Source organism: Haemaphysalis longicornis, unplaced genomic scaffold, assembly GCF_048455015.1.
Source record: "Haemaphysalis longicornis isolate Haplotype H1 unplaced genomic scaffold, Haemaphysalis longicornis Haplotype H1 scaffold_10, whole genome shotgun sequence".
NCBI lineage: Eukaryota > Metazoa > Arthropoda > Arachnida > Ixodida > Ixodidae > Haemaphysalis > Haemaphysalis longicornis.
The window spans coordinates 107,613,763-107,757,941 of NW_027526204.1; the positions used below are offsets into that span (position 1 = coordinate 107,613,763).

At 49.3% G+C, this 144,179-nt stretch overlaps 2 protein-coding genes across 2 annotated transcripts; both read left to right on the plus strand.

The window, feature by feature from the left end:
• Positions 1-10,495: 10,495 nt before the first annotated feature.
• On the plus strand, positions 10,496-71,745 carry LOC144160007 (uncharacterized). Its single transcript, XM_077691634.1, has 9 exons — positions 10,496-10,669; positions 24,497-24,611; positions 28,825-28,895; positions 31,831-31,930; positions 34,694-35,060; positions 37,684-37,967; positions 41,804-42,175; positions 62,082-62,410; positions 71,545-71,745. Exons 4-9 carry the CDS (start codon positions 31,928-31,930, stop codon positions 71,678-71,680), a joined length of 1,491 nt encoding a protein of 496 aa, XP_077547760.1. The 5' UTR covers positions 10,496-10,669; positions 24,497-24,611; positions 28,825-28,895; positions 31,831-31,927; the 3' UTR covers positions 71,681-71,745.
• A 28,635-nt stretch (positions 71,746-100,380) lies between these two features.
• On the plus strand, positions 100,381-121,962 carry LOC144160008 (cholinesterase-like). The gene is made up of 5 exons (XM_077691635.1): positions 100,381-100,437; positions 108,081-108,447; positions 111,052-111,335; positions 117,905-118,132; positions 121,630-121,962. Exons 1-5 carry the CDS (start codon positions 100,381-100,383, stop codon positions 121,960-121,962), a joined length of 1,269 nt encoding a protein of 422 aa, XP_077547761.1.
• The last annotated feature ends 22,217 nt before the right edge of the window (positions 121,963-144,179 follow it).

The window sequence follows — 144,179 nt, forward strand, 5'->3', positions numbered from 1 at the left end:
TAGGAGGACTGTAGTGGGGCAGAGGTAAAGTGGTTTGCGGTGAAGTGGTTTCTAACAAAACTCATGACGTCAATGTAAAACGAGAATATCCGGTACAAATTTCTCTGAGGTACCTCTGCGCTCGCTCCTCTCCAAGTAACAAGAAGTTTGTTTATCTTAAAGGTAAGGCAAAAGAAGAAACGTTTAGAAAAAATCTATTACTTGGTTTTGTGCTTTTTAGGTGGCTTAAGGGAGCGAAAAAGAGCAAAAATTATCCCTGCGCGAACTCTGCGCGGAGTCGTTCAAAACGAAATCATGAGCTCTTTGTTCTGATTTTCCCGTGAAAACATTCTTGTCGAAAAATGTAGAGGCGTTTGATGGACCGAAGCTATGCCTGTGCTATATGCCACAACCTATATTGCAAGGCGCCAGAGAAATTTTCAACACCTGCGAATGGTTAATGAACTTCCAAATATCGACACATAGACGTTTGCGTTTCTCATCTATGTCAGAAAAACGGCCGGCGGGGGCGCTGATCAAACGTGAGTCTTTGCCAGCTGCTTATAGCCACTGAAGCTATCCTGAGTAAGACAGTTCTCAATTATTTACACTTTCTAAGCGTGCGACCATTTTAAGCAAATTACGAAATACAACAACGAGGCGCGCTTAGAATGAGGGCCTTCGCCGATGCGTAGCGCAGCAGGCTTGTGGAATTGTTGCGCTTATACGCCTCGAGCTCTGCCTGTAGGGGCGCCACTGAAATCCTCCTAGCGGCCCGTTTCGAAAGCATACGCGGGAGTCGACGGCCCGCTCACCACTGTCGCCATTGCTTTTGAAGCACGTTCGCGACTGATATTTTCCGTTTGTATGCGTTGGAAATACATATTTATGTGGAGCAATCACCCTGTTCGCAAATGTGGTGTATTTACGAGAGTGTAAATGCTTCCAACGCGATCTTACTGTGGTACATTTTGTCCGCATAACCGCCAGGTGTGTGTCCCAGCCCGGCGTCGCGAAACCAGCCTATGCATGGAGCTGATTGTAATTCCACTGCCCTGAAATTTACTAACAGTACCACCGTAAGCAGTGTTCGTTCAGATGCTCATGCGACGGCTATACACTACGGTGTAAATCGGTTTCGTGTGGTTTCATAATGTAGCGGAGCACTCATACCTGAAAGCCCGCCAGTTACGCTTCATATCTCGGATATTGATCACTACCCCGAACAAGCCAATGTGGCATACATTTCATGGACATCCTACGCAATAAGTACGATGGATAATGCAAAATTACATCCGGTAGTCAACACAAATAATTTACGGCTAGGTCATCTTGTCGCGAGGTGAGCTTTCCCAAACAGTCATCGGTTACATATATCACCCGCTTATATCCGAGGCCGTGACTAAACGCTTCTTCGAAACATCATCAAATGACACAGGGAGCCTGCAGAATTTAGCACAAAAGTGAAATCACAGGGCCTTACCAGATACCACACTCCCCCAACGGCACCTTTAATCGCTTGTAAACTTCCGTACTGTATACTTCAAAAAATGTGTCCGCCGAGTGATCAGCTGTTCATTAAAGTCGAAAACCAAAATAAAGGTGAACGCTCAGCTTGTGTGTGATTACTAAAACGGTCATTCCTTGATTTAGCTCCGCATTTGTACACAACGACAGTTAAGCAGCGCCCTCCTGCCTCTCCCTGTCTTGGAAAATATCGGTGCATTTCGCATCTAGTTGGTCCAGTGAGTTCATCCTTGCTTAAGCTAAGACGAACGTCTCTAGGATTTCCGAAGCTGTACTGGGTTTTTTTCATTCCCGCATGAGCTATTACATTGCTTCCGGACTTGGCAGACCATTTATTTTTTCCGTGGTTTCATTACTCTGCTTGGTCCGTGCTATCAGGCGGGAATTGGACCATATTTAAACACCCACAGACTTGGAATATACTTAACATTATCGCGCGGCTTCTATTTGTATAAGGGCACAAGGGCAGGTATTAGGTAATCACCTCCCCGAATGATATTTTTCTACGACGTATACATTCAAAACAAGGCCGAATTTGTTGTCCGCGCTGCAAAACAATACCAACCTCTCACTGTGCCAATATTACGACTAAACGAGGCCTCAATAGCATTCACTTGCGCCTGAGATATTCGGAGCTGACAGTGGTGATATGCCGCTGCCGTCGCCGACGGCCGTAAGGGCGGCGAAGAAGCGCGCAGTACCGCGTCCCCGGTTAGCTCTTGTTGGCATTCGAGCACTCTAATCAGGACGCAGCTGTTTTTTTTTTTTTTTTTTTTTGAAGTGCCATAAACGTACTGTTTGCTTACAGACATCACCATAATAAGATGTTCAGGGCAAAGAAAGGCAAAAAGAAGCAAAAGAGAACCAAAAAATTGCATGAGCCGCTATCAGCTGCGCAGCGGATATCCCGTAAGCGCCGCGGAGAAGCGGCGGCAGGCGGCGCAGCGATCACGAAGCTCGAGGCGTATACAGCCCCAGCGAAGGAAAGGCAAAGCCGAAGACCCCCATCGCTTATAGGTCGCCCGAAGTGTGTCATTTCTTCCGTTCAGACTTTCACTCTGCCCGGAAGATAAGCAGCAGCATACCAATGGAAGAAATGGCGCCCTTACATTTCCCCTTGTTGTGACCGCTTATAGAGCATTGATAATGTTGCGATTGCTTTGAAAGCGACGAGTGCGTGAGGGATTACGAAGTTTATCTTGCGCGAAGGGGGAAAGCCCCCCAAAACATTGAACACACACTATCAGCAACGTATTGTTTAACCATTTTGTTGTGAACCGGTAACCGTTATTTGTTTTTTTTTTATTAGGTTCCGCTTCGGGTTCAGCGGGCTGACAAAATAAAAGTTCTGGTTCTGCTTCAGCTTCGAAAAAAGTACCGGTTCGGTTCCGGTTCGGCACCCTGGGCGAATCGCGACAGGCACTGGAAACCTGCATTTCGTTGTTTTAGCGATGAGGCAGCATTACCCTTCGACGGGCCTATGAACCGCCAATGCACGCGCTTAAGGTGGAAAACAAAGCCGCATTTTGCGACCACAACAGCATTGGAACTCCACATGCATTATCGTCTAGTGCTGAATCTGGCGATGGAGGGGGGGGGGGGGGGGTAGGCGGGGGGCAATAGTCCCGTTTTTACAGCAAAGCAGTATATGCCTCCCCCTTACAGTTTTCATTTTGGTGCAGCCGATTTACTTTTCGCCACTCCAGGGCTCTTCCTTGCCACCGCTGACAACTCTTTCACAACGGTTATCAGTACGGGCATTCCCCTCGCACCCGCCGATGTCTCCTTCATAAGTTGCGCACTGGGCTGACAGCGGCCGTAGCGCCGTTATCAGATAATTGCGGCGAATCTACAACTGCGCGAATGGGTGTAAAAAAATTCACCATTTTCCCTAGGGGAACCCTGAGTAGTATGCGAAAGGCGCTGCGGGAGGAGAATGAGGATAGCGGAGCACGTGCGCGCGTCATTTATACCGCGGAGCTACAGTGGCGCCCCCAGCGGAGTATGCAGCGGTTACCGTCACGTCTCTAACCCTAAGCTGCTTGGCATAATTGCGCACGGAGCCGCAGGTGTTGCCCTTCGTTGCGCAATCCCGGAGGAGAGGAGCCTCAGAGAGGAGAGGAGGAATGCCGGAGAGGAGAGGAGCGTAGGAAAGGAGAGGACATACTACTAGGAGAGGACATAAAGGAGAGGACCTTCCATACTACGCAGGGTTCCCCTACGGAACGATGACGACGGTGGTTGAACGTGAAGCTATCTCGTGATGGATTCTTTGGTTGGCCAATCCCTAGGGGCATCCTGCCACAATCATCATCAGCGGTGCCTGGCCAGGCATGCACAGTGGGGGTGTGGACGCCGCACAACGGCGGAGGGAACAGGCTCGACCATACACTGCTTCGCATCTAAAACGCCCGAAAGCCGCCGCCACCGCCGTTTACCGTGGATGAAGATGCGGCCGTTGTCGCCTCAAATTCCACCCCGCCCACTGGCAGCGGGTCCTTACCGGTTAAAAGCAACTTGCCCCGTTGGAACGCCGGCGTGATCTCATTATTCTTCTTTAGCTTGAAAGCCATTCCGAGCGACATTGTCGCGTTGGCGGCCATCGTTGACTGGATGGTCATAGTTCTTCTGGCGGAAGAATAAGTATAGATCTTAGTCAGACCGCATATAAAGTGTTTCTCTCTCCATTCGCCGGTATATTTCATGCTTCATTATCCGCCCATCCGCGGTTGCTGGTTTAGGAGTGCACGGATTGGAGGTGCAAGTAGGGGGCGTGCATGCACAGCAGGGCTTAATGCCGCTACCGATGTCGTACCCGTTGTGGTGGAGGGAGATTTAAACGTGGCAGTCACATGGCTCAATGCGCCCTGTCTGGGGTCCTCCGCAACCGAGCGCCTTGGTTCTGGGTTGGTACCCGCCGCGGTGGCTCAGTGGCTAAGGCGTTCTGCTGGTAAGTACGAGGTCGCGGGTTCGATTCCCGGCCACGGCGGCCGCTTTTCTGATGGAGGCGAAAAGCAAAAACGCCCGTGTGTATGAGATTTCGGCGCACGCTAAAGATCCCCAGGTGGTCAAGATTAATGCGGAGCTCTCCACTACAGCGCGTCTCATCACCTGCGTTGCGTCGGCGGGTTAAACCCTACAATCAATCAATCAATGGGTCTGGGTTGGTGTGCTGCACAGACAATAAGATGCCTACGACTGGGGAGCGAAAGGGGCACCCACGTGTGCGTCCGCTAGAATAAAGGTGGAGGCCTTAGAGGTGCTAACTCGCTATGGGACGGACGCATGTCGTTCACTTCGAGGAAGAAGAGCGGAAACTGAAGAAGTGTCATCCCGGATAAAAGCGTGAATGTGTCCGAAAACAACGAAAAGCCGCTTCCGTAGCAGTTGCCGCCTGAAGTTTCGGCTGGTCGAGTAGCTCAGAATCCTTTTAGAGTAAACAGCACTGGCCCGCTTGGACATTGGGAGTGGAGACGGGGGCGGGGCACACGGAGCTATAGGTTTGATGTCCTTTCTGATGACAGGTCCGTTGTGTTTGGGTGAGGTTTAAACGCGGCCATCAAAAAGCCCAATGCGACAGGTATGGCATCCGCAGTAGTAGAGATAATTGGGATGGCCTGTTGCACAGACAGATGCTTACGACGCCGGAAGGAAAAAACAGGTCTACGCTCGACCGCTAAGATAAAGCTCGGGTGTTCACAAATTTAATTTCATTCAAGTAATTGGCTATGAAGTGAGCTCAGCCGTAAATTACAAACAAAAGTGTTTTGTTCCGTGCACTCCGTGTAGAACGTGCACTTTCGCAGGTCAGCCGTTTCCACAGTGTGGAAGGGCCTTAATTGTTCGACAGCTCTGGCACAGCCGCACCCCATCAGCACCTTCTCGATGACGAGTGTTTGCCAGAGCTTGTGAAAACCACATGCACAAGCAGGTTTGCGTTTTGCACCTGGATGGAGCATCAGCCTACTTCGCGGCTGAAGCGCGTCGTTTCCTTGGCGCCAACTTTCCTAACCTCGTGAATGGGGCGAACTTCAGCTTCGATGCCTGGGCTTTTGCGCTCCCCCGACCTAACACCCTCGACTTTTTGTGTGGGAATATGTGATGTTCTGGTGTACCGCAGCGGCCCAGCGGCGTATGTCGAGAACACCTCAAGACCCATCCTGACCGCCTTCACCGGAATCGACGGCAAAATGAGGTAAGCCGCCTTTGACGATGACGGTGGCCCGTTTGAAAAATAAGGGCTTTAGCATTTTGTTTTTGGTTAATTTGATGAGGCCGTGAACAGCTGAATGGACGAACATTTCGTTTTTATTTACACAACTGGCGTGAATGGCGAAGAAAAAGGTACTTGTTAGGTCAAACAAATGCTTCGTGTCGAGCATATGCCCAAAAGTTTTCCCTACGCAATCTCCTTTCACTCATTCATAACGTAGCAAAATTGAAATAACGGTCGCTGTAACTGGAAAGTACAAATGTCACACTTATCTACAAAATTTATTGATAGCTGAGTCGTGGATGCGAGAGGCGGGAAAATTCCCCGCATTTCCCCAAGGGGAAGAATGTGAAAGTGCGAATGCACGAGTCGAATTTGCGCGGTTCGGTAATGTTCGCGAAAGAGAGATCACACACACACACACAACTACAAAGAAAGAAAGATGCATTTATTCACAGACACCTATTTGTGTTGTCGTTGTACTTGATTGCTAGAGCGGATCTCAGCTTTGAAATTTCGTGTCAGTACTCCTTTAAGCAGGTGCATTAGCCCTTCTCACGCCCGATTCTTGGCCAATCCCCCACGTGGGTATGTGCCATGTCAGCGGCCAGGCAGCGCGCACCCATCTCCCCCCGTTGCCAAGGAAGACGAGGAGATTCCTGGCCAATCCCCCACGTGGGTATGTGCCATGTCAGCGTCCAGGCTGCGCGCGCCCATCTCCACGTGCGCGGACATCGCCGGTGGACGCAGGTTCAGGGTCGCTTAAGAAGTGCATTCGCACTTAAAAAGCGCAGTCTGTTCAAGGTGAACCTCAGCTGTTCAAGGTGAGAGACCCTCAGGGGATCTCTCCTCTTCTCACAGGGGCGTACATGGATGATGATAGCCGATGCTTCCGCCACGTATTCCTGCAGGGACATTTGATGGTTGAGTTGCATATACCTCTCCATTAACATCACCTTCCGCCGAAGAGGGAGCCGTCCGGTGATTCACGGCCAGTACAGCTCAACATGATTGTAAAAGGGCTTTCAATGAGTGACGGGCACAGTTCGCGGCCAAAACGGCGGAGGTCATCCGGTGGCGTCAGTGGTTCAGCTACATAGTTGATGGGGTATGAAGAACTGGCGACACCGTAGGGGACGCGGTACTTAGAAAGGAGCTTAGAGGAGAGACCGGGAGTGGTAGAACGCTTTCGCAGCCAAATGAGATCGCCAGCATGGAAGGAAGTAGACGAGGTATTCTATTCATGACGCTTGTTCTGTTGTCCTCGGTCGTTCGACGTAAATGTATATGCGAGCTGTAGGCATTCTTGAGCGTGGTGCATTACGTCAGAAAGAAGGTGTTATTGGGACGCTTCACGGCTGCAGTGCACGACGGCTCGCGTCCATATGCTAGAGGACTGTGAAAAACCTGCATAACGATCTGCACGGCAGTTTGGTAAGCCAATGTGACACACGGTAGCACGGAGCTGCCGCTCGAATGGTTGTATGCGACGTACTTTGCAATAAAGTCCCCGAGCATACGGTTAAATCTTTCTGAGTCCATTAGATCGCGAATATAATGCTAATGTGGTGCTGCAATGCCCAATTATGCATTCGGGAAGGAGCCTTAGAGAGAAATGCACGCCCTTTATCGCTAAATAGTTTCTGTGATGCACCGTGGCGTCGGAAAAGGAAGCACAGGATAAATGCACCAACCTCACGTGCCGTGGAAGCAGGAAGCAATGCCGACACACTCATATGGACGAACGGGACATAGCAGAGGCTGCAGCGACTGGTCGGTCCGGGAACATGCGTCTTACGTCGATGGAAGTCAGTGCAGGCACAAATAAATTTTCAAGCAAAGTGCAGGCTGATTCCCCGAGAGATCGAAATTGCTTGATGACACGCATTTTTGTTTCTTCTCCGATTCTTGTGAGTTATGCGCTAGCCAGGGAATAGCCCAAAAGTGCTAGATATAGCCCAAAGAGATCCCAGTCCGACTTCGCTATCACACACAGTTGGCACGCGCTATTATTATCTTGGCCCCAACCAATCAACCAACTAACCAGGATGGCTCTCCCTTCGTTGGGGGTGGGGGTAATGTAATGACGGGAAGCGAAGGGACCTCGATCTCCCAATCCCTGCGTGGGCATGCACTGGAAACATCCTGCTATCATCATCGGCATCCATCTTACCGGCATCGGCATCCGCCTGTGAGCAGAGAAGAAATCCTCTGTCCGGTTCACCGGCAACTTTGTGCTGATACCCCCCTTTCGCTGTTGCAACTCAGCTGTGATCAAGCCGCGTTTCACGATGAAAAAAGAGAGAAAGAGAGAGAAAAAAAATTTTATTTCTCCAGCAGAGGCTGATGTGCGGGCCTCGCTCCGTGGAAGGCGTCCCTAGTCCGGAATGCCTTGACTTCAGTGGGCCGTCCGTGCTCGGGTCACCAACTTAAGCTGGATATCCGTGTCCGGGCTGGCCAGGGAAGCCCTACACTGCTTGACGGTTCGGTTGGAAAGGGGGCGGGGCGACAAAAGTCTGGAGTTCGTTGGCACTCCCATATGATGTGGTAGATGGTGCCAGCCAGGCTGGGGACAGTAAGCGCAGAGGGAAGGTTGTACGGTTCGGTTGGAAAGGGGGGGGGGGCGACAAAAGTCTGGAGTTCGTTGGCACTCCCATATGATGTGGTAGATGGTGCCAGCCAGGCTGGGGACAGTAAGCGCAGAGGGAAGGTTGTTGGGTGGGGAAGATGAGATGGAGGCGGGTGGGATGTGGGTAGGTATTTGTTTGGAGACGCCGCAAGTTGTAGCTTCCTCTCTGGAGAGGCGCCAGTGTGGTGGTGGGAGGCTGCGGCGAGTTTGCTTGTAATGTGAAAGATTATCTGTGTAGCCGCTCAGTCGGTGGGGTTTAACTTGAGGGGGTAGACATTGGCCACCGTCGGCAAAGAGAACAACGACGCGCTCACGCCCCAAATGCCCCTCATGCGCTCGTGATTCACGTGATCCGCCGTCGTCGTTGTCGTCACGCCCTCTCGCTCCCCCAAGAGCTCTAGGTCCATCCTACTCCCGCGCTCTCGATTTATCGTTCCAAGCAGCGGCTACCATGGACGACAAGCACAAGAAGGCAGGCGTCTCTCCGTCAACGTCATCGGTTGCGGGCAAAAAGCGAAACAAGAAGCGCTCCAAGATGCCTTCCAAGGATCCTTGCAACAACGCCGGAAAGAAAGAGGGGTAGGTTCAATTCTAGAAAGCGCAGTCCACCTACAAACATCTGCTCTTACTACCCCCTGCTTAGTGCCCTTGAATTGTCCAGGCATGCGGGGGCGAAAGGGAAGTCACCGAACAAGAAAGCCGCCGTCTCTCCGTCTAAGTACGAGCGGATCACGCCTCCCGTGGCTATGGCTGGAGGCGAAAAGAGCCGCAAGAAGCCCTCAACGAAGCAGAAGGACGCAGGCGAGACCGCAGCGAAGCCTGTGAGGTTAGTTTGTCCTAAGGAATTCAGTGCCCCCCCCCCCAAATGACTATCCTTACTCTCTCCTTTACAGCTCCTTGGAATTGTCGGGACAAGCTGGACCGAAAACGAGCACTCCGGACGCGGGAGCAGTCGCCTCGTCGTCTAAGACCGACGTGACCTCGGCACGGTCGCCGGAGGGCTCAGAGGAAAAGCGTCGAGCCAAGCCTTCGAAGCACATCCCAACGACAAGCGACGACACGACGAAGGGCAGGTACGTTAAGGCACATTTACAGCTGGCTAAGTGATCCATCGTGTTACGGTACCCGTCAGACTACCTTATCCAACGTTCGGGCGCATAGTGAACGAAATGACTTGACGCGCGCGTAACGGAGCAAATATTTGCTATTTACTGTGGAATGTAACGGCACCATGTTTTTAACGCGATAGCGTTATTAGGCTCATTTCTCGATCTTGCCGTGCCGCTACCCGTCCGCTATCAGTCGTGCTCATCAATTGTCCACTGAAATACGTCACCACTGCCAACCGGAAACTACGACTGAGGCAGCCAGACGCAAAGAATACCTGGTGGGTGGAAGCAGCGAAATGATACTTCGGCATAGGCTGTGGCAGAAATAGTTCGTGGTGATTCATCAAGCGTCGCGTCTGCCCAGCGAGTTCGTTCGCCCGCCGTTGGTGTATGCGCCGATTAACCAATCTTGACGTGATACTGTTACTGGGCTCATTCGGCGACTTTCCGTAAAGGCTAATGGTCTGCCATCAGCTGTGCTCATGAAGCGATTACGGAAGACAGCGTCCCCGTCTCCCTGGAAGTACGTCTACCCAAACGAGAGCTCGCGCCTGGGGCTGAAACAGGCGTAGTGGCTTAAACCAAATGTGCAAAGGAGGAGGCAGGCTTGTAGGCTTGTCTGCAATGATACTGCTGCGCAGAAGATAGACATGATACGTGGTTTTATCAATCGCCCTTTCCTCGCAGTGAAGCTCCTTCTCCCACACAAAGCCATTGTTGCTATAGGTTAAACTTCCGCGCTCGGAGAGCATGAAATGCGATTCCAAGCAGCTCCGTTGACTACGAAGTAACGCTATCGTGTATTACATCTTAAGACCTAAACGCAGATGTCCCCTGCAACTTTTTCCCTTTAATATAAATTTAGCGAGATGCCCTGCCTTATCAGCGATACAACTGCTGTGTGATAAAAAAAAAGAATTCCACTCAATCTGAAAGTGGTGGTCGGAAGTGCAGCGCAGTGATGAGAGGTTAGTTTATCCTTAGGAGGCGGAGGGACCCCACAAACGGCTATAATTACCCTCTCCTTTATAGCGCCTTGGAATTGACCGGTCAAGCTGGAACGAAAACGAGCACTCCGGACGCGGGGGCAGTCGTCTCGTCGTCTAAGGCTGACGAGACCACGGCACAGTCGCCGGTTGGTGCAAACCGAAATCTTCGTGCCAAGCCTTCGAAGAACAGCCCCCCGACAAGCGACGACACAACGAAGGACAGGTAAGTTAAAGCACATTTATAGCTGCAGCTATGTGATCCATCGTGTTACGGTACCCGGCAGACTACACCCCCAATGCTTGGCCGCATAGGCAGCGAAATGTCTTTGACGCATGCGGAATGGAGCGAATAAGTACTGTGCACCGTGACGGACCCATGTTTTTAACGCGATAATCCGCCAGAAGTGATATGATGCCGTTATCCGCTCGTTTGCATCATTGCTCAGGCTCTTCTTTTCCCTGTCTCCCTTTTCTCTTGATAAATTGAACAGAGGTTTTGTCCAAAGAAATTGAGTTTTTCCCGCCTTCGCGGTGCTAGCACGCGCTATGCCTGGAACAGCACGAGCGGGAGTTCTGTTGTTTTTGTGCTCTCTTTCATCTCCCACGTGATCGATCCCCACTGCGCCGTTTTGAACGCGTGCATTCCGCGGCCACTTTTTTCGTTTACTACAGTAAAAAAAACAGCGAGCGTTATTATCTAAGTGTACGCGGGGCTGCCGGTTAGTTACACAGGTTTTACCTCAAATGTACCTGAAGTTTTCTTTGCGCTAAATAATGGGGAGTTCTATGACAAGTGGATGCGGTTCAGCAGTTTAGGATGGGTATGACTAATAAACCGCTTGTTTTTCGAAGCCTCTGTCTGGATCCATTGCGGCGCTAAGCTAGGGGGCTCTGTTTTAGCCCGTTACGTCGTTACGTCACCTGATTGCGCCGGTAGCTAGACAGCGTGACAGCGATCGAGCGAATCGGCCTCCTAAGTGCTCTGCAATTAAAAAAATATTCGCCATAATGAGCTGTGGCACCGTTATCCACTCACTGCTACCACCCATCACGCTGTTCGCTTCCGTGTCTTTCATTCCTGTCTTGATGTATTGAACGAAGGTTTATCTAAATGCAATTCAAATTTCCCGCCTTCTCAGTGCTAGCTTGTCCCCGGCCTGCAACAGTGGGAGTGGAAATTCGGACAGTTCTATACTTGCGTTCATCTGGCACGTGCCGGAACGTTACTGCGCAGTTAGGAAGGCGTCTTATTCGGCGACCACTTTTTTCGCTTACTATCGTTAAAGCCAACCCAACGGACATATATGGATGCGGGGCTGTCGGAGATGGGTCATTCTATGCCAAACGTCCCAGCCGTAAAATCGACCATCACGGGTTTGCTCAGTAAAAGTTGTGTGTCATCCTCGCATGGCCCACAATGCTCCCTGAAAGTGTTTTAGTCCAAAAAATTTTTGTTCTTTTTCTAGCGGCCATTTTACCTCTAGGGTTTAGAGCAAACTTACGTCTGTGAAAAAAATTCATGAAAAAGTAACTTCTCTTACAATGGCCACAATTCTTTGTGAACATCATATTGAGGCCCTGGGCTGCTCTATGCCGCATTTTTAAATTATTTTTCTTTTTTTTTTCGCTGTGATTACGCCATTCAGAAAATACACGATGTCGAGCATTTTCAAACATTTTTAGCAAATACGAGCACATTCTCCCAGCCAATGAGGCATTTGAACCTGTATCTCAGCATTGTTGAAAATTGATAAAAACTATATTTACACTGAAAAAAGGTGAAATGCGCGAGAAAACGTTTGTCAAACTTGGAAAAATCTCCTTTCTGGCCCATATTCACCTTGAAATTGCGCATTGTTGTGCTCGTAGTAAAAATATCAAATACAAGTCATTCACTAGCACAAATGATCGCAGTTTATTTCAGAAAGTTTAATCAGAACAGTTTTTGTTTTAGCAGAGAAAAAAAGTTTCAATTTGTACAGCGACACTACTTCACCCCGTTGTTCCACAGAGCGTCTTCTCTGCACGGCATGCACCTGCCTGCATGAAAGAGGCGCGAACCAGCGGGCTCGCGCTACAAGAATACCTTTCGCCGCAATGGTATTCGTAGCGTCAGCACATAAAAAAATTCACAGCATATCCACGGGGTGAATGATGATGAGTGGGCGAAGCTCCTGAGGGGAAATCATCGGTAAAACCGTGACTCTTCAGTGAAAGTTGCACACACTGCAACTGTGTCCGAACGTAACGTCTAGAAAGTCTTGCTTAAACCGCGCGTCGGCACCTTGGGGCTGAGCTCGCCTGATGCGTTTTGCAGACGCCTCACGAGCTGTCACTGCATCGGGGTCTGCCTGCCGATACGCGCGCTTTCTCGCCGCTTCCCGTTCTCTGACGTTTTGGAGATCCTCTTCGCGCCGCAGCCGTGCCGCTTCGCGTACGGCAGGGTCCTCGCACCGTTGCCGTGACGCTTGGGCCTCTCGTTCTCGAACGCTGGGATCTTGGCGGCGGCGTCGCGCAGCCAGACGACACGCTTCGGCCTCCCGCTCTCGTACGGCAGGATCTTGGCGGCGGCGTCGCGCAGCTTCACGGAGCGCTTCTGCCTCGCGGGCTCGCACATCTGCAGCCTTATCCATCGGGCGACTCCGAGCGCGCGCCAACAGCGAACGGATTTTATTACAACGCTCCCCGCCATCTAGTAAACAATCCAAGAACTAAACTAGAGGTAGCCACGCCATCTAGTAAACAATCCAAGCGCATCTTTTCATCATATACAAGTACCGCCATCTAGTAAACAATCCAAGAACTAAACTAGAGGTAGCCACGCCATCTAGTAAACAATCCAAGAACTAAACTAGAGGTGGCTAGATACATACGTCGAGGATGGACAGACCCATGCCCTAAGGAGCTTCGCCCCTAAAAGGAATATTTCGCGTGTTAGTGGGAAAACTACAACGTCGAGCTAGCGGTGGTGCGCCCATTGCATGAGTACGGGTAACTGAACGACTAGCTGGACATGGACGTGCATAAAGAAGCAGGGTATGTTATAAGTGGTATCTTTTAAGTATGCCGAAAATTACGAAATAAACAGAGGCGGAGTAATCTAGTTAAACGGATTTATTTGTATGCGTTAGCGGAAATTGCATAACCTGTTGCTTTAATACACATCTTATGTCCAGCCGTTGAGTTGCCCGTAATGGAACGGGAGCACCACCGCTAGCTCCACGTTGTACTTTTCCCACTAACACGCGAAGTATTCCTTTATCCTGTACTGACGCTACAAATACCGTTGCGGCGAAAGGTATTCTTGTAGCGCAAACCCGCTGGCTCGCACCTCTTTCATGCAGGCAGGTGCATGCTGTGCAGAGAAGACGCTCTGTGGAACAACGGGGTGAAGTAGTGTCGCTGTACAAATTGAAAATTTTTTTCTCTGCTAAAACAAAAACTGTTCTGATTAAACTTTCTGAAATAAACTGCGATCATTTGTGCTAGTGAATGGCTTGTATTTGATATGTTTACTACGAGCACAACAATGCGCAATTTCAAGGTGAATATGGGCCAGAAAGGAGATTTTTCCAAGTTTGACAAACGTTTTCTCGCGCATTTCACCTTTTTTCAGTGTAAATATAGTTTTTATCAATTTTCAACAATGCTGAGATACAGGTAAAAATGCTTCATTTGCTGAGAGAATGCGCTCGTATTTGCTAAAAATGTTTGAAAATGCTCGACATCGTGTATTTTCTGAATGGCGTAATCACAGCAAAGAAAAAGAAAAATATTTTAAAAATGCGCCATAGAGTAGCCCACGGTATCAACATGATGTTCACAAAATATTGTGGTCATTGTAAGAGAAGTTACTTTTTCATGAATTTTTTCACAGACGTAAGTTTGCTCTAAACCCTAGAGGTAAAATGGCCGATAGAATAAGAAAGAAATTTTTTTGGACAAAAACACTTTCAGGGAGCATTGTGGGCCATGCGAGGATGACCCACAATTTTTACTGAGCAAATCCGGGATTGTCGATTTTACGGCTGGGACGTTTGGCATGGAATGACCCAGATTTAAAGAGATTTTGCGTGAAATGTGCCTGCAGTTTTCTTTGAGCTGAACAACGGGGAGATGTATGATAAGCGCCAGCGTTTCAGGAATGAAGAACGGTTAGGACTATATAAGCCGCTTGCTTTTCGAAGCCTCCGTTTGGGTTCGTTACGGCGCTACGCCGCGGCGCTCTCTTTAAGTCCGTTACGTCGATACACCGCCTGATTGCGGCGGTGGCAAGATAGCGCGACAGCGAACGAGCTAAACGACAGGGCGGTACCTTAAAGTTTTCCAGCTTTCTTTAAACATATTGCCATGACCGTTATGACAAGGCGTTCAGAGTCATTCGGTTGATTGAGAGCAGTACACAAGTCAAACGGCTGAAAATATAAATCCCTGCCAAGTACAGCAGAAGATGTAGTAACATAAGGGAGGACCTTTGCTGTGCGGTTTTTTTAAGTGCAGAGCACTTGGAGTCACGCCTTGTCTAGACATAGGTACTAAGCGCCCGCCACCTAAGTGTATCTTAGTTTCAGGATATTAGCTATCACGTCGTCCAGACAAACGCCCGCACTCGTAAGTTTCTTTGCATTTGGAATGGCTTCGTTTTTATTCGAGTTTAATTAGGTAACTGTTTGACAACCATCTTCGGTATCGTTAGGGGCTGTGTGATTTGGAGTAGCAAACGATGTTTCCCACTGCGGAAGTTAATTCCTTTATTCACGTAGTCGTTCAGTGGAAGATCATCAAGAATCAGTGGCACTACACGTGAACAGCTGAGTGTACATGCTGACGCAAAATTGCTAAAACAGAGCGACAGGTTTGATTTTGTTAATTCCAACGACGCGATTTGCTTGGTGTCGAACTTTTTCATACGTAGCCTCGCAGAATCGGCACGCTGGAACTTTTGTATATGATTGCAGAGAGAATGCCTAAAGAAATGCAATAATTCTGTGTCTGGAAAGTGTAATAGCTAAACGCTGCACCATATTTGTGGCAGTGGCAGCTGATACCTGATAGCCACCAACGCAGAGTGGCCACGGCAGGTTGGAGTGGTATTAGCGAAAGAAATGAATTCTGAAAGGTATTTCGGTTATAACCACTTTTTTTAAATTAAATTTCCAATTGAAGCTCTGCTTGCGTCACTACACCATTTAAAGGGAACGATTTGAGTTACAGAACATCCTGAGGTGCAGAAAATAGCTGAGCAAGTTGGGACTTAAGAAAAAGGAAACAGGAGAGATGTACAAGGGTCGCAGGAGAGTTCTGCGAAATGTCGACGAAGCGCGCTCCAGGAAAGGAATATAGCAACATTACAGTAGGTAAGGCCGCCTCCGCACTTCCAATACGAGCCTCCTTAAAAGATTCAGGCCGACGTGGGTGCAGAGGCGGCTTCAAGCCATGGCCAGCGAGGGGAACCAGCTTCGGAGTATGCCGTCCAAAGGGTTCGCCAAGTTGTGATGTACTCGTCCGCAAGTTCAACAGGAAGTTAACAGTAGATGAACGTAAGGTACAACTAGGCTTTCGCTTGCACGTTCTAAGGAATGAACTAGAATAATGCATCCCTATTCAAAATTTTGTAAGATGCAGCAACCTAAAAGTGTGGTTTCTGAGATTTTCTGCATGTTTTATCACCTTTCGGCCCTTAGTTACATATTTTCAAAAAAACAGCATGGCTTACATTTAGGCTTATGCATTTAGGAAATCTCTATTAAATGAAACCGTATTGAAGTTGACACTTGCTAGTACCCGCAAAGCGCCTTTCGTTTCCAGAGTATTTTCCTCCATCTCGGCCCTGTGGGACAGCTGCTCGTTGATATCTATGTACAGTGGGCCATAGTCACACATATTGCGATAATAAAGAAACTTATTTTCGAGGACCGCATTGGTCGTTAGGTAGGCAGAGCTGCGCAGGGGCCATTCACTACAGAAACGCCGGGTAAACAAAGGTTCTGCGAGTAGCGTCCCACTTCCCACTAATTTGGAGGAACAGCAGTACACCTTCGCGGAATATGACAGACAATGTCAGCATTATCAGAGTCCGTCAATGCTTTTGAAAAGCATTGACGGACTCTGGCATTATCATGAGAAGCAGTATTAAGAGGCCGATCACCCTGAGACAAATCCCAGGAACCTCACCGTCTGTGAAAACGAAAACTGCGACCCAGTATTTATAAAGAAGTGGAGGCCCTCAACTCTTCCCACTGGAATTCGTAAAATTCGACTCCTTCGATCATGCCGGTCATAATAGTGCGTTCTCCGTAGCCTATCAGATTTAGTGTTCTTTCTGCTATGAAACCATGGTTACAACCAGAGGCTTTCCGTAGCCGTAGAGGCTTTCCGTAGGTTTGTTGTTTTGCAAAACCTAAGTTCGAATCCCCGAGAGTGCATGGTTTTAGGGGCGAAGCTCCTAAAGCCATGGGTCTGTCCATCCCTGGTTTCTCGTGGTACGTTACTGCCGCATGCTTTCGGAGATGTCGCAAAGTGGGACGCGTTGCACGCGCAAGACCCGGCTGCAACCGGCAGCGCAAACTCGGCACCGGGAGCGCGAGCTTGTCTGTGTTCGCCAACGGAGGCGCGAGCGCACGTGCACTGCGAGGGGGAGATCACGCAAGAGATCACGCCACGAACGCAGGATGTCGTTCTCGGAGATCGAACGAGACGCAAGGACCTTTGCTCGTTTCCTCTCGTCTTGTTCGGGCACAAGTTCGCCCTAAATAAAAGTTCTTTCTTTACCGTTGTGTCCCATCCTACGTGACAAATTGTGGTGAAGGTGCGGGGTAGTCCTTGATGGCGCGGGGTCTTTCACCAGGTCTGGGCCTGGGAGCATTGACTCCGAAAATAAAAGTTGATTTGTACAATGTACGCACACAGTCTCACGTCTTTCTTAATGATCTAATGGGCGAACTTTCACGGGAGAATTACGGTTACCGATGATTTCCCCCTCTCGAGCTTCGCCCCACTTATCGTCATTCATTCCGTGGATATGGCGTGATTTTTTTTTAAGTTGACGTTTTTTGGTTCTTGACCCATGCATTTTCTACTCTATTCACCAATTATGCGTTCTTACGTTCATTGCTCCACGACTGAGTGCGCAAACCGCGAGCAGACTGACACGGAGGCGCTAGCGAGTTCTCGTTGGCATGCTGTTGCTATGAGCACCGACAGCTCGCAGGCAGTGGGAGAGAGAGAGAGAAAAGACTTTATTGAACGAAACCGGCGTGCAGGGTTACACCGGCCACGCAGGGCTCGGTTTCACCCCTGTCGTAGACTTAGGTAAGAGTCCTAGTGTCTTGGACGTAGACCTCGGAGACTTGGGCCCGGCTTAGCTCCGGCTACTTGGGTTCCTCCGTCCTTCCCACCGTCCCTGGCATCGCTGCCGGGAGGGGTAGGCGGATTGGAGATCCCCTTTCGCCTTTGTTTCGCCAGGGCGTCTTCGAGCCGCTGGATCGCCCGTCGCTGTTCTTGGAGTTCCACGGAACCCACGCACACGCGCACTTCCGGAGGGTATGTGTCCGCCGGGCACAGCACATTGTCCCCCCCATCGCGCACAGCACTGTTGCATCCCCACATTATATGGGCGAGCGTCGCTGTCTCCAGTTCACAGACGCTACACGTAGCACTCTCATAGAGTTCCGGGCACACGTGACACGCAAGCGCCGGCGTGAGCACGGTCTCCGTTTGCAATTGCCGGAACTTCGTTGCCTCGGCCCGGGATAATTCCCTATGCGGAGGTGGGAAAGTTCTTCTTTGGTCGCGGTGCCAGCGGAGCACCCCGCCGTAGTCGACGAGGGGCTTCGCTTCTTCTTCTTTGTCTTCCTCACCATCGTCGACGAGGTGTGGCGGACGATCGGCCGCGGCCCGGCACGTGGCGAGACCACGAGCCGCAGCGTCCGCCTCCTCGTTGCGGTTGCAGATGTTGGGTGCCAGCTCCCTACCCGCGTGGGCCGGGAACCATTTGATGACGATAGTCTTGGCGCGGTCCTGTCGCGCAGCCCGCGAAGCCTCCAGGGACTCCGCCAGTCGCGCCGTACCGCTCCACACCACGCCGCGCGCGAAGTTGCGCACCGCCGTCTTGGAATCGCTCAGCACCGTGCGGGTGCCCGGTAGGCCTATGGCCGCGGCGATCGCCATCTCCTCCGCCTGGCCGGCCGTTCGAGCTCGCACGCTGCTCGCCGTGATCAGCTCCCCGGTGCTCGCCCGAATCGCCACCGTCACGTACGCGTCGCGTCTTCCCCGGCACCTCGCGGCGTCCACGAAGACTGCGCCGTCGTCGTTCTCGTACTGCCGGGCGAGCGCGAGAGCGCGTGCCGCCCTTCTTCCGCCGTCCCGCTCCGTGTCCGTGTTCTTGGGAAGCGGGTAGACCACTAGTCGTCTGACGAGGTCGTCCCGCAGGGGAACGAGCTCGTCCGTCGTCGATGTTGTCGTCGGCTCTTCGCCCGGAGGCAATAGGCCGGCTCTCGCCAGCAAGCGTCGGCCCACGGCAGTACTGCCCAGGCGCGCCAGCTGTGACGCTCGTTGTGCCTCGCTGATCTCCGAGAGCGTATTGTGTACTCCCAGAGATAGCAAGGCCGTGGTCTTGGTTCCCTGCAGGAGCCCGAGGGCCCCCACGTACGCCCTGCGGATGGCGGCGTCGATCTTCTGACGTTCCGCCTGCGTCCAGCGGTGGAAAGCCCCCGCGTAAGCTGCGTGACTGACCACGAAGGCCTGCAGCAAACGCAGGAGGCTCTCTTCCTTCATGCCTCGCGAGCGAGACGAGACCCGCTGCACAAGGCGTGTGGCGATGCCCATCTTGGTCGTGATGTGTTTCACCGCCGTGCTGTTGGTTTGGACGGCGTCCACGAACATTCCCAGGACCCGGAGGCCCGGGACGTGCGGGATCGGTTCGCCGTCTCCGGTGCGGACCACGATGTTGCGGGCCGCTTCTTCGGTCGCCTTCTTTCTGTGCCGGCCGGGTGGCGGAAGAATCAGGAGCTGCGATTTCTGCGGCGAACACCGGAGGCCCGTGCCCGAGAGCGCGGTCTCGACGGCGTCCACCGCTGCCTGCAGGCCGGCTTCGACGTCGCCGTCGCTGCCGCCCGTCGCCCAGATGGTGACGTCGTCCGCATATATGCAGTGCTTGATGTTAGGTCCGAGCTTCTCCAGGCCCCTCGCCACCTCGATCATCACGAGGTTGAAGAGGAGCGGGGAGATCACCGAGCCTTGCGGGGTGCCCACGTTGCCCAGTTCTCGCTCTTCTAGCTTGACTCCTCCCACCTCCAGCCGAGCCGTGCGACGAGAGAGGAAGGACCGTATATACTCGTAGGATCTTGATCCCAACCCGAGGCGCGACACCTGGGCCAGGACCGCAGAGTGACGCACCTTGTCGAATGCGCTCTGCAGATCCAGGCCCAGGATCGCGCGGCTGTCGTTCTTCGGAACCCCGCCGGGGGGCTCCAGAATCTCTCGTTGAAGCAGCAACATTGCATCCTGGGTGCCGAGCTTCGCCCGGAACCCCAGCATCGAATCCGGGTACATCCCACGGGATTCCAAGTATCGATTCCACCGGGTGTTGAGGACGTGCTCCAGCACCTTGCCCACGCAGGACGTAAGCGAGATGGGTCGCAGGCCCTCTATCCCCGGCGGCTTGTTGGGTTTCGGCAGCAAGATGGTCTTGGCCGTCTTCCATATCTTCGGTAACTGTCCGCTGCGCCAGCATTTGTTGAAGAAGCTGGTGAGCGACGAGATGGCCGCGTCGCTCATGTTTCGCAGCGCTTTGTTTGTTGCCCTGTCGGGGCCAGCGGCCGACCGGCAGTTCAAATCTTGCGTGGCTTGTCGCACCTCCCATTCCTCGATGTCTCGGTCGAGTTCGGGGTTGGGCGGGCCCGCGTAGTCTGGATGATCCTCGTGCTGGGTGGACGGCAGGTACTTCTCGTTGAGACGCCTGTGCATTTCGTCCTCGCCCAGCTGTCTTGCGGTGGTATGTAATACCTGCGCCATTCGGCTGCGCTGAAATTCGCTGCTCTTGGTCTCGTCCATGAGCTGTCGCAGTAACTTCCATGTACCGCCGCGGTGCAGCTGTCCGTCGGCTTGGTTGCATAGCGCGAACCATTGTTGCGCGCAGAGCTGGCGGCTGTATTTCTCGATCTCGCGACCGAGATTGGCCACCTGCTTGCGCAGCGTCCGGTTATGGCGTTGTTTCCTCCATCGCATTTGAGCGATCTTCTGGCCCCCAATAGGTGAGCGAGGCGGGGATCCATCCTCTCCACGTCACCCGGCGCCTCGATTTCTTCGGTGGCGCCCTCTGTCGCGGCCACCATGTTGGCGGTCCACGCTTCGATGTCTTCGACTTCTCCAAGCTCCGTTTCGCGGAACTTGTGCCAGTCGACCAGTTTGTGCTTGGTAACCTTGCCGCCGCTTCCCTCGCGGGAATGGCTCAGCGGCATCGTGATCTCGATGATGAAGTGGTCGCTGCCCAAGTTGTGGCCCGTGTTCCGCCACCTCGCGGTCCCGCCGTCGGGCAGGATCGCAAAGGCGAGGTCCGGGTTTGTGTCTCGGGCAGTCGACGTTCCGATGCGTGACGGGTGCGCCGGGTTCGTGAGTAACGTGAACTCGGCTTCGCTCGCGTCGTCCAGCAGGCTTCTGCCCTTGGCCGTCGTGTGCGTGTAGCCGAGTTCGGTGTGCTGTGCGTCAAAGTCGCCGCAGACGATGGCTGCCGCGTCTCCTCTTCCCGCCACGTCCCTCCCCGCCTGAAGGGTGGCTTCTTTGACTTTGTGAAACAGCGTCTTAAATTTCTGTTTCCCGTGTTGCGGATTACTGTAGACGTTGGCAACGTAGATCGTCGTCGACGTCTTCCCCTTTCTTCTGCTTCCGCTTCGCCGTCCCGTTATGGCCAGTTCGGTTACACAGAGCTCTATCGCAGAATCCCGGGAACCCAGGAATTTGTCGTGCTTGATGTGCGCTATGCCTTTGCGGACGAACGTGCACACGCCTTGTGCCGCCCCCTTCCCGCAGGTGCGGGCGCTCGGCGGGCAGGCGTGTGCGCGGTATCCAGACAGGGTCATCTTCGTGGAATCTTCCGCGTGCGTCTCCTGCACCGCTATTACGTCGGGGATTTCCGATGCATCTAGCGATCGCAGGTGCTGCTGTAATACTGCCTTTCGGCACCGAAACCCGTTTGCGTTCCAGTGCCAAATCCTGAGTTGATCGCCTTGGGGTCTTCTATCCATGTTTCGGAGTCGGACCCTGCTGTTGTTCCTGGTTACCGTGGCCTATCTTGCTTGCTAGGCCCATGATGAGTTGCTTGAGCTCTTCGATTGATTGCTTCGTTTCGGCGAAACCCTTCTCCACTCTGACTTCCAGGCGACTCACTCGCTCGTCGAGATGGGTCACCTTCTCGTTCAGAACCTTGATTTCCCGCTCGTGCCAATCGAGCCTTTTGTTCATCTTGCGAATTCTGACGGCGTAGTTGATGCCGGCGTCCGATGAGGTCTGAGAATCGCCCGAGCTGTTTTCGCCCATGGCGCTGTCGGTTTCGGTGTCCGATTCCGGTGCCTTCCTCCTGCGCAGCTTTGCTGGGGGAGGCCGGATCTTCTTCTGTTCCGGCGCCGGTGTAAACGACATGGCCGGTGGCGTCGACGGCTCCGCAGCCATCGGTTTCACCCCGAGGGCCGTGAAGCTCGCCGGTTTGGGGACCGATCCGAGCGTCCACGTGAACGGGGACGCCGGCTTCTGCGCTGCCGTGAGCTTGTTGATGGTTTCCTGCTGCTGCTTGATGGTCTCTTGCAACATCTTGATCGTGTTCTCCAATTGCGTCATCTTTGACGTCATCGGGTCGTTCGGTTTCCTCGCCGGGGTCTTGGAGCGCCCGCGTTCTCCGCTTGGCGCGGTGCGAGCGCCGCTAGGGGCGCTGCCGGCTTCCTCGCGTTGCCTAGCAACGGTCGCCCAAGTCGCGCGGTTGCGTGATTGGCTCCTCTTCCGCTTTCCGCTCTTCCCTCTCTCTCCGCTCTTGCCGCGGCTCTTGCTGCGGCTCGCGTGATGTAAGCCCCCTTCTCGGAGGTTCGGGAATTCTTCCTTTCCGGGAAACCGGACCTTGTTTGCCTGGCTGGCAGATTTTGCCGCCTTTTCGGCCGCCATCTTGCGCTCGTGCTCACGCTGTCGGACTATAAATGGCGTTTTGAACTTGTTCTTGCAGTTGCCCATGCCCGATGCGTGCGGTCCGCCGCACAATTTGCATCTCGGCTTACATTCGGTAGCGTGGTTTGGGCCCGGGTTGTTACGACCGCAGGCGAAACATATTCTGAGCTCCGGGTGCGGGCAGACATCTTTGCGGTGTCCAATTTTCCCGCACGTTCTACACACTTCCTTGTGCTGCCTATACAGGCGGCATCTCACCCACACGCCCGCGAAGTTAACGTGCGACGGGACTTTGGTGCCCCGAAACAGCACGATCACAGAACTGGAACTTCCAATCCTATGCGCGGCAAGCACCGTGGGGTTACGGTCTTGGATAACGCACTCGTTGATGGTTTCAGCCGAGTGTTCCGGGGAGATGTTGTCTATAACTCCCTTAGCCGTGTTCTCCGGCGCAACTCTGTAGGCAAACACCGCGTAGCTGCGGCCTCCGACAGAAATCTCTCTCACGCGGTCGTACAGACCGGCTCGCTCTTCGCTGGCCGTTCCGATCACAAAGATGTTCTGGTTCGCGTTTGGGCATGCATTGTCCGACATAAAGGCATTCAACTCGATCTTGGCTGCCGCCGCCATGGCTCGCACGAGCACGAGCGGGTCCAATTTCCCCACTAGCAGTCCGCCACGTGGCCGAACAACCACCTTATGCTCTCCAATGGGCATGTTAGGCATCCTTGCTGCTTTCGTAAAAGCCGCGTTCACTCTCTGGGCAAATTGCGCTCTCGATGGTTGTGAAGTCGAAGAACGCTTACCGGGCTGACGAACCTGCTGCGAAGATTCGGTCGAGTCCCTCTTAGTCGGTCGGCTGCGACGATTCACAACCACCCATCCGGCGTGGCTTCCCGACGGCGAGTCGTCGACGTCTAAGCCACGCACTGCAATCGCCGTGCGGCCTGAGCCGCGGTCCAGAAATCCATCCTGGACTTCCGTTTGAGTCACTTCCATGTCCGTCGAAGGTCCCGACGACGTTATTTCTTCTCCGGTGAGGCCCGAGGCGAGCTCCGATGCGGCCGAAGCCGACGGCGGACCACGCCGGCCCGTTAGGCCTAGCGCGCTCGCCACCTCGATTTTAGAACTATGGGCCTAAAATGCCCAAAAGTGCAACGATTTGCAAAATTCTTTCAGCAGGACGTAGATCTCGTCAAACTGAATCCGTACACACCTTTCGGGTCGAGCTGGGGCAATTTGAACCGCCGAAATCTTTCATTCCAGGCAGTGGGAACGGTCCCTAATCAGCCGATCGTGGTCCTAGTGCGAACATGCCTCTCGCAATACCGGCACGAGACAGGCAAATTGCAAAGATGGGGGAATAGCGCATCGCAATTGAGCGCCTGGGGTGACGCGGAGGGCGTTCATCCCCTGCGTACGCCTGCGCTAGTGATTTTTGACTCCAAGCCATGCTGGTAGCCTTGTCTGACATTTTTTACAGGCGAAAACATGGCAGAAGCGTGGTATACCGATCACTGAGATATCGAGAATGCCCATCCAACGATAACGTTGGGTGACAAGTGTGTTGTTTCACAGGACAAAAACCGAAACTTGTTTGAACTCTAATTTTGGACGTTGTCCAATTATGTACAACCTTTAACTGACGTAACTGCTGTTAGTTGGTGGGGCCGCCGCAAACCACACGTGGTAGTTTTCCTTCTTTCAGGCTTTCCGAAAGAAATACCGCCTTCTCGCCCGGATAAACGTTGAAAAGTGTGTTTATTGGATACAGTTTACACAGTGCAAGCAAAAACAGGAGTTTGAGTTCACTTCAGTGTCCCTTGAACTCTGTGCGCCACTTGTGGCACAAGCGCGAACTAAACTGCACATAAAACAACACACCGCCTCTCCTTTGCAGCAGGCGGACAGAGAAGGATATTGTCGAGCTCCCTGGCGAATCCGAGGATGCGCAGGAGCAAAGTTCTGATGGCCCTTGCGTCCAGCCGGCTCCGACATCAGCAGTACCTGTCACTGTAAGTCTCCTGCCCATTCTCGCACAAATGTCTTGGAGAGACCTTACCAACAGCCAACTACGGCGAAATGTTAGGTGTATCATCAAATATGAAAAGGCAGCATCGTATTCGTCACTGCGGGAATCGGGGGCGCCAATATCAATTGTACCAGGATGGTAGCGTATCTGCTCCTTTCGTTGCAAATGTTGACGAAAGACGGTAGTCGACTGGTGCCGGTGCCGACTATGCGCTCCCCTTGTGTATCCCGCTCACCTCATATGCTGTTCCTCTCCCGTCTCGTTCCTCCCAAGATAACACGCTAGAGTTTTGCTCAAGAGAATTGAAATTTACCGCATTCAACTGCTCCAAGTAGGGTGCCTCGATGACAGCGCTGCCGTACGGCGGAGACGCGAGAGAATCGAGACACCCGACTACTACGTTATTAGTACCACGTTGCCCAACTCCCATAGAGTTTCTCACCAGCATTTATAAACTCATTTAGAGCGTTCCAAGCGGAACGTGGAACATATCTAGTGGAACCTTTCGTTGCTGTGGCCATTTAAATAATGAAGTTTTTCGCTAGGTAGCGCGGGCAACAGCAGGTGACGGCTTTCTGCAGTTGGAGTAGTGTCGCAAAAACCAAGCATCTGTGAAAGTTTTAAAGAAGGAACACGGCAACTATCACTCATGTATTGATTTTCTGCCTTATATTTGCGTATTGTCTTGTTATTGTTCAACAATGCTGACAAATATGACCAGTAACACCGACGTTTAGATGTGCTTTGGGTATACAAGACTGTTCCGCACGCTCTGTTTCACTTTGGTTGGGTGGCTGAATCGAGTCACAGAAATACAGGCAGACAGACCAAAATATCTGCGTTCAAGTAGACCAGGAAAGACTACAGTCTTCCAAATACGACTGCATCTTTGGCAGAGATTCCAAACCCAAACATACTTTAACAACCTCAATTATTACCACATCTCTCCCGCCATACCTGTAGAACTGCCGTTCTTGCCAGATTCCCTGCACCACGTACCAAGTTGCATGGCAGTGCGTTACAATTCAACGTTCCGTACTCCACCGTACCCTGAAGTTGAAGCACATTTGATCTCACGGGTCCCAGCAAAGGCGATAACTCGCGGCTCTCTCAATGTAAAGAAGGCCATCCACTTTTTTGTTTCTTATTCATTTATTTCTAGTGCGCTCCATTATACGTTTTGCTCCTCCACACGCATAACGTTTTGCTCCTCCACTCGAGGGCGATTTCAACCCGCATCTCCAGGGCTGAACCAAATGCGTTACAACTAACTGCGTTAACGTGAACCACCTGCAGGACGGTAAAGCAGAATGATTGCTTATTAAAAGAGAATTATTCAAGGATTGCTATGTGTTCAGTGTGTCGAACCGAAAAAAATAACGGTTCGTTTACGGTTCTGGTTCAAGCGAAATCATTCCGTTCCGGTTCAGTTCCGGTTCGACAAAATCACGTACCAAACCGGTTCGCGAACCGGTTCGATGAGTATGATTATCACCTAATTAGAAAAACATTTAGTAGTTTAAAACTACAGTTAAATCAAAATACAAACGAAAATTCAAAATGCTGCTGTTCCCCAAGGGCAGTGGCGCAATTGCAAAGCAAACTTTAAACAATTACCAGATATTGGAAAAATAGATGAAGTGGCGACGACTTACCACCTACTTTCTCGCCCAGACTATGTTGTCCCAGCGACTATTCATAAGGCCACCGCAAAAAGATTTGAGAGTGGGATATATTTTCATCCCTTTCTTTTTTGTTGAAATCGCAATCGTCGCTATGGGATCGTCCATCACTCTAACCTTGAAGCCTTAAATTTAGGCCTGCGTACTGGCGCGTTCAAATACCAGTGCTTAATACCAATGGCGCACATTTTTTTATATCTGTAACAAAACACAGAAATCCTACAACAGACACATCAACACTACCAATGAATTAGATTATTTGGTCACCCTGAATAATTTGTTAGCTGTCACCTTATCGAATGTGTTAGCCATACTTTTGTTGAAAGTGCGCTTTAGTTAACGCTAAGTCATTGCATTATTGCTCTGACCACTGCAATTCCTTTTGCGATAGCTATACGGGATGTGTCATTACAATCAAAATGTCACCGTACCGCCTGATCCCCGGCCATCGTACCGTGTCCTACATTGCGGAATCTTATAACAGCTTATACTGCTACGAAATGAAAGGTAAATTTGACGCGCGGAGCATAAGATGGGACTTTTTTGGGTAGACGCTCTTCAATTCGTCCACAGCATAATCCCCTCCGGAACGAGTAGCAGTAGAAGTAATGTAGCGAGTTGGACAGTTAGTACAAGTGCACCTTCGAAAAAAAAAGCAGTTCTGAAACAGACTAAACTGCAAAAAAAGCAGAAAAGATGATCGCTGGGCGAATGGGACAGTGTGAGGCACCGGCCTGCCTTTCTGCATGTGTCATCTGCTTTATTACTGTTTCTGCGTCAATTACAAGGTCGTGGGCTGCAGGTTTTTGCCAAGAGATTAAGTGCGCATCTTAAGTTTTTCCTGACTAATCTGTTTTATTTGTATCTATAGAAAACGGAACTTGTCCACTGTACTGCCCCCAAAAACTGACCACGCCACTCACTTCCTTCGCATTGACGACACGTTTGGTTCGGAAAGTTCGGAAAGAAAGAAAAGTATCGAGCAATAACCACGTTTTCGTGCTTTTTTTTCTTATTCGGTTTTACTTACTTTTTGCGTAAAATTATAAAACAACGTGATTCGCCTTTTCTTTGTTTTTTTTTTTTTTTTTTGTGCAAATACATTTAAAAAAAATTGGCCCATTTGATGCCCCGTACTATGTCTCTGCTCCGAGGCGCAGCTTGTGTGGCAGGCCGGCAGACCTATTTTAACCAGCTGGTGATATTAAACGTGGATCGAAATCTCGATACACGGACGTTCTCAATTTCTGTCTACTTCAGAAAAACGGTCGTGGGGACGGGAGATCGAGGCCACTTGTGGTCAGCAGCAAACGACTTAGTCACTGAGCAGCTCCTGCGGTCACACTTGTCAATTATTAGCAATTTGCAGGTGTCGGACCTTTTAAACAAATTATGAAATGCAAAAAGCCCACACACATCGGGTGTGGGCTTTCGCTGTTGCGCAGTGGAGCACTCCTGCAGCCTGATCGCTCCAATAAAGTCGTAGCTAGGCGTCGGCTAAGTCGTTTTATATCCCTGCAAGCAGCCGAGAATGACATTTCGTTTGGTCAGTTTGCACTACGCTCGCGCTTCCAGACGCAACAGACCATTGCTGCATTAGTGCTCATCCATTTACCCTGTTGTTACATAGAGCGTGGTAGTGTTCAGTTGTCTGGAGGGGAAGGTGCGCGAGCGGGTACGAAGCTGATGGCACGTGAAAGAAAAAAAGGCCTGAATTGCATTGACTGTGCTATATGAACAATGGAGGGTCGAACCGTTTCGGCATAAACAGGTAACCGTAATTTTCTTTTCGGTTCAGTTCCGGTTCGGGTTCAGCGTGCTCAAAAAATAACGTTTTGGGTTCGGGTTGATTTCTGGCAAAAATACCGGTTCAATCCCGGTTTTCCGTTATGTTCGGATGCGATTCGACACCCCGGTCTACCACCAGGTGACGGCACCGTACGGGAGATGCGGGAATAATAGCCTCCTCGATTAGCAGTACCGTATCATCCGCGGTCTCCACGGGACGCCATCTGGCACCTAATTTTCCCGTGTATTCCTATGGGGCTTCCAGTCCATGTATTCATATAAGACTTCCCGACCAAATCGAGGTTATTGCAACGGGATCAATGGTATTGCAACACATCGCGACCCGCCGCGGTGGCTCAGTGGCTAAGGCGTTGCGCTGCTGAGCACGAGGTCGCGGGTTCGATTCCCGGCCGCGGCGGCCGCTTTTCTGATGGAGGGGAAAAGCAAAAACGCCCGTGTGTTCGAGATTTCGGCGCACGTTAAAGATCCCCAGGTGGTCAAAATTAATCCGGAGCCCTCCACTACGGCGCGCCTCATCGCCTGCGTTGCGTCGGCGCGTTAAACCCTACAATCAATCAATCAAGCAACACATCGCGTAGCGCAGCTGTCGCTTTGACAGCCTCTAGAACGACACGACGGGGTCCACGGCCACACAAAATTGAAATCAACGCAAGTGAACCTAAAGACGTTTTCCACTGACGTAGAGGACGTTACCCCTTTTCCCAGGCACAGAGGGATGCCAAAGATGGCGACAACCCCGCCGATCTGCCTGCCTTCCAGGAGAGGGGCTACATCACGTAAGCTTCCGCTACCATCTCCCTCGGACAACGTCTGGACTATTCGCTACGTGCATGGCATTAGTGGCAACCAAGACACCCAACCACAGTGGGCTCATACTCATTTCACGAGTCACTCTAATCTGGCGGAGCCAAACCGTTGCGAATAAGGCGACGTTGAGATAAACCTTGTCTATCCATCCTCTTCGCAAATTCGTTTACAGCTGTGCTAATTGCAACTGCGGCTCTGCAAGGGCTCTATATACGAGTTGATGCGTAAGTTTACGAGACCCAGGAAACTGTAGCAAATGTAAACAAATCATAGAAAAGTGTGTCACAATCAAGAAATTCTAGCAAATCAATTCTGGTAAAACAAGCAACATGTGATCTGCAATTTCCATGCAGTCTCGTACTTAAAGAGACCCTGCAGCCCTTTTTCCAACTTTTTTTTAAATCTTAAATGCTTGCAACACTTAGTCACCCAACACACCCAGAACTTAGATTAGGGGGTCGCAAAGTACCTCAGCCAAAATTACGGCTGATTAGACAACTCCCGAAACTAGCTGAAAAGGTTTTCCTCTCTCCCGGGCTTCACTTCCTTCAACCGCGTGAATTACGTCACTAGGATCATGTAGCGGCTCTTGGCAGGTTTTCCTTCAGTTACAGCAGTTATTGCTTTCCATAGCAACTTTAAAGGGGCACTGACACAAAAATTTTGCATCTTGTTTTTTTTTTGTTGTTGTTTGGATAAGTCGCTAGTGATCTACTTATCACCGGTAGAAACCTCATTTGCTTCAGCGTGCGACGGCTGTTTAATCAGAGGCATTTTCAATGCGGCCAGTCGCAGTTTCGGTTTCAGCGGGTGCCGCGAACCGATGGATTTTATGTGAACAAAGCTGACCACGTGACCGTCGGAGGGGTACCACAGAGCAGAGCTGCCGTAGCACTGTCGAATCCGCATCGACGGTAGTTTCTGCGAATGCCCCCACGTACTGATCTTGTGAGCCGCTTAATTAAAAGCGACTGTGGACGTGACGCAGGTGCTGCGAGTGCAAATGCTACCGCGGGTAAAGAACGACGCGCGACGCTCTAGACAGTGGGTGGCAACACGCGCGCTGGAAGCAGCCGGCCGGTCTGCCTACAGGTCCTCCTACAGATGTGTTCGGCTTACCACTGCGGCGGATATTCGATTGACGCTCTCGTAAGCGGTGCAGATGACAATTTTTATGCAACCCGCCATCGCATCATTAACTCCTTTCTCATAAGCTGTCACTTGGGTACAATTTCATGCAGCGGTAACAAGCTATCACTCGAGCTACCTGCGCCGGCCTGGGCCACTTCGCGACCGAGGCCGCAGCCTGCACAGCGACCGTGCGGTTCGCTCAGTGGCCTTTTCGTGTCTCCGGCGCGTTTTCGCGTCCAATATAAATAAAAAGTAATAGAAACAGAGTGCCTGGAATCGCTGTAGAACTTTGGTCGCGGCCAGCTGCACAATGAGCTGACGAAATCACAGCGCCTCCGCCGCCAACGATCGGGTCGTTCGTTCTCGAGGGCAGAAGCTCCGCCCTCCGGCCCTCCGATTAGAGCGGCGAGCCGTGCGAGCCGGCGAAAAACACTGGCAGTGCGGAAGCGGCAAATACAATTTCGTGACGTGTTTGGATGTTGTTTATTTACAAAATATCTGCGGGATGTAGATTGCGCGTGGACCTCTGCTGGCCGCTCGGTTGCGTTTCGCACACTTTAAAATTGACTTTAAATAGGTTCTAGGCTGTATTCGCAGCTGATATTTTGCAGATGATGTATATGTGTTCACATCAATCTACCTCCGAAGTTATCTCGCCTTCAAAATTTTGTGTCAGTGCCCCTTTAAAAATGAAGCAACAAAAACAAAACAGAAAGGGTAGGAGAATCTGTTAGGACGAACAAATCACGCAGTGCCTCCTTGGTGCCGCTCCGTGCTTCCAGACGCGAAGGAAACTGTGAAAGCGTTTATTGAAAGTGTTTCCGTTTGCTTTTAGGGCGTAAGCGTGAAATAACTTTCAATGCTGTTTGTGAGGTGCAAACACTTGTGGCAAATTATATAGAATCTTCCAAAAAGATTAATTTACGCGATTCGAGCATCAAACCGGGAAAGAAGACACCTGCGATAAAGAGTTGGCAGCCGACAAAAGTTTAATGCCAGCTGCTCTAGAGGTGGGAGGAATACCGAAGAGGGCACCATGATGATCCTGGTGATGACTAGCGATCCGGAAAAGCTTAGGATGCCACTGGCCATAGCGGGGGATTGGGGAACGTTCTCAGGGTGCTCTCCGTAGGGCCAGCCAAGTGGTGATGGTCCCGGCCTCAATTTTAAAAAGCTCAAGAGCAGGTCAACAGGAGGTCCAACTAAGCGTTCACTTTTGCATTCTTATTAGAAACATTATCCTTGATATTTTTGTGTTCCCCAGGTAAATCTGGAAGAAAAGAAATTATCCCCTAATTTTGTTGCCAAAGCAAACTTTCGGCTTTACCGGAAAGCTTATTTCCCGTTTAGTTACCCTCGTCCCTTACATCCAGTTCTGGGCCACTGTTATGCAGCCTAGCTCCTTTTCCGTCACATTCTGTCGCCAGCCTTCAAAGAATCAGGACCGGATTCGGTCTAAACTGATATGTTCAAACGGGCGTAGTTTTGCCTCTGTCTTTTTGGAACCCCGAAATAATTTGCAGAGCGACGCCTGTAAAACGGGTTTTTGCGATACAGCTATGGTGGCAAAACATCCACTATGCAACCAAATGAGCGATAAAATGACAGTGTCTGGAACGTTCGAAATTCGTTTCGGTCGTATTAGGGTTTAGAAAAAAAAACCTTGTTAGCTCACATTATTATCTTTATGAGACACGCGGAAATGGGTTCCGTTCCATCAAGGGTTGATTAGAACGAATGCTGGCATGTTTGGCTTCAATATTTCTACCGCAGGACAATACTTCCGATAATCGGGGCCGTGGTCCTGGTCGTCGGAGTACTAGTTGCCGTCGTCGTGAGCCTCCTTGTCATTTGGCGCCCAGACACTGCCATGGTAAGGAAGTAGAGCTTTAACAATAGCTAATCTCAGTGCTTTTACAGCTCTCCAAGGAGCGCTCCAAGGAGACACATCATGGCGTCTACATAGTTGGTAGTAGAGTGTGTGGGGTTAGACATCTGGGTATATTAGCCATCGCCATCACCGTGGTTGTCTGCATATTTATCATTGCATTGAGAGCTTCGTTCCATTCTCATCCGTGCATAATGCCTTCGTGCTATTTACGTCAGCTGCTGAACAAAGCCTCTTCCGAAGACCCTTAACCACTCTAAACAAGTGTCACACAATTCGTTTTTTGTCTTTGCACACGCCTTAATACAGTTGGTGTTCTCGTGTTGTCACACCCTATATTATAATGGCTGTTCTGCTAGGTTCGACCGGTTTCACTCATTCACTGTTTGTAGCCCTTTCTGCTTTCTCAGGAGGCAGACGAACTTCGCGGCGAAGCAACATTTATCGCGCTTGTTCAACAGAAACTGTGCAACTCGTATCATCGAACCTTTCTTAAAATTATATCACAACTTGCTTGCAGGCGACCATATAATTACTTTTTGTGTCCTTGACTTTTGATAATTAGATTGCTTATAGGTGCATTTGTAAACGCTAACCAATTCTCGTCTTCTGTGAATTCATGGGCAACTAAGGTATTCGTATGCTCACATACACGGCTGTCCACTGGCCTTTAAATCAACTCTCTCATTGTTCTGACTTTATTTTTGAGTCATGAATAGTTAGTTAACATTGAAGATGTACACATCAGAGATTTTTGTTTTGCTGTCAAAGCAAGGGTTCCAACCGGCGGAAAAGGCACAGTACCCTTTACACGGCGGATCTGTTGTAAGTCGAGCATTTTTGTCCGTCTCCTGAAGGTTTAGCGTCACGCAGATGTAGGAGCAGGTACCCAGACCCACCAATAAAGGGTGCATGGGTCTCAAGTATCTAAAAACTCAGGAGGAGCATTTCAGAATGAAAGGCAGAATAAATGCCTCTATCTTGAAGCACAGAGCACTGTGCAGATATAACAGATATGAAGTAGTGAGAGGAATCTGGAAGGGAGTAATGGTACCAGCACTCACGTTTTCAAACACAGTAGTGTGTGTCAAATCAGAGATTCAATCAGGGCTAGAAGTAAATCAAAGGGCCGTAGTTCGATTAAAATTAGGAGAACACAGTAAAACAACAAATGAGGCAGTGCAGGGAGACATGGGATGGGCATCCTTCGAAGTGAGAGAAGCACAGAGCAAAAGATGTTTTAAGAACGACTTAGAAATATGGATGATCAGAGATGGGCAGCCAAAGTGTTACGGTATCTTTACATGAAAAGCGTAGACACACAAGGTAGGAAAAGAACCACAAGGCTCAGGACAAAGTATATGAAACACTGAAGTGCAGGGGAAGCGACCAAGGCAATAAAAAATGAAGGGAAAGAAACAAACAACGACCAGGAAAAAGAGGATGGATGCGAAGAAGTCCTTAGATATCTACAGAATCGGGAAGCAGGAGATCACAAGGGAAAAATTAATATTCGATAATACCAAAGGGAGTGCATTGCTTTTCAAAGCCCGAGCGGGTTGCTTGCGGACAAAAACGCTTATCCGCGTGGCGGTACAGGAAGAACTATGCGCAGGCTGCGTAAATGAGCCAGAAACAATGCGACATATTGTAACGGAGTGCAAAAGTATTCGTCCAGTCCTCAGTGATACAGCCATCCAGCTTCCGAAAGCCCTTGTCTTTAAGGTTAGCGGAAAAGTGAAGTGGACAGCAGTAGAGGTTAAAAAGAGAAGGTTAGAATGTTGGTGGGAAAAGAGCAGAGAACAATGTGGGAAGACAAGCGAACAAAGAAGTCAGACTAGCCCAAAAATTTCGTAAAAGTATTGTCTTTTTACTTTGACATTATTTTTATTTATTTTGTTTGTATTTTTTTGGCGATGTGATTGTACAGTGGTGTTGCGACTAAGGCCGTTGTGCAACGCCACCCCGTTACAATAGGAAAGTCACTAAGCATCATCATCATCAGCATGTTGCTCCCCCTCAAACTGGTGAAGGGGGGCTCCCACAGCTCGCGCACAGTTGCGGATTTCCTCGCGTGAATCGGAGAATTTGCGCGGCGATGGCGCTGCTGTTCTCGCGCTGGCGTACTTTGACATTCGCGAAAAGAGGGCCACGGCTTCGCTGTTTCGGAATATTTCACTAGGCCTCGTTCATTGCCGTGCGCTTCATACGGAAACAACTCCGAAGGACTGCGAGCGGCGAGTCTTCATAACAGTACTGCATTAAGGACGCACTACACCTGTCACTATGGCTGTATGGTGGATGGCTGTGGCAAACATTTAGGTCATTCAGCAGATTTTGTCATGCGCGTAGCACAGTGTAGAGTCATTCACACCCTCAGAAAAATTTTCACTGTCTCTAACTGACATTATTACGCTTAAAGAAAAACACAATGAAACACCCACTTAAGGGTGTTTAGTCATTTGCAGCCCTCTTTCAAATCCGAAACTCATAGATGTCGTGTTAGAGAAGGTGTTGTAACCACCGAATGCAACGTGTATTTCGGGTTAAATAGAGCATTATAAACGACAAAACGCCTTCTCACGAGGTGTTTTCTTCGAGGTTTGTTGGATTACACGTTGTTAATAGACTTAAAATACCCCTAATGGGTATAAACCAATGCAATGTATACGTTCGGGGATGTATCTTACACTCGCGCATGTCGAGGGAGCCGCCTTGCTTGAGGAAGCAGTGCATGCTTCTTGGTAGTCCCTGCTTCAGGTGTCCACAACATCGGGCGAGTTCGTCGGCAAGATGGTCTCGGTGGATGGCGTGGACGTGTACCGCTGGCTCGGCGTACCATACGCCCAAAGCACAGCGGGCAAGAACCGCTTCCGCAAGCCCCGCCCGATCACCGAAAAGCAGCGCACCATGGCCCAGGAGCCACGGCTTCCGTGCCCTCAGTTGGTGAACGGCAAAGTGGTCGGCAGCGAAGACTGCCTTCACATGAACGTGTGGGCTCCGAACGGGAGGTCAAGAGCCGGTTCAAGCAGAACCCTAGTGTTGGCGTCCGTCAGCTACTGGTTTCAGAGGGGATCCAACAACGACCCCGACTGGGCCGAGCTGGCAGCGAAAGGTAACAGCACCCTAAGCTACAGGTTATTGATGGCGGTGCATTGTAGACAAATGTCGCGAAATTCCGGGCTAACACGTTGATATTCGCGCATCTCGTTGGCGTTGAAACTCCCAATTTTTTCACGTTTGTGTCGATATTGGAAAGGGTTCAAAACAATCCTATATAAACTAGATTGAACACATTTTGGAAGGTTGGTCACAAATAGAAATTTCTTGCTTAAACAGCTGCTGTAGTGAAGGAACTTAGTTAACCCACGGATTATAAATTGGCATGCTGCAGGGATGAGGAATGCTGTGGTCGTGTAACGTTGTGTATCTTTCCCAGCACGTAGACGTGCGTGTAGAGAAGGGCATATGAACAACCGGTTGTACGCAACTTACATCGTAAAAGGAAGCTCGCTGTTTGGAAATTTAGTAATTTACCCTCGCCCAATATCGCTTGACAGATAGTTAGTTGGTTCATGCTAGACGATGGAATCACACTACGTAGAGAAAAGGACGAATATTAGAGTGTTAGATGGCGATCATAACTTGCAACGTCTACTTTTGCATGAAACGAAAATACTCATATATACTTCCCGCCAGGGTCACACGCAAGCAAATCAAGAGCCCCAACACTTGTTTCGGCGTAGCCAAGATCAAAGGGCAATCACAGCAAACAAAGCAATTCCATTAAATGGGGTAAACATAACAGCACACACCATACAATAGATTCAGTATAAAAATAAATAAAGAGTATAAAATCAGCAGTTGTCATAATTTAGACAAATGATTAAAAGCAGAGCCACAAAGGAATAGAATCACTTAACAGATTTGGGAACACGAACGCAGTGAACAAATTAGAGGGTGCGTATCCCGAAATTTGGACGCTGACTATATTTTCTGGTGGCTACTGTTTTATTTACCGCGTTTTATGGACTGGTTTCCTTTGTTGTGTTTGACTTGTCGTCTTGCTTACGCCGAAAGCAGTAGTGCGGCTGTTAATTGGCTTGCGGGTGAGCACAACACATACGTAAGTATGTGTTGTGCTCTTCCTGTCGCCCTCCTGACTTTGTCCTCGCCTTTCCACCACTGTTCCTTCATTTTTTCAATCATTTGCTGGCATCTCAGGGGCGTTCTGTGATTTTTACATGGCGAGATTTCGTTGATGTTTCATTGACCTCATTCTTGCACACTCTTCATATATTCACAAGGATATCTTCGATTTGGATTCCTGTAACTTATTACAACGGTCAGCGGAGATACCCTTTTGCCGCCGCTTCAAGTACCACGACCACGCTCTGTGTGATTTCTCGTTTACAAAACACAAAATAGATATATCAAGAATAGTCTTTAATGGTACCGGTGACGTTAGCCTCGCAAAGGAGCCTAGCTTATTAAATCAGAAATTGTTCCACAGGGAGTATCCCCAGTGAACACATTGCGTGCCGGCACATTAGGAAAATATTTAGAGACACGCTCGTTCCAGCAGACATGCGTCACGAATATGGCAGGCAGGTAATAAAGGAACTAGAAAGAAAGCGCTCATAGTGAACACCCGTAATTTCTTAAGACAAACATGGGCCGCATACTTGCAGGTGTGGGCAATACCGCCTTTTTAACACCACAAATCTGACAAACGACCTTCCGGCGGTGATACTGCATTGCGTGGCAAGCCGCTGTTTTATTCACGTGCATTGAGTAGAAATTACGATAAGACGGTTGAAAGGGGAATTTTAGATTAGTTAGCTGTCTGGTGAGTTGAACGTAACGCAAGCGGATATGATCTGTCTGAAGACTTAAGAACCAAGTGGCCACACTGGGGGAAGAATGGACGAAGTCAAGTGGTTTCTTCGCGCTCATAGCAGGCTACTGGCAACCGCATCGTAGGAAATGGCGCGCTAAAGGCCGAGCCACCGTGATCCTACGGCACAGCGCGCCACAGCTGGTAGCCAATGGTCGGCAGGTGGAGACGACGTCGACGACAGGGGAGCCAATGAAGGCGGATGCGGTGGCGCGTGCGTGCAAACTACAAACCCAAAAATGGACACCTCCGAGAATAGCAAAGTGGCTTTACCAAACGTCACGTCGGGTCCTCTTCGAACATTTCTTTCTTCCATGGTGAAGGCGCTTCGTCGTTTTGGGAGGTCGCCCTTTAGTGCTTTTATATTCCGCGCACCCACAGCCACCTCCGCTTTCACTCGGTTGCCTGCCTTCTACTTCGTATCGGCCTACGAACCATTGCATACAGACTGGGGCACGCATTTCCGTTGGGCCTAGGTGGGCCGGCATTCGGTGCCGTTGCTAGGATGCGGTGGCCAGTGGCTGTGATGAGCGTGGAAAAACCACAAGACTTAGTCCACGCTTCCCACCATGGCCTCTCTTAAGCTTTTCTTTTCTCCATGGCGCTGTCCGAATCCAGCGCCAGCGAACAGTACGAAGGCGTGAAATCAAAGCAGTCAACAAACCTTCCACGAATTCATAACGGGAGCAGGAGGGGAGGGAAGGGCTTCGAGGGTTGAAGTGGACAAGCATAAAGTGCACATCATGGTCGGAGCAATATCCTTTGTCGACTTTTGCATTGAAGGAGGAGGATACGCTGCACATTCATTTTACGATTTCGTATTCCCGTGAAATCGAAACAGCCGACGTAGTGGTGATGTCCCCCAACATGCGACTTGGCGTGCTCGGATTCCTGCACCCGAACGAGAGCACCGTGAAGGACGTGGCGAAGGAAGACGCCAAGGAGGCCGTGAAGTGGGCGGTCGACAACGCGGCTGCCTTCGGTGCCCGTCCGGACGGGGTCGTGCTCGTGGGGCATGGTTCGGGCGCGTACATGCTGATCGAGGCGGTTACGAGCCTCAACATCAGGTGCACCCGAGCCATCTTGGAGGGTCCTGTGCCTGGCGCCTTGTGGCCTATTAACATGGTGCGCTCACGCTTTCTTCCAGTCTTAGCCGGATTTCTTCGATTTTTACGGTGCTTGCATTTCAAAGAAGTAACGTTACCTTGCCGAACTTCCATGGGTTCACATTTTCCAGTGCCGTCCGATGTTACACGTCTATTGGAGATCCACCTTGCCCTGCCTACCGCGAGACGTGACCCTACAAAGATGGTGAAAGGAAACAGGGTGCCATGGACCCCGAGCTCAGCACTACTTCCTCTTCGGTTATCCAGGGTCTTGCTCTCACACGGCCTGTTTTCGAGAATTACTGTGGGAGGTGCACCGGGCTTGTTAAGTTGTCAAATCTACAACTATACGTGGAGAGAAAGCAAGGCAATGTTTGTAAAAGGTACCTCGCTGTTGTCCCGCTTCCCGTGAGACGCTCTTTGGTGCAACGGGAGGGCTTCGCAAGACAAAATACAGTTAAACCTGGATGTAACAAAGTTGACAAAAACATTCGCAATTTTTCGTTACAACCAGGTTTTCGTTACATGCAGGTTTCGAGCTAAGGCTCGCGGGAATGAAGCAGAAACGAATCCAAAATGCTAGACATCAGTGAAGGTGAACTCACCCTACATGCATTTATCTCACAGCTAAAAACTGCGTGAGCGGCGACTCGTGCTCCCGCACAAGTTAAGGCCTTTACACGGCGCTCCAAAGAAGCCAGGTCACTTGCCCCTCTATTAACAAGCGTAACTTAAGTATAACTTTTGCATTTTGGCCCTCTTAGGCAGTCCCTTAGGTTAGTCTCATAATCAGGCAAACGCTGGAAGAAGAGATCCAGCGCCGCTGGGATTTCCGTATAGGGTTATGCTGAATGTAAGCCTTTTTGAACTTAGAGCTCTTTACCGCACTCAATATTGTTGAGAGGGTGCTAGATGGGATACAACACCAGGTGGCAACATTCTTCTTTCTCGCCAGCGGAGATGCAATTTCGAATTGTGCGCGTTTCTTGGAAAAACACAACGTTTCATTTCCTAGCAGCAGCACTCATTACCGACGAACCGATACCCCAGACAGAGGTGGAGACGCGCCACTGCACGCCGACGAAACGGCCTAGCAGCTCAAAACCAGAGCTCTTCGATGTAGGCAGTAGCGAAACTCCGCCTCAAAATACAGCCCGCACCTGGACCCCCCCCCCCCCTCCTTTGGATCATGCGTATGGTGGCGCCACTGCGGCCACCGCACGCACTATCCAAAAAACAAAATAATTATTCAAACTGACAATTTAACCTTAAATTTTGTTTTAAATGTGCATAATTTATTATTGTTGTACTTCCATAATTTATTCATTGCTGTCGTAACTGCGGTTTTTTGTGGATAATGTTTCTGCGTCTGCGAACTGCCTCGACGGGTTGGCGCTTGTGCGAACACTCCGGCGCGACATAGGTACTACCTGAAGTTCTGAATTTGCAGTTATCGCTCGGCGTCCATCACACTGTGTGCCAAAACTAATCATGTAACTGATCAAGTGGCTCTAAATAACCCCTTCGAGCCTGCGTCAGGGCATCGAAGCGAGTTTTTAACTTTTTTTGCCGCCGGAAGACCGCAGGTAACGTGCACCAGACGACACTGCGCAGGCAACAACGCATCCCATACGCGATTTTTTTCTTCTCTTGGTTCTAATGCATATAAAACACTCGTGTGATTGAGCACATTGGGCGTCTTGAGCACAAAAAATTTACGTGAGCACCCAAATACCATTTTTCGGCCAGCTCATCGAGCGGCGAACCACGGTGTACAGTTTATTTTGTCGCAAACAGATGGCGCCACTTTTAAACAAGATCCAAAACAGTGGACCAATCGCGGGGCCACTTTTTGATGCATGGGGCCTATGGGAAGTTTCGCAACTCCTACATCAAGTAACTCTGCTCAAAACTTCAGTCTGGAACCGAAACTGAACTCCCACGTGGAAACGGATGGTAGTTTGCGGTGGGGGCACAAAAAAGTAAATAAAAACTAAAAAAGGCCTCGAAGGCTAGTTACCCTTGATAGCTGGTGTGGGGTTCACGCTACACAACCGGAACCAGAAGTGATGGCTACGTTAGCCACGCCAAGGTGCTAGCCCCCTCCATTCATCATCACCATCTTCGTCGTCATCATCATCATCGTGGCGTTCCGTGTTTAAGCGATTTGAGATATTTTCACGGCTGCTAGCTCCTTACCGTAGTGCTAGCATGCGGTAAATTATATCATTTCTCCTTCCGATCTTTGAGAGAAAAGTGCAAAAAACAATGACGGATCAGCTCGCCGACTTCGTTACATCAAGGTTTTCTATTCAAAATGCATTCAAAAATGCGTTGTCAAACCTGGTGTAGTTTTATGTACCATGGCCCTCTCTTTTTCTTCTTTTTTCTCTTGCTGTCGGTTTCTTTTTAATTTTGCAGCTACTTCCTAGTGTACATTTTGTGTTTTCAAGCAACCGTGTTGACAGAACGGAAGCGAGATTTTACGCACGCGCCGTGCGTCCGGAGATCGTATCGGAGCTCTTTGGTCGACCCACTGGTCTATGGGTCAAAGCATTATTTTTTTACATGACACCATTGGTCCCAATAAAAAAGCTTCCGCTGTAACCATTATATTCCGGTTTCTTGTACCCACAGACAACCACTAGTGTGTTAATGGGCAACGCCAACTAAAGATTGAACGTTTCTCTGCGGTACATGAGGGACTCTCGGTAATGCATTGTTGGCCTGGACATACCGCCATATGTCTCTCCAGTGGATCTTAGAGAGAGAGAGAGAGAGAAACAACTTTCGCTGAGCCCATTTCAGGTGACGCTCGCAGGCGTCAGACGGGGTGGAACCCTATTCACGAGTCCCATATGAGTCCAATAGCTCCTGGCCCCTGGACGCGAGCTCTTGCTGCGTCGACAGGTCGCGGCTGGACATCAAGATCTCCCATCGCTCGGGTAGGGGGGAAGGGGAAGGGGGAGGGAAGGTAGAGAATTCTTGAGCTCAGTACACTCCGCCAGTATGTGCGGCAGGGTGCCTTCCGTCTTTTTGCAGAACGGGCAGATGGGGTCGTGTTCTGCCGGGAACATCTTGTTCAATAAAGCTGGGTGCGCCAGTGACCCCGCTTGTGCGCGGCGCACTATTGTTTGTTGCTTGCGGTCGAGTTGCTGGTGCGGCACGGGAAGCCTGCACCTGGCGCTCCTGTACAGCGTGGTAATCTCGCGGTAGCTCGTAACTGGGTGCGGTAGCTCCGACTCGTCCTCGGCCCGGTCTGCTAGTTCGCGGGCGTAGTGGTCGGCGAGGGCGTTGCCTTCCACTGTCGAGTGTGCCGGAACCCACACGAGCTCTACGTCTCGTCCCGGTGGGCTGTGCTTTGCGAGAATTGCTATGGCCGCGTGGGAGACGATTCCCTTGCGGTAGTTGCCGTAAGCCGTCTTGGAATCTGTGACGATCGTATGCACGTCTCCGTGCGTGAGGGCGAGAGCGATGGCCATCTCTTCTGCTTGGCTGGCACCTGTCGTCCGTAGCGACGCGCTGGTCACCAGCTTGTCGATGGTCGTGACGGCGGCCACTGCTTTGCTGCTGTGCTGGGGAAGTGCGGCGTCCACGTAGAGGACCCGGGGGTCTGCTTCCAGCTGTCGGGCGAGTGCCTGTGCCCGCGCGGCACGCCTCTCGTCGTTCATGCCGGCCTGAATATTGCGCGGCACGGGCTTGGTCTTGAGCGCTTCCCTCCACGGCGGAGGTAGAGGGTGCTTGGGTATCTGTGGTTCGATGGGCCAACCAATCTTCCGAAGGACTGCTCGGCCGTGCTCAGTCTGGCTCAGTCGCACTCTCTGGTTGGAACGATGAGCCTATATGAGCTCGTAGACCTGGGGCCTCGTGAGGCACCTGATCGACCCGCTGGGCAGCAACCTCACTAAGGTTCTGAATACCTACGACGGAGACGGCCGCAAGCTCGTCGCAGACCTGACGGCGCGTTACCTCAAGACCGATAGGGGTAAGTTCCAGATCCCCGAGACGTACGACGGCCCGGCGAACGACAAACTCGACGAGCCGTTCCCGCTGGCGGAACTCTGGAATGCCATCAATGATAGCAATAGACGCAGTGCTCCTGGCGGAGACACGATCACTTACACGTTACTCGGCAATATGAGCGACGGGGCGGCCAAGAGGCTCCTGGGCCACATCAACAGGACCTGGGAGACCTCGCTGCTGCCCATGGAATGGAAAGAGGCGCAAGTGCGGTTCATCCCCAAGCCGGGCAAAGCCCTCACAATCGAGAACATGCGACCCATCTCCCTCACGTCGTGCGTAGGGAAGGTAATGGAACGCATGGTGCTCCGTAGACTCCAAACCTACCTAGAAGAGACCAACCAAATGCCCGAAACTATGTACGGCTTCCGGCAGCACCTCGGCGCGCATGACGTCCTGGTGCAACTGCAGGAGCTCGTGATGAAGAAAGCCACTCGGAGCTCGCCACGCGGGATACTGGCCCTCGACTTAAAGGGGGCATTTGACAACGTGTCCCACGCGAGCGTTCTCGGTAACCTCAAGAAGACGGGATGTGGCCAACGCACGTTCGGCTACGTTAAGGATTTCCTTAGCAAGCGCGTGGCGGTCATACAGATTGGAGGAGAGAAGTCGGACCCGATAGAACTGGGAGACTGGGGCACCCCACAGGGTTCCGTCCTGTCGCCCCTGCTATTCAACCTGGCCCTCCTCCCGCTGCCAAGTCTACTCAAACAGATCGACGGCGTGGACCACGCGTTCTACGCCGACGACATTACGGCGTGGACGAGTCGCGCGGGATCCGAAGCCTGGACGGAGGAGGTCCTGCAGAGGGCGGCAACGATGGTCCACGAATACGCCAAGACCTGCGGGTTGTGCTGCGCACCCCAGAAGTCGGAGCTCCTCATCGTGCAGCCCAGAAGACGCAAGAACGATGCTGAGCCGAATGTGGTCGTTACCATCGACGGCGTAGACGTAAAGCCCACGCAGCAGCTGCGCATCCTCGGTCTCTTGCTACAACGAGACGGCAAGGCGACAGCGGCCATTGCTAAGATCAAGATGGCCTCCGAACAGGTCACCGGAATGATCCGACGCGTTGCGAACCGGAACAGAGGACTTAAAGAAGACGACGCCTTCCGCCTGGTCAGAACGTTCATCGTGTCTCGCATCGCCTACTCGGCCCCGTACCACCAGCTAACGAAGGCGAACAGGAACACGCTAGACACGATCATAAGAAAAGCCACCAAGACGGCTATGGGCCTGCCCCAGTACTCGTCTACGCAGAAGCTGCTGGACATGGGGGCACATAATACAGTGGATCTTAGTATGCAACTCTACGGTACAGGCAGAGGTCGGGGGCTTTGAAGGATTGGTAATTTGAACTGGTGGTTGTCGGATTATGCCGAATGGTCATGCTAGGGAAAAGTCATTAAGGTGTATGGGCTGGCTAGGGCAGACTTAGCGGGCACGGTGCGGCAGTTACACGTAAGCATCACGAGACGAGAGTCCGTCCACGGTAGTCCTCACGCTATATAGAACGTGCCGGCGAGCATCCATCTACATTGGCATTTACTGCCATTATCGCCCCAAGCTTCTGCAGCAAAAAAATGAAAAGCTCATACTAGCACGTAAGACCTCAAGGTAGCGAAGCTGTCTACAACCTTCACGACCGTCACGAAGGTTTAAGTCTACGATTGCAGCAAATTTGGTACTTCTTTGGTGCCGCAACGACCTTTGCTCCACCATTGTTGCTATAAGTGTGAGCTTCTTTCATTTTTTTTTTTTGAAGTGATAAGTGGACATCACCTTTGTGAAGGCGTACACTATGACGCGTCTTTCTCGTTCCGAGAAACTGTTGCCATGATTACGGCGAACGCTGGTGTTTCTCTTGCCAATGTGTGCGAATCTCCTTAAGTTAATATGCCAGGCTTGAGAAATGTGTGCCGGGGTGTGCTGGGCTGTCGTCGGGAGGCGCGCACACAAGAGCGCCGGGCACTTTATATCTTATCTCTGCTAACTGCGGGTGGTCGTCCCGAGGCCCGCGCTCACGTGGGCGCGTTCGGCAATTTCTTGGTATTTTTAACTGCAGGCTCTAATCTTGAATTCACCGCGCAAACAAGAAACGAGGACGATAGGGATGGAACGACACACAGGCGCTGAATAACAACTGAAGTTTATTGCTGTGACGTCTGGCATATAAATACAGCACAATTCAAGGCAACAAAGAAATCGACACGTAACATGTGAAAAAAAAATCATAATTCCGCCACATCACTGCCACCATGTGCTTACAAACCGTTTAGACAGTTGATTTCTTTTGATGATAGCGCAACAGGAGGGACGGTTACACACTTTGCTTCTCTTTTTGCTATCTTATGAGCCTCAATTATTTCCCTCGTCAGTTTATGCTTATTTCTACAAAATATTGTGGTACTACTGAAGATAGGCTCACCCCCAGGACAGACCCTACAAAGTACTCCCAGATGGCCGCTTTTGCTTTTTTCCACGTTGTAACTGTGTTCTTTTAGCCTATCATTAACACATCTCTCCGTTTGCCCGATATATTCTCTGCCACACAATAAAGGTATGCTGTATACTACGTTTGTGGCTCATGGGATGAACTGTCGTTGGTGTTTTTTCCTACAAACCTGAGAACTCGGGTTATCGCTGTTCACGTGTCTACATAATCTCGAAAGTTTATCTGGAGCTGAAAAAACAACACTTACATCGGCACGCTTGGCAAATCTTTTTAGATTATGCGATACCGTATATATGTACGGCAGTACTGCAACCTTCCCTTTCTTTTTGTTATTCCGAGCACTTTTTGCCAAGTTACATTTTATTTTGACATGTTATGTGCCGATTTCTTTATTGCCTTTATTTCTGCTGTATTTATATGCCCGACGTCACAGCAATAAACTTCAGTTGTTAGTCAGCGTCTGTGTCGTGCTCTCCCTATTGTCCTCGTTTCTTGTTTGCGCTGTGAATTCAAGATTATGGAACACCAACTTTCCCAAGCATCAACTTTAACTGCAGACACAAAAATTACGACTTGCTCAAAGGCTTTGCTGTTAACAAAAGAGCGATTATCTAAACTCCCAGAAAGATACAAAATGTGGAACCACAACATGTACAGGAAGCGCCCCGGGTGCTTTATGGCAAGGCAAAACTACTTTATAATTTTATGCCGGAAACTGAGACGTTACATTAGAGATAATGTTTTCTCTTCACATCTGTACACGTTTTTTCAGTACTCCTCGCGTACAGAGAAAGCCTAGGTTTCCTTTCGAAAACCGTGCCAACTATTTGACTGCTATTTCCCCCAGCCTAAGTGATTAACTGCACGAGTAATGCTTGCGGTTCATAAAAAAAACCGGGGCGCAATCATTATGTAACTACAGGTGTGGTTAAAGCGGAGCTTTCTCTGCCTCCCTGATGATGACCATCCCGTGGTCAAAACACAGTACAGCTAAGCGGACTTTGCGTAATAAGATTTAAAAAACAATGATGATGGCCAGCGGAGGCTCATGAAGCGTATGAGTTTAGATTCTCGTATGAGTTTTTACTAAATTTCCACTGGGTCAAAATTCAGTCCACTCATACGTCAACCAAACAATTCGTCATAAAAGGAAGCTTCGCGTTCAGCTATCGTCATGGTTAGACAGCGGAGAGCATGATTTTTCAACAGTGGAGCTGGTCAAACTTCCTTCTGTTTCTACGGATTGTTGAGGGGAAATTCCGCCCGGCCAAGTGGTGAGGAGGAAATTGCTGGGCCAAGAAATGTGAGAGTAAATGGCGAGGACGCAAGAGGCCCACGAGCAGCTGTCGGGAGTGCGGGCTTCAAGAAAACGGCGTTCGCGAGGTCCCGGAATCACATCCGATGTGATTCCAGGACCTCCCCAACCCGGGAAGCCAATAGGATTGCCGTGACGTTTACGCCATGAAACCTTCAACCTAACCTCTGGGCGGCAACAAGTGCGAGGGGTGCTATGTTAGCAGCCGCGGGAAGCAATAACATGACCTGGCCATTGGAACGACAAGAACGCATCCCGTAGTCGGAATCAAACATGGATCGCTCGTATTATGAAGCCGGCAACTATCCGATAACGCCCTACCATCGCACTCCGGGTGGTCAGCCTTTACTTTGTGGTCGTAGCGCAGGCGTTGGCTTTCGGCTTTACTTTGGCTTCGGGCTTTAGCCGTTTGAAGACTTTAAGAGGGCGGATTGTGGGCCGTCACTTAACTCAACTTGCATGAAGGAAGCTTCTGTCTAGAACTTTATTTTCTCTTAAGAAGCAGGCAGACCTAAGAAAAGCCAAGTTAAAGTTAGTGACGACCACCAGCTCCACTGATTCCCACTCTTCGCATCTAAATTTCGATGGCGGCTTAATTTTTTACCCTGGAATTTCTGACCAGAGAGCAGCTTTGGACCTCCCGAAATCTGCACAAAACTCCTGTGGACAGGCAAATAAAAGAGGCCCTATATTACAAAGCTTGTGTCCCTCCCTGCGCGACACTTTGAGGATTTATTTATTTCAAGACCAAGAAATGATGAGAAAGCCCATGTTGCCACGGTCGCTTCCCATTTCATCTCTCTCCGGTTGAAAGATCACCCTCGAAGCCTTTTAAACCATACTTGCGGCGGTTTGTGTTCTACCCTACTCTTATATTTGGCCTCAAAACACCATATAATTTTATATCTCCCCACTGCCACCTTGTCTACTCAGGGCCAGCTGGAACCATCAACGAACCTGTCCACCTCTATCAACTGCACCGGCCGGTGGAACAGAAATTCCATTTCGCTGCATTGCTTAAGGAATACTTCTCTGGAGGTGCTGCTGCCAGCGGCTGCAGAGCTGAAGTTTGGCTTCGCACCGAGCTTGGGAGATCTAGGACAGTTCTCGAAGGGACCGGAACTTGAAATACCTGAGGTCATTGCTGGCGTCGACATCAACCAGGTAACGGAGGCCATACACATTCGTAGAACTATCTTAAACCGGTCGTAAAGACCAAATAAGGTTTCGTTCATAAAAACAGTTTTGCTCAAACAACTGACAACCAATTTATCACAAACTTCAAAGTAATATTCACATATTACGAGAAATAGCTGAATCAGTGTATACACGTTCTCCAAAGCGGCGGCCTGGGCGTATACTTGTTGGACGATGTGACGTCACTAGGCATTGCTGTCTTTTTCGGACGCGTTTCTCGCCGTGGCTTTCAATGAACCGGGACGCATCGGCGAGCGCCGGAGTGGTTTAAAGGGACAGCCAACCGATTTTTGTCGCGTATATGTTCTCTAGCTCATATGAAAGCCAGCGTTTTATATAGCCCGGTAACAACAAGCAATTTTTAAACAAACTGGCGGAAATAATTTTAATTTGGCAGCAAACTTCCTGAAATCGGAAGGGTGGCGGTTCGTAGTGTCGAAACTTGACACTACAATATGTGTCCCTGTCACGTGACCTACAAACCTAGCAGCTACTGTAACTGCTGAAACGTTTATTTACGTATTGAAAACCTTTTAACACAAGTATTTGTACAAGCTTAAATAGGATATGTATTTCTAAACATTACTTTGAAAATTCTAAAGACACGCCGCCCGCCGCCGCTAGGTTGCTGTCAGTGTGGCTAACTGAGCCTCCATGCCCAGAATCAACGGCAGCGTTCAGTAAACAGACCCAGCGAAGGAGCTTTGACGATTCTGTCTGAGTCAGTGGCGTTTGTTCTGCCGAAATATTTGATTTCAGTCTCCAAATACACCAACGGCAGCTTAAAAAAAAAAAAAAAAAGTCGCTCCCGGGGAGAATCGAACTTCCCGCCTCCACAACGTGAAGCCAGATTCTACCTATCGTCTACCCCAACAGATGGCGCATTCGTGCAAAATAGACCCTTGCATTAAAAAAACACATAAAGGAACAGGAAAGCCTGCGATTCACACTTTTTTAGCTGGGAACAAGTTTTTAAATATCGTTTTTTATTTCGCATACAGACAAAAGTATGTTGCCGAGCTACTCTATGTCATGGTTGCCAGCATTAGTTTTGGGAGGGACACATACGGCTCGTAGAGCAGAAAATTCGATTTAAAAAGTTCTAGAGCGTTATCAGCAAAACCGTTTCTCGTCAAGGTGCTTTAAGTGATGCCCTTTCATTTGGGATAGAGAATATATACTCGACAAAAATCGGTTGTCTGTCCCTTTAAAGGGCGAATTGTGCAATTATTATGTGCAGAGCACTTAGGGGCTCGCCTTGTCACCGTAGCTCTCTCGCTGGACCCAAGTAGAGCACCACACGGCGTTCTTGTAGTAGCGGCAGTCGTCGCGGCGTAACCCAGTGGCTCCGAAAGCAAAGCGGTTCATATAGTCATAAGCGTTCGAAACTCGTGACGCGCTAGCGCTTGTCATACGTCTCCCTGTTGTTTAGCACAAAGAAAACTGCAGGTACTTTTGAGGCAGAATATACGGAATTGACAGGCCGCGCCCGCGTTAATTTTGTTAGGAACACTCGTTCGGTTGGTTTTTACGTTAGCAAGCAAAAAAAGTGGCCGTGCAAGGTCGGTACGTGCGGGAGGTAAAGCAAGCACAAAAAGAACTGAACTCCCCCTGGCGCTCTTTCAGGCAGGGGGTGCGCGAACACTGCTAAGGCGGTAAATTTGAATTGCATTCGGTGGTAGCAGTGAACAGATGACTGCGCAACAGCCCATTAGTGCGAATCACTGCTCTGCACTTCCGACAGCTTTCACATTGAGTGGAACGACTTAAACTTTTTTAAGTGTCGCTGTGAATGAGCACTTATCAAATGTGTACATATTGTGTGCCAACCTTCAGAGACTACTTAGTCCCAAAAAACGGCCCACAAAGCTGCTTGAAGAGCTGTTCTCACGGGCGCCCATCGCCAAATCGCTGTTCACGCGTTTTATACGGCATTTTTTTATATTTCTATGTGCACAGAAACCATGCATACGTGGGGTGGCAACCTACGGCCCGGGGGCCGCACAGGAGGAAGTATTATGCTGCCCCCGGCTTAAAGTAAGAAGCCAAAGGCTGGCATGGCAATTCTAACCTCAAATGCGGTTAGACAGGAACAAAGCAAGATTGCTTCCAGTTGGCATTGATTCCAGGCTATCTTGCAGGGGATAACACAATACGGTGCGGTGCATTTGACAAAATATCCCCACGCTACGTTGTACAGCCCCTACACATCAAAGCAAAACCGCAGTCGTCAGATGGGACATGTTTTGTTTATAAATACAGCGCGACGTGAAAAACGAACCTACCTACCAGCATCTCTCGATGTCTGAGGCACTTGAATTGGAGCATCTTCATCAGAACAAAAATCTAACGAATCCAATCGTTGGTGGAGAAATCACTGCTGCTGGGGTAAAAAAAATCAGCAGCAACATCTGCCGAAGTCTATGTCACAGCTGTCCGATTTTGCGGAGCGTGCCGAGAAGCGGACGCCATTCTCATACAACTCTCCGCAATGGCGGGTTCAAATTTCACTCTGCGCGCCGTCTCTGCACGTGAAATGTCAACAAAACACAATGAAATCGAGAAAGAAGTTGTCAATATATACGCCAGATGGTCCGAGTTGTCTGCAACATTAACGTTGGTCTGCAAGGCACGGTGGCACGGTCTTTAGGTATCGCGGGACGTTTAAAATCATCGTAACTCCGTGTCTCATGGCCTATGGCGCCATTTCGTTTCGTTATGGCTAATTCGTTTTGTCACGACCACATGCACGCAACGCCTACACACACCCGGAGGCATGCTGTGGAACAAGCGTGCCAAGGCAGATTGGTGTGACGTACACTACGCTTTGCAGCTGCCTTCCGTTACGGTCTCGAAAATTCATCGTTTCCGATGTTCTTGGAACAAAATTCTTCCGTTGGAGAATGGCGATCCAATGACGCCTGGTTTCCGCGTCGCGGCCACTGTGCCGAAAGTGGTGGATTAGGAAACGTTAAACACACGGAAAGTCCTTGTGAAGTTGCGGCCAATGCTACTAGCACGGCGATTCGCCCCACAACGATCCCACCTGGTACATCCGACTACGGCACAATTTTTTCCCCGCGACTTCCACATTTTCTGACTGAACGCTTCGCTGATCACCATGGCAACCTAAACCGTGAAATGCGTGGAGCGTTTCTGCACGCGATTCGTGCGCGTCGGCGTTGCTCGCGCGATATTTTCACGCCCGCGTCGACGATATTGGCCCGAGGCACCCTCTACCTCGGCCAGATAATGAAGCGCAACGTGCGCGGCAGTGGAGTAGCCCGCAGAATTGCGCCAATGGGGAGGCGCACTCTTCGTGGCGGCAGTTTGAAAATGCTCCGGACAGCCGGCTGGCCCCGCCGGAGACGTTTATGCTTACCTCGGGGGCGGATATTTGATTCGCACTTTGCCTAGCGGCGCAGACGATGCGTTATAGTATCGTTTGCGACCACATTATCAGCTGGTTTACTGCACAAGCAACTTCAATTGTTCCTTGAGTGGCATCTTAAAGAGCGATGACAAGCGGTTGGTCGAGCTACCTGCTCCACTTCGCGGCTGCCATGTTGCCGCCGCCTGCCGCGCCGCCGCGCCACATGCAGCATTCGGGCAGTATTCGGGACAGCGTCATCGTGCCGGTGTCGTGCGCAGCGCGTTTTCGCGAGCAGAAAACGCTCCGTGTGGTTCACGCTTAAAGGGACACTGAAGTGAATTTGTCAAGCTCCCGTTTTTGCTTGCACTGCGTAGACTGGCTCAAATTAGCACACTTTTCATCGTTTATCCGGTTGACAAATCGGTAATTATTTTACAAAGCGCGAAAGAAGAAAAACTACCATGCGCGGTTTGCGGCGGCCGCACCAACTAAGGCTGTGACGTTGGGAGGAGGGGCGCCGTGATTGGACGATGCCCAAGGTTAGCAATCACACAAGTTTCGGTTTCGGTTTCGGTTCTGTAAAACACAACCGTTGGCGTTGTTGGATGGGCATTCTCAATATCTCAGTAATCATCGTACCGCGCTTCTGCCATGTTTTCGGCTGTAAAATGCACAAGATAAGCCTCCCAGGACGGCTTGTAGTCGTAGCATTCACTAGCCGAGACCTACGCAGTGCATGAACGCCCTCCGCGTACCCACAGACGCCCAAATGTCATGCGCTTTTCCCCCATATTCGGAGCTTGCCTTCCTCATGCCTGTATCGTAAAAAGCGTGTTCGCACCAGGCCAAGGGTCTGTTCATTCTGGCCTGTGCCCACTGCCTGCAAGCAGTCGGTGCTTATGGCAACAGCACGCCAACGAGAGCTCGCTAGCGCGCCAGTGCCAGCCTGCGCGCGTCTTGTGAACTAGTTCGTGTAGCCATGAACGTTGCGGCCCCAAAAAAGGTGAACTCAATATAGAAAACATCGGCGGAAAACAAAAAAGTTAACTCACAAAAAAAAAGCACGTACCCGCAGGGATTCGAACTCGCGACTCGCAAAACATTTGCGGTGAATTCCTAGCGCCCCAGACCGCTAGGCCACGGAGCGGGACACGAATGCCTTGCTAATATAGGGTATATATTGTACAACCGGTTTACACTTTTATTTAGTTTTGGCATTTCAAGCAGCTTAGGTGACTATTTGTTGTACTGCGATCGTGCAGTAAGCGTCATCCGAGTTTCCACAGTAGCTCACGTCTAGCAATTGCATTTCGTAGACGGAAAAGCGTTCGCAGATGCGTAGTCGTGCTGCTGACCGCTGTGCTTGTTCGCCCAGCGCAAAAAAGTGCTCCCCGCGCCCTAGTTTTACGCTGTACGGTAAAAATATCAGTTTATTTTATTTGCTTAGTACCTATATTGACTTCGCTGACTCTTCTCCCGCCTTCAAGAGGCCTTATATTTTCCTACTGGCGTACCAGTCAGCGAAGCGTCGCATGTGCAACGCTTGTGTGAAGCGACCTTGACTTGGAGCTAGATACAGTGTACAAACAAACCAAGTAAAGAAAGGCACATTCTTCAATTCACAAACGTGTCCTGGCTTCGTTTCAACTAAGCGAACGAATTGCGACAAAGCAATTTTTTTTAACCTCCTTGATTGCGACGACCCACCGGCGGCCGGCGGACGAAACGCTGGGCCGACTGACTCTGTCGGCCGGGGAGCCGTGCAGTAGCGCAGCCGTGGCGCAGCCAATTGGCAGCTCATCCCCTCCTGACGTCACACGAAAACGCCACAGAAAATGGGCGAGCGTAAAGAGAGGAGGACAGCGTTTTCGAATTAGTTTTTCTACTAAATAAAATCGCGTAAACGCGCCTAGAGTGGTCGAAACATGGCCTGGGGACTCCGGACTACAATTTGCGCTAGTAATCCCGCAATGTTTACATATCACTTCAGTGTCCCTTTAAGGCTGAAACTGAAACCGCCCCCTGTGAAAGGGGGAGGTTCCCGTTTGAACCCATTCCTATTTAACCCTTCCCGCTTGTTACCTCCCGTTTCAACCCGGCGCAAAATGACCTTCCCGTTTCGCCCTTTCCCACTTGGACGTTCCCGTTAGAACCCATTCCCATTTAAACCCGGGGCGAAAGAACCTTCCCGTTTCGTATTTTCCTATTTAGCCCGTTGCGGAATAGCGTACTCAGTTTAAAAACACCCTCACTTTCAAAGAAATCGTATTTGGCGGGCTAACCCATTTAATTGTTATAATAGCGCAAGTGTACATCAATGTCGAAAAGAAATGGATAAAAACTATAAACGATAAAAAGATATATAAAAATGAAGTAACCCTACGTATCTGGATACATATGCCACATCTGGCTATAAAAAATCGCAGTCATGAGAAGCGGCGAAAATTATCAACTTACTTTTGCGTTTTATTGATTCTGTTTATTCCCGTCACTCTAATTTACTCAATTAGCATGATATGGAAAACCTTTAGAAAATTAAGCAGCGCAGGGTCGTCTCTAGCCTAAATTTTCTTTAATACAGAAACTTGAAATTGTCGCGGGAATACTACCTCTAAGGGCCTTTCAGACGTTTAGCGAGAAGACATCATAGTAAGACTATTAGGCAGCCAATCAGCTGAATAGCTATTCAAAAGTTATCTTTGTTTCCTCGTGCAATTTCTTACTGGAGTAAGTTAACTGAACAAACAGTGAACTCGGTATCGTTAGAATTTTCCTCACGTATTGGAAATGTGTGTTCTAGTTGAATCATCGTGTTCTAAAATTGGAATACATTACGAATGCATATCATTGTTCTGACCCCTTGCGTTCGGACCCCTTTGCGTCTATTACATATTTATGTCTTTTAGTTATTTGTGTTGGGCGTTTTTAAACTGCGCCAACCAATACTGATGTGTTTTTATGTTCCCTCCTCCATGAGCCCGACCAGGCCGTAAAATATCGGTAAATAAACAAAGAAATCTACCCATTACTCACGTAGGAAAGGCATCAGTAGCCAGTTCTCAGATTTCTGCAGATGTTCATGCCTTTTTAAAAGTCTCTCCTATGGACATCTTTGATCTATAGATCTCTCGAACCCGAAGACAAAGCTACGCTCCAAAGAATAAGCATAAGAGCGGCTGATAAATAAATTTCAGCCGCACGTACGAACACCAACTGCAGGAAAAATCCGATGCGTGCATTACTCAAGATATTGGGTATTTTTCTAGTACACTTACGCCGCTACAAATTTTGCGTCAAGAGGGCAGTATCGGCCTAAAGCATTCTGAAACTTTTATCCGCCCGAAATATCGGTTGATTATGGAAAATTTGCTGCATAAAAGTTTTCAGTGCATGACCCGTTGCTTGTAAGCACATTTTGGAGAACAGTTTCGAAAACGGTAACGCATATTTTCAGAAATTCAAATGGGTTGGAACGATGCGGGATGAAATGAGAAGTGCACTTTGGGAGCGGGTTGTAACGGGAAGGGCGTTTTGGGAACGGGCTGAAACAGGAAGCGCCCAAACGGGAAGGTCGTTTTGGGAACGGGCGCGCACGGGACGGGTCAAGCGGGAAGGGCGTTTCGGGAATGGGTTCAAACGGGAATGGGTTCTTTCGGGATACACCCGTCAAAGGCTAGTAATGGCGAGTGCGTTGCTAGGTTTACTTGTTGAAGGTCAGCCCAAGTGGTCGCTGTAAACGGTCTATAACAGATATTCAGCCCTAGTCACATTCTGGCAAAGCATCGACGACGTCAGAGAATCTTGTCTGTGTGACAGAGGCGAACGTTTAAAGCGACTGCAAATTGGCTGTGTTGTGATATTGGCGCCCCAGTTCGTTCGCTCGTGCCTGCTAAATGTTTTAATGTCTCCCTATACGCCTCGAGCGCGGCCTGTAGGGGCGCCACTGAAATCCCCCTAGCGGCCCATTTCGAAAGCAGCCGCGGGAGTCGCCGGCCCGCTCCCCACTGTCACTGTTGCTTTCGGGGCACGTTCACGACTGAGATTTACCGTTTGTAGGCGTTGGAAATACATATTTCTGTGCAGCAGTCACTCTGTTCGCAAATGTGGTGTGTTTACGAGAGTGTAAATGTGTATGACGCGATCTTAGTCTGGTACATTCAGTCTGTACAAGCGCCAAATGTGCGTCGCAGGTCGGTGTCGCGAAACGGGGATATGCATATGGAGATGATTGGGATTCCACTGCCCTGAAATTTACTAACAGTGTCTCCGTAAGCATAATATCCCCAGATGGTCAGGCCATGGCTATACACTACGATGTAAATCAGCTTTGTGCGCTTATATAACCTAGGGGAGCGCTCACACCAGGCAGCACGCCAGTTACGCTTGCCAATATCATACCTCAGATATTGATCACTACCCTGGACATATAATTCACGAACATTCTACGAAATAAGTACGATGGATAATCCAAAATTATACCCGCGATCAGCGCATGACAAGAAAAAATATTGTCGGGCGTCTTCTCGCGCGCTGAGCGCCCGCACATTCATATATGTTACATATATCCTCCGCAAGCAGCCCGGAGAAGGGCTTCTACAGTAATGCCCGTTCGCGACTAAACGTTTCTTCGAAGCATAGTCATATGACTCAGGAAGGCTGCAGAATCTAGCACAAACGGAAATCAGAAGGCCTAATCAGATATCCCACTCTTCTAAAGACACATTTTATCAGTTTTGAACTTGCATACCTAAAAAAAATGCGTTCGCCGAGGGATCAGCTGGTAGTTGAAGTCTAAAAACTAGAGTGACGTGAACGAGTAGTTTGTGTGTGTGATTACTAAAACGTTCTTTCCTTGAATTTGCTCCGCAATCGTACACAACAATACGTAAGCATCCCCTCCACTCACCCCTCCCCATATGTCTCGCGAAATAACAGTGCATTTCGCACACTAGTTTTTTTTTTTCATTTCTGTGCGAGCTATTTTATTTCTTCCGGACTTGCAGACCATTAATTTTTCAGTGGTTTAATTCGTTTTTCTTGGTTCAACTTCTTGCTATAATGCATGAGTGCAAATCTTTGCCTTGTGCACATGAGTGCACATGAGTGCCTTGGAATATACTTAACATTTTCTCATGGCTTATATTTTTATAAAAGGCACAAGTTATTATCAGGTATTGGGTAATCGCATCCTCGAAATATATTTTTCTACGACGCATATATTCGTAATGAGGTCGCATTCGTTGTCCGCGCTACAAAACAAAACACACCTCTCACTGTGCCAGTATCAGGTTTAAACGAGGCGACAATAAAAAATAATTAGCAGTGATTACAGCTTGTCAGTGCGCCGAAAGGGCTTAGCCGGTTGAGTAAAAGCAAGAAAGAGTGCTCCCACCATGAGTTGCGTTTCCGCTAGACAGAACTTTACCGACAGCTGGCATTCTGTTTGGACAGAACTGTATGGAAAGCATCGAACTGTACAAGATGATCACGTGGCATTAGAACAGATATGACCAGGCCGGTGTCTCAAGTGGCTTAAAGCTCCTGGATCACCTCGCTAAAGTGGCACACAGTGGTTAGTAATCGAAGAGGTCTGAGTGCAGCCCAGTGCACCGACATACCTTAAAAAGATTGTGCCGAGCCCAGTGCACCGACATACCTTTAAAAGACTGTGCCGATACGTCAGGCGTATCCCTAAGAAATTTTGTGGGTACGTCCGACGTACCTATAGATCCAGCAAAAATTAAATTCACGGCACAGTGGGGCTGCAACGGGTACGACGACGACGGATAAAAAGCCTTTTGTAAAACAATGTTGTTAGCACTGCCAAAGGCCCTTGATTTTTCAGACCAAAGTTGGAGACGTTTTGAGGCAAACAGCCCGGTTTGTATTTCGCGCGTTCGTTTTTCGCACTGCCATGATAGTAGTTCGCGTCGCGTCTGACAGATGGCGCCACCAGTCCACGGTGCGCGCGCCGCTCGTGGGACCTTGCTCTCGGTGGTTGCACTCAATCTCTGCAAGAGGTAGCGTCAACATCCCCCTCGCGAGAGGCACGATCAAATGCAGAGCATTTCCGGGGGCGCACGACGTTAAGTAGTTTGCGTTACGTTAATGTTGTTGCACTTGTGGCAACTGCTGACGAGAGAGCGCTCGTCAGCAGTAATTTGAATGAGTCAAGGATATAAGGCGCGTCCGTAGCCTCCCAATCTGTGTCGGCTTTGTGGCGCAGTCGGTTAAGCACCATGTACATTGCGTTCCGCCCGCAGGGTCGAGGGATCAAAACCTGGCGCCGGATGGTGCTTTTTTTTATATATAGTAGGGAGGGGTGCGGTGCGGATTACGGACGCCAACGCGGGTGACATCGGGAGTTACTGAAATGCTCTGCATTTAATTCGCTTCTGCCGGACGTACTCGGAGGTGACAGTGGTGGTATGCTGCTGCCGTCGCCGACGCCCGTAACAGCGGCCGAGAAGGACGCAGAGCCGCGTTCCCGGATAGCTATTGTTGGTGTTTGTGCACCCTACCAAGACGCAGTGGGTTTTGAAGTGACCTAAACGTACTGTTTACTTACAGACGTCACCATAACGAGTTTTTTAGCGCTTGGAAAGGCAAAAAGATGCGAAAGAGAACCGAAACACTGCATGAGGCCCTATGGGATGCGCAGCGCAAATCCCGCCAACTCCGCGGAGAAGCAGCGGCAGGCCGCGCAGCGATCGCAAAGCTCGAGGCGTATTGCGTCACTGTAGCGCGAAATTATGGTATTTCGTAATTTCTTGTATTTTTTATGTTCTCAGTGGTTTAAGTAGAAGTGAGTGAGTTACCGAATGCTAGATCTTCTAACGTGGCCTTTATTGCGTCTCTATTGCGCTAGTAGTGTTATACTTCTGTATTATAGCCACTCGAAGGGCCAGCGCTTGTATTGTACCTCAATTACCCGCTGCTGATAAGCAATAAGTGCGTAAACTTCATCAACGCTGAACGCTTTGTTTTCAACGTGGGTGTTATAATAGTTCAACGAATAAAATGTTGCGGGCTGTTGTTGGCGCATTTCAATACCTAAAAATGAGAAATGTACTCTCCTGGTGCGGTGCGATTACACTCTCCAGGTATGTCAAATAGAAAGAATTAGTTCGTATACAGGGTGTCCCACCTATCATGCACCAAGATTTAAAAAAAACAAAAATGGCGCTGCCCGAACGAAACCTAGCTAATATTGTTTCCAAAAAGTGGAGTAGCGCCCCGTCATTTTTTTCGTTAATGAGATTTAAGTAATTATAATTATTTATCTAACGGGACAAGTGCAGCCCTAATCATTGAAGTGACAATGAGGCACTTGTAGGTGCCCACGAGAGGAATCTGACTGTGGCATTTTCACCGACTAACTAATTGCGTATAGTTAGTCATTTATTTTGACTGATAAAGAAACTCCGCGAAACATAAAAAAATGGCAGCATCTCCACTCCGTGGATGATGGGCGAGGGTGCGTAGTACGGAGACTCGAAATGAAGTCCAAGTTGCGCCCCGAGTGAGATCCGATTTGCGCCCCGACCTTCATTCGGTTTGAGCCGTGAGTTGCACATTGATTATTCCCTAAATTACACTGCAACTCGAGGCTCAAATCGAGTTTCACTAAATGGTGGTTGGCGCACGGATGGACGCGGACGGACATTGTGCGGTCCTAAGGTACTAGGCACCCAAAATGCCACGTAACACCGCTTCCACGCGTATTAGGGCACTTAATTCTCGCGTCCGGCGCTGGAATCGAGGTAACCTAGTGCACATCTCAAGCCAGCGCCCTCAAATAACCTGATTCCAACCAACTGCTTTGCGTGTCACAGGTCCGAAAAGACGGCGCATCACCTTGATAAGGGCATGCAAAGAAGGAGCAGCAAGAGCAAGTGTCGCTGGACGCGTATAGCAGATAAGCAACAAACTCGGTGGTGATTTCTTCTTTGTTTCTTTTCTTTATTTCCTTCTGGCTAACTCAGACGCAGCCTGTTCAAGGGCATTGCTTTACGATGCACGCGGGAGCGCCGTCACGTGGTATTTTTCATATCTTGAGGGGATTCTTTATCCGTGAGAATAAATAGGTCCGCAAATCGTTCGCCGGTAAAAAAATTACCAAGTTAGATACCTCTCGTGGGTATATACGTGCCTCATTGACACTTCAATGATTAGCGTAGCACTTCTCGAGTTAGATAATTATAATCAATAATTCAGATCTCATTAACGAAACAATTACTGGGTGCAATTCCACTGCACTGGAAACATTACGTGTTAGGCTTTCTTCGAGTAACACCATTGCTCTTTTTGTAATCTTGGTGCACGATAGCTTGACCACCCAGTGCACAAAGGTCAAATTATACACTCTTGTTCTGAGCACAGGGCAGTTAAGGCCCTACCTACGCAATCTGTCTCCAGGTCGATCATATCTTACAATACACAAAATCACTAACCACAGCTAAAGCACCACCTTCGGGGTTTTTGCGTTTGCTCTATATTTTAGTGGTTTGACATGCGTTGTGACGTAAATAAGTGAACGGCGATATGTTTGGCTAAAGCCGAGTTCCGGTTGATATAGCAATAGAAAAGAAACGGTACCATTCAATTCATCCGTAATCGTCTTTCGGCCAGAATATTTTTATCATATAAGTGTACTGCTGGCCATGGCGTCTAGCCTTTCGTTTTAACTCCAAAGGTTAAAAGGTTTTCATCCATGATTCCGTCAGATGACTTGAGTGGGCAGTTTCAGGGACATGCACAGGGGTCCTGAAGCGGTATACGGGTGACTCGTCGTCGGCAGCACGCGAATCAAGGCGTACGCGACATCCCTCGTCTTTGGTAGGGGGACCAGGATGTGGATATGTGAGTGACCATCTAAGCGGGGGTGTTCGGGCAACTCTCGTTAGGGATAAAAACAGACCGTGAACGGACTTGTTGCACAACAAAGCATGTCTGTTTTCGTTGTTAGGAAGAAGCGTGTGGGTAAGAACTGCTTGCAGTTCCAGCCTCCAGGGCACTGCAGACAGCTCGCTTGCCCCAGAGAAAACCGGATCCAGGCTTTCGGTGCAGGTGAAGAGCAAAGCGCTTCCCATGCAAGCGGTGCCCGCTTTGGGGCACATCGCCGACAAGGAGGAAACGGTTTACCGCATTGCAAAGGCAGGTTTTACTGAACAATAGGCTGGAAGTGGGGGAGGTTCCCGTTTGAACCCGCTCCCATTTTATCCTTCCCGCTTGTTCCCTCCCGTTTCAACCCGGTGCAAAACGCCCTTCCCTTTTCACCCTTTACCATTTCGCCTGTTCCCATTTGAACCCGTTCCCGTTTGAACCTTCCCGCTTGTTACGTGCCGCTTCAACCGGGTACAAAACGCCCTTCCCGTTTCGCGTTTTCCCATTTAGCCCCTTCCCGGAATAACGAACTCAGTTTCGATTCGGGTGACTCGGACCGAGGCGTGCGATTTTCGAAAATATACTTACGTCCGACTGTATTTTAACCCAATAAAAAAAACGTTATGGCTGGCGGAGCCAAAGTATGCAGTCGCCGTATTAACCTGCAACCTTTTCGCAATGGTCCGTTTTACGATACGCTGCGCCAATTGAAAAACAACTCTTATGTTGCTGCGTTACGCCCGACACTGTACAGCGTTGGGGAATTACGTACAGCTGAAACCACACCCTTCCGTCTGCTTCAGCGTTGTTCGAGTGGTCTGGAACGTGTTGCTTGCATGCGTACTCCGCGGCAGCGGTGATAGTTCCAGCCCCTACGGTTGCATATACGAATGCACATGCAGTTATATGCAACACATACAAAAAAGAAAGGACGATAATTAACAAAATAGAACCTTTCCGCAGTCGCAGTGCCAATTTGTAGCATCCGGATTTCTTGCCGAAAATGAAGTTGGGTGTTTTAAGAAATGCAACTATTAATGTATTAGGTGTAGTACAGGGCTACTGCTTTATTTCTACGCAGGAAAAAGATATCGCGAAATATAATTACCGAATCTAGCAAACTACAGAAAAAAAAACATTTTATGAACGTGGTAACTATTATAGACCAAGCCAGTGGTACGGTTAATTTTAATGTGTGGAGAAGGGTCACTTTATATGCACATATCTGTAAAAGAATGGTCATTGAAGGCTAAATCTGAAATTTTTTCTTGGAGGAAATGGTTCGCACAAATTTTTCATCCAGGCGTTAAAAACACTCCAAGCTCTTGCGTGTACATTTTACGGATAGGCGGGCACGCAGTACAAGGAATAGCAAACGCAAACATTACGGTAGTTATCCGTCCATAATAGAGAGTTTTAGTATATCGTTACCGTGTTTGCGTCACCATTTACTGGGTTACCAGTTAGCACACCGTTTGCGGTTTGCGTATTCAGGCCGCCGCGGTGCAAGTAGCGATATCTTAAGAATTAGTTTCAAAGCAAATCACGCATAATTTTGTTGCTGTAGTTCACAATTACTGTAGTTTTTTTAGAATACTGTAGCCATCGCCTGTACAGCTATAAAAAGAAACCGTGTCGGTGGCGCCATCTATTGAGTAGCGTTAGAGTCAAGGTGAAACAGAATTTGCCCCCGCGCTAAATAAGTAAGCAAGAAATGAGTAAAATATGTTGTAGTACTTGCTCAGTGACCTACACTACATTGCCCAGCGCAATTTTGGAGGCTAAAAGCGCACTGCGAGCTCATAAACTTATCTGAACTTTTTCGGGAGCGGGCTTTTCGGGAGCGGGTTGAAACGGGAAGGGTGTTTTGGGAACGGGTTGAAATAGAAGCGGTCAAACGGGAAGGGCGTTTTGGGAACGGGCGCACGCGGGAAGGACCAAATAGGAAGGGCGTTTCGAGAATGGGTTTAAACGGGAGGGGTTCCAACGGGAATGGGTTCTTTCGGGCTACACCCAGAAGGGCATGGGGGTGGTGCACCAACAAAGTTGCGAAGCCGGTGCACTCCTATTCTATGCCCCAAACTCATGGCCAGAACATTACGTCGCCGAGGAATAAAATGGATATGGGGAGGTGAAATGGTGGATATTGGAAAATAAAAGAGGAAGGCAAAAGGGAAAGCAGTGGTCTCAGGGGAGCCCTGATCCCCCCTCCCCCTCCTCTGGAGCCGCCAATGTAGCGGACGTTCAAACGCCAATATACACGAAACTTAAAACAGGGGAGTTTTTTCTGCAGTACAGATTTGGCAGCATCGCCTGATCCTCTGACTACAGCGCTCACAATATTCACAGTAATAATAGTTAATTTTAACATTACGGTAGTTACTTTAACCACGCATTTTCGGTAAAAATTGTCCTGTACTATTTGGCGTTGCCGCGAGGGAAGTGCGGAAGATGGCAGGTGATTTTTAAGGAAACACGAAGCTAAAATTAGCTTTGCATTTGTGTCACTGCGAAGGTATTCACCCCATCGTTGTAGCCAGAAAGACTTTTAGGGGGCGTTGTACGCCAGCGGTAAAAAAAGTGATCTGCGCTCCAACAAAGTTTCAGTCAATTTTTCCCTTTATTAAACGGACAGCTTCGTTATGTTTGTTTTACATTATAGATAATTGATGAAGTGTCCAAATAGTCAAGACCAGAGATAAGGGCGAGAGGAAGGGGAACGGCGGCATGCGGAGTTCAGAAGAGTGTCGGGGCTTGTTCTGACACCGAAACACACCGCCTTTGGCTACGCGCTTGATACAACCCCCTCGTAGGGGCATCACCCGTGTTGCACGAGACAGTAGCGGCCTTTGTGTATGCAGGCGTGTGCGTTTCATTGCACGTGCAGGTGAAGATCTTCTTCGACGAGTACGTCAGGCCCCTGGCGGTGGCAGCTCGCTACGTGTCAACGCCCAATATGCTTTGGACCTTCACACTCAGTTATTTCTTCCCGTCCGACTGGGATTGGTACTACGGGGTGAAAGAACTCATCCGGGACGCTGCTACGGAGAACCAATTGCTGACCCATTTGGCGCTATACATGGGCGGCTGCGATACGCGCTCACTCGTCCGAAAAGCGTCCGTGAAGGGGTTCCACTACATGACCGACGGCGCAGAAAAACAGCTCTTCGAGCCTATCCTGGACATGGCGGCCGTGGTCAACTTTATCAAAGACGGGTAAGCAAAGCTGTTACGTGACACACGCTCTGGCGTCTGGAAATTTGCGCTGGGCTTTGTGTGCTGGGTGGTCAGACCGGATTTATAGCCGGCCAATCAAAACACAGTGGGGAAGGGGCGGGAGCGGCTCATACGTCGTACACCGCTGGCACCTTTTCCGCCAAGCCCGAGACTTATAACTTCTGAGCTGCGCACGGCATCATTCTACTGCTCAAGCGTTAACGCGAATGCATTCTCATCTACACGCGCGAAGGTCTAAACGTATGTTCCCATATTTCAAACTCATTAGGGTGGCAGGAGATGGCGGCGGGAACGAGCTGCACGAGAAACAAAAACAGAAATAACAGAACGAATCAATTTTATAAGCAAAACAAATCTTTGCGAAATCCGGCTGTTTTCTTGGTTTCATGGGAGGGATTTTTTTCTTATCACCTATTTTCTCTCGTTATTTCTTCTTGAAAGTTTTCCCGCGGAAAATTTAAAACAAATGGATTCAGCTTGCCCTTGTGGTGCAAGGCTGTAGAAACAGCAGAGCTGGCGGCCTTTCACAATTCGTCCACAATGTTCTCCATGACTGGGAGGCCCGGATCACTTTGCGCCCAGCCTTTCACATCTCTCCCAGGCTGAACCGAATCAGCGCGCGTTAGACCCCTCGGCCACCGGCATCGTGAACTCTGCGTCTGTAACGAGAACTCGGCATCTGTGCTGCCCACTTCAGGCGCGAACACACGTGAACTGGCGAGCAGAACAGGACGCCAGAGATCACACCATGAGCGCTGGGCCGACGCCGGCCGCTCCTCACGAGGCGCATGCTCACGTGCTCTCGGTTTATACTGTGAAGCAGTATACCTTTACCGGCCAAGGGAATTTTTGTGCGCGCGCCAGCAGAAAACAACGAGGCTACTACTGGCTACACAAGCAAACGGCTACTGGCTACACCAACTAGTGGCACCGCCTCGGATCGAACCGCGACCCGAATAGTGAAACAGAGTGAGAGCCCGTCGTTTTTCTAAGTTACGCCCAAACGTGGAGATGTGGAGACAAAAAGTGTACTCAACCAGCACAGCGGCGGGTTTCCCACCTGGGCTCACTCAATCCCTCGTGTGAAGTGCAAACCGTATAATGTATAATAACGGCGCTCACGTGTTTTGGATTAGTGTTGAATTCAACAGCGTCTTGAAAGGGGGTGTGCTTAATGGCGACGACGCATAAAACAAGAGTGAGGGGGAGGCCGTGAGATAGATGACATCGCAGCCGCTATGATGGTGATGATGATGATTGCTATTGGTTTCCTCTTTGTAGCGGGGTGATGACATGTCATCGTACCAAAAAGGGCTAGTATACCTATGTTTTATACTCTTGGTTTAATACTAGCGCTGCGTAGGGCAGGCACAAAATACTTTTTTTTCTGTTACAGGTGGTAACTGTCCTAGGCAATATTTCCCCTCTCTACTTTTCCACCACCACCCTTCTAATCTTCTTTTCGTCGCCTCGACAGCCTTGAAGTTAACTTCCTCTGTGCTACTCTTAAATCCTAAGGCTTTAGATGGATACCCTCACGTACTAACACTATGTGCCGCATAGTTTGTTTCTTTTCCGCAGACCACGCATACCGAATCATTTTGTGAATACTTCCCCACAAAGCTCTTAGTTCGCAAGCAACCTGCTCTACCCTCAAAAAGCAATGCACCGCCCTCGGAATTATCGTAGAAAATTTCCTTTCTGATGTTCAATTTCTGGCCCTGTACCTCTCTAACGACGTTTTAGCTTCCATTTTTTCTCCATTTATTCGTTTCAATATGCCTTGCCTCTTTTTTTTTTGATTACCTTGGCTGTTTTGGAGTCTTCAGTGTTCCTTCCGTATTTCATCGTTAGCCTTCTAGTCTTCCTTAACCACTGCGTATCCACGCTTTTCAAATATGGACACCTAAAATCCTTAGCTGCCCACCTTCGTTGATCCATTGCTCTGAACCTCATCTCGAAACATATTTTACTCTGTGCTTCTCGAACTTCAAACGACGCCCAGCCCCTATCTGCCTGTACTGCCTCGTTAGTTTTTTTTTCCATGCACGCCTAAGGTCAAACGGCCTACCGTTCTCTGGTTCACTTCAAGGCCTGGAGCGTCTGGTTTTGGGCAGAGTACAGCATTGGCAATTGTGAGACCCGGAACCATTACTTCTTTCCACATTCCTCTCACTACTTCATATTTGTTATACCCCCACAGATCTCTATGCTTCATTATAGCTGCGTTTCGCTTTCCCTTACCCTTAAAGGGACCCTGCAACACTTACCATCGACTACTCCAAATGTATTTTAAGGTAAAGTCTACTGTCTCAGCAATCTCCTCCCGCAAGAATTATGAAAATCAGTTCACTATCCCCGAAACTACGCGCGAAGAGAAATCGCCCATAATTGCTCCCTCCACTCGACCACGAACAGCGCCACGAAAGCTGCACGCTCCCTGCCGGAGAGAAGGGCGGCTCGCGGGGTTTTCTCCGGCGGACTTCGATATGTGACAGGCCGGGATAGTTTTTCCTTTTTCTCCGAAACGTGGAGGGGTTTATTTCCTGTTTGGTGCCACAAGAAAACAGGCACGGCTGCCTGATAGCAAGCAAGCGCTCAGTCTGGTATAGGGCGTTTTTGAAGCAATAAACGTTTGTGTCATATGATCTGGCTCAAAGGGGAGTAGTAAGGTCTTCACTCAAACTCCAAATTCCTGACCCCATTCATCTCGCACCCTTCCTGCTATCCCCGCTTTCATACCCCCTTCCGGTTCCCCCAGCACTCCTGATAAAGTGTTGACAACCCACCAGTGAGACAGTTTTGGGCACCTTTCCTCCCCGTTCCCCCCTCCCCGACAACCTCGAAGCAAAGCACAGCAACGCTCCACGTGCACTGAAAACACAAAAGAAACGTCAAAACTTGCGTACAGGCTCAGGCATAGAAGAGGTTGGCACACAGCGCCGACAATGCCGGATCGTCAGAGGAAATGCGAAAAATAAGCCGCGAAGCCCACCAGCGACAGCCAATAGGCAGCCATGGCCTCAATGACGTCGTTTAGGCCATGCCAGAGATGAATAATCAGCAAAACTGAAGGTAGCGCGGTTGATTTTTCCGTGTCTTTCACAGTCTAGTATTCTGTGCGACCGCAGGTACCTGTCGCTGTCAGCAACGCGATATCGTCGGTGAAGGCGAGGCGCGCGCGCACAGAACCATTCCGGCCGGCAGCGGCAAGCGGGGGTAGGCCGTCTCGAGCAAACAGGTTTCGCGAGACCAGCGGTAGGGTGGCCACCCTACCAGCGGTAGACGCGCGTGACCCGCAATGCCGCAAAGTACCGCCCTCAAACTCTGGAAAACAGTGTGCGTCCGCAAAACGCAAACCCTCATTTTGCGGACTCCGCATGCGCACTAGGGCGCGCGCAAGGAATAGCGCGCGCTAAACGCTAGCAACCGCTATGTTAACGTCGTCCGTGCGCAATGCACAACAGTAATATTTACGACTGGCGTAATCTAGGAGAAATAAACAAGGAGTTATCGCCCCCTGTCCCAGTCACTGGTGCGATAACGTGGGTAGCACAGACACAGGAGGGACTAAACGGTAGAACGAGAAGCACTTCACGCTCAAGACGAAACGCCCGCACAGGATGACGACGACGGCTTTGGATCACACAGTGTACACAGAATCCACAACCTCCAGCGGCGGCTATTTCGCGGCAATGCCGGTCGCTCACAAGGCAGAAGAAAAAACACTTAGCGATTGTCGTTACCGAGCATGTTAAGAACACTGAACACAACACGCAAATAAAGAATACGACTGAACGGCACTAAAAATCATTCTCAGAGCGCGACGACGCCGATGGGCTGACGCGAACAGCAGAGGCGGCCATTTTGGCGGAAGTCCGTAAGCGCGGAAGAATATGCTCTGATTTCTTAATTGAACGCGGCGTGGAGATGGTCTACCAAGACGCCACGTAGATACGGTGACACCATTGGCTGGATGGAGTCCTTTGATGGGGAAAAGCCGCATTTTTTGTGAGTTGTATCCGAGTATAGCGTTACTAAATAAAGGCTTTTAGAGTTCCGGCACTCTTTTCTCTCATTGTTATGTGTTCGGCTCGCATCCATCGACGCGCAGCGAGGCGCCACAAACTCTGAACTGCGAGTCAGCCGCGGAGGGTGAACCGAGGGTGTTGTGTGTTTGTTCTTGTGCTTATATGTGCGCACATCTCCTTCCCCATCCGAGCCGGGGACGGTCGGAAAAGGAATTCGGCCCGTTTCTCCCGCTGTCCTGCAACACCGGCGAGCCGTTGAGTTACGTTTCGCAGAGCCGTACCGCGCCTGGGTCCAGATACGCCACGACCACCAGTCTGCCGTTGCCAGCCCTCGAGACAGCACCACTTTTTTTACAGAGCTAACCAGAGGAAGGAACCTTTCTTTTTTCGACTTGTAACGTTTTCCTATCTTTCATTTATCCTTAATTAAAGTTTGCCTTTTAGCCTTCCAATGTCTTCCCGTAATCTTTATGGATAGCGGACGCATCAACCCGTCGAACAGCGTACCGCGAGGCCAGAATATTATGTGCCTCCAGGATTTTCATTGGTCGGTCGGCACCACATATTATTTGTTTGCATATGGGCGCCCCCGTTTTGTTTCTGGGTGGCTATCCTCTCTCTATCTCTCACATACACTCTCTCTCTCTCTCTCTGCTGCGACGCTAAAGCGGCCGGTCGCACTCTACCCGCCCCACCCGGCGGCGGTTTCGTTGCGAGAGATGGCAACACTGCAAGCCAGAAACAAAGTTGCCCCCAGACACTTCCTGGGGCACGAAGTGGCGGTAGTCTTAAGCGTAGCCTATTTAGTTACGCTAGCTGCGCCGTTACGCTAGCAGCCCAAGGACGCGCATTCGGCCCCGACAGTGGTGGCTGCCCTTAAGATAGAGCAACGGAAGTGCTCGTGTGTAGACATTTTGGCGCAGCCTAAATATGCCCAGGTGGCCAAAATTAATGCGGACCGACCACTACGTCGTACCTCATATGCAGGTGTCGCTTCTGCACTCTAAGCCCTCCAGATTCGTATTTCAGCAGTTGAACGTGCTCAGCGGGTAGGCCTGTTTCTGTGACAGACGTCGCTGCATTTCTGCAACGAAGACTGGTTTGGTGACAGCCATTGCCACTTTCGAATTATTGTGTCATGTGCGCCTCCGAGAAATACCGTCTGGCGACGGCCACGTAGGCAACAGTCAGGAAAAGCAAACACAAACGGCAACAGACAGGCGAATTTGAACTTGAGGTCGTATTCACCCTCACCTGCCGAGCTGGTCGGTGAAAGGTTCCCGTGAAGAACAAGGCAGACGCTAGCGCTGCAACCGAGATTGCCGCTGGCGCCTGCATAAGCGAAAATAATTCATCTGGTAAATAAGCAGGGAATTTGCGTAACCGTTCTTGGAGTTAAACAAAATACGTCACAAAATCCATCACTTGTGTGAAGTTTGAGAGCTAACAAAGCAACGGTTGCTCACAAATTCTGCAAATATTATTTTTTTTTAGCAGCCTGCATAGGCAAGAAAAGAAATCGCCTGCTTACAGAATTTGTTGGAAGGTCAGCATTTTTACGTAGCAATGAAAACATCGCCTGCTTAATAGCATTTTTGAGAAGTTCGGACGTGTCAACATTTCTCTACGTAAATGCAATCTGGTGCACGCTTTCGGCAGGAGACTAGTTCACTAAGGTAATCAGGTGTGCTTTAGTAATATGCACGCGTTGCATCAGCTTTCCGAATATCAAATTTGTTGAACATAGCCACTTTCTCCATCAGCTTGAAGATTGGCGTGCAAAACTGCGCTATACGAATTGTCAGTTTATCTGGGTATATCCTAATACCATGGGGTTTTTAATAACAGCTCATTGGCGCCGGTTTTAATGTTTCAACGACATTTTTGTCTAAACTAGCAGCCATTCTTAGCTGGGCACACGGATCGAAGCTCAGAACACATGCTTTACTTACGAAGGTCGTGGGTTCGGATCCCACCTGGCGGGCATTTTTTCTCCACTTTCTTTCTTTGTTTCCAAATTTTTTATCTATTTCAATGACCTACCACATCCTCCCCTTTGATTTCCGAGGTTTTCTTGACTGCCAACTCTTATTTCTGTGCTTTACTTACAGCCACATATGTTTAGGAAACAGCGCCAACCGAGAAGAGCGCATTTCTAAATACACTCCAAAAGAATAATAGTTCTAGAGTGATATACATCTCGGAAACCATTAGAAGCGACAGGATCACATTCCTTGAGAATACCCACGGATTTATGGTACCGCAATAGTCATAAAAGCTTTAGCGGAGACGATTTAGAATAATATTTGTCACTGTCTTTGTAACGACACGCAGCACACTGGGCCACTTAGCATTACGTGTTCGCGCCAAGCATAATTTTTTTTTTCATCAACACGTAAACACCCTACAAAAGGCTCTACTCGTCCCTTGAGGCCGAAGTTTTTAGAATTAAACTGCGGCTCTAGTCTCACTTGATTTAATACTGTACGAAGTGAAGATAGCTCACAACATCGACTGCTTGCAGAATTGGCCAAGTCAGCAATACAGTATACGCACGCGTTAGGCAACCCTCGCAGAAAGTGTCCTCTTAAGTTTGTTTTTCGTTTCCCTTCAATTCCGAAAACACGCATTCTTGCTGCTGCACCGCCCCTAGAATTTTGTCTGTGCAAGCGTTTTATCGCTGATGCCGTGAATTGTAAGCCTTTCCAGTAAGGGACGCTACGCTGTCTCCGCAAGCATGAAACATAAACCAAGGGGAATATGGAAAGACCCGGTAACAGGGTTGGCTCATCAGGGGCGCGTAGAAGATTTATTCCTTAACGCAAAGCTTTGCACGTTGGAATCATGGGATGATCATTGGCAAAGCATACGACTGCTTTAGGAATGGGGCACCGAGGCTTTAATGTAGAATATAGCCATATTTAGGATTCGAAAACTCTCCTCGTAAACTTCCATTGCCACAACCTTGGAGGGTACTTTGAAACATTTCGTGTGCCTGGACTTGCTTTCTCCGGTTGAAATGCGATTCGCAGTGTCAGTACTTAAGAAAATGTTTTGACGCAACCCTTTGGGTGATCTGATAGAGACTCGGGTTTCATTGTGTGAAGTTTCCTAGCGCGGAATAGAAGATGCTTCGCGTCAATGCCGTTTCCATAATTGATTGTATAGCAATAGGCTGTGGCTAGCGTTCCGTCCAGACGGAACGAGGTACAAGTGCTAAATTTCCGTCCAGACGGAACGGAGCGCTGCGGGTTATCATATCGTCCAGACGGAATACAACTGTGAGCTTAGCGCTCCGTCCAGATGGAGCTGGCGTGAAATTTATACAGTTCCGTCCAGACGAAAGCAAAACCGGCTTTTTAGACGACATGTTCAGTCTTCAGATTTGGTGTAGAGGTGGCGCCTCGGATAATGGCACTATTGTACCGGGTTTGATTCCCCCGGTCATGTTTTATTATTTTTTTTAGTGGTTGTGCCAGCATTTTGCAACAGCTAACTTCGCGGCCATTTTACAAATGACGCGGTGAGAGCAGTCGGTCTTAATTTCGCACTCAACGGGCCGCTCCGCTACTGATCACTATAGCCAAGGCCGACGCGTCCATCGCCAGAGTTCCGATCATCTGTAGTTCTTAATGGTGATTACTAATGACGGTTATTCTGGCTAGTCAATGAGCGGAAGCGGTTAGTTCAGATGGGTAAATATCAAGAAAGACTGCTCTCGCTGCTTGTTGTGAAGCGGGCGTGGTCGAGCTTGGCGGTTCGTTTGATGGCCGATCATGTGTAATCATTAAGCGTGACTATTATTAAAATGTGACTCTGGCTAGTGAATGACCGGAAGCGGTTTTACCGGTTGAATAAAAATCAACAAAACTCAAGAAACGCGATCGGACAAACTCAGTCAAACGGAACTCCAAGCCGCTATACTCGACCAGGCCCGCTTCACAACAAGCAGCAAGAGCAGTCTTTCTTGGTATTTACCCAGCCGAACGAACCGCTTTCGCTCATTGACTAGCCAGAATAACCGTTATTAGTAATCACCATTAAGAACTACACATGATCGGAACTCTGGCGATCCATACGGCGGTAATGAGCGGTAGCGGAGCGGCCGGTTGAGTGCAAAGTCAAGACCGACCGTTTTCACCGAGTCAATTGTGAAGTGGGCGCGCAGTTAGCTGTTACAAAACGCTGGCACAACCACGCAAAGAAAAAAGGATGTCCGGGGGGAATCGAACCCGGTACAATAGTGCCATTATTCGAGGCGCAACCTCTACACCACATCTGAAGACTGCGTATGTCGTCTAATCAGCCGGTTTTGCTTTCGTCTGGACGGAACTGTATAAATTTCTCGCCGGCTCCGTACGGACGGAACGCTAAGCTCTCAGTTGTATTCCGTCAGGACGGAAGTATAAACCGCAACGCTCCGTTCCGTCTGGACGGAACTTTAGCGCTTGTATATCGTTCCGTCTGGACAAAATGCTAGCCACAGCCATAGCAATAAACACAGCCCGCAACTGCTTTTGTTTCACCGCTCGGTCAACTAGCAGGTTTAGTAACTGCACCATCTCTTTGGAAGGTATTGAGCTTAATGTTATTTGTAATCTATCTTCCTTGTACATATCTTGAAAAGAGATGAAATCAGTTCTGCAGGCAAGCTATTCGCTACTTTGTTGCACAGTGCCTCAACTAGAAAGGACGCCGTTCTTGGAGACGTATAAGCGCAGGTAGCACAACTCCGCGTTGTAAAGCTAGGAATAAAGTTACATGTTGGTCAGGTCTTTTTTTTGGGGGGACGTCAAATGGAGCGCTAACCAGAGGCACTTTCACATCTGTAGCCAATCAGCTGAGGTGATACCGGACGTTGGGTATTAGCGTGTGCTGTTGCTTCGCGCGACATGTCACAGGTAACCGCAATTGATTACGTTTTGATCGTGTCATTAAGCGCGGCATGACTGTGTTAAACTGTCGGCTCAATCTCCACGCGAAGTTTCTCTAGAACCGGAAGCTGACACAATACTTTTTCTCTAACCGTGTAATACTTTTTCATGGGTGGTGTTTTGCTCCAATTTATTTCTTTCGCTGCAGGAGCGTACCCATGACAGAATATGGAGACCCGTGGGAACCCTGGACATCGAGCAAAACCACTCGCATGGAATTCGAGCACAAAACAGAGGCCCCTACGCAAGATTATGTTACCATGATCTGCGAGCTACGTTTTTGAATAAATAGCGCCAGCCACCATCTCCGCTGCGGTGGTGGGACACACACCCTTCTCTATGTGTCAGCATGCGGACAATAAAGTAGTTTTCATTTTTTCTGTATCGTGGCGCTTATGCGGCGTGGACTTGCTGCATTCAAGAAAACGTAGCAAAAAATGCATTATGCTATCGAATGGTAAGGCGGAGGGTGGACACGCACACGCACACGCACACACATTAGCGCGCGCGCGCGCACAAACGAACAGCTAGGACTAAACAACGACCGACACTCAGCTGTAGTACATATAATTCACCGAAGCTTGTGCAACCAGCTAGCCCCAGTCTGAGCTTTGTTACGAACGGTGAGCGTGAGTGAGAGTAAAGCTCTCTGCGACGGCCTAGTGAAGTCTGGGATCCAAGCGGTGAAGTAATCCCAGCTTGACCGCACACCTGGCCGTCGCGCTAGCATGGCCGCTCGTTGGAAACAACCTTGTTGGCCGTGACATGAGCGACGATTCTCTGGGGAGTGCGCCGAGGAACCAGGTTGGAATCTAATCTGACGCTGGCCACAACAGAGGGGTGACGTCATCGCGTGGCTTCCACCGTGGTTACGTCATCACGGTGAGCCACGGTGGCCACTACGCGGGCGACTCAGCAGACGTTCCGAGGGGAAATATAGATCTTGCGGATTCTTCCCAACAGTTTTGATTTTGTAGCATGAGCTAAACTGGTCGAGGTTGAGCACTTTCGCGTGGTTCCTGGAGAACCAAGCTGCGCAAGCGCGAGGAGCAGTGACGTCATACCACGCAAAGAACGTTGCTCTGCCCGGCGTGTCTCACACACGCCACGCGCCCAATGCCTTCGCCGCCTTACGTTCTACACGTGGCGGCCCGGTCCACTTGATGATGATGCGAGGTTGGGTGGGGTGTGGAACCGATCGCTCGTGAATGGAAGCAACACCGGCGTGCGCGTGTGGAACCATCTTAGCTCTGGGGCGATTGGTGACGCTGCGCCGGAGCTGCTTGATAAATATACATGTGTCACATGATGCGTATACCGTGTGTGTCATTAAAGCAGCAGTAAGCATGATAATCAAGCTACTCCTAGACAGCCAGGAAAGCTAAGAATAACCGGCTGAACCTAAACTCACGCTACGTATATCCTGGCACAGCCGAGCTAAGCCTCTGCTATTTTTGCCGACGTCCCTCGTATGATGGTGAAAAGCCGCTGCATAGGTTTAAATAAATTTTCGGAAGCACCAATATGAGCATTGTGAGATAAATGCTCTGCTGCACACCGCAAGGCTGGGATTAGTCGAGATTCTTTAACCTTGAGATCCTCATATTTTTTTAGATGCAAAGCATCTCTTAGTCGACCCTCCGTCGTCTGTCGGCGTCCGCACCTCTCATCGTCCCCCTCTCCACGCCAGCTGTGATAACGCCGCTGTCCTCTGACGCCGCTCGGTTCGTCTCGTGCCGGCTCAGGAAGGCACCGGCAACACTGTCGCTCCAGGAGCCCTAACCAGCTGTGATAACGCCGCTCTCCTCCTCGCAACTCCTCCTCCCCGCTCGGTTCGTCTCGTGCCAGCAAAGGAAGACACCGGCAACACTGTCGATCCAGGAGCCCTAACCAGCTGTGATAACGTTTCTCTTACGTCTTGCCTGGGCAAGCTTCTGGAGCACGTGGTGCTGAATAGGTTGTACAAGCACATGGAGACAAACCACTTGTTTCGTCACACGATGGTGGGTTTCAGGCCCAAGCTTTCCACGGAAGACGTTATGCTGCAACTAAAACACCAGATCTTGGACATTCAAGGTTTGGACCTTGACACTAGAGTTCGGACCTTGACACTAGAGTTCGGACCTTGACACGGACCTTGACCTCACCAAGGCATTTGACAACGTCAGGCACGATGCCATTCTATACAATCTGGCCGAGCTTGGAGTCGGGCGCCGTGCCTATGCATACATCAAGGACTTTCTGTCTCATCGCACGGCACGTCTCACCCTGGGAGGACCTGAATAGGAGCTCATTCAAATGGGGAGTCAGGGAACACCACAGGGATCACTACTGTCGCCCTTCATCTTCAACGTCGCCATGATCAAGCTGCCTCCACTCCTAGAGGCTATCCCGGGAATCCAGCATAGCCTCTACGCAGATGATATTACAATCTGGGCGACTGGAGGCAGTGATGGGGACCTGGAGGAAAGGCTGCAGCAAGCTGCCGATGCAGTCCATGCCTACATCACCCCGAGAGGTCTTGCTTGCTCACCTCAAAAATCGGAGATCCTTTTCTACCAACCTCCCAAACAGGGAAGAAGAAAGAAAGACGTCCCGAACATTCAAGTGTATATACAGGGCAGCCTGATTCCACGCGTCGAGTGCATTCGCGTACTCGGCCTTCGTGTTCAAGCAAATGGAGCCAACACAGCTGCTGTATCGACGTTGAAATCTAGTGCGGAGCAAATCAGCCGACTTATAGCCAGCATAGCTAACAAACACCACGGCCTCAAGGAGGCAAATTTACTGCGCCTGGTTCATGCTTTTATTCTAAGTCGCATCATATACGTGGCTCCTTTTCTGAACTTCAAAAGAGCAGAAATAGGGAAGCTCCAGTGCATCATCCGGAAAGTCTACAAGCAAGCTGTAGGAATACCCGTCATGGCATCCACGGAGCGCTTCCAAGCAATGGGGGTGCACAATACCCTGGAAGAGCTAGTAGAAGCACAAAGGATGGCGCAGCTGACCAGGCTCTCGTGCAGCAAGACTGGCCGCGCAATTCTAAGGTCCCTGCGCATCCCCTTCGCTTCTCAACACGGTATCAAGTGCTCTCTGGATGACAGCACTCGATCATACATCCATTGTTCTCCAATACCACGAAATATGCGCCCGGATCATCATCAAGACAGAAGAACCGCCAGAGCTTCTGCACTTCACCGGCAGCTGTGCGGGAACCCACATGTCCTCTATGTGGATGCTGCGGATTATCACGACCGACAGGCTGCGGCCGTAGCCGTAGTAGACCAGCAAGGAAACTCAGTGACCTCGAGCACAATTCTGATGACGCACCCTGAGGTAGCGGAAGAAGCGGCTATTGCGCTCGCAATAGCTAGCACGGAAGCCAAAATTATTGTGTCTGATTCCAAGGCAGCAATAAGAAACTTCCTGGCGGGACGAATATCCCTGCCAGCGGCCAAAATTCTTTCTACGTTTATTGGCGACAGATGCAGGCATGTTCGCCTTGTATGGACACCAGCGCACTCGTCCCGGCCGGGGAATTAACTGGCTCAATAGGCTGCCCGAGATTTCGGCAATCAGGCTGACCTCGACAGAGACATCGGGCCTACGTTCACGGGGAGCAGAGACAGGCTGGCCACGTACTGGGAGATCACGCACCACTACAGGTTGAGTCGCCTCAAATACCCTGCACCACACTCTTCCCTCAACAGATGGCAGTCAGTTGCATGGAGACGAATACAGTCGAACACCTTCCCCAACCCTGTTCTCTACAACCGATATTACCCAGACACGTATTCCGACAGATGCAAGTGGTGTGCAGACAAAGCCACCATACAACACATCATATGGGCATGCCCACAGAAACCTAGTTCACCTAATAGAACATTAAAGATCAGGACTCAGGAGCAATGGGAGGCCGCCTTGCTCAGCTCTCACCCCGACTTACAACAACTACTCGTCCAGCTGGCGGAAGATGCCGCTAGGGCCCACGGGCTCATGGCCGCCATCTAACGGGGAAGGCTAGGTGACTTCCTCCCTGTCACCCCCTTCCTTCTACCAGTTTGGGCTCAAATAACGTTCCTTCTCTCTCTCTCTCTCTCTCCACCTCGCCGCTCGGCTCGTTTCGTGCAGGCTCAGGAAGACACCGGCAACACTGTCGCTCCAGGAGCCCTTAAAGGGGAAGCGTGCTCGTCTCGTGCCTGCACAGGAAGACATCGGCGACACTGTTGCTCCAGGAGCCATCTCATGGTCGGGGCTATGTCCCTCCCTTGTTGCGCCGTCCACACCCCCACTGCGCATGCACGTCTCTCCTCCATTCTCCTCTCCTCCAGCTGTATAAAAGCAGGTGCGCGCGCTGCGCGGCATTCAGTCTGCTTCGAGACACCGCCTGCGCCGGTTCTGCTTCAGTGTGGAACCAACACGGAACCCCCATGCTTTGCATTACCACAGAGTTCCCTTCGGGGAGATGGTGTAATTTTTTCTCCGGATGCGGTAAATTATCTAAGTTCCTAAGTGATTTCATTTTCTTCTCTCTGCTATTTTTTTATTCAGAGTTGTTTCCAAGGATGCAATCCGTGACGGGGGAGGCAGAGATATAGGCGGTGTGCCTGACAAAGGCTCTGCCCTCCTAGAGTTCAGTGTAGGAGGACTGTAGCGGGGCATATGTAAAGTGGTTTGCGGTGAAGTGGTTTGTAACAAACTCATGACGTCAATGTAAAACGAGAATATCCGGTACAAATTTCTCTGAGGTACCTCTGCGCTCGCTCCTCTCCAAGTAACAAGAAGTTTGGTTATGTTAAAGGTAAGGCAAAAGAAGAAACGTTTAGAAAAAATCTATTACTTGGTTTTGTGCTTTTTAGGTGGCTTAAGAGAGCGAAAAAGAGCAAAAATTATCCCTGCGCGAACTCTGCGCGGAGTCGTTCAAAACGAAATCATGAGCTCTTTGTTATGATTTTCCCGTGAAAACATTCTTGTCGAAAAATGTAGAGGCGTTTGATGGACCGAAGCTATGCCTGTGCTATATGCCACAACATATATTGCAAGGCGCCAGAGAAATTTTCAACACCTGCGAATGGTTAATGAACTTCCAAATATCGACACATAGACGTTTGCGTTTCTCATGTATGTCAGAAAAACGGACGGCGGGGGCGCTGATCAAACGTGAGTCTTTGCCAGCTGCTTATAGCCACTGAAGCTACCCTGAGTAAGACAGTTCTCAATTATTTACACTTTCTAAGCGTGCGACCATTTTAAGCAAATTACGAAATACAACAACGAGGCGCGCTTAGAATGAGGGCCTTCGCCGATGCGTAGCGCAGCAGGCTTGTGGAATTGTTGCGCTTATACGCCTCGAGCTCTGCCTGTAGGGGCGCCACTGAAATCCTCCTAGCGGCCCGTTTCGAAAGCATACGCGGGAGTCGACGGCCCGCTCACCACTGTCGCCATTGCTTTTGAAGCACGTTCGCGACTGATATTTTCCGTTTGTATGCGTTGGAAATACATATTTATGTGTAGCAATCACTCTGTTCGCAAATGTGGTGTATTTACGAGAGTGTAAATGCTTCCAACGCGATCTTACTGTGGTACATTTTGTCCGCATAACCACCAGGTGTGTGTCACAGCCCGGCGTCGCGAAACCAGCCTATGCATGGAGCTGATTGTAATTCCACTGCCCTGAAATTTACTAACAGTACCACCGTAAGCAGTGTTCGTTCAGATGCTCATGCGACGGCTATACACTACGGTGTAAATCGGTTTCGTGTGGTTTCATAATGTAGCGGAGCACTCATACCTGAAAGCCCGCCAGTTACGCTTCATATCTCGGATATTGATCACTACCCCGAACAAGCCAATGTGGCATACATTTCATGGACATCCTACGCAATAAGTACGATGGATAATGCAAAATTACATCCGGGAGTCAGCACAAATAATTTACGGCTAGGTCATCTTGTCGCGAGGTGAGCTTTCCCAAACAGTCATCGGTTACATATATCCCCCGCTTATATCCGAGGCCGTGACTAAACGCTTCTTCGAAACATCATCAAATGACACAGGGAGCCTGCAGAATTTAGCACAAAAGTGAAATCACAGGGCCTTACCAGATACCACACTCTCCCAACGGCACCTCTAATCGCTTGTAAACTTCCGTACTGTATACTTCAAAAAATGTGTCCGCCGAGTGATCAGCTGTTCATTAAAGTTGAAAAACAAAATAAAGGTGAACGCTCAGCTTGTGTGTGATTACTAAAACGGTCATTCCTTGATTTAGCTCCGCATTTGTACACAACGACAGTTAAAGGAGCCATGAAGAGAAAATACAACTTCGTTTGATTTGAAAGAACTAGGATTCAGTATCTCACTCAGCTCCATTACTGCCACAAAAGATGTTTTTTTAACGAAAAAAAGTAAGAAGTATTTAAAGACTTTCAAATTTTGCGCCACAGTGACGTGTTATGAGCAAGAATGACATCATACGGGCCAACAATAAAACATAATTTTCAGTGCGTTAACTGTACGTTAGCATTCAAGTGATGCGGTCCAATGGAACTAGAGGCCCCATTACAGACGTCCAGTCATGTGTTGTCGCGACAGGTCAGTTAGGCGGCCGCCAATCGCACAAACAAGGTTCCGTGACGTCATAGAAAAGTTGCGGGAAATTGGCTAGGGGGTCGCGACTGCTTCACACGTTTTCTCTAATATCTCCGTTATTTGTTCGAATATTGCGACGATATTGGTATCATTGTTATCGGGACTAAGCAGTCTTTCTAATAAACGCAACTTGCATTTTGTCTTCATGGCTCCTTTAAGCAGCCCCCTCCTCCCTCTCCTTGTCTTGGAAAATATCGGTGCATTTCGCATCTAGTTGGTCCAGTGAGTTCAACCTTGCTTAAGCTAAGACGAACGTCTCTAGGATTTCCGAAGCTGTACTGGGTTTTTTTCATTCCCGCATGAGCTATTACATTGCTTCCGGACTTAGCAGACCATTTATTTTTCCGTGGTTTCATTACTCTGCTTGGTCCGTGCTATCAGGCGGGAATGGGACCATATTTAAACACCCACAGACTTGGAATATACTTAACATTATTGCGCGGCTTCTATTTGTATAAGGGCACAAGGGCAGGTATTAGGTAATCACCTCCCCGAATGATATTTTTCTACGACGTATACATTCAAAACAAGGCCGAATTTGTTGTCCGCGCTGCAAAACAATACCAACCTCTTACTGTGCCAATATTAGGACTAAACGAGGCCTCAATAGCATTCACTTGCGCCTGAGATATTCGGAGGTGACAGTGGTGATATGCCGCTGCCCTCGCCGACGGCCGTAAGGGCGGAGAAGCGCGCAGTACCGCGTCCCCGGTTAGCTCTTGTTGGCATTCGAGCACTCTAATCAGGACGCAGGTGTTTTTTTTTTTTTTTTTTTGAAGTGCCATAAACGTACTGTTTGCTTACAGACATCACCATAATAAGATGTTCAGGGCAAAGAAAGGCAAAAAGAAGCGAAAGAGGACCAAAACATTGCATGAGCCGCTATCAGCTGCGCAGCGGATATCCCGTAAGCGCCGCGGAGAAGCGGGTGGCAGGCGGCGCAGCGATCACGAAGCTCGAGCCGTATACAGCCCCAGCGAAGGAAAGGCAAAGTTGAAGACCCCCATCGCTTATAGGTCGCCCGAAGTGTGTCATTTCTTCCGTTCAGACTTTCACTCTGCCCGGAAGATCAGCAGCAGCGTACCAATGGAAGAAATGGCGCCCTTACATTTCCCCTTGTTGTGACCGCTTATAGAGCGTTGATAATGTTGCGATTGCTTTGAAAGCGACGAGTGCGTGAGGGATTACGAAGTTTATCTTGCGCGAAGGGGGAAAGCCCCCCAAAACATTGAACACACACTATCAGCAACGTATTGTTTAACCATTTTGTTGTGAACCGGTAACCGTTATTTGTTTTTTTTTTTTAATTAGGTTCCGCTTCGGGTTCAGCGGGCTGAAAAAATAAAAGTTCTGGTTCTGCTTCAGCTTCGAAAAAAGTACCTGTTCGGTTCCGGTTCGGCACCCTGGGCGAATCGCGACAGGCACTGGAAACCTGCATTTCGTTGTTTTAGCGATGAGGCAGCATTACCCTTCGACGGGCCTATGAACCGCCAATGCACGCGCTTAAGGTGGAAAACAAAGCCGCATTTTGCGACCACAACAGCATTGGAACTCCACATGCATTATCGTCTAGTGCTGAATCTGGCGATGGAGGGGGGGGGGGGGGGGGGGGGTAGGCGGGGGGCAATAGTCCCGTTTTTACAGCAAAGCAGTATATGCCTCCCCCTTCCAGTTTTCATTTTGGTGCAGCCGATTTACTTTTCGCCACTCCAGGGCTCTTCCTTGCCACCGCTGACAACTCTTTCACAACGGTTATCAGTACGGGCATTCCCCTCGCACCCGCCGATGTCTCCTTCATAAGTTGCGCACTGGGCTGACAGCGGCCGTAGCGCCGTTATCAGATAATTGCGGCGAATCTACAACTGCGCGAATGGGTGTAAAAAAATTCACCATTTTCCCTAGGGGAACCCTGAGTAGTATGCGAAGCAGCCATGGGGTCAACTCAAGTTCCCATTAGTTTTCAGTTCGGTCGTGGCGCTGCGGGAGGAGAATGAGGGGAGCGGAGCACGTGCGCGCGTCATTTATACCGCGGAGCTACAGTGGCGCCCCCCGCGAAGTATGCAGCGGCTACCGTCGCGTCTCTAACCCTAAGCTGCTTCGCATAATTGCGCACGGAGCCGCAGGTGTTGCCCTTCGTTGCGCAATCCCGGAGGAGAGGAGCCTCAGAGAAGAGAGGAGGAATGACGGAGAGGAGAGGAGCGTAGGAAAGGAGAGGACATACTACTAGGAGAGGACATAAAGGAGAGGACCTTACATACTACGCAGGGTTCCCCTACGGAACGATGACGACGGTGGTTGAACGTGAAGCTATCTCGTGATGGATTCTTTGGTTGGCCAATCCCTAGGGGCATCCTGCCACAATCATCATCAGCGGTGCCTGGCCAGGCATGCGCAGTGGGGGTGTGGACGCCGCACAACGGCGGAAAGAACAGGCTCGACCATAAACTGCTTCGCATCTAAAACGCCCGAAAGCCGCCGCCACCGCCGTTTGCCGTGAATGTAGATTCGGCCGTTGTCGCCTCAAATTCCACCCCGCCCACTGGCTGCGGGTCCTTACCGGTTAAAAGCAACTTACCCCGTTGGAACGCTGGCGTGATCACATAATTCTTTAGCTTGAAGGCCATTCCGAGCGACATTGTCGCGTTGGCGGCCATCGTTGACTGGATGGTCATAGTCCGTCTGGCGGAAGAATAAGTATAGATCTTAGTCTGACCGCATATAAAGTGTTTCTCTCTCCATTCGCCGGTGTATTTCATGCTTCATTATCCGCCCATCCGCGGTTGCTGGTTTAGGAGTGCACGGATTGGAGGTACAAGTAGGGGGCGTGCATGCACAGCAGGGCTTAATGCCGCTACCGATGTCGTACCCGTTGTGGTGGTGGGAGATTTAAACGTGGCAGTCGCATGGCTCAATGCGCCCTGTCTGAGGTCCTCCGCAACCGAGCGCCTTGGTTCTGGGTTGGTACCCGCCGCGGTGGCTCAGTGGCTAAGGCGTTCTGCTGATAAGCACGAGGTCGCGGGTTCGATTCCCGGCCGCGACGGCCGCTTTTCTGATGGAGGCGAAAAGCAAAAACGCCCGTGTGTATGAGATTTCGGCGCACGCTAAAGATCCCCAGGTGGTCAAGATTAATCCGGAGCCCTCCACTACAGCGCGTCTCATCGCCTGCGTTGCGTCGGCGGGTTAAACCCTACAATCAATCAATCAATGGGTCTGGGTTGGTGTGCTGCACAGACAATAAGATGCCTACGACTGGGGAGCGAAAGGGGCACCCACGTGTGCGTCCGCTAGAATAAAGGTGGAGGCCTTAGAGGTGCTAACTCGCTATGGGACGGACGCATGTCGTTCACTTCGAGGAAGAAGAGCGGAAACTGAAGAAGTGTCATCCCGGATAAAAGCGTGAATGTGTCCGAAAACAACGAAAAGCCGCTTCCGTAGCAGTTGCCGCCTGAAGTTTCGGCTGGTCGAGTAGCTCAGAATCCTTTTAGAGTAAACAGCACTGGCCCGCTTGGACATTGGGAGTGGAGACGGGGGCGGGGCACACGGAGCTATAGGTTTGATGTCCTTTCTGATGACAGGTCCGTTGTGTTTGGGTGAGGTTTAAACGCGGCCATCAAAAAGCCCAATGCGACAGGTATGGCATCCGCAGTAGTAGAGATAATTGGGATGGCCTGTTGCACAGACAGATGCTTACGACGCCGGAAGGAAAAAACAGGTCTACGCTCGACCGCTAAGATAAAGCTCGGGTGTTCACAAATTTAATTTCATTCAAGTAATTGGCTATGAAGTGAGCTCAGCCGTAAATTACAAACAAAAGTGTTTTGTTCCGTGCACTCCGTGTAGAACGTGCACTTTCGCAGGTCAGCCGTTTCCACAGTGTGGAAGGGCCTTAATTGTTCGACAGCTCTGGCACAGCCGCACCCCATCAGCACCTTCTCGATGACGAGTGTTTGCCAGAGCTTGTGAAAACCACATGCACAAGCAGGTTTGCGTTTTGCACCTGGATGGAGCATCAGCCTACTTCGCGGCTGAAGCGCGTCGTTTCCTTGGCGCCAACTTTCCTAACCTCGTGAATGGGGCGAACTTCAGCTTCGATGCCTGGGCTTTTGCGCTCCCCCGACCTAACACCCTCGACTTTTTGTGTGGGAATATGTGATGTTCTGGTGTACCGCAGCGGCCCAGCGGCGTATGTCGAGAACACCTCAAGACCCATCCTGACCGCCTTCACCGGAATCGACGGCAAAATGAGGTAAGCCGCCTTTGACGATGACGGTGGCCCGTTTGAAAAATAAGGGCTTTAGCATTTTGTTTTTGGTTAATTTGATGAGGCCGTGAACAGCTGAATGGACGAACATTTCGTTTTTATTTACACAACTGGCGTGAATGGCGAAGAAAAAGGTACTTGTTAGGTCAAACAAATGCTTCGTGTCGAGCATATGCCCAAAAGTTTTCCCTACGCATTCTCCTTTCACTCATTCATAACGTAGCAAAATTGAAATAACGGTCGCTGTAACTGGAAAGTACAAATGTCACACTTATCTACAAAATTTATTGATAGCTGAGTCGTGGATGCGAGAGGCGGGAAAATTCCCCGCATTTCCCCAAGGGGAAGAATGTGAAAGTGCGAATGCACGAGTCGAATTTGCGCGGTTCGGTAATGTTCGCGAAAGAGAGATCACACACACACACACAACTACAAAGAAAGAAAGATGCATTTATTCACAGACACCTATTTGTGTTGTCGTTGTACTTGATTGCTAGAGCGGATCTCAGCTTTGAAATTTCGTGTCAGTACTCCTTTAAGCAGGTGCATTAGCCCTTCTCACGCCCGATTCTTGGCCAATCCCCCACGTGGGTATGTGCCATGTCAGCGGCCAGGCAGCGCGCACCCATCTCCCCCCGTTGCCAAGGAAGACGAGGAGATTCCTGGCCAATCCCCCACGTGGGTATGTGCCATGTCAGCGTCCAGGCTGCGCGCGCCCATCTCCACGTGCGCGGACATCGCCGGTGGACGCAGGTTCAGGGTCGCTTAAGAAGTGCATTCGCACTTAAAAAGCGCAGTCTGTTCAAGGTGAACCTCAGCTGTTCAAGGTGAGAGACCCTCAGGGGATCTCTCCTCTTCTCACAGGGGCGTACATGGATGATGATAGCCGATGCTTCCGCCACGTATTCCTGCAGGGACATTTGATGGTTGAGTTGCATATACCTCTCCATTAACATCACCTTCCGCCGAAGAGGGAGCCGTCCGGTGATTCACGGCCAGTACAGCTCAACATGATTGTAAAAGGGCTTTCAATGAGTGACGGGCACAGTTCGCGGCCAAAACGGCGGAGGTCATCCGGTGGCGTCAGTGGTTCAGCTACATAGTTGATGGGGTATGAAGAACTGGCGACACCGTAGGGGACGCGGTACTTAGAAAGGAGCTTAGAGGAGAGACCGGGAGTGGTAGAACGCTTTCGCAGCCAAATGAGATCGCCAGCATGGAAGGAAGTAGACGAGGTATTCTATTCATGACGCTTGTTCTGTTGTCCTCGGTCGTTCGACGTAAATGTATATGCGAGCTGTAGGCATTCTTGAGCGTGGTGCATTACGTCAGAAAGAAGGTGTTATTGGGACGCTTCACGGCTGCAGTGCACGACGGCTCGCGTCCATATGCTAGAGGACTGTGAAAAACCTGCATAACGATCTGCACGGCAGTTTGGTAAGCCAATGTGACACACGGTAGCACGGAGCTGCCGCTCGAATGGTTGTATGCGACGTACTTTGCAATAAAGTCCCCGAGCATACGGTTAAATCTTTCTGAGTCCATTAGATCGCGAATATAATGCTAATGTGGTGCTGCAATGCCCAATTATGCATTCGGGAAGGAGCCTTAGAGAGAAATGCACGCCCTTTATCGCTAAATAGTTTCTGTGATGCACCGTGGCGTCGGAAAAGGAAGCACAGGATAAATGCACCAACCTCACGTGCCGTGGAAGCAGGAAGCAATGCCGACACACTCATATGGACGAACGGGACATAGCAGAGGCTGCAGCGACTGGTCGGTCCGGGAACATGCGTCTTACGTCGATGGAAGTCAGTGCAGGCACAAATAAATTTTCAAGCAAAGTGCAGGCTGATTCCCCGAGAGATCGAAATTGCTTGATGACACGCATTTTTGTTTCTTCTCCGATTCTTGTGAGTTATGCGCTAGCCAGGGAATAGCCCAAAAGTGCTAGATATAGCCCAAAGAGATCCCAGTCCGACTTCGCTATCACACACAGTTGGCACGCGCTATTATTATCTTGGCCCCAACCAATCAACCAACTAACCAGGATGGCTCTCCCTTCGTTGGGGGTGGGGGTAATGTAATGACGGGAAGCGAAGGGACCTCGATCTCCCAATCCCTGCGTGGGCATGCACTGGAAACATCCTGCTATCATCATCGGCATCCATCTTACCGGCATCGGCATCCGCCTGTGAGCAGAGAAGAAATCCTCTGTCCGGTTCACCGGCAACTTTGTGCTGATACCCCCCTTTCGCTGTTGCAACTCAGCTGTGATCAAGCCGCGTTTCACGATGAAAAAAGAGAGAAAGAGAGAGAAAAAAAATTTTATTTCTCCAGCAGAGGCTGATGTGCGGGCCTCGCTCCGTGGAAGGCGTCCCTAGTCCGGAATGCCTTGACTTCAGTGGGCCGTCCGTGCTCGGGTCACCAACTTAAGCTGGATATCCGTGTCCGGGCTGGCCAGGGAAGCCCTACACTGCTTGACGGTTCGGTTGGAAAGGGGGCGGGGCGACAAAAGTCTGGAGTTCGTTGGCACTCCCATATGATGTGGTAGATGGTGCCAGCCAGGCTGGGGACAGTAAGCGCAGAGGGAAGGTTGTACGGTTCGGTTGGAAAGGGGGGGGGGGGGCGACAAAAGTCTGGAGTTCGTTGGCACTCCCATATGATGTGGTAGATGGTGCCAGCCAGGCTGGGGACAGTAAGCGCAGAGGGAAGGTTGTTGGGTGGGGAAGATGAGATGGAGGCGGGTGGGATGTGGGTAGGTATTTGTTTGGAGACGCCGCAAGTTGTAGCTTCCTCTCTGGAGAGGCGCCAGTGTGGTGGTGGGAGGCTGCGGCGAGTTTGCTTGTAATGTGAAAGATTATCTGTGTAGCCGCTCAGTCGGTGGGGTTTAACTTGAGGGGGTAGACATTGGCCACCGTCGGCAAAGAGAACAACGACGCGCTCACGCCCCAAATGCCCCTCATGCGCTCGTGATTCACGTGATCCGCCGTCGTCGTTGTCGTCACGCCCTCTCGCTCCCCCAAGAGCTCTAGGTCCATCCTACTCCCGCGCTCTCGATTTATCGTTCCAAGCAGCGGCTACCATGGACGACAAGCACAAGAAGGCAGGCGTCTCTCCGTCAACGTCATCGGTTGCGGGCAAAAAGCGAAACAAGAAGCGCTCCAAGATGCCTTCCAAGGATCCTTGCAACAACGCCGGAAAGAAAGAGGGGTAGGTTCAATTCTAGAAAGCGCAGTCCACCTACAAACATCTGCTCTTACTACCCCCTGCTTAGTGCCCTTGAATTGTCCAGGCATGCGGGGGCGAAAGGGAAGTCACCGAACAAGAAAGCCGCCGTCTCTCCGTCTAAGTACGAGCGGATCACGCCTCCCGTGGCTATGGCTGGAGGCGAAAAGAGCCGCAAGAAGCCCTCAACGAAGCAGAAGGACGCAGGCGAGACCGCAGCGAAGCCTGTGAGGTTAGTTTGTCCTAAGGAATTCAGTGCCCCCCCCCCCCCAAATGACTATCCTTACTCTCTCCTTTACAGCTCCTTGGAATTGTCGGGACAAGCTGGACCGAAAACGAGCACTCCGGACGCGGGAGCAGTCGCCTCGTCGTCTAAGACCGACGTGACCTCGGCACGGTCGCCGGAGGGCTCAGAGGAAAAGCGTCGAGCCAAGCCTTCGAAGCACATCCCAACGACAAGCGACGACACGACGAAGGGCAGGTACGTTAAGGCACATTTACAGCTGGCTAAGTGATCCATCGTGTTACGGTACCCGTCAGACTACCTTATCCAACGTTCGGGCGCATAGTGAACGAAATGACTTGACGCGCGCGTAACGGAGCAAATATTTGCTATTTACTGTGGAATGTAACGGCACCATGTTTTTAACGCGATAGCGTTATTAGGCTCATTTCTCGATCTTGCCGTGCCGCTACCCGTCCGCTATCAGTCGTGCTCATCAATTGTCCACTGAAATACGTCACCACTGCCAACCGGAAACTACGACTGAGGCAGCCAGACGCAAAGAATACCTGGTGGGTGGAAGCAGCGAAATGATACTTCGGCATAGGCTGTGGCAGAAATAGTTCGTGGTGATTCATCAAGCGTCGCGTCTGCCCAGCGAGTTCGTTCGCCCGCCGTTGGTGTATGCGCCGATTAACCAATCTTGACGTGATACTGTTACTGGGCTCATTCGGCGACTTTCCGTAAAGGCTAATGGTCTGCCATCAGCTGTGCTCATGAAGCGATTACGGAAGACAGCGTCCCCGTCTCCCTGGAAGTACGTCTACCCAAACGAGAGCTCGCGCCTGGGGCTGAAACAGGCGTAGTGGCTTAAACCAAATGTGCAAAGGAGGAGGCAGGCTTGTAGGCTTGTCTGCAATGATACTGCTGCGCAGAAGATAGACATGATACGTGGTTTTATCAATCGCCCTTTCCTCGCAGTGAAGCTCCTTCTCCCACACAAAGCCATTGTTGCTATAGGTTAAACTTCCGCGCTCGGAGAGCATGAAATGCGATTCCAAGCAGCTCCGTTGACTACGAAGTAACGCTATCGTGTATTACATCTTAAGACCTAAACGCAGATGTCCCCTGCAACTTTTTCCCCTTTAATATAAATTTAGCGAGATGCCCTGCCTTATCAGCGATACAACTGCTGTGTGATAAAAAAAAAGAATTCCACTCAATCTGAAAGTGGTGGTCGGAAGTGCAGCGCAGTGATGAGAGGTTAGTTTATCCTTAGGAGGCGGAGGGACCCCACAAACGGCTATAATTACCCTCTCCTTTATAGCGCCTTGGAATTGACCGGTCAAGCTGGAACGAAAACGAGCACTCCGGACGCGGGGGCAGTCGTCTCGTCGTCTAAGGCTGACGAGACCACGGCACAGTCGCCGGTTGGTGCAAACCGAAATCTTCGTGCCAAGCCTTCGAAGAACAGCCCCCCGACAAGCGACGACACAACGAAGGACAGGTAAGTTAAAGCACATTTATAGCTGCAGCTATGTGATCCATCGTGTTACGGTACCCGGCAGACTACACCCCCAATGCTTGGCCGCATAGGCAGCGAAATGTCTTTGACGCATGCGGAATGGAGCGAATAAGTACTGTGCACCGTGACGGACCCATGTTTTTAACGCGATAATCCGCCAGAAGTGATATGATGCCGTTATCCGCTCGTTTGCATCATTGCTCAGGCTCTTCTTTTCCCTGTCTCCCTTTTCTCTTGATAAATTGAACAGAGGTTTTGTCCAAAGAAATTGAGTTTTTCCCGCCTTCGCGGTGCTAGCACGCGCTATGCCTGGAACAGCACGAGCGGGAGTTCTGTTGTTTTTGTGCTCTCTTTCATCTCCCACGTGATCGATCCCCACTGCGCCGTTTTGAACGCGTGCATTCCGCGGCCACTTTTTTCGTTTACTACAGTAAAAAAAACAGCGAGCGTTATTATCTAAGTGTACGCGGGGCTGCCGGTTAGTTACACAGGTTTTACCTCAAATGTACCTGAAGTTTTCTTTGCGCTAAATAATGGGGAGTTCTATGACAAGTGGATGCGGTTCAGCAGTTTAGGATGGGTATGACTAATAAACCGCTTGTTTTTCGAAGCCTCTGTCTGGATCCATTGCGGCGCTAAGCTAGGGGGCTCTGTTTTAGCCCGTTACGTCGTTACGTCACCTGATTGCGCCGGTAGCTAGACAGCGTGACAGCGATCGAGCGAATCGGCCTCCTAAGTGCTCTGCAATTAAAAAAATATTCGCCATAATGAGCTGTGGCACCGTTATCCACTCACTGCTACCACCCATCACGCTGTTCGCTTCCGTGTCTTTCATTCCTGTCTTGATGTATTGAACGAAGGTTTATCTAAATGCAATTCAAATTTCCCGCCTTCTCAGTGCTAGCTTGTCCCCGGCCTGCAACAGTGGGAGTGGAAATTCGGACAGTTCTATACTTGCGTTCATCTGGCACGTGCCGGAACGTTACTGCGCAGTTAGGAAGGCGTCTTATTCGGCGACCACTTTTTTCGCTTACTATCGTTAAAGCCAACCCAACGGACATATATGGATGCGGGGCTGTCGGAGATGGGTCATTCTATGCCAAACGTCCCAGCCGTAAAATCGACCATCACGGGTTTGCTCAGTAAAAGTTGTGTGTCATCCTCGCATGGCCCACAATGCTCCCTGAAAGTGTTTTAGTCCAAAAAATTTTTGTTCTTTTTCTAGCGGCCATTTTACCTCTAGGGTTTAGAGCAAACTTACGTCTGTGAAAAAAATTCATGAAAAAGTAACTTCTCTTACAATGGCCACAATTCTTTGTGAACATCATATTGAGGCCCTGGGCTGCTCTATGCCGCATTTTTAAATTATTTTTCTTTTTTTTTTTCGCTGTGATTACGCCATTCAGAAAATACACGATGTCGAGCATTTTCAAACATTTTTAGCAAATACGAGCACATTCTCCCAGCCAATGAGGCATTTGAACCTGTATCTCAGCATTGTTGAAAATTGATAAAAACTATATTTACACTGAAAAAAGGTGAAATGCGCGAGAAAACGTTTGTCAAACTTGGAAAAATCTCCTTTCTGGCCCATATTCACCTTGAAATTGCGCATTGTTGTGCTCGTAGTAAAAATATCAAATACAAGCCATTCACTAGTACAAGTGATCGCAGTTTATTTCAGAAAGTTTAATCAGAACAGTTTTTGTTTTAGCAGAGAAAAAAAGTTTCAATTTGTACAGCGACACTACTTCACCCCGTTGTTCCACAGAGCGTCTTCTCTGCACGGCATGCACCTGCCTGCATGAAAGAGGCGCGAACCAGCGGGCTCGCGCTACAAGAATACCTTTCGCCGCAATGGTATTCGTAGCGTCAGCACATAAAAAAATTCACAGCATATCCACGGGGTGAATGATGATGAGTGGGCGAAGCTCCTGAGGGGAAATCATCGGTAAAACCGTGACTCTTCAGTGAAAGTTGCACACACTGCAACTGTGTCCGAACGTAACGTCTAGAAAGTCTTGCTTAAACCGCGCGTCGGCACCTTGGGGCTGAGCTCGCCTGATGCGTTTTGCAGACGCCTCACGAGCTGTCACTGCATCGGGGTCTGCCTGCCGATACGCGCGCTTTCTCGCCGCTTCCCGTTCTCTGACGTTTTGGAGATCCTCTTCGCGCCGCAGCCGTGCCGCTTCGCGTACGGCAGGGTCCTCGCGCCGTTGCCGTGACGCTTGGGCCCCTCGTTCTCGAACGCTGGGATCTTGGCGGCGTCGTCGCGCAGCCAGACGACACGCTTCGGCCTCCCGCTCTCGTACGGCAGGATCTTGGCGGCGGCGTCGCGCAGCTTCACGGAGCGCTTCTGCCTCGCGGGCTCGCACATCTGCAGCCTTATCCATCGGGCGACTCCGAGCGCGCGCCAACAGCGAACGGATTTTATTACAACGCTCCCCGCCATCTAGTAAACAATCCAAGAACTAAACTAGAGGTAGCCACGCCATCTAGTAAACAATCCAAGCGCATCTTTTCATCATATACAAGTACCGCCATCTAGTAAACAATCCAAGAACTAAACTAGAGGTAGCCACGCCATCTAGTAAACAATCCAAGAACTAAACTAGAGGTGGCTACATACATACGTCGAGGATGGACAGACCTATGCCCTAAGGAGCTTCGCCCCTAAAAGGAATATTTCGCGTGTTAGTGTGAAAACTACAACGTCGAGCTAGCGGTGGTGCGCCCATTGCATGAGTACGGGTAACTGAACGACTAGCTGGACGTGGACGTGAATAAAGAAGCAGGGTATGTTATACGTGGTATCTTTTAAGTATGCCGAAAATTACGAAATAAACAGAGGCGGAGTAATCTAGTTAAACGGATTTATTTGTATGGGTTAGCGTAAATTGCATAACCTGATGCTTTAATACACATCTTATGTCCAGCCGTTGAGTTGCCCGTAATGGAACGGGAGCACCACCGCTAGCTCCACGTTGTACTTTTCCCACTAACACGCGAAGTATTCCTTTTTCCTGTACTGACGCTACGAATACCGTTGCGGCGAAAGGTATTCTTGTAGCGCAAACCCGCTGGCTCGCACCTCTTTCATGCAGGCAGGTGCATGCCGTGCAGAGAAGACGCTCTGTGGAACAACGGGGTGAAGTAGTGTCGCTGTACAAATTGAAAATTTTTTTCTCTGCTAAAACAAAAACTGTTCTGATTAAACTTTCTCAAATAAACTGCGATCATTTGTGCTAGTGAATGGCTTGTATTTGATATTTTTACTACGAGCACAACAATGCGCAATTTCAAGGTGAATATGGGCCAGAAAGGAGATTTTTCCAAGTTTGACAAACATTTTCTCACACATTTAACCTTTTTTCAGTGTAAATATAGTTTTTACCAATTTTCTACAATGCTGAGAAACAGGTAAAAATGCTTCATTTGCTGAGAGAATGTGCTCGTATTTGCTAAAAATGTTTGAAAATGCTCCACATCGTGTATTTTCTGAATGGCGTAATCGCAGCAAAGAAAAAGAAAAATATTTTAAAAATGCGCCATAGAGTAGCCGACGGTCTCAACATGATGTTCACAAAATATTGTGGCCATTGTAAGAGAAGTTACTTTTTCATGAATTTTTTCACAGACGTAAGTTTGCTCTAAACCCTAGAGGTAAAATGGCCGCCAGAAAAAGAAAGAAATTTTTTTGGACAAAAACACTTTCAGGGAGCATTGTGGGCCATGCGAGGATGACCCACAATTTTTACTGAGCAAATCCGGGATTGTCGATTTTACGGCTGGGACGTTTGGCATGGAATGACCCAGATTTAGAGAGATTTTGCGTGAAATGTGCCTGCAGTTTTCTTTGAGCTGAACAACGGGGAGATGTATGATAAGCGCCAGCGTTTCAGGAATGAAGAACGGTTAGGACTATATAAGTCGCTTGTTTTTCGAAGCCTCCGTTTGGGTTCGTTACGCCGCTACGCCGCGGGGCTCTCTTTATGCCCGTTACGTCGATACGCCTCCTGATTGCGGCGGTGGCTAGATAGCGTGACAGCGAACGAGCTACAACGACAGGGCGGTACCTTAAAGGAGCACTGACAACAATTTTCGGCGTTAATATTATTGCACAGTACGCTTCCTTCACTCAACAGAATACCCTGGCTGAAATATGAGCGGCCTGCGACGCGAAGAACATAGTTCAATTGGATCGCATTTATCGCGCCGACGGAGCAGCGCGCGGAGCGGCACTCAGCAAATGGACATCAGCGTGACATCACTCCAGGAGAGGAAAAAGAAGTGACGCGACAGCACTCGTCAAAAACTCGTGACGTCACTTCACGCGCGCGGCCCAACGAGCGGCGAGCGGGCGCCACACCCTCTCAAGCAGGCGCCGGTGATGTCCGCACAAAGCGGTGAGGTCAAACCGGGAGGCTGTCATATGCGCCGTTCGATATGAAAGCGCGGGAATTTGAAACAAACGATTTTCAGGCCGTTCAATGTAATTAACTATCGCGCGCTGAAGTATTTGAAGTGCTGTTTCAGGTTCGCCAGACCATTAAGCATCGATAAAAGCAATAAAAGTGTAACATAAAATTTTCGTGTCAGTGCTCCTTTAAACTTTTCCAGCTTTCTTTAAACATATTGCCATGACCGTTATGACAAGGCCTTCAGAGTCATTCGGTTGATTGAGAAGCAGTACACAAGTCAAACGGCTGAAAATAGAAATCCCTGCCAAGTACAGCAGAAGCTGTAGTAACATAAGGAAGGATCTTTGCTGTGCTGTTTTTTTAAGTGCAGAGCACTTGGACTCCCGCCTTGTCTAGAAATAGGTACTAAGCGCCCGCCACCTAAGTGTATCTTAGTTTCAGGATATTAGCTATCACGTCGTCCAGACAAACGCCCGCACTAGTAAGTTTCTTTGCATTCGGAATGGCTTCGTTTGCATTCGAATTTAATTAGGTAACTGTTTGACAACCATCTTCGGTATCGTTAGGGGCTGTGTGATTTGCAGTAGCAAGTTATGTTTCCCGCTGCGGAAGTTAATTCCTTTATTCACGTAGTCGTTCAGTGAAAGATCATAAAGCAGCTGTGGCACTAGACGTGAACAGCTGAGTGAACATGCTGACGCAAAATTGCTAAAACAGAGCGACAGGTCTGATTTTGTTAATTCCAGTGACGCCATTTGCTTGGTGTCGAACTTTTTCATACGTAGCCTCGCAGAATCGGCACGCTGGAACTTTTGTATATGATTGCAGAGAGAATGCCTGAAGAAATGCAATAATTCTGTGTCTGGAACGTTTAATAGCTAAACGCTGCACCATATTTGTGGCAGTGGCAGCTGATAGCTGATAGCCACCAACGCAAAGTGGACAAGGCAGGTTGGAGTGGTATTAGCGAAACAAATGAATTCAGAAAGTTATTTCGGTTATAACCACTTTTTTGAAATTAAATTTCCAATTGATACTCTGCTTGCGTCACTACACCATTTAAAGGGAACGATTTGAGTTACAGAACATCGTGAGGGGCAGAAAATAGCTGAGCAAGTTGGGACATAACAAAAAGGAAACAGGAGAGATGTAGAAGGGTCGCAGGAGAGTTCTGCGAAATGTCGACGAAGCGCGCTCCAGGAAAGGAATATAGCAACATCACAGTAGGTTAGGCCGCCTCCGCACTTGCCTCCTTAAGAGGTTCATGCCGACGTGGGTGCACAGGCGGCTTGAAGCCACGGCCAGCGATTTGAAGCAGCTTCGGAGTATGCCGTTCAAAGGGTTGGTGAAGTTGTGACGTACTTGGCCGAAGTTTAACAGGAAGTTGACAGTAGATGAACGTAAGGTACAACTAGGCTTTCGCCTGCACGTTCTAAGGAATGAACTAGAATAATGCATCCCTATTCAAAATTTTGTAAGATACAGCAACCCAAAATTGTGGTTTCTCACATTTTTTTATCACCTCTCGACCCTTAGTTGCATATTTTCAAGAAAACAGCATGGTTTCCTTTTAGGCTTATGCATTTAGGAAATCTCTATTAAATGAAACCGTATTGAAGTTGGCACTTGCTAGTACCCGCAAAGAGCCTTTCGTTCATAGAGCATTTTCCTCCATCTGGGCCCTGTGGACAGCTGCTCGTTCATATCTATGTACAGTGGGCCATAGTCACACATTGCGATAATAAAGAAACTTTTTTTCGAGAACCGCATTGGTCGTTAGGCAGGCAGAGCTGCGCAGGGGCCATCCACTACAGAAACGCCGGGGAAAGAAAGGTTCTGCGAGTAGCGTCCCACTTCCCACTAATCTGGAGGAACAGCAATACACCTTGGCGGAATATGACAGACAATGTCAGCATTATCATGAGAAGCAGTATTAAGAGGCTGATCACCCTGAGACAAATCCCAGGAACCTCACCGTCTCTGAAAACGAAAACTGCCGTCCAGTATTTATAAAGAAGTGGAGGCCCTCAACTCTTCCCACTGGAATTCGTAAAATTCGACTCCTTCGATCATGCCGGTCACAATAGTGCGTTCTCCGTAGCCTATCAGATTTAGTGTTCTTTTTGCTATGAAAGCATGGTTACAACCAGAGGCTTTCCGTGGCCGTAGAGGCTTTCCGTAGGTATGTTGTTTTGCACAACTTAACTTCGAATCCCCGAGAGTGCATGGTTTTAGGGGCGAAGCTCCTAAAGCCATGGGTCTGTCCATCCCTTGTGTCTCGTGGTACGTGATCGCCGCATGCTTTCGGCGATGTCGCAAAGTGGGCCGCGTTGCACGCGCAAGAACCGGCTGCAACCGGCAGCGCAAACTCGGCACCAGGAGCGCGAGCTTGTCTGTGTTCGCCAACGGAGGCGCGAGCGCACGTGCACGGCGAGGGGGAGATCACGCAAGAGATCACGCCACGAACGCAGGCAGTCGTTCTCGGAGATCGAACGAGACGAAAGGACCTTTGCTGGTTTCCTCTCGTCTTGTTCGGGCACAAGTTCGCCCTAAATAAAAGTTCTTTCTTTACCGTTGTGTCCCATCCTACGTGACAAATTGTGGTGGAGGTCAGGGGTAGTCCTCGGTGGCGCGGGGTCTTTCACCAGGTCTGGGCCTGGGAGCATTGACTGCGAAAATAAAAGTTGATTTGTACAATGTACGCACACAGTCTTACGTCTTTCTTAATGATGTAATGGGCAAACTTTCACGGGAGAGTTACGGTTACCGATGATCTCCCCCTCTCGAGCTTCGCCCCACTTATCATCATTCATTCTGTGGATATGGGGTGATTTTTTTTTTTAAGTTGACGTTTTTTTGGTTCTTGACCCATGCATTGTCTACTCTATTCACCAATTATGCGTTGTTACGTTCATTGCTCCACGAGCGAGTTCGCAAACCGCGAGAAGACTGACACGGACGCGCTAGCGAGTTCTCGTTGGCATGCTGTTGTTATAAGCACCAACAGCTCGCACGCAGTGGGCACGGTCCCTAACCAGCCGACCGTTGTCCTAGTGCGAACATGCCTCTCGCGATAAGACACGAGCCAGGCACACGCCAAAGATGGGGGAAAAGCGCACCGCAATTGTGCGCCTGGGGTGACGCGGAGGGCGTTCATCTCCTGCGTCCGCCTGCGCTAGTGATTGTTATGACTCTAAGCCATGCTGGTAGGCTTGTCTGGCATATTTTACAGGCGAGAACATGGCAGAAGCGTGGTATACCGATCACTGAGATATCGAGAATGCCCATCCAACGATAACGTCGGGTGACAAGTATGTTGTTTCACAGGACAAAAACCGAAACTTGTTTGAACTCTCATTTTGGACGTTGTCCAATTATGTACAACCTTTAACTGACGTAACTGCTGTTAGTTGGTGGGGCCGCCGCAAACCTCACGTGGTAGTTTTCCTTCTTTCAGGCTTTCCGAAAGAAATACCGCCTTCTCGCCCGGATAAGCGTTGAAAAGTGTGTTTATTGGATACAGTTTACACAGTGCAAGCAAAAACAGGAGTTTGAGTTCACTTCAGTGTCCCTTGAACTCTGTGCGCCACTTGTGGCACAAGCGCGAACTAAACTGCACATAAAAACACACACCGCCTCTCCTTTGCAGCAGGCGGACAGAGAAGGATACTGTCGAGCTCCCTGGCGAATCCGAGGATGCGCAGGAGCAAAGTTCTGATGGCCCTTGCATCCAGCCGGCTCCGACATCAGCAGTACCCGTCACTGTAAGTCTCCTGCCCATTCTCGCACAAATGTCTTGGAGAGACCTTACCAATAGCCAATTACGGCGAAATGTTAGGTGTATCATCAAATATGAAAAGGCAGCATCGTATTCGTCACTGCGGGGATCGGGGGCGCCAATATCAATTGTACCAGGATTGTAGCGTATCTGCTCCTTTCGTTGCAAATGTTGACAAAAGACGGTAGTCGACTGGCGCCGGTGCCGACTATGCGCTCCCCTTGTTTATCCCCCTCACCTCAAATGCGGTTCTTCTCCCGTCTCGTTCCTCCCAAGAGAACACGCTAGAGCTTTGCTCAAGAGAATTGAAATTTACCGCATTCAACTGCTCCAAGTGGGGTGCCTCGATGCCAGTGCTGCCGTACGGCGGAGACGCGCGTGAATCGAGACACCCTACTACTACGTTATTAGTACCACGTTGCACTACTATTATAGAGTTTCTCACCAGCATTTAAAAACTCATTCAGAGCGTTCCAAGCGAAACGTGAAACATATCTAGTGGAACGTTTCGTTGCTGCTGCCTTTCAATAATGAAGTTTTCCGCTAGGTAGCGCGGGCAATAGCAGGCGACGGCTTTCTGCAGTTGGTGTAGTATCGCAAAAACCAAGCATTTGTGAATGTTTTAAAAAAGAACCACTGCAAATATCACTCATGTATTGATTTTCTGCCTTATATTTGCGTATTGTCTTGTTCTTGTTCAACAATGCTGACAAATATGACCATTGACACCGGACTTCCACGTTTAGATGTGGCTTTGGGTATGCAAGACTATTCCGCACTGTCTGTTTCACTTTGGTTGGGCGGCTGAATCGAGTCACAGAAAGACAGACAGACGGACCAAAATATCTGCGTTCAAGTAGCCCAGGAAAGACTATAGTCTTCCGTATACGACTACGTCTTTGACAGATATTCTAAACCCAAACATGCTTCAACAACCTCAATTAATACCACATCTCCCCCGCCATATCCGTAGTACTGCCCTTCTTGCCAGATTCCCTGCACCACGTACCACGTTGCATGGCAGTGCGTTACAATTCAACGTCCCCTACTCTACCGTACCCTGAAGTTCAAGCACATTTGATGTCACGGGTGCCAGCAAGAGGCCATAGCTCGCGGCTCTCTGAATGCAAAGAAGGCCATCCACTTTTTCGCTTCTTATTCAGTTACTTCTAGTGCGGTCCATTAAACGTTTTGCTTCTCGACTCGCATAAAAACACAACTGCTTTCGTGGGCGATTTCAGCCCACATCTCCCGAGCTGAACCAAATGCGTTACAACTACGTTAAATTGAACCACCTGCGTGGCGATAAATGAGAATTATCCTAGCGCGTGTGGCGTGACAGGTGAAGCTGACGACTCGAGACCAGAACACGCGTACGTAGAGGATTGCCTTGCCTTCAGTGTGTCGAACCTAAAAAAATACCGCTTCGGTTACCGTTCTGGTTCAGGCAAAATCATTCCGTTCCGGTTCAGTTCAGGTTCGACAAAATCACGTACCGAACCAGTTCGCGAACCGGCTCGATGAGTTTGATTTTCGCTTAATCAGAAAAACATTCAGTAGTTTGAAAATACAGTCAAATCAAAATATAAACAAAAATTCAAAATGCTGCTGTTCCCCAAGGGCAGTGGCGCAATTGCAAAGCAAACTTTAAACAATTACGAGATATTAGAAAAATAGATGAAGTGGCGACGCCCACACGTTATGTTGTCTTAGCGACTATTCATAAAGCCACCGCAAAGAGATATGGCGGTGGGATATATTTTCTGCCCTTAAAATCCTACAACAGGCACATAAACACTACCAATGAATTAGATTATTTAGTCACCTTGAATAAATTGTTAGCTGTCACCTTATCGAATGTGTTAGCCATACTTTTGTTTAAAGTAAGGTTTAGTTAACGCTAAGTCACTGCATTATTGCTCTGACCACTGCAATTCCTTTTGCGATAGCTATACGGGATGTGTGCATTACAATCAGAATGTCACTGTACCGCCTGACCCCCAGCCATCGTTCCGTGTGCTACATTGCGGAATATTATAAGAGATTATACTGTTACAAAAAGGAACATTTGACGCGCGGAGCATAAGATGGGACTTTTTTTAGTAGACGCTCTTCAATTCGTCAACAGCATACTCCCCTCCGGAACGAGTAGCAGTAGAAGTAATGTAGCGAGTTGAACAGTCACTACAAGTGCACCTTCGAAAAAAAAGCAGATCTGAGAAAGACAAAGCTGCAAAAAAGCAGAAAAGATGATCGCTGGGCGAATGGGACAGTGTGAGGTACCGGCCTGCCTTTCTGCACGTGTCATTTCCTTCATTTCTGTTTCTGCTTCCAAGACAAGGTCGAGGGCGGCAGATTTTTGCCAAGAGATTAAGTGCGCACCTTAACAGTTTTTCCTGACTTATCTGTTTTATTTGTATCTATAGGAAACGGAACTTGTCCACTGTATGTCCCCAAATACTGACCACAGAACTCACTTCCTTCGTATTGACGACACGTTCGGTTGCGAAAGGCAGGGCAAAGAAACGTATCGAGCAATATACACGTTTTGGTGGTTTTTTTTTTTTTCTTTTTCGGTTTTACTTATTTTTTGCGTAAAATTTTAAAACTACGGGATTCGCCTTTTTTTTTGTTTTTTCTTTCGTTCTAACACATTCAAAAAATCGTGCAAACATCTCTGCTCCGAGGCGCAGCTTATGTTGCAGGCCGGCAGACTTATTTTAACCAGCTGGTGATATTAAACGTGCATCAAAATGTCGATACACGGACGATATCGATTTCCATCTACTTCAGAAAAAGGGTCGTGGGGACGGGCGATCGAGGCCACTTGTGGTCAGCAGCAAACGGCTTAGCCACTGAGCAGCTCCTGCAGTCACAGTTGTGAAGTATTAGCAATTTCCAGGTGTCGGACCTTTTAAACAAATTCTGAAATGCAAAAACCCACACACATCGGGTGTGGGCTTTAGCTATTGCGCAGAGCAGCACTACTGCAGCTTGATTGCTCCAATAAAGCCTCAGCTAGGGAACGGCAAAGTCGTTTTATATCACCTGCAAGCTGCCGAGAATGACATTTCGTTTGGTCAGCCTGCACTACGGTCGCGCTTCCAGCAGCAACAGACCATTGCTGCATTGGTGCTCATTCATTTCACCTGCTCTTACATAGAGCGTGATAGTGTTCAGTGGTCTGGAGGGGAAGGTGCGCGAGCGGGTACGAAGTTGAGGGTACATGAAAGAAAAAAAAAGGCCTGAATTACATTGACTGTTCTATATCAACAAGGGATGGTCGTACCGTTTCAGAATGAACCGGTAACCGTTTTTTCTCTTTTCGGTTCAGTTCCAGTTCGGGTTCAGCGTGCTCAAAAAATTACGGTTTGGGTTCGGGTTGAGTTCCGGCAAAATACCGGTTCAGTTCCGGTTTTCGGTTCAGTTCGGCACCGGTTCGACACCCTGGTCTACCAGCAAGTGACGGCACCGTACGGGATGTGCGGGAATAATGGCCCCCTCGATTAGCAATACCATATCATCCGCGGTCTCCACGAGACGCCATGTGGCACCTGATTTTCCCATGTATTCTGATGGGGCTTCCAGTCCATGTATTTATATAAGACTTCCCGACCAAATCGAGGTTATTCCAACGGGATCAATGGTATTGCAACACATCGCGTAGCGCAGCTGTCGCTTTGACAGCCTCTAGAACGACACGACGGGGTCCACGACCACACAAAATTGAAATCAACGCAAGTGAACCTAAAGACGTTTTCCACTGACGTAGAGGACGTTACCCCTTTTCCCAGGCACAGGTGGATGCGAAAAATGGCGAAAACCCCGCTGATCTGCCTGCCTTCCAGGAGAGGTGCTACATCACGTAAGCTTCCGCTACCATCTCACTCGGACAACGTCTGGACTATTCGCTATGTGCATGGCATTACTGGCGACCAAGACACCCACCACAGTGGGCTCATACTCATTTCACGAGTCACCCTAATCTGGCGGAGCCAAATCGTTGCGAATAAGGCGACGTTGAGATAAACCTTGTCTATCCAACCTCTTCACAAATTCGTTTCCAGCTGTGCAAATTGCAACTGCGGCTGTGCAAGGGCTCTATATACGAGTTGATGCGTAAGTTTACAAAACCCAGGAAACTGTAGCAAATGTAAACAAGTCATAGCAAAGTGTGTCACAATCAAGAAATTCTAGCAAATCAATTCTGGTAAAACTACAAGCAACATGTATTTTCTAATTTCTATGGAGTCTCTTACTTAAAGGGACCCTGCAGCCCTTTTTCCAACTTTTTTTTTATCTTAAATGCTTGCAACACTTAGTCACCCAACACACCCAGAACTTAGATTAGGAGGCCGCAAAGTACTTCAGCCAAAAATTACGGCTGTGTACTGATTAGACAACTTGGAAACTAGCTCAAAAGGTTTTTCTCTTTCCCCGACTTGACTTCCTTGAACCGCCCAAATTACGTCACTAAGATCATGTAGCGGCTCTTGGCAGGTTTTCCTTCAGTTACAGCGGTTATTGCTTTCGATAGCAACTTTAAAAATGCAGCCACAAAAACAAAGCAGAAAGGGAAGGAGAATCTGTTAGGACGAACAAATCACGCAGTGCCGCCTTCGTGCCGCTCCGTGCTTCCAGACGCGAAGGAAACTGTGAAAGCGTTTATTGAAAGTGTTTCCGTTTGCTTTTAGGGCGTAAGCGTTAAATAACTTTCAATGCTGTATGTGAGGTGCAAACACTTGTGGCAAATTATATAGAATCTTCAAAAAAAATTTAATTTACGCGATCCGAGCATCAAACCGGGAAAGAAAACAGCTGCGATAAAGAGTAGGCCGCTGCCAAAAGTTTAATGCCAGCTGCTCTAGAAGTGGGAGGAATACCGAAGGGGGGCACCATGATGATCCTGGTGATGACTAGCGATCCTAAAAAGCTTAGGATGCCTGTGGCCATGGTGGGGGATTGAGGAACGTTCTCACGGTGCTCTCTGTACGGCCAGCCAAGTGGTGACGGTCGCGGCCTCAAAGTTTACAAAGCTCAAGAGCAGATCAACAGGAGGTTCAACTAAGCGTTCACCTTTGCATTCTTACCCAGTGGACCGCAGACGTCCATCGAACATCCGTTGGACATCCGGTGTCGGACATTTTGACGTCCGCAGAAAGCCAGCAGACGTTTTACGGACGTCCGTGGGATGGTCCGATGCAAAGGAATTGCTCATCCTACGAACGTCCGACAGCCGTCCCAGCCGGATTTTCCGACTTCCGGCGGATGTTCAAAATCGGACATTTCCAAACCGAAATGTACAGGGGACGTCCAGGGGATAACAAAATGCGGATATTTGATGTCCGCCAGACGTCCGTTTCTGGTCCCAAATTTTTCGGATCAGGGAGAACCTGTACTTGCTGTAAGCCTCAGTTCCTTATTGATAACATGCCTTGAAGCACTACTCCAGCTTTAAGAATACTTGATACAAAAGCCAATTCTGGAGCTTGTTTTGGCACAACCCTAATTATAAATGCTTGCGCCATGCACCCTGGGGACAGACAACTCCACACCCTATTCATATGTCTTTCCAAGAGCGCGAACAGTGATGTTACAGGAGTGTAATACAGTGGAACGTTGCAAGCTTATCATCACTTTTCAATAAGGACTATGCATACACTCCGGGCTTTCTGTCAGCATAAATATGAATAAGTAGTAGCAGGCAGTTAAAAACTCGGTGAACAGGATGCTTCAACATGACAGCCCACAGTGTATACATGGTTCCATATTGAAAAGCGGTTACGTTATGATAATAAGCTCGCAACTTTCCACTATGTTATGCTACTGCAAACATCACTGCTCCCACTCTTGCCAAGAAAGATATGAATAGGGTGTGGAGTTGTCAGCCCACACAGTGCGTGGTAGAAGCATTTATAATCAGGGTTCTGTCAAAACAAGGTACAGAAGGGGCTTTTGTATCGAGTATTCTTAAAGCTAGAGTAGTGCTTCAAGGCATGTTATCAATAAAGCGCTGACATTTACAGCAAGTACAGATTCTCAAGTTTATTATAGACAACTGAAACCTAAACTACTAAGCTTTATGAATCTATACCGAGTATTTTTGGGATATTTCTATTAAATGTTTAAGACAAAACTTCCAGCAATGCACGCTAAAGAACATACAGCTTGAAAAAGTGAAGTATTGAACAGTTAAACACGCTGCCGAAAACAAATATGCTGAATGAAATAGATCTAGCACACTGCAGATTACATGTTGCAAAGTATGGCATGCAAACCAGATGAAATGAAGTCGCAAAGCTTGAAAATTCTTTATTTAACGCTTTATAACCTCCACTGTAAGTACAACCTTTCACGTGCCAATCGTGCTTCATGCCAGGGACATCTTGGCTCAAACTTTTCCCCAACTCCTCGGTCAGCACCTGCAAAACCAAAAGCAACAATTTCATGTTTTTTGTCCTATATACGGCTATATTATTAGATACAAAAATAATTTTAGCCTGCTTTTGAACTATTTTGGTTTGCTCGACTATACAGCTAATGTAGTGCCATGCCAACAAATACCAATGATGTTTGAAGTACTTTTGACTCCACCTTTCAAAAAAAATTTACGAGGCATTGGGGATTCCTTACTGTTGGAGTTTTATGTCGGAACATGCCTCTGTTATCACTTCATGGCGAACTAAATTTTTGACTCTTGAAACCTGTACAAAGCCAAATGATAGCTGAAACAAGTAGGATTCGCAGTGCTTCGCTAGATTCCCTCGATCTCACTGACAAGCTGCGCTGTCTTGCGCACTAGCATAAGCAGTTTGCGGATAGGGTACTGAAGAACAAATGCATATCCTAATTTTAAAAAAAAATAAACATTGCATACCTCCGTTGCATCGAGCAAAGCTGTTCTATGCCCACCGAATATGCTTCTTCTATTTGGTCTCCTCATCAAAATTATCTAATTGACATGATTGAGTCTATTCAGAATCGAGCTGCTCGTTTCATATCATCTAATTACGACCGATACGCTAGCATCACCCAGATTAAACATGAATGCTCCCTTCAACCGTTACACACACGTCGCTCCTTAGCACGTTTATGCCTATTTCATAAATATATTTATTCCTCGAGATCATCTGAGTTTAATCTTCACCACCCAATTACCATGTCACGTAGACTGCACAACCAGTTCAGCTTCTCACGCATTTATGGTTCCACGCATGCCTTTAATTCATCTGCCCTCCCACGTGCAATACGCCTTTGGAATGATCTCCCCGACGTTATCGCATCTGTTTCATGCCACGAAACCTTTCGACGCCATTTATCTGATCATTACGCACCGTAATGTTTCCACTGTACATTTTTTGTATACCTTTTTATTTTATATGTTTCTGGCTTTTAGCGATATTCATTATCTCCGAAATGCGCATGTTGGCTGTGTCTTTCATGAATTCCTGTACCTTTGATTGTATACATACCTACGTGCAGTAGCTATAATACCATGTTTGTTAACTTCAGTTCACATTCTTGACTGGTGTTTTTCCTTCTTCAAACATTGTATTTGCTCTGTTTTGACTTCTTACTTGTGTTTATTTTCTTGCCTTGTGGCATTTTTTTGTTTCTCTGTCGGTAGTTCCCCTTTACAAATTATGTGCTCCCCCTTACGCTATGCCCTTCCATGGGCCTGTAAGGTATCCTGAATATGTTTTCACCAACGCGCTTTGACGGCATCTATCAATTATATGGTGTGCGCGCCGTAGTGGAGGCCGCCGGATTAATTTTGACCTCCTGGGTACCTTTAACGTGCGCCTAAATGTCGTACACACGGGCGCTTTCTCTTTTCGCCTCCATCACAAAAGCGGCCGCCGCGGCCGAAAATCGAACCCGCGTCCTTGGGCTCAGCAGCACTACGCCCTAGCCACCGAACCACCGCGGCGGGTATTGACGGATACGTGCGTCTACAAACGCATACAGCAAGCACGGTTAACATATTAGTGCACACTTTGCGCTCACGTCAGCAAAATGCATTTACTTCGCCGCGTTCGCCGGCATAAGCCACACCACTACAGCCGCGTCCTCTCTACTGGGGTCGTGAAATACCCACCTAAAACACACCGTACGGCTTTTTACACGTTTCGCAACACCATGCCTACATTTCCACTCAAGGCCAATGCATAACGCATCTCCGCAACGAGCTCACACAGTAAAAATTTACAACCCTTTCCGTAAACTTGAGTGGACGTAAAAGGTAAATGTAGCCACTGCGCACACCACGTCGTAGGTCGCGCCGGGCTGAATGCGAACGCCGGCATACTCAACGATTTTGTCTTTCAACGAGAGCACGTGCACGTACCTCTGATAGCTTTACGGAAACGGTATAACTAATTTATTGCGCCTATGATTGCGAAGAAAAGATGATTCTCTGAGCGCTTTGGCACTGTCATTCAAAACGCGCTAAGCCACTTATGCCTAACTTCGGCACAGCGTACGGCGTTTGCAGTACACGGAAAGCTATAGACGATTTCCCACCCCCTCCCCACTCACCGGCACTCATAAAAACGTCTTACCTTTTGTTTAGGACGCAAAAAGATGTATAGAAGAAAGCAGCAGGGAAGCTAGTTGGCGCTTCGCAACTCGCACACATAAGCGAATGGCTATGGCTATACGGCTTGACGTGGCTTGTCACAGTGTTGGCTTTGCATCGCACAAAAGACAAACGAAATTTAGTTACAAAAAGAATACACTTTAGCCTAATTAGCAGCAAATCAAACAATGCAACATTGTATATCAACCCAACTGTTTTTATGAAACTTTACTGCTGTCCTTTTTTAATTCCCGCATCGAGTGTTTTGTGCGCGAGGGCTACAACTATTGAGCTGACAAATTGTTTGCCTCCCGCTGCAGGAAGCAAGAATATAGACAGTATAATTCACTCGGGGCTAATTACGATAAGTTCTTAGCATGATTGCGGAATATTGCTTCAACCATGCAGACGTACGATGGGCGTACAGCGTACTTTATTGATGGGACCACAGTAAACGTTCATGCACAAATGTAGCTCGGACGTCCGTCGGACCAAATTCCATGGACGTTCACGTTTCCCAGAAAAATACATCCGAAGTACGTCCGCCAGACATCGAGCGCGGGACTTGGACGTTCGGCTGTAAAACGGACGTCTTGCGGATATCTGTGGTCCAATGGGTTAGAAACATTATCCTCGATATTTTTTTTTTCCCGTGGTAAATGTGGAAGAAAAGAAATTATCCCCTTATTTTGTTGCCAAAGCAAACTTTCGGCTTTACTGGAAGGCTTATTTCCCGTTTAGTTTCGCTCGTCCCTTACCTTCAGTTCTGGGCCGCTGTTATGTAGCCTAGCTCCTTCGTCACATTCTGTCACCAGCCTTCAAAGAATCAGGACCGGATTCGATCTAAACTGATATGTTCAAACGGGCGTAGTTTTGCCTCTGTCTTTTTGGGACCCCGAAATATTTTGCAGAGCGACGCCTGTAAAACGGCGTTTTGCGATACAGCTATGGTGGCAAAACATCCACTATGCAACCAAATGAGGGATAAAATGCCAGTGTCTGGAACGTTCGAAATTCGTTTTGGACGTATTAGGGTTTGGGAAAAAAACCTTGTTAGCTCACTTCATTCCTTTATGAGACACTCGAAAATGAGTTCCTTTCCATCAAGGATTGATTATAACAAATGCTCGAATGTCTGGCTTCACTATTTCTACCGCAGGACAATACTTCCGATAATCGGGGCCGTGGTCCTAGTCGTCGGAGTAATAGTGGCCGTCTTCGTGAGCCTCCTTGTCATTGGGCGCTCAGACACTCCCATGGTAAGAAAGTAGAGCCTTAACAATAGCTAATCTCAGTGCTTTTACAGCGCTCCAAAGAGCGCTCCAAGGAGACACATCATGGCGTCTACATAAGTTGGTAGTAGTGTATGTCTGGTTAGACTAGCTGGGTATACTTGCCATCGCCATCATCGTGGTTGTCTGCATAGTTATCATTGCATTGAGAGCTTCGTTGCATACGCATCCGTGCATAATGCCTTCGTGCTATTTACGCCAGCTGCCGAACAAACCCTCTTTCGAAGACCCTTAACCACTCCAAACAAGTGTCACACAATCCATTTTTTTGTCTTTGCACACGCCTTAACACAGTTGGTGTTCTCGTGTTGTCACACCCTATATTATAATGGCCGTTCTGCTAGGTTCGACCGGTTTCACTCATTCACTGCTTGTGGCCCTTTCTGGTTACTCGGGAGGCAGACGAACCTCGCGGCGAAGCCAAATTTACCGCGATTGTTCAACAGAAACTGTGCAACTCGTATCATCGAACCTTTCTTAAAATTATATCACAACTTGCTTGCAGGCGACTATATAATTACTTTTTGTGTCCTTGACTTTTGATAATTAGATTGCTTATAGGTGCATTTGTAAACGCTAACCAATTCTCGTCTTCTGTGAATTCATGGGCAACTAAGGTATTCGTATGCTCACATACACGGCTGTCAACTGGCCTTTAAATCAACTCTCTCATTGTTCTGGCTTTATTTTTGAGTCATTAATAGTTAGTTAACATTGAAGATATACACACCAGAGATTTTCGTTTTGCTGTCAAAGCAAGGGTTCCAACCGGCGGAAAAGGCCCAGTTCCATTTACACGCCGGAGCTGTTGTAAGTCGGGCCTTTTTGTCCGTCTGCTGAAGGTTTGGCGCCACGCAGATGTAGGAGCAGGTACCCAGACCCACCGATAGAGGGTGCAGGGGTCTCACGTATCTAAAAACTCACAAGGAGCATTTAAGAATGAAAGGCAGAAGAAACGCCTCTATCATGAAGCACAGAGCACTGTGCGGATATAACAGATATGAAGTAGTGAGAGGAATCTGGAAGGGAGTAATGGTACCAGCACTCACGTTTTCAAACGCAGTAGTGTGTGTCAAATAAGAGATTCAATCAGGGCTAGAAGTAAATCAAAGGCCGTAGTTCGATTAAAATTAGGAGCACACAGTAAAACAACAAATGAGGCAGTGCAGGGAGACATTGGACGGGCATCCTTCGAAGTGAGAGAAGCACAGAGCAAAATATGTTTTTAAGAACGACTTAGAAATATGCATGATCAGAGATGGGCGGCCAAATTATTACGGTATCTTTACATGAAAAGCGTGGACACAGAATGAGGGTAAAGAACCAGAAGGCTCAGTACAAAGTATATGAAACACTGAAGTGCAGGGGAAACGACCAAGGCAATACAAAATGAAGGAAAGAAACAGACAACGACCTGGAAAAAGAGGATGGATGCGAAGAAGTCCTTAGATATCTACAGGATCGGGAAGCAGGAATCACAAGGGAGAAATTAATATTCGATAATACCATAGGGAGTGCATTGCTTTTCGAAGCCCGAGCGGGTTGCTTGCGGCCAAAAACGCTTATCCGCGAGCCGGTACAGGAAGAACTATGCGCAGGCTGCGGAAATGAGCCAGAAACCATGCGACATATTGTAACGGAGTGCAAAAGTATTCGTCCAGTCCTCAGTGATACAGCCATCCAGGTTCCGGAAGCCCTTGGCTTTAAGGTTAGCGGAAAAGTGAAGTGGACAGCAGTAGAGGTCAAAAAGAGGTTAGAATGTTGGTGGGAAAAGAGCAGAGAACAATCCGGGAAGACATGCGAACAAACACGTCAGACTAGCCCAAACATTTCGTAAAAGTATTTTCTTTTTATTTTGACATTACTTTTATATGTTTTGTTTGTATTTTTTGGCGATGTGATTGTACAGTGGCGTTTCGACTAAGGCCGCTGTGCAACGCCACCCCGTTACAAAGGGGAAGCCACTAAGCATCATCATCATCAGCATGTTCCTCCCCCTCCCACTGGTGAAGGGAGGATCCCACAGCTCGCGCACAGTTGCGGATTTCTTCGCGTGAATCGGAGAATTTGCGCGGCGATGGCGCTGCTGTTCTCGCGCTGGCGCACTTTGACATTCGCGAAAAGAGGACCACGGCTTCACTGTTTCGGAGTATTTCACTAGGCCTCGTTGATTGCCATGCGCTTCATATGGAAAGAACTCCGAAAGACTGCGAGCGGCGAGTCTTCCTAACAGTACTGCATTAAGGACGCACTACACCTGTCACTATGGCTGTATGGTGTATGGCTGTTGCAAACATTTAGATCATACAGCAGATTTTGTCATGCGCGCAGCACAGTGTAGAGTCATTCACACCCTAAGGAAAATTTTCACTGTCTCTAACTGACATTATTACGCTTAAACAAAAACACAATGAAATACCCACTTAAGGGTGTTGTCATTTACAGCCCTCTTTCAAATCCGAAACACATAGATGTCGTGTTAGAGAGGGTATTGTAACCAACGAATGCAATATGTACTTCGGGTTAAATAGAGCATTATAAAAGACAAAACACCTTCTCACGAGCTGTTTTCTTCGAGTTTTGTTAGGTCAAAAGGTGTTGATAGAAACATAAAAGACCCGCTAAGGGTGTAAACCAATGCAGTGTGTACGTTCCGGGATGTATGTTACACGCGCGCATGTCGAGGGTGCCGCCATGCTTGAAGAAGCAGTGCATGCTTCCTGGTAGTCCCTGCCTCAGGTGTCCACCACATCGGGCGAGTGCGTCGGCAAGAAGGTGTCGGTGGATGGCGTGGACGTGTACCGCTGGCTCGGGATACCATACGCCGAAAACACGGCGGGCAGGTACCGCTTCCGGAAGCCCCGGCGGCGTATCGAAAAGCAGCGCACCATGGCCCAGGACCCACGGCCTCCGTGCCCTCAGTTGGTGAACCACACAGTGGTCGGCAGCGAAGACTGTCTTCACATGAACGTGTGGGCACCGAAAGGGGAGTCGGGATCCGGGTTAAACAGAACCCTAGTGTTGGCGTCTGTCAGCTACTGGTTCCAAAGGGGATCCAACAACGACCCCGACTGGGCCGAGCTGGCAGCGAAAGGTAACAGCACCCTAAGCTACAGGTTATTGATGGCGGTGCATTGTAGACAAATGTCGCGATATTCCTTGCAACAAATTTCGGGCTAACACCTTAATATTTGCGCATCTCGTTGGCGTTGAAACTTCGAATTTTTTCCCGTTTGTGTCGATGTTGGAAAGGGTTCAAAGCAATCCTTTATAAACTTGATTGACCCATTTTGGAAGGTTGGTCACAAATAGAAATTTCTTGCTTAAACAGCTGCTGTAGCGAACGAACTTAGTTAACCCACGGATTATAAATTGGCGTGCTTCAGGGTTGAGACATGCTGTGGTAGTGTAGTGTTGTGGAGCTTTCGCAGCATGTAGAGATGCGTGTAGAGAGGGGCATATGAACAACCGGTTGTACGCAACTTACAGCGTGAAAGGAAGCTCGCTGTTTGGAAATTTAGTAATTTACCCTCACCCAATATCGCTTGACAGATACTTGGTTCATGCTAGACGATTGAATTACACTACGTAGAGAAGAGGACGAATATAAGAGTGTTAGATGGCGATCATAACTTGCAACGTCTACTGTTCAATGAAACGAAAACACTCATATATACTTCCCGCCAGGGTCACACGCAAGCAAATCAGGAGCCCCACCACTTGTTTCGGCGTAGCCAAGATCAAAGGGCAATCACAACAAAGCAATTCGAAAAAATGGGGTAAACATAACAGTACACATCATAAAATAGATTCAGTATAAAAATAAAATAAAGCGTATAAAATCAGCAGTTGTCATTCTGTAGACAAATGATTAAAAGCAGAGCCACAAAGGCATAGAATCACTTAACAGATTTGGGAACACGAACGCAGTGAACAAATTAGAGGGTGCGTATCCCGAAGTTTGGACGCTGACTATATTTTCTGGTGTCTACTGTTTTTTTTACCGCGTTTTATGGACTGGTTTCCTTTGTTGTGTTTGACTTGTCGTTTTGCTTACCCCGAAAGCAATAGTGCGGCTGCTTATTGGCTTGCGGGTGAGCACAACACATACGTATGTGTTGTGCTCTTCCTGTCACCCTCCTGACTTTGTCCTCGCCTTTCAAGCACTGTTCCTTAACTTTTTTCAATAATTTACTGGCATCTCAGGGGCGTTCAGTGATTTTTACATGGCGAGATTTCGTTGATGTTTCATTGACCTCATTCTTGCACACTCTTCATATATTCACAAGGATATCTTCGATTTGGATTCATGTAACCTCTTACAAAGGTCAGCGGAGATGCCCTATTGCCGCCGCTTGAAGTACCACGACCACGCTCTGTGTGATTTCTCGTTTACAAAACACAAAATAGATATATCGAGAGTAGTCTTTAATGGTACCGGTGTCGTTAGCCTCGCAAAGGTGCCTAGCTTGTTAAAACAGAAATTGTTCCACAGGGAGTATCCGCAGTGAAAACATTGCGTGCGGGCACATTAGGAAAATATTTAGAGACACGCTCCGTTCCAGCAGGCATGCGTGCACGAATATGGAACGCAGGTAATAAAGGAACAAGAAAGAAAGCGCTCATAGTGAACACCCGTAATTTCTTAAGACAAACATGGGCCGCATACTTGCAGGTGTGGGCAATACCGCCTTTTTAACACCACAAACCTGACAAACGACCTTCCGGCGGTGATACTGCATTGTGTCGCAAGCCGCTGTTTTATTCACATGTATTGAGTAGAAATTAAGATAACAAGGTTAAAGGGGAATTTTAGATTAGTTAGCTGTCTGATGAGTTGAACGTAACGCAAGCGGATATGATCTGTTTGAAGACTTAAGAACCAAGTGGCCACACTGGGGGAAGCATGAATGAAGTCAAGTGGTTTCTTCGCGCTCATCGTAGGAAATGGCGCGATAAAGATCGACCCACCGTGATCCTACGGCACAGCGCGCCACAGCTGGTAGCCAATGGTCGGCAGGTGGAGACGACGTCGACGACAGGGGAGCCAGTGAAGGCGGATGCGGTGGCGCGTGCGTGAAAACTACAAACCCAAAAATGGACGCCTCCGAGAATAGCAAAGTGGCTTTACCAAACGTCACGTCGGGTCCTCTTCTAACCTTTCTTTCTTCCATGGTGAAGGCGCTTCGTCGTTTTGGGAGGTCGCCCTTTAGTGCTTTTATATTCCGCGCACCCACAGCCACCTCCGCTTTCACTCGGTTCCCTGCCTTCTACTTCGTATCGGCCTACGAACCATTGCATACAGACTGGGGCACGCATTTCCGTTGGGCCTCGGTGGGCCGGCATTCGGTGCCGTTGATAGGATGCGGTGCCAGTGGCTGTGATGAGCGTGGAAAAACCACAAGACTTAGTCCACGCTTCCCACCATGGCCTCTCTTAAGCTTTTCTTTTCTCCATGGCGCTGTCCGAATCGAGTTCCAGCGAACAGTACGAAGGCGTGAAATCAAAGCAGTCAACAAACCTTCCACGAATTCATAACGGGAGTGGGAGGGGAGGGAAGGGCTTCGAGGGTTGGAGTGGACAAGCATAAAGTGCACATCATGGTCGGAGCAATATCCTTTGTCGACATTTGCATTGAAGAAGGAGGATACGCTGCACATTCATTTTACGATTCCGCATTCCCGTGAAATCGAAACAGCCGACGTAGTGGTGATGTCCCCCAACATGCGTCTTGGAGTGCTCGGATTCCTGCACCCGAACGAGAGCACCGCGAAGGACGTGGCGAAGGAAGACGCCAAGGAGGCCGTTAAGTGGGCTGTCGACAACGCGGCTGCCTTCGGTGCTCACCCGGACGCGGTCGTGCTCGTGGGGCACGGTTCGGGCGCGTACATGCTGATCGAGGCGGTTTCCAGCCTCAACATCAGGTGCACCCGAGCCATCTTGGAGGGTCCTGTGCTTGGCGCCTTGTGGCCTATGAACATGGTGCGCTCACGCTTTCTTCCAGTCTTAGCCGGATTTCTTCGATATATACGGTGCTTGCATTTCTAAGAAGTAACGTTACCTTGCCGAACTTCCATGGGTTCACATTTTCCAGTGCCGTCCAATGTTACACGTCTATTGGAGATCCACCTTTCCCCGCCTATCGCGAGACGTGACCTTACAAAGATGGTGAAAGGAAACAGGGTGCGATGGACCCCGAGCTCAGCACTTCTTTCTCTTCGGTTATCCAGGGTCTTGATCTCACATGGCCTGTTTTCGAGAATTACTGTGGGAGGTGCACCGGGCTTGTTAAGTTGTCAAATCTACAACTATACGTGGAGAGAAAGCAAGGCAATATTTGTAAAAGGTACCTCGCTGTTGTCCCGCTTCCCGTGAGACGCTCTTTGGTGCAGCGGGAGGGCTTCGCAAGACGAAATACAGTTAAACCTGGATGTAACGAAGTTGACAAAAAAATTCGCAATTTTTCGTTACAACCAGGTTTTCGTTACATGCAGGTTTCGAGCTAAGGCTCGCGGGAATGAAGCAGAAACGAATCCAAAATGCTAGACATCAGTGAAGGTGAACTCACCCTACATGTATTTATCTCACAGCTAAAAACTGCGTGAGTTGCGACTCGTGCTCCCGCACAAGTTAAGGCCTTACACGGCGCTCCAAAGAAGCAAGGTCACTTGCCCCTCTATTAACAAGCGTAACTTAAGTATAACTTTTGCAATTTGGCCCTCTTAGGCAGTCCCATAGGTTAGTCTCATCAGGCAAACGCTGGAAGCGGAGATCCAGCGCCGCTGGCATTTCCGTAGGGTTTCCGTAGGAGATAAAAATAGCAAATTAGATATCATTTTTATTCGTTCTCGCCTTGCATTCATTTCGCAAAAATTCACATCTTTTGAGGCTGCACTCTTATACCGAAAAAAATAAGCTTAAAGAATCTTCGAAAACCTAAACCATCTCTTGCTAAAGAAAGTTAAGAGAAACGGAAAGGTTTTTTATCATCATAACTGTGTCAAAGCAGCGCCAAAACCTTTGCTAAAAGTCCGTCCAATCGATCGTTAAACCTTCAAAGACCGAAATTGCAAAGAACGAACCCATACGATGATTTCACACGCACTAAGCACACGCATCTACGAACGATCTAAATATGAATCGATGCGTGATTTACGCGATAAAGGTTTACTATTGCACTCCTGCTCAATGATTCATGCGTGTATTGTCTTGGCTAGAATTGTTCCTTTTCGCGATTTTCAAGCAACCGTGTTGACAGAACGGAAGCGAGGTTTCACGCACGCGCCGTGTGTCCGGAGATCGTATCGGAGCGTTTTGGTCGTCCAGCCGGTCTATGGGTAAATGCATTAGTTTTCTACATGACACCACCGGTCCCACTGAGAAAGCTTTCGCTGTAACGTTTTTATTGTAGTTTCTTGTAACCACAGACAACCACTGAGCGTGTTCATTGGCAACGCCAAGTAGAGATGGAACGGTTCTCTGCGGTACATGAGGCACGCTCGGTTATACATTGTTAGCCTGGACATACCGCCATATGTCTCTCCAGTGGATATTTTTGTGTGAAACTCTAGGGTACAGGCGGAGGTCGGTTGCTCTGCAGGATAATGGTTTGTCGGGATATGCCGAAAGGTCACGCTAGGGAAAAGTCATTAAGGTGTATGGGCTGGCTAGGGCAGACTTAGCGGGCATGGTGCGGCAGTTACACGTAAGCATCACGAGACGAGAGTCCGTCTACGGTAGTCCTCACGCTATATAGAACGTACCAGCGAGCATCAAGCTACATTGGCATTTGCTGCCATTATCGCCCCAATCTTCTGCAGCAAAAAAAATGAAAAGCTCATACTAGCACGTAAGACCTCAAGGTAGCGAAGCTGTCCACAACCTTCACGACTGTCACGAAGGTTTAAGTCCACGATTGCAGCAAATTTGGTACTTCTTTGGCGCCGCAACGACCTTTGCTCCACCATTGTTGCTATAAGTGTGAGCTTCTTTCATTTTTTTTGAAGTGATAAGTGGACATCACCTTTGTGGAGGCGTACACTATGACGCGTCTTTCTCGTTCCGAGCAACTGTTGCCATGATTACGGCGAACGCGTGTTTCTCTTGCCAATGTTGGCGAATCTCCTTAAGTTAATATGCCAGGCTTAAAAAATGTGTGCCGGGGTGTGCTGGGCTGTCGTCGGGAGGCGCGCACACAAGAGCGCCGGGCACTTTATATCTTATATCTGCTAACAGCGGATGGTCGTCGCGAGGCCCGCGCTCACGTGCGCGCGTTCGGCAATTTCTTGGTATTTTTAACTGCAGGCTCTAATCTTGAATTCACCGCGCAAACAAGAAACGAGGGCGATAGGGATGGAACGACACACAGGCGCTGAATAACAACTGAAGTTTATTGCTGTGACGTCTGGCATATAAATACAGCACAATTCAAGGCAACAAAGAAATCGACACGTAACATGTGAAAAAAATCATAATAATTCTGCCACGACATCACTGCCACCATGTGCTTACAAACCGTTTAGACAGTTGATTTCTTTTGATGATAGCGCGACAGGAGGGACGCTTACAGACTTTGCTTCTCTTTTTGCTATCTTATTAGCCTCAGTAATTTCCCTCGCCAGTATATGCTTATTTCTACACAATATTGTGGTACTGCTGAAGATAGGCTCGCCCGCAGGACAGACCCTACAAAGTACTCCTAGATGGCCGCTTTTGCTTTTTTTCCACGTTGTAACTGTGTTCTTTTATCCTATCATTAATACATCTCTCCGTTTGCCCGATATATTCTCTGCCACACAATAAAGGTATGCTGTATACTACGTTTGTGGCCCATGGGATGAACTGTCATTGGTGCTTTTTCCTACAAACCTCACAACTCGGGGTATCGCTCTTCACGTGTCTAGATAATCTGGAAAGTTTATCTGGAGCTCAAAAAACAACACTTACATTGGCACGGTTGGCAAATCTTTTTAGATTATGCGATACCGTATATATGTACGGCAGTACTGCAACCTTCCCTTTCTTTTTATTATTCCGATCACTTTCTTCCAAGTTACATTTTATTTTGACATGTTATGTGCCGATTTCTTTGTTGCATTGATTTCTGCTGTATTTATATGCCAGACGTCACAGCAATAAACTTCAGTTGTTAGTCAGCGCCTGTATGTCGTGCTCTCCCTATTGTCCTCGTTTCTTGTTTGCGCTGTGAATTCAAGATTATGGAACACCAACTATCCCAAGCGTCAACTTTAACTGCAGACACAAAAATTACGACTTGCTGAACGGCTTTGCTGTTAACAAAAGCGCGATTATCTAAACTCCCAGAAAGATAGAAAATGTGGAACCACAACATGTACGGGAAGCGCCCCGGGTCCTTTATGGAAAAGCAAAACTATTTTTAATTTTATGCCGGCAACTGAGACGTTACATTAGAGATAATGTTTTCTCTTTACATCTGTCCCCGTTTTTTCAGTACTCCTCGCGTACACAGAAAGCCTAGGTTTCCTTTCCAGAACCGTGCCAACTATTTCACTGCTATTTCCCCCCGCCTAAGTGCTTAACTGCACGAGTAATGCTTGCGGTTCATAAAAAAACCGGGCCGCCCGTGGTAACCCCCAGAAAAATGTCGATGAAGTAAAACTAAAATGAAACTTAAAAGGCGACATGCCAGGTTCCTGAGCACGGGCGCTGTCACAATCACTACGTAACTACAGGTGTGGTTAAAGGAGCCATGAAGAGAAAACACAAGTTTGGTTCATTCAAAAGATTGTCTCGTTAGAATCTACTGACACCACTTTTAACGTAAACTTCGCTCAAATAAGCTACATAATTAGGAAAAACGGGAATGGTCATGCGACCCACCAGCTCATTTCCCGCAACAGAACCTATGAGCTAAGCTCTGCGATTGGCGGAGGCTGGCAGAAGCAGACGCAAATTAGGTAGAGCTTACAAACTAGACGAACGAGCGATTTGCGCTTTAATTTAGGGCACATTCTTTACAAAGCAATAAGAATGATGGGGCAAACAGTGGAAGTTACGAAAGCACATGTAAACATAGAAGTACTGATGCGTTCTGCTGTTCGTACTGCGCACAGCATGCTTGGTTTAGCTGCACAGCACTACGGGGCTTGGGGTTGTCTCAGACGACACTGGCCGATTGACGCAAGCAACGGTGTCTTACGTGACCCCATTTGTCGAGCGAGCACTGTTTCAGGGAACGAATATTTTCTCCCAGAACAAAAACAAGCCAGGTTTAAATGCGGGCAAAAACAAACCAAACGCTTGCCACGGTATGGTGGCGCCATCTAGGTTACGGAACGTAAAGAAATGCGGGAACAAACCAACACCGCTGTACAGGGTGGAGACAACCTTTGAACGGTCCCGTGCCGCCGCAATTGGGCCAACGGGCTCAACGCGCTATTCTTTTCGTTTCCCACGAGACCCAGCAACGCGAAACAGACAATATGATTCAAACTTCTTCAGTAAACCGCGTTGCGGCGATAATTTTAGCGCGGCTTTGACACAATGACTTGCTTCGGCGGCGAGCGAGCAACCGATATGGCGGCGCCAGCGTATACGTGTCTCTACCCTGTACGGCGGATGCGTGAATGGAGGTACTCTAGGCTGCAGAGCGGTCGGTTCCTGTGATGTCATTTGGGACCACGAAAACGCACGATTTAGCGGAAAAATCAAAATTTTAACCTAAATTGTTTAATTTCTCAGTGAACAAAGCACCGTTTGTATCCGGACAAGCGCTGGGGGCACTATAAAAAACGAAATCTTTCGAATAAAACCAACTTGCATTTTCTCTTCATGGCTCCTTTAAAGTGGAGCTTTCTCTGCCTCCCTGATGATGACCGTCCGGTAGTCAAAACACAGTACAGCTAAGCGGACTTCGCATAATAAGTTTTACAAAACAATGATGATGGCCAGCGGAGGCACATGAAGCGTATGAGTTTAGATTGTCGTATGAGTTTTTACTAAATTTCCACTGGGTCAAAATTCAGTCCAAACTCATACGTTAACCAAACAATGCGTCATAAAAGGAAGCTTCGCGTTCAGCTATCGTCATGGTTAGACAGCGGACAGCGTGATTTTAAATGCATAGCATTTTAGTAACTCACAATGTCACGCGGCGTTGGCGTGCCTTGTCGTAGTCCGCATGCGCGCCTTGTCATAGTCCGCATGCGCGTCTTGTCGTAGTCCGCAGCCAGGAAGAAATAACAGTTTCCGGCGCCCGGTTTCGAACCCATGACGCCGCGGGCGGAGCGCAAGGTGCCCGGCGCACTACCGACCGAGCCACGAAACCCACACAGATTTCGATGCACCGAAAGCGCCTTATATCCTTCACTCATTTCTCGTTTGTTTCGGAAGCGCCACAAGTTGTCCCGCGCCTCCAAAAGATGGCGACACGGGTCCCGCGATCGAGAGATACGACTTGCCGGCGCACCCCCTCGGAAATGCTGTGCATTTGATCGTGCCCCTCGCGAGGGGGATGTCTTTTTTCAACAGTGGAGCTGGTCAAACCTCCTTCTGCTTGTGCGTATTGTTGAGAGGAAATTCCGCCCGGCCAAGTGGTGAGGAGGAAATTGCTGGGCCAAGAAATGCGAGAGTAAATGGCGAGGACGCAAGAGGCCCACGAGCAGGGGTCGGGAGTGCGCGCTTCAAGAAAACGGGGTTCGCGAGGTCCCGGAATCACATCCGGTGTGATTCCCAGGACCTCCCCAACCCGGCAAACCAATAGGATTCCCGCGACGTTTACGCCGTGAAACCTTCAACCTAACCTCTGGGCGACCACAAGTGCGGGGGGTGCTATGTTAGCAGCGGCGGGAAGCGATAGCATGACCTGGCCATTGGAAAGACAAGAACGCATTCCGTGGTCGGAATCGAACATGCTTCCCTCGTATTATGAATCCGGCATCTATCCGATAACGCCCTACCGTCGCACTCCGGGTGCTAAGCCTTTACTTTGTGATCGTAGCGCAGACGTTGGCTTTCGACTTTACTTTGGATTCGGACTTCAGCAGTTTGAAAACTTTAGGAGGGCGGATTGTGGGCTGTCACTTAACTCAACTTGCATGAAGCAAGCTTCTGTCTAGAACCTTATTTTCTCTTAAGAAGCAGGCATACCTAAGAAAAGCCAAGTTAAAGTTAGTGAAGACCACCAGCTCCACTGATTCCCACTCTTCGCATCTAAATTTAGATGGCGGCTTAATTTTTTACCCTGGAATTTCTGACCAAAGAGCAGCTTTGGACATCCCGGAATCTGCACAAAACTCCTGTGGACAGGCAAATAAAAGAGACCATATATTATAAAGCTTGTGTCCCTCCCTGCGCGACACTTTGAGGATTTATTTATTTCAAGCCCAAGAAATGATGAGAAAGCCCATGTAGCCATGATCGCTTCCCATTTCATCTCTATCCGGTTAAAAGATCACCCTCGAAGCCTTTGTAACCATACTTGCGGTGGTTTGTGTACTACCCCACTCTTATATTGGGCCCCAAGACACCATATATTTTTATATCTCCCCACTGCCACATTGTCTACTCAGGGCAAGCTGGAACCATCAAGGAACTTGTCCACCTCTATCAACTGCACCGGGCGGGACAGAAATTCCATTTCACTGCGTTGCTTGAGGAACTCTACTCTTGAGGTGCTTCTGCGAGCGGCTGCAAGGCTGAAGTTTCGCTTTGCACCAAGCTTGGGAGATCTACAGCAGTTCTCAAAGGGACCGGCGCTTGAAATACCTGAGGTCATTGCTGGCGTCGACATCAACCAGGTAACGGAGACCATACACATTCGTAGAACTATCTTAAACCGGTCGTAAAGACCAAATAAGGTTTCGTTCATAAAAACAGTTTTGCTCAAAGAACTGACGACCAATTTATCACAAGCTTCAAAGTAATATTCACATATTACGATAAATAGCTGAATCAGTGTATACACGTTCTCCAAAGCGGCAGCCTGGGCGAAGACTTGTTGGACGATGTGACGTCCAACAAGTGACGTCCAACCTGTATTTTTTATGTTCTCAGTGGTTGAAATAGAAGGGAATGAGTTACCGAAGGCTAGATCTTCAAACGTGGCCTTCATTGCGTCTTTATTGCGCTACTAGAGTTATACTTCTGTATTATAGCCACTCGAAGGGCCACCGCTTGTATTGTACCTCAACTACCCGCTGCTGATAAGCAATAAGTGCGTAAACTTCATCAACGCTGAACGTTTTGTTTTCAACGTGGGTGTTATAATACTTCAACGAATAAAATGTCGTGGGCTGCTGTTGGCGCATTTAAATACCTAAAAATGAGAAATGTCGACTCTCCAGGTATGCCAAATAGAAAGATTAGTTCGTATACAGGGTGTCCCAGCTATCATGCACCAAGATTTTAAAAAAAGAGAAATGGCGCTGCCCGAACGAAACCTAGCTAATATTGTTTCCAAAAAGTAGAGTAGCGCCCCGTCATTTTTTCGTTAATGAGATTTAACTAATTATAATTATTTATCTAACTGGACAAGTGCAGCCCTAATCATTGAAATGACAATGGGACACTTGTAGGTAACCACGAGAGGAATCTGACTAGCATTTTCACCGACCAACTAATTGCCTATAGTTAGCCATTTATTCTGACTGATAAAGAAACTCCGCGAAACATAAAAAAATGGCAGCATCTCCCCTCCGTGGATGATGGCGAGGGTGCGGAGTACGGAGACTCGAAATGACGTCCAAGTTGCGCCCCGAGTGAGATCCGATTTGCTCCCCGACCGTCATTCAGTTTGAGCCTTGAGTTGCACATTGATTATTCCCTAAATTACACTGCAACTCGAGGCTCAAATCGAGTTTCACTAAATGGTGGTTGGCGCACGGATGGACGCGGACGGACATTGTGCGGTCCTAAGGTACTAGGCACCCAAAATGCCACGTAACACCGCTTCCACGCGTATTATAGGGCACTTAATTCTCGCGTCCGGCGCTGGAATCGAGGTACCCTAGTGCACATCACAAGTAATCGCCCTCAAATAAGCTGATTCCAACCAACTGCTTTGCGCTTCCCAGGTCCGAAAAGACAGCGCATCACCTTGGTAAGGGCATGAAAAGAAGGAGCAGCAACAGCAAGTGTCGCTGGACGCGTATAGCTGATAAGCAACAGACTCGGTGGCGATTTCTTCTTTGTTTCTTTTCTTTATTTCATTCTGGCTAACTCTGACGCAGCCTGTTCAAGGGCATTGCTTTACGATACGCGCGGGAACGCCGTCACGTGGTATTTTTCATATCTTGAGGGGATTCTTTATCCGTGAGAATAAATAAGTCCGCAAATCGTTCGCCGGTAAACCAATTACCAAGTTAGATACCTCTCGTGGGTATATACGTGCCTCATTGACACTTCAATGATTAGCGTAGCACTTCTCGAGTTGGATAATTATAATCAATAATTCAGATCCCATTAACGAAACAATTACTGGGTGCAATTCCACTGCACTGGAAATATTACGCGCTAGGCTTTCTTCGAGTAACACCATTGCTATTTTTGTAATCTTGGTGCACGATAGCTTGACCACCCAGTGCACAAAGGTAAAATTATACACTCTTGTTCTGAGCACAGGGCAGTTAAGGCCCTACCTATGCAATCTGTCTCCAAGTCGACCATATCTTACAATACACAAAATCACTAACCACAGCTAAAGCACCACCTTCGGAGTTTTTGCGTTTGCTCTATTATTTTAGTGGTTTGACATGCGTTGTGACGTAAATAAGTGAAAGGCGATATGTTTGGCTAAAGCCGAGTTCCGGTTGATATAGCAATAGAAAAGAAACGGTGCCATTCAATTCATCCGTAATCGTCTTTCGGCCAGAATATTTTTCATCATATAAGTGTACTGCTGGCCATCGCGTCTAGCCTTTCGTTTTAACTCCAAAGGTTAAAAGGTTTTCATCCATAATTCCGTCAGATGCCTTGTATGGGCAGTTTCAGGGACATGCACAGGGGTCCTGAAGCCGTATACGAATGACTCGTCGTCGGCAGCACGCGAATCAAGGCGTGCGCGACATCCCTCGTCTTTGGTAGGGGGACCAGGATGTGGATATGTGAGTGACCATCTAAGCGGGGGTGTTCGGGCAACTCTCGTTAGGGATAAAAACAGACCGTGAACAGACTTGTTGCACAACAAAGCATGTCTGTTTTCGCTGTTAGGAAGAAGCGTTTGGGTAAGAACTGCTTGCAGTTCCAGCCTCCAGGGCACTGCAGACAGCTCGCTTGCCCCAGAGAAAACCGGATCCAGGCTTTCGGTGCAGGTGAAGAGCAAAGCGCTTACCATGCAAGCGGTGCCCGCTTTGGGGCACATCGCTGCCCAAGGAGGAAACGGGGTAGCGCATTGCAAAGGCAGGTTTTACTGAACAATAGGCTGGAAGGGGGTGGGGGTGGTGCACCAACAAAGTTGCGAAGCCGGAGCACTCCTATTCTATGCCCCAAACTCATGGCCAGAACATTACGTCGCCGAGGGATAAAATGGATATGGGGAGGTGAAATGGTGGATATTGGCAAATAAAAGGGGAAGGCAAAAGGGAAAGCAGTGGTCTCAGGGGAGCCCTGGTCCCTCCTCCCCCCCCCTCCTCTGGAGCGGCCAATGTAGCGGACGTTCAAACGCCAATATACACGAAACTTAAAACAGGGGAGTTTTTTGTGCAGTACAGATTTGACAGCGTCGCCTGATCCTCTGACTACAGCGCTCACAATATTCACAGTAATAATAGTTAATTTTAATATTACGGCAGTTACTTCAACCACGCGTTTTAGGTAAAAATTGCCCTGTACTATTTGGCGTTGCCGCGAGAGAAGTGCGGAAGATGGCAGATGATCTTTTAGGGAACACGAAGCTAAAATTAGCTTTGCATTTGTGTCACCGCGCCGGTATTCACCCCATCGTTGTAGCCAAAAAGACTTTTAGGGGGGCGTTGTACGCCAGCGGTAAAAAAGTGATCTCCGCTCCAACAAAGTTTCAGTCAATTTTCCCCTTTATTAAACGGACAGCTTCGTTATGTTTGTTTTACATTATAGATAATTGATGAAGTGTCCAAATAGTCAAGACCAGAGATAAGGGCGAGAGGAAGGGGACGGCGGCATGCGGCGTTCAGAAGAAGTCGGGGCTTGTTCTGACACAGAAACACACCGCCTTTGGCTACACGCTTGATACAACCCCCTCGTAGGGGCATCCCCCGTGTTGCACGAGACAGTAGCGGCCTCTGTGTATGCAGACGTGTGCGTTTCATGGCACGTGCAGGTGAAGATCTTCTTCGACGAGTACGTCAGGCCGGTGGCGATGGCAGCTCGCTACGACTCAACGCCCGATAATCTTTGGAACTTCACACTCAGTTATTTCTTCCCGTCCGACTGGAATTGGGACTATGGGGTGAGAGAACTCGCCCGGTACGCTGGTACGGAGAACCAATTGCTGACCAATTTGGCGCTATACATGGGCGGCTGCGACACGCGCTTACTCGTCCGAAAAGCGTCCGTGAAGGGGTTCCACTACATGACCGACGGCGCGGAAAAACAGCTCTTCGAACCTATCCTGGACATGGCGGCCGTGGTCAACTTTATCAAAGACGGGTAAGCAACGCTGTTACGTGACACACGCTCTGGCGTCTGGAAATTTGCGCTGGGCTTTGTGTGCTGGGTGGTCAGACCGGATTTATAGCCGGCCAATCAAAACACAGTGGGGAAGGGGCGGGAGCGGCTCATTCGTCGTACACCGCTGGCACCTTTTCCTCCAAGCCCGAGACTTATAACTTCTGAGCTGCGCACGGCATCCTCCTACTGCTCAAGGGTTAACGCAAATGCATTCTCATCTACACGCGCAAAGGTGTAAACGTATGTTCCCGTATTTCAAACTCATTAGGCTGGCAGGACATGGCGGGTGGAACGAGATGCACGAGAAACCAAAACAGAAATAACAGAAGGAATCATTTTGGCAAGCAAAGCAAATCTTTGCGAAATCCGGCTGTTTTCTTGGTTTCATGGGAGGGATTTTTTTTATTATCACCTATTTTCTCTCGTTATTTCTTCTTGAAAGTTTTACCGCGGAAAATTTAAAACAAATGGATTCAGCTTGCCCTAGTGGTGGAAGGCTGTAGAAACAGCAGAGCTGGCGTCCCGTCACGATTCGTCGACAATGTTCTCCGTGACTGGGAGGCCCGGATCATTTTGCGCCCAGCCTTTCACATCTCTCCGAGGCTGAACCGCATCAGCACGCGTTAGACCACGCGGCCACCGGCTTCGTGAGCTCTGCGTCTGTAACGCGAACTCGGCATCTGTGCTGCCCACTTCAGGCGCGAACACACGTGAACTGGCGAGCAGAACACCCCGCGAGAGATCACACCACGAGCGCTGGGCCGACGCCGGCCGCTCCTCACGAGGCGCATGCTCACGTGCACTCGGTTTCTACTGCGAAGGAGTATACCTTTACAGGCCAAGGGAATTTTCGTGTGCGCGTCAGAAGAAAACAACGAGGCTTCTACTGGCTACACAAACTAGTGGCACCGCCACGGATCGAACCTCGACCCGAATAGCGAAACGGCGTGAGAGCCTGTCATTATTCTGACTAAGTTACGCCCAAACGTGGAGATGTGGAGACAAAAAGTGTACTCAACCAGCACAGCGGCGGGTTTCCCACCTGGGCTCACTCAATCCCTCGTGTGAAGTGCTAACCGTATAATGTATAACAACGGCGTTCACGTGTTTTGGACTAGTGCCGAACTCAACAGCGTCTGGAGAGGGGGGGGGGGCGTGCTTTATGGCGGTGACGCATAACACAAAAGTGAGGGGAGGCCGAGAGAGAGATGACATCGTAGCCGCTATGATGGTGATGATGATTGCTATTGGTATCCCCTTTGTAGCGGGGCGATTACATGTCATCTTACTGGAAAGGGCTAATATACCTATGTTTTATACTCTTCGTTTAATACTAGCGCTGCTTAGGGCAGGCACAAAATGCTTATTAGGCACAAAATGCCTTTTTTTCTGTTACAGGCGGTAACCGTCCTAGGCAATATTTCCCCCCTCTAATTTTCGCCCACCAGCATTCTAATCTTCTTTTCGCCACCTCGACAGTCTTGAAGTTCACTTCCTCTGTGCTACTCTTAAATCCCAAGGCTTCTGGAAGCCGAATATTTCCCTCGTGTACATTTGGATGGATACCCTCACCTACTAACAATATGCGCCGCATAGTTTGTTTCTTTTCCGCAGACAGCGCATACCCCACCATTTTGGAAATACTTCCCCACAAAGCTTAGTTCGCAAGCAACCTGCTCTACCCTCAAAAAGCAAAGCACCGCCCTCGGAATCATCGTAAAAATTTTCCTTTCTGATGTTCAATATCTCGCCCCTGTACAATTCTAACGACGTTTTAGGTTCCATTTTTTCCCCATTTATTCGTTTCAATCTGCCTTGCCTCTTTTTTTTTTTTTTTGTTACCTTGGCTGTTTTGGAGTCTTCACTGTTCCTTCCGTATTTCATCGTTAGCCTTATAGTCTTCCTTAACCACTGCGTGTCCACGCTTTTCAAGTATGGACACCTAAAAACCTTAGCTGCCCACCTTCGTTGATCCATTGCTCTGCACCTCATCTCGAAACATATTTTACTCTGTGCTTCTCGAACTTCAAAACGACGCCCAGCCCATATTTGCCTGTACTGCTTCGTTAGTTTTTTTTTTCCATGCGCGCCTAAGGTCAAACGGCCTACCGTTCTCTGGTTCACTTCAAGGCCTGGAGCGTCTGATTTTGGACAGAGTACAGCATTCGCAAATGTGAGACCCGGAACATTACTTATTTCCACATTCTTCTCACTACTTCATATTTGTTATACCCCCACAGATCTCTATGCTTCATTATAGCTGCGTTTCGCTTTCCCTTACCCTTAAAGGGACCCTGCAACACTTACAATCGACTACTCCAAATGTATTTTAAGGTAAAGTCTATTGTCTCAGCAATCTCCTCCCGCAAGAGTTATGAAAATCCGTTCACTATCGCCGAAACTACATGCGATGAGAAATCGCCCATAATTGTTCCCTCCACTCGACCACGAACAGCGCCACGAAAGCCGCACGCTCCCTGCCGGAGAGAAGGGCGGCTCGCGGGGTTTTCTCCGGCGGCCTTCGATATGTGACAGGCCGGGATAGTTTTTCCCTTTTCTCCGAAACGTGGAAGGGTTTATTTCCTGTTTGGTGCCACAAGAAAACAGGCACGGCTGCCTGATCGCAAGCATGCGCTCAGTCTGGTATAGGGCGTTTTTGAAGCAATAAACGTTTGTGTCATATGATCTGGCTGAAAAAAATCTTCACTCAAACTTCAAATTCCTGACCCCATTCATCTCGCACCCTTCCTGCTATCCCCCTTTCATACTCCTTTCCCCATCCCCCCGCGGTCCTGATAAGGTGTCGACAACCCACCAGTCAGACAGTTTTGGGCACCTTTCCTCCCCCTTCCCCACTCCCCGACAACCTCAAAGCAAAGCAAAGCAAAGCTCCACGGGCACCCAAAACACAAAAGAAACGTCAAAACTGTGCGTACAGGCTCAGGCATAGAAAGAGGTTGGCACACAGCGCCGACAATGGCGGATCGTCACAGGAAATGCGAAAAATAAGCCGCGAAGCGCACCAGCGACAGCCAATTGGCAGCCATGGCCTCAATGACGTCGTTTAGGCCATGCCAGGGATGGATAATGAGGAAAACTGAAATGAGCGCGGTTGATTTTTTCGTGTCTTTCACAGTCTAGTATTCTGTGCGACCGCAGGTACCTGTTGCTGTCAGCAACGCGATATCGCCGGTGAAGGCGAGGCGCGCGCGCACAGAACCATTCCGGCCGGCAGCGGCCAGCGGGGGCAGGCCGTCTCGAGCAAGCAGGTTTCGCGAAACTAGCGCTAGGGTGGCCACCCTACCAGCGCCAGCCGCGCGCGGCCCGCAATGCCGCAAAGTACCGCCCGCAAACTCTGGAAAATAGCGTGCGTCCGCAAAACGCAAACCCTCCTTTTGCGGACTGCGCATGCGCACTAGGTCGCGCGCAAGGAATAGCGCGCGCTAAACGCTAGCTCCCGCTATGTTAACGTCGTTCGTGCGCTATGCACAACAGTAATATTTACGACTGGCGTAATCTAGGAGAAATAAACAAGGAGTTATCGCCCCCTGCCGCAGTCACTGTTGCGGTAACGTGGGTAGCACAGACACAGGAGGGACTAAACGGTAGAACGAGAAGCACTTCAGGCTCAAAACGACACGCCCGCACAGGATGACGACGACTGCTTTGTATCACACAGTGTACACAGAATCCAGAACCTGCAGCGGCGGCTATTTTGCGGCAACGCCGGCGGCTCACAAGGCAGAAGAAAAAACACCTAGTGATTGTCGTTACCGAGCATGATAAGAACACTGAACACAACACGCAAACAAGGAATACGACTGAACAGCACTAAAAATCATTCTCAGAGCGCGACGGCGCCGATGGATTGACGCCAACAGCGGAGGCGGACATTTTGGCGGAAGTCCGTACGCGCGGAAGAACATGCTCTGATTTCTTAAAGGGACACTGAAGTGATATGTAAACATTGCGGGATTACTAGCGCAAATTGTAGTCCGGAGTCCCCAGGCCATGTTTCGACCACTCTAGGCGCGTTTACGCGATTTTATTTAGTAGAAAAACTAATTCGAAAACGCTGTCCTCCTCTCTTTACGCTCGCCCATTTTCTGTGGCGTTTTCGTGTGACGTCAGGAGGGGATGAGCTGGCAATTGGCTGCGCCACGGCTGCGCTACTGCACGGCTCCCCGGCCGACAGAGTCAGTCGGCCCAGCGTTTCGTCCGCCGGCCGCCGGCGGGTCGTCGCAATCAAGGAGGTTAAAAAAAAATTGCTTGGTCGCAATTCGTTCGCTTAGTTGAAACGAAGCCAGGACACGTTTGTGAATGGAAGAATGTGCCTTTCTTTACTTGGTTTGTTTGTACACTGTATCTAGCTCCAAGTCAAGGTCGCTTCACACAAGCGCTGCACATGCGACGCTTCGCTGACTGGTACGCCAGTAGGAAAATATAAGGCCCCTTGAAGGCGGGAGAAGAGTCAGCGAAGTCAATATAGGTACTAAGCAAATAAAATCAACTGATATTTTTACCGTACAGCGTTAAACGTGGGCGCGGGAAGCACTTTTTTGCGCTGGGCGAACAAGCACAGCGGTCAGCAGCACGACTACGCATCTGCGAACGCTTTTCCGTCTACGAAATGCAATTGCTAGACGTGAGCTACTGTGGAAACTCGGGCGACGCTTACTGCACGATCGCAGTACAACAAATAGTCACCTAAGCGGCTTGAAATGCCAAAACTAAATAAAAGTGTAAACCGGTTATACAATATATACCCTATATTAGCGATTCTGCCGCGTCCCGCTCCGTAGCCTAGCAGTCTGGGGCGCTAGGAATTCACCATAGATGTTTTGCGAGTCACGAGTTCGAATCCCCGCGGGCACGTGCTTTTTTTTTTTTTTTGTAAGTTAACTTTTTTGTTTTCCGCCGATGTTTTCTATATTGAGTTCACCTTTTTTGGGGCCGCAACGTTCATGGCTACACGAACTAGTTCACAAAACGCGCGCAGGCTGGCACTGGCGCGCTAGCGAGTTCTCGTTGGCGTGCTGTTGCCATAAGCACCGACTGCTTGCAGGCAGTGGGCACAGGCCAGAATGAACAGACCCTTGGCCTGGTGCGAACACGCTTTTTACGATACAGGCATGAGGGAGGCAAGCTCCAAATATGGGGGAAAAGCGCATGACATTTGGGCGTCTGCGGGTACGCGGAGGGCGTTCATGCACTGCGTAGGTCTCGGCTAGTGAATGCTACGACTACAAGCCGTCCTGGGAGGCTTATCTTGTGCATTTTACAGCCGACAACATGGCAGAAGCGCGGTACGATGATTACTGAGATATTGAGAATGCCCATCCAACAAAGCCATTGGTTATGTTTTACAGAACCGAAACCGAAACCGAAACTTGTGTGATTGCTAACCTTGGGCATCGTCCAATCACGGCGCCCCTCCTCTCAACGTCACAGCCTTAGTTGGTGCGGCCGCCGCAAACCGCGCATGGTAGTTTTTCTTCTTTCGTGCTTTGTAAAATAATTACCGATTTGTCAACCGGATAAACGATGAAAAGTGTGCTAATTTGAGCCAGTCTACGCAGTGCAAGCAAAAACGGGAGCTTGACAAATTCACTTCAGTGTCCCTTTAATTGAACGCGGCGTGGAGACGGTCTACCATGACGACACGTTGATACGGTGACACCATTGGCTGGATGGGGGACCTTTGATGAGGAAAAGCCGCATTTTTCGTGAGTTGTATCCGAGTGTAGCTTTACTAAAGGCTTTTAGAGTATCGGCACTCTTTTCTCTCATTGTTATGTGTTCTGCTCGCATTCATCGACACGCAGCGAGGCGCCACAAACTCTGAACTGCGAGTCAGCCGGTGACCCGCGGAGGGTGAAACGAGTGTGTTGTGTGTTTGTTCTTGTGATTGTGTGTGCGCATTTCTCCTTCCCTCTCCGAGCCGGGGACGGCCGAAAAAGGAATTCGACCCGTTTCTCCCGCTGTCCTGCAACACCGGCGAGGTGTTAAGTTACGTTTCGCAGAGCCGTGCCGCGCCTGGGTCCAGATACGCCACGACCACCAGTCTGCCGTTGTCAGCCCTTGAGACAGCACCACTTTTTTTACGGAGCTAACCAGAGGAAGGAACCTTTCTTTTTTCGACTTGTAACATTTTCCTGTCTTTCATTTATCCTTAATTAAAGTTTGCCTTGTAGCCTTTCAATGTCTTCCCGTCATCTTTATGGATAGCGGACGCATCAACCCGTCGAACAGCGTACTGCGAGGCCAGAATATTATGTGCCTCCAGGATTTTCATAGGTCGGTCGGCACCACATATTATTTGTTTACATATGGGCGCCCCCGTTTTGTTTGTGGGCGGCTCTCTCTCTCTCTCTCTCTCTCTCTCTCTCTCTCTCTCTCTCTCTCTCTCTCTCTCTCTCTCTCTCTCTCTCTCTCTCTCTCTCTCTCTCTCTCTTTCTCTCTCTCTCTGGGCTGCGACGCTAGAGCGGCCGGTCGCACTCTGCCCGCCCCACCCGGCGGCGGTTTCGTTAGGAGAGATGGCAACACTGCCAACAAGAAACAAAGTGGCCCCCAGACACTTCCGGGTGCACGAAGTGGCGGTAGTCTTAAGCGTAGCTTATTTAGTTACGCTAGCTGCGCCGTTGTGCTTCTGAGCCCAAGGACGCGGATTCGGCCCCGACAGTGGTGGCTGCCCTTAATTAAGATGGAGCAAAAAGCGGAAGTGCTCGTGTGTAGACATTTTGGTGCAGCTTAAATATGCCCAGGTGGCCAAAATTAATGCGGACCGACCACTACCGTGCTCTTCATTTGCAAGGTGTCGCTTCCGCGCTCTAAACCCTTAAACTACGTATTCCAGCAGTTGAACGTGCGCAGCGGGTAGGCCAGTTGTACTGCCAGACGTCGCTGCATTTCTGCAACGAAGACTGGTTTGGTGACAGCCATTGCCACTTTCGAATTATTGTGTCATGTGCGCCTGCAGGAAATACCGTCGGGCGATGGCCACGTAGGCGACAGTTAGGAAACGCAAACACAACCGGCAACATACAGGCGAATTTGAACTTGAGGTCGTATTCACACGTCTCACCTGCATGGTCGGTGAAGGTTTCCCGTGAAGGACAAAGGAGACGCTATAGCGCTTCAACCGAGATTGCCGTTAGTTCCTGCATAAGCGAAAATAGTTCATCTGGTAAATAAGCAGGGAATTACCGTAACCGTTATTGGAGTTAAGCAAAATACGTCACAAAATGCGGTACCTGTGTGAAGTTTGAGAGCCAACAAGGGAACGGTTGCTCACAAATTCTACAAATATTCATTTCTGTAGCAGCCTGCATAGGCAAGAGAAGAAATCGCCAGCTTACAGAATTTGTTGGAAGGTCCGACGTGTCAGCATTTTTGCGTAGCAATAAAAAGATCGTCAGCTTACTAACATTCTTGAGAAGTTCGGACGTGTCAACATTTCTCTAGGAAAATGCAGTCGGGTGTGCGTTTTCGGCAGACGACTACTTCACTAAGGTAATCAGGTGTGCTTTAGTAATTTGAACACGTTACATCAGCTTTCCGAATATCAAGTTTGTTAAACATAGCCACTTTGTCCACCAGCTTGAAGATTGGCGTGCAAAATGCGCTATACGAATTGTCAGTTTATCTGGGTATATGCTAATACCATGGGGTTCTTAATAACAGCCCATTGGCGCCGGTTTTAATGTTTCAACGACATTTTTGTCTAAACTAGCAGCAATTCTTAGCTGGGCACACGGATCGAGGCTCAGAACACATGCTTTACTTACGGAGGTCGTGGGTTCGGATCCCACCTGGCGGGCATTTGTTCTCCACTTTCTTTCTTTCTTTCCAAATTCTTTATCTATTTCAATGACCTACCACATCCTCCCCTTTGTTTTCCGAGGTTTTCTTTACTGCCAACTCTTATTTCTGTGCTTTACTTACAGCCACATATGTTTAGGAAACAGCGCCAACCGAGAGGAGCGCATTTCTAAACACACTCCAATAGAATAATGGTTCTAGAGTGATATACGTCTCGGAAACCATTAGAAGCGACAGGATCACATTCCTTGAGAATTCCCACGGATTTATGGTACCGCAATAGCCATAAAAGCTTTAACGGAGACGATATCGAATAATATTTGTCACTGTATTTGTAATGACACGCAGCACACTGGGCCACTTAGCATTACGTGTTGGCGCCAAGCTTAATTTTTTTTTTTTCATCAACACGTAAACACCCCACAAAAGGCTCTACTCGTCCCTTGAGGCCGAACTTTTTAGAAGTAAACTGCGGCTCTAGCCTCAGTTGATTTAATACTGTATGAAGTGAAGATCGCTCACAACATCGACTGCTTGCAGAATTCGCCAAGTGAGCAATATAGTATACGCACGCGTTAGGCAACCCTCGCAGAAAGTGTCCTCTTAAGTTTGTTTTTCGTTTCCCTTCAATTCCGAAAACACGCATTCTTGCTGCTGCACCGTCTGTAGAATATTGTCTGTGCAAGCTTTTTATCGCTGATGCCGTGAATTGTAAGCCTTTCCAGTAAGGGACGCTACGCTGTCTCCGCAAGCATTAAACATAAACCAAGGGGAATATGGAAAGACCCGGTAACGGCGTTGGCTCATCAGGGGCGCGTAGAAGATTTATTCCTTAACGCAAAGCTTTGCACGTTGGAATCATGGGATGATCATTGGCAAAGCATACGACTGCTTTAGGAATGGGGCGCCGAGGCTTTAATGTAGAATATTAGGACTCGAAAACTCTCCTCGTAAACTTCCATTGCCACAACCTTGGAGGGTACTTTGAAACTTTTCTTGTGCCGGGACTTGCTTTCTCCGGTTGAAATGCGATTCGCAGTGTCAGTACTTAAGGAAATGTTTTGACGCAACCGTCTGGGTGATCTGATAGAGACTCGGGTTTCATTGTGTGAAGTTTCCCTAGCACGGAATAGAAGACGCTTCGAGTCAATGCCGTTTGCAGAATTGATTGTATAGCAATAGGCTGTGGCTAGCGTTCCGTCCAGACGGAACGATGTACAAGTGCTAAAGTTCCGTCCAGAAGGAACGGAGCGCTGCGTTGTATCCTTCAGTCCAGACGGAATACAACTGAGAGCTTTAGCGTTCCAGACGGAGCCGGCGTGAAATTTGTACAGTTCCGTCCAAACGAAAGCAAAAACCGGCTGATTAGGCCCCATGCACGGACTTCAGATTTGGTGTAGAGGTTGCGCCTCGGATAATGGCACTATTGTACCGGGTTTGACTCCCCCCGGTCATGTTGTATTATTTTTTTTAGTGGTTGTGCCAGCATTTTGCAACACCTAACTTCCCGCCCATTTTACAAATGACGCGGTGAGAGCAGTCGGTCTTAATTTTGCACTCAACGGGCCGCTCCGCTACTGCTCACTATAGAGCCAAGGCCGACGCGTCCATCGCCAGATTTCCTATCATCTGCAGTTCGTAATGGTGATTAATAATTAACGGTTATTCTGGCTAGTCAATGAGCGGAAGCGGTCGGTTCGGCTGGGTAAATATCAAGAAAGACTGCTCTCGCTGCTTGTTGTGAAGGGGCAGTGGTCGAGCTTGGCGGTTCGTTTGATGGCCGATCATCTGTAATCATTAAGCGTGACTATTATTAAAATGTGACCCTAGCTAGTCAATTAGCGGAACCGGTTTTACCGGTTGAATAAAAATCAAGAAAACTCAGGAAAGGCGATCGGACTAACTCTAAATCCGTCAAACGGAACTCCAAGCCGCTATACTCGACCACGCACGCTTCACAAGCAGCGAGAGCAGTCTTTCCTGATATTTACCCAGCCGAACGAACCGCTTTCGCTCATTGACTAGCCAGAATAACCGTTAATTAGTAATCACCTTAAAGAACTTCCGATGATCAGAACTCTGGCGATGCATACGGTGGTAGTGAGCGGTAGCGGAGCGGCCGGTTGAGTGCAAAATCAAGACCGACTGCTCTCACCGCGTCAACTGTAAAGTGGGCGCGAAGTTAGCTGCTACAAAACGCTGGCACAACCACTAAAAAAATAATAAAACATGACCGGGGGGGGAATCAAACCCGGTACAATAGTGCCATTATCCGAGGCGCAACCTCTACACCAAATCTGAAGACTGCGTATGCCGTCTAATCAGCCGGTTTTGCTTTCGTCTGGACGGAACTGTATAAATTTCACGCCGGCTCCGTATGGACGGAACGCTAAGCTATCAGTTGCATTCCGTTTGGATGGAAGTATAACCCGCAACACTCCGTTCCGTCTGGACGGAACTTTAGCGCTTGTATATCGTTCCGTCTGGACAAAATGCTATCCACAGCCATAGCAATAAGCACAGCCCGCAACTGCTTATGTTTCACCGCTCGGTGAACTAGCAGGTTTAGTAACTGCAGCATCTCTTTGGAAGGTATTGAGCTTAATGTTATTTGTAATCTATCTTCATTGTACATATCTTGAATAGTGGTTAAATCAGTTCTGCAGGCAAGCCATTCGCTACTTTGTTGCACAGTGCCTCAACTAGAAAGGACGCCGTTTTTGGAGACGTATGAGCGCAGGTAGCACAACTCCGCGTTGTAAAGCTAGGAATACAGTTACATGTTGGTCAGGTCTTTTTTTTTTTTTTTTTTGACGTCAAGAGGAGCGCTAACCAGAGGCACTTTCACATGGTTAGCCAGTCAACTGAGGTGATCCTGGGCGCTGGGTATTAGCGTGTGCTGTTGTTTCGTGCGGCATGTCACGGGTAACCGCAATTGATTACGTTTTCAACGTGTCATTAAGCGCGGCATGACTGTGTTAGACTGTCGGCTCAATCCTCACACGAAGTCTCTCTAGAACCGGAAGCTGACACAATACTTTTTCTGTAAGCACGTAATACTTTTTCATGGGTGGTGTTTTGCTCCAATTTATTTCTTTCGCTGCAGGAGCGTACCCATGACGGAATATGGAGACCGGTGGGAACCCTGGACATCGAGCGAAACCACTCGCATGGAATTCGAGGACGAAACAGAGGCCCCTACGCAAGATTATGTTACCAAGATCTGCGAGCTACGTTTTTTGAATAAATAGGGCCGGCCACCATCGCTTCCGCGGTGGTGGCACACACACCCTTCTCTATGTGCGAGCATGCCGACAATATTTTTTCTGTATCGTGGCGCTTATGCGGCGTGGACTTCTTGCATTCATGAAAACGTAGCAAAAAAATGCATTATGCTATCGAATGGTAAGGCGGAGGGTGGATACACGCACACGCACACGCATGCACACACGCACACGCACACACACACACTAACACACGCGCGCGCGCACGAACGAACAGCTAGGACTAAACAAAGACCGACACACAGCTGTAGTACATAATTCACCGAAGCTTGTGCAACCAGCTAGCCCCAGTCTGAGCTTTGTTACGAACGGTCAGCGTTCAGAGAGTAAAGCTCTGTGCGACGGCCTAGTGAAGTCTGGGAGCCAAGCAATGAGGTCATCCCAGCGTGACCACACACCTGGCCGTCGCGCTAGCACGGCCGCTCGTTGGAAACAACCTTGTTGGCCGTGACATGAGCGATGATTCTCTGGGGAGAGCACCGAGAAACCAGGTTGGAATCTAATCTGACACTGGCCTCAAGAGACGGGTGACGTCATCGCGTGGCTTCCACCGTGGTTACGTCATCACCGTGAGCCACGGTGGCCACTACGCGGGCGACTCTGCAGACGTTCTGAGGGGAAATATCGATCTTGCGGATTCTTCCCAACAGTTTTGATTTTGTAGGAGGACCTAAACTGGTCGAGGTTGACCACTTTCGCGTGGCCCCTGGAGAACCAAGCTGCGCAAGCGCGAGGAGCAGTGACGTCATACCACGCAAAGAACGTTTCTCTGCCCGGCGTGTCTCACACACGCTACGCGCCCAGCGTCTTCGCCGCCCTCCGTTCCACACGTGGTGGTCCGGTCCAGTTGATGATGATGCGAGGGGTGGTGGGGTGTGGAACCGATGGCTCGTGAGTGGAAGCAACACCGGCGTGCGCGTGTGGAACCAGCTTAGCTCTGGGGCGATGGGTGACGCTGCGCCGGAGCCGCTTGATAAATATACATGTGTCACATGATGCATATACTGTGTGTGTCATTAAAGCAGCAGTAAGCATGATAATCAAGCTACTCCTAGACAACCAGGAAAGCTAAGAATAACCTGTTGAACCTAAACTCACGCTACGTATATCCTGGCATAGCCGAGCTAAGCCACTGCTATTTTTTTCCGACGTCACTCGTATGATGGTGAAAAGCCGCTGCATAGGTTTTAATAAATTTTCTGAAACACCAATATGAGCATTGTGGGATAAATGCTCTGCTGCACACCGCAAGGCTGGGATTAGTCGAGGTTCTTTAACCTTGAGATCCTCAGATTTTTTTAGACGCAAAGCATCTCTTAGTCGACTCTTCGTCGTCCGTCGGCGTCCAGCGTCCGCACCTCTCCTCGTCGTCCAACTCTCTACGCCAGCTGTGATAACGCCGCTCTCCTCTCACGCCGCTCGGCTCGTCTCGTGCCGGCTCAGGAAGACACCGGCAACACTGTCGCTCCAGGAGCCCTAACCAGCTGTGATAACGCCGCTCTCCTCCTCGCCGCTCCTCCTCCCCGCTCGGCTCATCTCGTGCCAGCTCAGGAAGACACTGGCAACACGTCGCTCCAGGAGTCCTAACCAGCTGTGATAACGCCGCTCTCCTCCTCGCCGCTCCTCCTCCCCACTCGGCTCGTCTCGTGCCAGCTCAGGAAGACACCGGCAACACTGTAGCTCCAGGAGTCCTAACCAGCTGTGACAACGCCGCTCTCCTCCCCGCCGCTCCCCCTACCCGCTCGGCTCGTCTCGTGCCAGCTCATGCAGACACCGGCAACACTGTCGCTCCAGGAGCCCTAACCAGCTGTGATAACGCCGCTCTCCTCCTCGCCGCCCCTCCTCGCCGCTCGGCTCGTTTCGTGCAGGCTCAGGAAGACACCGGCAACACTGTCGCTCCAGGAGACCTTAAAGGGGAAGCGTGCTCGTCTCGTGCCTGCCCAGGAAGACATCGGCGACACTGCCGCACCAGGAGCCATCTCATGGTCGGGGCTATGTCCCTCCCTTGTTGTTGTGCCGTCCACACCCCCACTGCGCATGCGCGTCTCTCCTGCATTCTCCTCTCCTCCAGTTGTATAAAAGCAGGAGCGCGCTCTGCGCGGCGTTCAGTCTGCTCCGAGACGCCGCCTGCGCCGGTTCTGCTCCAGTGTGGGACCTACACGGAACCCCCATGCTTTGCATTACCACATAGTTCCCTTCGGGGAGATGGTGTAATTTTGTAGATGCAGAGATTCACTCGCCTTGTCCCTCCGGCGTCGTCGTCGTTGTCGTCGGCGTTGTCCACCCTTCCCCCATTATCCTACGCCGTGCCAGCTGCGCTCTACGCCGCTCACCCCCTCTCCTCTCCGATAGCGAACACTTTCTCGCGATGGGCATTGGATTGGATTCGATTGGATTTGATTGGCTTGGCTTGGCTTGGATTTGGATTGGACTGAATTAAAGTGGATTGTGTTGGATTGTGTTGCGTCATAGCCGCGGGACGTTGCGTCATAGCCGCGGCAGACGCGCTGGGGCCGGCGCATGTGCAGTACTCTCTCTTCCGCGGTTTCCTCTCCTTCGGGCGCGCGCGCATATAACCGGTGTGCCTTTCTCCGGCGAAGCAACATCCACGCTTGGCTCAAACACCTAGAGTCCACGCCGCTTTACAAGTACGCCAACGTCGTCATCGACTGGGACCGGCTTACGCAGTCCCCTCAACGTTATGCGCGCTATAAAACGCGGTCCCTTCGCCGTTCCGCCTATGCGTCGCATCTACACAGGGGTTCCCGCGAGGGGAGGTGGGAGTTTTTCTCCGGATGCAGTAAATTGTCCAAGTTCCTAAGTGATTTCATTTTCTTCTCCCTGCTATTTTTTTTATTCAGAATTGTTTCCAAGGATGCAATCCGTGACGGGGGAGGCAGAGATATAGGCGGAGTGCCTGACAAAGCCTCTGCCCTCCTAGAGTTCAGTGTAGGGGGCTGTAGCGGGGCAGATGTAAAGTGAAGCAAAATGGAGAGACGAGCTAGTTGGTTCGCAATTTCCATGAGTGAAACTTAAGCGCAAATTTTTCACAGGGATGAGAAAGGGAACGACACAGGCGCTTACTATCAACTGAAAGTTTTAATGAAAACGAAACACATTTATGCCACCCCCAGACCGAACAACCCAGCACGTGTGCCCTTCGCACATGCGTACGGCCGTACAAGAGAACCACCCCATTCCCTTCTCTTTTCTCTTCTCCTTTCCCTCATCCTCTACCCCCTCTCCTTGAGAAGTTGCGCTTCTTTATCTAAAATACTCAGTGACGGGTGACTTATGCAATCGGGACCCTTAATCCGGATATGGAAGGCTTCTGCAAGTTCCCTGGTGGCACGGTCTCTGTGCTTAAAAACTACTACCGTGTCCGTGAAGTGTGGCTGACAACGTGGCTGATAACCGCATTTAGAGCAGTGCTGCGCCAGGTGTGTGTAGGGCTTTACTTTCAAAGAGGAATGATGCTCCCTCAGGCGTACATTAAGACAGCGGCCGGTCTGGCCGACGTACACCTGGCCACATGACATGGGAATTTTTTGGTTCTGGGCTGCAACGTACAAATGGAGTCCTTCCAAAGTGCTGTTCTTGATGCCTTCAATGCGAAAGGTAAAGGTTTGAAGTTCACGACCGAGGTTCCAGTTGAAGGCACCTTGAAATTTCTTGACCTCGAGCTTCGTTTCTCATGGCACCATACATGCTGGATGTACGCGCCCCGTTCTAATAAGCCACTCTTGAACTTCGCCTCTTTTCATTCCAAGCTGGTTAAGAACGGGATAGCCCACACGTGTCTCAAATCCTCAGTCAGCAAGTCCTGTTATCATTTGGCGCAACAAAGCTTTAATGCACAAGTAGTTCGGCTGGAGAACGCAGGGTTTCCCCTCTCCATCCTCCAGGCAATCTGTCAGCGTCTTGTGAAACAGTTGAAAGGGTTCGCGCGTCACTTAACAGATACCGACCAGAGCAAAAAAGTGGTAGTCATTCCCTATGTACATGCGCCGTCGCATCGCCTCAAGAAGACAGCTGACAGATTCGGCGTCAAGGTGGTGTTCTCGGCCAAGAACAAGCTGGGCAGTTTATGCGCCATGGTGAGCAACAGGCTCGATTCCCGGGGCGATTCCCCCCCACGAGGTTGTTTGATCAAACACGGGCTCCAATTTGTTCGTTGCATGACCAATGTAGTGTACTGCATTCCCATGTCATGTGGCCGGGTGTACGTCGGCCAGACCGGCCGCTGTCTTAATGTACGCCTGAGGGAGCATCATTCCTCTTTGAAAAGAAAGCCCTACACACACCTGGCGCAGCACTGTTCTAAATGCGGTTATCAGCCACGTTGTCAGCCACACTTCACGGACACGGTAGTAGTTTTTAAGCACAGAGACCGTGCCACCAGGGAACTTGCAGAAGCCTTCCATATCCGGATTAAGGGTCCCGATTGCATAAGTCACCCGTCACTGAGTATTTTAGATAAAGAAGCGCAACTTCTCAAGGAGAGGGGGTAGAGGATGAGGGAAAGGAGAAGAGAAAAGAGAAGGGAATGGGGCGGTTCTCTTGTACGGCCGTACGCATATGCGAAGGGCACACGTGCTGGGTTGTTCGGTCTGGGGGTGGTATAAATGCGTTTCGTTTTCATTAAAACTTTCAGTTGATAGTAACCGCCTGTGTCGTTCCCTTTCTCGCCCCTGTGAAAAATTTGCGCTTAAGTTTCACTCATGGAGATGTAAAGTGGTTTGCGGTGAAGTGGTTTGTAACAAACTCATGACGTCAATGTAAAACGAGAACATCCGGTACAAATTTCTCTGAGGTACATCTGCACTCGCTCCTCCCCAAGTAACAAGAAGTTTGTTTATGTTAAAGGTAAGGCAAAGAAGAAACCTTTAGAAAAAATCTTGGCTTTGTGCTTTTCCGGTGGCTTAAGAGAGCGAAAAAGAGCAAAAATTATCCATGCGCGAACTATACGCAGAGTCATTCAAAACAAAATCATGAGCTCTTTGTTCTGATTTTCCCGTGAAAACATTCGTGTCAAAAAATGTAGAGGCGTTTGATGAACCGAAGCTATGCCTGTGCTATATGCCACAACCTATATTGCAAGGCGCCAGAGAAATTTTCAACACCAGCGAATGGTTAACGAACTTTCAAATATCGACACATAGACGTTTGCGTTTCTCATCTATGTCAGAAAAAAGGCCGGCGGGGGCGCTGATCAAACGTGAGTTTTTGCCAGCTGCTTATAGCCACTCAGCCTATCCTGAGTAAGACAGTTCTCAATTATTTACACTTTCTAAGCGTGCGACCGTTTTAAGGAAATTACGAAATACAACATTGAGGCGCGCTTAGAATGTGGGCCTTCGCCGATACGCTGCGCAGCAGTCTTGTGGAATTGTTGCGCTTATACAGCCCCAGCGAAGGAAAGGCAAAGTCGAAGACACCCATCGCTTATAGGTCGCCCGAAGTGTGTCATTTCTTCCGTTCAGACTTGCACTCTGCCCGGAAGATCAGCAGGAGCATAGCAATGGAAGAAATGGCGCCCTTACATTTCCCCTTGTTGTGACCGCTTATAGAGCGTTGATAATGTTGCGATTGCTTTGAAAGCGACGAGTGCATGAGGGATTACGAAGTTTATCTTGCCGGGAGGGGGAAAGCCCCCAAAAACATTGAACGCACACTATCAGCAACGTATTGTTTAATCATTTCGTTGTGAAACGGTAACCGTTATTTCTTTTTTTTTTAAGTTCGGCTTCGGGTTCAGTGGGCTGAAAAAATAAAAGTTCTGGTTCTGCTTCAGATTCGAAAAAAGTATCGGTGCGATACCGGTTCGGCACCCTCCGCGAATCGCGCCAGGCACTGGACACCTGCATTTCGTTGTCTTTAGCGATGAGGCAGCATTCCACTCCGACAGGCGTGTGAACCGCCAATGCACGCGCTTAAGGTCGAAAACAAAGCCGCATTTTGTGACCACAATGGCAATGGAACTCCACATGCATTATCGTCTGAGGCTGAATCTGGCGATGGGGGGAGGCGGGGGCAATAGTCCCGTCTTTACTGCAAAGAGTATATGTCTCACCCTTCTAGTTTTCATTCCGGTGAAGCCGATTTACTCGTCGCCGCTCCGGGGCTCCTCCTTGCCACCGCTGACACCTCTTTCACAACGGTTATCAGAACGGGCATTCCGCTCGCCCCCGCCGATGTCTCCTTCATAAGTTGCGCACTGGGCTGACAGCGGCCGTAGCGCCGTTATCAGATGATTGCGCCGAATCTACAACTGCGCGAATGGGTGTAAAAAATGTCACCATCTTCCCGTAGAGGAACCCTGAGTAGTATGCGAAGCAGCCATAGGGTCAACTCAAGTTCCCATTAGTTTTCAGATCGATCGTGGCGTTGCGAGAGGAGAATGCGGGGGAGCGGAGCACGTGCGCGCGTCATTTATACCCCGGAGCTACAGTGGCGCCCCCAGTGGAGTATGCAGCGGCTACCGTCACGTCTCTAACCCTAAGCTATACCTAAGCTGCTTAGAATTATTGCGCACGGAGCCGCAGGTGTTGCCGTTCATTGCGTAATCCCGGAGAGGAGAGGAGCGTGGGAAAGGAGAGGAGGAATGCCTCGCATACTACTCAGGGTTTCGCTACGGAAAGATGACGACGGTGGTTGAACGTGAAGCTATCTCGTGATGGATTCTTTCGTTGGCCAATCCCTAGGGGCATCCTGCCACAATCATCATCAGCGGTGCCTGGCCAGGCCTGCGCAGTGGGGGTGTGGACGCCGCACAACGGCGCCCACACAACGGCGGAGGGAGCAGGCTCGACCACAAGCTGCATCGCATCTAAAACGCCCGAAAGCCGCCGCCACCGCCGTTTGCCGTGAATGTAGATGCGGTCGTTGTCGCCTCAAATTCCACCCCGCCCACTGGCTGAGGGTTTTTACCGGTTAAAAGCAACTTGCCCCGTTGGAACGCCGCCGTGATCACATAATCCTTCTTTAGCTTGAAAGCCATTCCGAGCGACATTGTCGCGTTGGCGGCCATCATAGTTCTTCTGGCGGAAGAATAAGTATAGATCTTAGTCAGACCGCATATAAAGTGTTTCTCTCTCCATTCGCCGGTGTATTTCATGCCTCATTATGCGCCTATCAGCGGTTGCTGGTTTAGGACTGCACGGATTGGAGGTGGAAGTAGGGGGCGTACCTGCACAGCAGGGCTTAATGCCGCTGCCGATGTCATACCCGTTGTGGTGGTGGGAGATTTAACCGTGGCAGTCACATGGCTCAATGCGCCCTGTCTGGGGTCCTCCGCAACCGAGCGCTTTGGGTCTGGGTTGGTACCCGCCGCGGTGGCTCAGTGGCTAAGGCGTTCTGCTGATAAGCACGAGGTCGCGGGTTCGATTCCCGGCCGCGACGGCCGCTTTTTTGATGGAGGCGAAAAGCAAAAACGCCCGTGTGTATGAGATTTCGGCGCACGCTAAAGATCCCCAGGTGGTCAAGATTAATCCGGAGCCCTCCACTACAGCGCGTCTCATCGCCTGCGTTGCGTCGGCGGGTTAAACCCTATAATCAATCAATCAATCAATCAATCAATCAATCAATCAATCAATGGGTCTGGGTTGGTGTGCTGCACATACAATAAGATGCCTACGACTGGGCAGCGAAAGGGGCACCCACGTGTGCGTCCGCTAGAATAAAGGTGGAGGCCTTAGAGGTGCTAACTCGCTATGGGACGGACGCATGTCGTTCACTAGGAGGAAGAAGAGCGGAAACTGAAGAAGTGTCATCCCGGACAGAAGCGTGAATGTGTCCGAAAACAACGAAAAGGCGCTTCCGTAGCAGTTGCCGCCTAAATTTTTGGCTGGTCGAGTAGGTGAGAATCCTTCTGAGGTGAACAGCACTGGCCCGCTTGGACTTTGAGAGTGGAGATGGGGGCGGGGCACGTGGTTTTATGTCCTTTCTGATGACAGGTCCGTTGTGTTGGGGTGAGGTTTAAACGCGGGCGTCAAAAAGCCCAATGCGACTGGGCTGGTATCCGCAGTACTAGAGATAATTGGGATGGCGTGTTTCACAGACGGATGCTTACGGCGCCGGAGGGAAAGACAGGTCCACGCTCGACCGCTAAAATAAAGCTCGGGTGTTCACAAATTTGATTTCATTAAGGTAATTGGCTATCAAGTAAGCTCAGCAATATATTACAAAAGTGCTTTGTTCCGTGCACTCCGTGTAGAACGTGCACTTTCGCAGGTTACCCGTCTCACAGTGTGGAAGGACCCTGATTGTTCGACAGCTCTGGCACAGCTGCACCCTATCAGCACCTTCTCGAAGACGAGCGTTTGCCAGAGCTTGTGAAAACCACATGCACAAACAGGTTTGTGTTTTGCACCAGGATGGAGCATCAGCCTACTTCGCGGCTGAAGTGCGTCGTTTGCTTGGCGCAAACTTTCCGAACCCAGTGAATGGGGCGAACTTCAGCCTCGATGCTCGGGCTTTTGCGCTCCCCCGACCTAACACCCGCGACTTTTTGAGTGGGGATATGTGATGTTCTGGTGTACCGCAGCGGCCCAGCGGCGTATGTCGATAACACCTCAGGACCCATCAAGACCACCTTCAACACAATCGACGACAAAATAAGGGAAGCCGCCTTTGACGATGATGGTGGCCCGTTTGAAAAATAAGGTCTTTATTTAGCATTTTGTTTCTAGTTAATTTGATGACGCCGTGAACAGCTGAATTGGCGAACATTTCGTTCTTAATTCACACAACAGCGTGAATGGCGAAGAAAAAGGTACTTGTTAGGTAAAACAAATGCTTCGTATCGAGCATATGTCCAAAACGTTTCCCCACGCAATGTCTTTTCCTTAATTCTTAACGTAGCAACATTTAAAGAACGGCCGCTGTAACTGAAAAGTACAAATGTCACACTTATCTACAAAATTTAATCATAACTGAGTCGGGGAAGCGAGAGGCGGAAAAAAGCGCAGTCTGTTCAAGGTGAACCTCAGCTGTTCAAGGTGAGAGACCCTCAGGGAATCTCTCCTCTTCTCACAGGGGCGTACATGGATGATGATAGCTGATGCTTCCGCCACGTATTCCTGCAGGGACATTGGACGGTTGAGTTGCATATACCTCTCCACTAACATCACCTTTCGCCGAAGAGGAAGCCGTCCCGTGATTTGCGACCAGTACAGCTCAACAGGATGGTAATAGGGCTTTCAATGAGCGACGGGCACAGTTCGCGACCAAGACGGCGGAGGTCATCCGGTGGCGTCAGTGGTTCAGCTACATAGTTGACGGGGTATGAAGAACTGGCGACACCGTAGGGGACGCGGTACTTATCTTAGAGGAGAGACCGGGAGTGGTAGAATGCTTTCACAGCCAAATGAGATCGCCAGCACGGAAGGAAGTAGACGAGGTATTCATGACGCTTGTTGTGTTGGCCTTGGTCGTTCGACGTAAATGCGAGCTGTAGGCATTCTTTAGCGTGGTGCATTACGCCAAAAAGAAGGTGTCATGCATTGGGACGCTTCACGGCTGCAGCTAAGAATGCTGCCCACTGTGCACGACGGCTCGCGTCCATATACCAGAGGACTGTGAAAAACCCGCATAACGATCTGCACGGCAGTTTGGTAAGCGAATGTGACACACGGTAGCACGGAGCCACAGCTCGAATGGTTGTATGCGACGTACTTAGCAATCAAGTCCCCGAGCATACGGTTAAATCTTTCTATGAGTCCATTAGATCGCGAATATAATGCTAATGTGGTGCGATGCCCAATTATGCATTCGGGAAGGAGCCTAAATACACGCCCTTTATCGCTAAATAGTTAGCGTGGTGCACCATGGCGTGGGAAAAGGAAGCACAGGATAAATGCACCAACCTCACGTGGCGTGGAAGCAGGCCTGAAGCAATGCCGACACACTGATATGGACGAACGTGACATAGCAGGGGCAGCAGCGACCGGTCGCTCCGGGAACATGCGTCTTACGTCGATGGAAGTCAGTGCAGGCACAAATAAATTTTCAAGCAAAGTGCAGGCTGATTCCAAGAGAGATCGAAATTGCTTGATGACACGTATTTTTGTTTCTTCTCCGATTCTTGTGAGTTATGCGCTAGCCAGGGAATAACCCAAAAGTGCAAGAGGCGTAGCGTGGTGGGTCTCCTCACTGCGACCTGACAAGCTCTTACCCCCACTGAAGGTGAGGAGGGAGGCGCATTCGCTGAGGCGCAATCAATAGAACTAGGGCAGGGGACCAAGGTTCGGGGGGGCCATCATCATGACTGACTCCCGGTCTGCCCTCCTCCATCTACGAGATGCCGGCCAGCTCCAACGGCTTCATAGAGCGGTCGCAAATGGCCAAGCTTCACGCGATAGAGTCCCAGGGGTGTCCACTGAGACTTCACTGGCTGCCATCACACGTGGACATCATGGGCCACGATGTTAAAGAAGGCCTGGCAAGGGTACTGCTCGCCAGGCAGGAGTTCTTTTGTTTGAATTACTTTTTGTTACACAAAGTGGCCATTTCCTTTTTATTACTGTTCATTGCTGAATAAAAGTTTTTTTTTGCGAACCCCAATAATCTTTCGGAAAATGTGCGTGCTTGTGTGACTTCCATGTTCCCAAATCCACCCGTGTCGTAAAAAGTTTGCACACAGCCATGCTACTTTCCTCCCCTTGATTGAAGTGATTGATTAATTGATTGATTTACTGATTGATTGTGGGCGATCAGGAGCGCCGTAGTGGAGAGCTCGGGATTAATTTTAAACACGCGGGGATCTTTGACGTGTGCCGAAATCTCGTGCACACGGGCGTTTTTGCTTTTCACCTCCATCAGAAAAGCGGCTGCCGCGGCCGGCAATCGAGCTCGCGACCTCGTGCTCAGCAGCGCAACGCCGTAGCCACTGAGCCACCGCGGCGGGTCCTTGATTGATGTCAACATGATGTAGTCGTTTTTTGCACGCACGTATGCGTTCTCTCCGAGAACGCATTTTTTTTCCCTGACACAGTACCCAAAGAAAACAGCAGCGTCCATCCCAGCCCAGCATTTCCCGCCACAAAATGCACTGATTCTATTTACACTGTCCCTGTTGAAACACGTCGGTCTCAAA

Excerpts from the sequence above, each read along its gene's own strand:
- LOC144160007 (XM_077691634.1), top strand. Across the intron at positions 35,061-37,683 it reads GGCCGAGCTGGCAGCGAAAG|CCGACGTAGTGGTGATGTCC; the intron begins GTAACAGCACCC and ends AAATCGAAACAG. Across the intron at positions 37,968-41,803 it reads CCTTGTGGCCTATTAACATG|ACCTGGGGCCTCGTGAGGCA; the intron begins GTGCGCTCACGC and ends ATGAGCTCGTAG.
- LOC144160008 (XM_077691635.1), top strand. The coding sequence starts at position 100,381 with ATGATGATCCTGGTGATGACTAGCGATCCTAAAAAGCTTAGGATGCCT. Across the intron at positions 108,448-111,051 it reads GGCCGAGCTGGCAGCGAAAG|CCGACGTAGTGGTGATGTCC; the intron begins GTAACAGCACCC and ends AAATCGAAACAG. Across the intron at positions 111,336-117,904 it reads CCTTGTGGCCTATGAACATG|GGCAAGCTGGAACCATCAAG; the intron begins GTGCGCTCACGC and ends TTGTCTACTCAG.